At 41.7% G+C, this 144,179-nt stretch overlaps 5 protein-coding genes and 1 pseudogene across 12 annotated transcripts; 2 read left to right on the top strand and 4 right to left on the bottom strand.

The window, feature by feature from the left end:
- Nucleotides 1-8,433: 8,433 nt before the first annotated feature.
- LOC128442691 (putative beta-lactamase-like 1) lies at nucleotides 8,434-15,782 on the bottom strand. Of its 2 annotated transcripts, none has more exons than XM_053425256.1 (6): nucleotides 15,677-15,782; nucleotides 14,661-14,764; nucleotides 14,405-14,562; nucleotides 13,000-13,220; nucleotides 9,555-9,660; nucleotides 8,434-9,412 (listed from the first exon to the last, which is right to left on the bottom strand). In XM_053425256.1, the coding sequence occupies exons 1-6, from the start codon at nucleotides 15,780-15,782 to the stop codon at nucleotides 8,434-8,436; spliced, it is 1,674 nt and encodes a 557-aa protein (XP_053281231.1). The 2 variants fall into 2 exon arrangements, with proteins under 2 accessions (XP_053281231.1, XP_053281232.1); XM_053425257.1 differs by having other exon boundaries at nucleotides 14,661-14,761.
- A 2,872-nt stretch (nucleotides 15,783-18,654) lies between these two features.
- On the bottom strand, nucleotides 18,655-20,133 carry LOC128442690 (putative nuclease HARBI1; annotated as a pseudogene).
- Nucleotides 20,134-25,819: 5,686 nt separating this feature from the next.
- Nucleotides 25,820-40,928, bottom strand: LOC128442378 (zinc finger protein PLAGL2). The gene is made up of 2 exons (XM_053424811.1): nucleotides 40,790-40,928; nucleotides 25,820-33,632 (listed from the first exon to the last, which is right to left on the bottom strand). Exon 2 carries the CDS (start codon nucleotides 33,196-33,198, stop codon nucleotides 31,906-31,908), a length of 1,293 nt encoding a protein of 430 aa, XP_053280786.1. The 5' UTR covers nucleotides 33,199-33,632; nucleotides 40,790-40,928; the 3' UTR covers nucleotides 25,820-31,905.
- A 15,042-nt stretch (nucleotides 40,929-55,970) lies between these two features.
- On the top strand, nucleotides 55,971-77,442 carry asxl1 (ASXL transcriptional regulator 1). 3 transcript variants are annotated; one of them, XM_053424500.1, is made up of 11 exons: nucleotides 55,971-56,334; nucleotides 59,322-59,404; nucleotides 67,814-67,931; nucleotides 68,408-68,609; nucleotides 68,986-69,155; nucleotides 69,365-69,449; nucleotides 70,704-70,870; nucleotides 71,824-71,920; nucleotides 72,919-73,024; nucleotides 73,322-74,285; nucleotides 74,392-77,442. In XM_053424500.1, the coding sequence occupies exons 1-11, from the start codon at nucleotides 56,278-56,280 to the stop codon at nucleotides 77,041-77,043; spliced, it is 4,701 nt and encodes a 1,566-aa protein (XP_053280475.1). In that variant the 5' UTR covers nucleotides 55,971-56,277; the 3' UTR covers nucleotides 77,044-77,442. The 3 variants fall into 3 exon arrangements, with proteins under 3 accessions (XP_053280475.1, XP_053280477.1, XP_053280476.1); XM_053424501.1 differs by lacking the exons at nucleotides 55,971-56,334; nucleotides 59,322-59,404 and adding an exon at nucleotides 60,367-63,257; XM_053424502.1 differs by lacking the exons at nucleotides 68,986-69,155; nucleotides 69,365-69,449; nucleotides 70,704-70,870; ... (2 more) ...; nucleotides 73,322-74,285; nucleotides 74,392-77,442 and having other exon boundaries at nucleotides 59,322-59,405; nucleotides 67,812-68,549.
- A 1,932-nt stretch (nucleotides 77,443-79,374) lies between these two features.
- On the bottom strand, nucleotides 79,375-99,214 carry LOC128442505 (myelin transcription factor 1). Its single transcript, XM_053424983.1, has 22 exons — nucleotides 99,160-99,214; nucleotides 99,023-99,065; nucleotides 98,868-98,936; nucleotides 96,655-96,879; nucleotides 93,800-93,810; nucleotides 91,489-92,583; nucleotides 90,096-90,215; nucleotides 89,621-89,711; nucleotides 89,114-89,227; nucleotides 88,749-88,966; nucleotides 87,511-87,713; nucleotides 87,212-87,427; nucleotides 86,961-87,106; nucleotides 86,354-86,416; nucleotides 85,811-85,879; nucleotides 85,180-85,242; nucleotides 85,006-85,089; nucleotides 84,160-84,381; nucleotides 82,531-82,622; nucleotides 81,370-81,473; nucleotides 80,945-81,088; nucleotides 79,375-79,518 (listed from the first exon to the last, which is right to left on the bottom strand). The coding sequence occupies exons 1-22, from the start codon at nucleotides 99,212-99,214 to the stop codon at nucleotides 79,375-79,377; spliced, it is 3,591 nt and encodes a 1,196-aa protein (XP_053280958.1).
- Nucleotides 99,215-106,701: 7,487 nt separating this feature from the next.
- LOC128442241 (protein-serine O-palmitoleoyltransferase porcupine) lies at nucleotides 106,702-141,443 on the top strand. 5 transcript variants are annotated; one of them, XM_053424590.1, is made up of 14 exons: nucleotides 106,702-106,822; nucleotides 107,329-107,465; nucleotides 109,740-109,932; nucleotides 111,284-111,327; nucleotides 113,112-113,293; nucleotides 113,386-113,516; nucleotides 114,821-114,946; nucleotides 130,938-131,038; nucleotides 133,007-133,083; nucleotides 135,214-135,277; nucleotides 135,425-135,510; nucleotides 136,443-136,553; nucleotides 138,522-138,643; nucleotides 140,784-141,443. In XM_053424590.1, the coding sequence occupies exons 1-13, from the start codon at nucleotides 106,719-106,721 to the stop codon at nucleotides 138,621-138,623; spliced, it is 1,458 nt and encodes a 485-aa protein (XP_053280565.1). In that variant the 5' UTR covers nucleotides 106,702-106,718; the 3' UTR covers nucleotides 138,624-138,643; nucleotides 140,784-141,443. The 5 variants fall into 5 exon arrangements, with proteins under 5 accessions (XP_053280565.1, XP_053280563.1, XP_053280568.1 ...); XM_053424591.1 differs by lacking the exon at nucleotides 140,784-141,443 and adding an exon at nucleotides 107,100-107,152 and having other exon boundaries at nucleotides 106,738-106,822; nucleotides 138,522-139,295; XM_053424592.1 differs by lacking the exon at nucleotides 140,784-141,443 and adding an exon at nucleotides 107,100-107,152 and having other exon boundaries at nucleotides 106,779-106,854; nucleotides 138,522-139,295.
- Nucleotides 141,444-144,179: the final 2,736 nt, after the last annotated feature.

Here is a 144,179-nt window from a genome sequence, read left to right as displayed (position 1 = left end):
GGAAAACCCCAAAAAATAGTCAGTGTCACCAGCCTCGGAATCGTGAAAATATCCATCATCAATATTTTGTCTTTTTATACTGTCCTTTCAACACTAATATGCCACATGACCAGTGGATGGAGGAGATGCGGAGGAAGAGGACAGAAAAGAAATGATTAATTCTATATCAGTGTAAATAATGTATTTATATCGTTTTAAAAGAAAGTATTGTTGCAATAGTTCTCTATGTTTAGTGGTGATGGCGAGATGAAGCTTCATGAAGCTTTGAAGCTTTCCATTCAATTGGTTCGCTCATGGGCCAAAGCTTCATGATGCTTCATTTGCTCTACTGCCCCATCAAGTGGACATTAAATGTAAATGTAATTATAATGAAACCACGGCTTTGGTGTTTGAAGCTTTGGTGTTTGAAGATTTACAGTATACTTTGTTATACATTTGTAAACGTTTGCTAGAGCACTAGTTTGTAAAGCAATCCTTAGCTCTATATATATATATATATATATATATAGATAACATGATGGATAAAATAGAGATGAACAGTAAAATAAAGACTTTCAACTGATGTAATTATTTGCCTCTCATGTTAAGGGCAGTCGTTTCCGTATTGAATATTGAATTAAAAAAATACTTTTTAAAGTTAAATGAAGGTATAGCCCCTGAATGTCCGTGAGCTGTGAAGGTATTCTAAAATGTAAGGTTAAAACCAATTTTTCATTAAATTAGGCAAGATCTGCTGAAATCACACCATGGTTTTGGTAAATGGTTTTGTATTTATATAGCGCTTTTCTAGACTTGATGACCACTCAAAGTGGCTCCGTGGCCGCTCAGGGACAGAGTACATAGTCTCGTGCTGATGGCACCATGGTCGCTCAGGAGCCGAATACAATGGTTCAGGTGGACATCCTGGATGCCGGTCAGGAGCAGAGGACAAGAGCTCTGGCGGGCGGCGCCGTGGCCGCTCAAGGGCAGAGTTCTGAGGCTGGTCATGGACTGAGTACCGGGGGGCAGCCCCCAGCCCTGGACGTGGACCAGGAACCGGAGTCGCAGCCGGAAGAGGAGAGACGTCAGCCGGGAGCCTCCGGCGCGGGACAGGGACTGGAGCAGGCGACGCGAGGATCTCTGACGCCTGAAGAAGTGAGACGTCAGCCGGGAGCCTCCAGCGCGGGGGGCAGGGACTGGAGCAGGTGATGCGAGGACCTCTGACGCCTGAAGAGGAGAGACGTCAGCCGGGAGCCTCCGGCGTGGGGCAGGGACTGGAGCAGGTGCCGTTAAGACCTCTGATGCATGCAGAGGAGAGACGTCAGCCGGGACTCATCCGTGCGGGACAGGGACTGGTGCAGGCGACGCGAGGACCTCTGACGCCTGAAGAGGAGAGACGTCAGCCGGAAGCATCCGGCGCGGGGCAGGGACTGGAGCGGGACAGGAAGAGAATGGGACTCAGGGTGGACTCGAGGCTGGTTCCTGGGAGCACGCTGTAGAGGAGTGAGGCTCCCGCTGTGGACACCCCCTCTCCAACGTGCGCAACCCGCCGCAGGAACCCTCTTTAGGTTGCGGGGTCCCCAAAAGGCCCCGCGGCTTCCCACGTACAGGATTGTGGATCGGGCTGGAGGGTGGTGCCTGTGAGCTGGCTGTAGAGGTGCGGGGTTACTCCTCTCCCCTCTGCCCCCAACCGCAGACCTCCACTGCAGACTGCGGGGTCCACCCAGGGCCAGGCGGTTCCCCTCGAACAGGTTTGAGGAAGAGACAGCCGTGCTGTGCATCTTCCTCAACCTCTCCTTCACCTCCACTGGTTATGGGACGGTGTGGCTCACCCAAGGGCTATCTTTAAGCCATGCCTCCATCTCCAAGATCGCCTCTAGGGTCTGAGCGTCCCAACATCAGTTCGACACCAGACAATCAAAATAATAAACTCTTTAAAAAAAAAGAATAACCTCTGCTGGGTCCATAATTTGGTCGGTTCGTTCGGTCAGGAAGGAGATGGACCCAGGATGCAGAGGTTCATTCATTTAGTTTAGACTTGTGAACAGCACATAAGGCTTAAAAGGACAAACTCTGATTATGGCCTTTAATGTATCAAGGTGGCCCTGCCTGGCCCCCCTCAGCAGCACCACTGCACTGAGGCACATTACAAGGATAGTCAACGAGTTACTGTAGAGATTATTGTACCTTAAGCGTGGCACCATTAAATGATGGCCTTTGACTCACTGACACATACAGCACGACCGTAACTTTGACAAGTGTCTGTCCTGACTAATGGTCCTGAAGAAGCAGCAGTGGTTGCAATTATTCAGAGTCCACGTCGCAATGCATCTAAGAATCGAGAAATGTCTACTGGTCTAGTGCTTACCACTGTGGAGGAGATGTAGAGGGAAGGAGGGTAGAGACTAGTTTAATCTCCTGACCTGATATTTAGATTGTTTTATATATTTAAATATATTTGTTTGACAGGGAAGCTGTTTGCAACAGGAATATAATATTCATTTATTTTAAAAAAAGAGCCACAGACAAAGGAAGAAAAAGTGCAGTGGTTTAAGCCCTCTTTGATGTCCATGTTTGCATGTGTCAACTACAGACGAATATGGTGGATGTGCCAGAGAATCATCATACAAGGCATTTACTGCCTTGGCATTCACTGCCTTGACTAATGTTGGAAAGATTAAATGGGGGTGGTGAGACAGCCTCACCAGAGCCCCTCTTACGCCCGCAGACTACAACCACAGGCCAAGAGGACTGGTGGTAGAAGTAAAACATGATGAAAGCTTGGGACAGCTGGAGGGGTCCCAGAGAACTGTGTCAGATAATTTTTCTGAAAAATATTGATCTGCTCTTCGATAACGCTTCTCAAGACAGAGTCTCTGTTATGTGGCTCTTCTGAAACCCATCAGATGAAAAGTGGGGTGTATCCGCATACAACAGCGTAGCTTGAGTTTCACTACTGAAGAATTAATAACCTTCTCAATAACATAAATCTGGAAGCCAACTTTCCAGAGTCAAGGACAGCAAACAGGCGTGATTTGTTGAGTGGCTATGTGTCCCACGCAGTGGTGCAGCAGCAAGCCTATATTGGCCGATGCAGAGCGGAGTGGATGGAGGGGGGATATATGGTTACTTGAATCAGGAATCTCTTCCCAACCTGCAACTTGGTTGGGTCAGTGCGAACCTGCCCCTTCTCCAAAAAATGAATATAACTCAGTCAGAATTACACTCACATTTTTGGCTTTCACAAATAGTTTGTTTTCAAGTATTCCTTGTCACTTGTCAGACATGATTTTGGTGCTCCTCAAGGTTTTTTAAAAATTACATTGTCTAAATAGACAGTAACAAAACAGTTTATTTGCCAGCAATTCACTGTTTAAGGCAATGGCCTTCATGGGAGTGGACAGCAGAGTAATCTTGAAATTGATTGAGTATGCTAACTTTGTGATTTACATTGTGACGCCCCCAGGGGCATATATGTTTGATTATCATCCGCAAAGCAGCGGATAGAAACATCATATTTCTCAAATGTAAGTGGGCCGTCCCAGAGGAATGATCACCCAGGTGGACAGATAAATTCCTCTCTGTTAAGTATAAGTGAAACCATCTGAGTGCTGCACCTTTATCCATTCTCAAAGTGTTCTCAAAAAGGGATTAACAGGATTGCGTGATCGACAGTGTCGTAAGCAGCTGGCCTGGCAGGTCTGAGAGCACCAGTGCAGTAGAGTCTCCTGAATCAACAGTTAAAATCAGATTGTTAAAACTCTTAAAAGAGCTGTTTCAGTTCTATGACACGGTCTAAAACCAGACTGGAACTTTTCATACACACCATTGTCGATTAGACATTTTTGCAGCTGGGTGACAACTACCTTCTCTGGGACCTTGGACAAGTAAGGGAGTTTAGAAATGGACCTGAGGTTACAGAGATCAGAGGGATCAAGATTTTCTTTCTTTAGCATGGGGTGCACAACAGCATGGGTTAGGGTTAGGCTTACCTTAACCTTTAAAGGCAGCTGGGACACAACCAGAGAGATAGGTGTTTATTAGTGATAGAATACATGGGCTAACAGTGTCAAAGACTTCCTTAAGAAGTTGAGTGGGGATGCTATCTGAGGAGCAATTTGTGGTCCGGAGATGGTGAACCACCTCAAATAGGGAGAAGATTGATATGGGCTCAAACTGATCCAAGACAGCTTAGTGCATAGGAGGAATAGGGGAGTCACGGTCAATTGACGTAGTTAATGAAGATCTAAGAACAGAAATTTTCTAAACAAAGAATTTAAGAAAATAATCACAGAAGGGAGGAAGGTAGAATAGGAGTATATTTACAGGGGTTAGTGAGAGTATTACACATTTGAAAAAGGACCTGAGGCCTTTGATAATTATTGGAGATCAAGTAAGATATAAACTCAGTTTTTGCTGATTTTACAGCTGTCTGATAATCATATAGACGGCTCTGTACGATTAAATTTGTCCTTTTTCCACCTTCTCTCCGCTTGCCAACACACACATCTGAGAGCGCAGGTAGAGATGTTTAACCATGTTCCGAAAGTGCTTTAGTAAGTTTCAACCTCAAGGAGCTACAGAGTCCAAAGTACTTGTACACGAATAGTTAAAAAGAGAGATAAGCTTACGGCGTTAGCGTGCAGGATGAGAAGGCTTGACCACAGAGCAAGTGACTGTAACCATGAATAAAACAGGCAGATGATCCAATATACGTATATATGTATCACAGATTTAATAATAGGCCATTAGATAACATAAGGTCGAACGTGTGCCCCTTTTCATGTGTGAGGCCAGACACAGAATGGGTGAGATTAAAGGAATTAATAAAATTTAAGAAGTCTTTAGACATAGTATTAGTTTCACAGCATACATGCAGAGTAAAATCCCCAGAAATTTAAAAGTGATCACATTCCATCGAAATACCCGCGATGAAGTCTTGCATAAAATCCTCGTTGAATTTCGGTGGACGGTACACTACTGTGCACAGCTCGGGAGAGTGGGCAGTTACAGACTGGATTTAAATACAGTGGCTACCCCTCCACCTTTAGCAGTGGTCCGAGGAGAGCTGAAAAAAGTACAGTCCGGTTGGAGAAGCTTAGAAAAAGCTGTGGATTAACCAACGTGAAGCCAGGTCTCGGCCAAGAGCATAAAATCCACCTGTGAAGAAGTCGTTCAACACAAAAATTTGGTTGGCTAGAGACCTAGCACTAATCAGAGCCATGTGAAAAGTTATATCCATACAGTAAGTATAGATCTGCCTCGAAGCGCAGTTTGCGAACATTGTCGAGATTCACACCGTGCCGATGGTCAGGCCGAAGCTTTGTCATTGGCGCTGGGTCCACCAGGTCAGTGGCGGCTGCAAGCAGTCCAGCTGTCAGGCCGGGAGGTAGACAGGGCCACATCGAAAGAACAGCGATCGCACCAGACTCTGTCACCAAGACGGCGGGAGAGAAGCCCACCGACGGATGAAGATCAAGCGGTGAAGTCAAGACTGCAGGAATGAGGTCAACATCACTCCGGACACAGCAGCAGTCGGGCTGTAGATCGGATCTACCGGGGGCGCGAGTCAGAGAGAAAAAGGGCTGGGTACAGAGGCACTGTATGAATATGTGTGTGAATGTGATTTGTAGTGTAGAGCGTTCTGAGTCTATTAGACACCAAAAGCTCCATATTAATACTGTCCATGTCCAATAACATGTTTTGAAATATCAAAACACTGCAAAGCACCCCTAGGAAGATAGATGGGAGTTGCATGGTGTACAGCTTTTACTAGACTGTCAACCCAGAAGTAGCAGAAGGGAGGGCAGAGTAGCAGTCAGCAGTCACCCTGTCTGGATCATCCCAAAGGTCAAAGATAAAGCCTCGGATCCTGGCATGGGCGACATAGGCGGTTGCCTAGGGCACAAAATGCAGAGAGGGCGGCACAAGAGACTGATATATCATGACGTGACACATGCAATAAAAACCAGTACATTCACATCACAACATCATCTTGGGGCTGTTCGTACCGGCAGCGTAGTGCCGGGAAGCTCCGGGAAGCGCCGCGGCCGACTCGCGATCTGCAGCGATGGTTACGGGGTCTGTTCTATTTTTTTCGCTCGCTGAGAGCAAATCGGGCCGGAAAACACACTGAAAATGATGATATATTATATACATGATTAAATATGCATCCCATACTTTCAATTTCTCCGCTGTTCTCCTGGAGTTTCATTTCCCAGATTTTTGCCTCCACATGATGAAATTTCCCATCTTCAATTATGTACTTATTCCACACATTTGTCAGTTGTGTCTAAACAGACAGACACACACAAGCACATACTCTGGGGGGGGGGGGGGGGGGGGGGGTGGCTACAGGCTTGCGTAGCTCAGTCACCTGTGAAGACCATCATCATTTACCCCTGAACCAGCGCGGAGAAATGCGCTTCCTGTGTGAACAGCCAGGCGGCTGATCGCACAGAATCCGCGCTTCTGTCTCAGGTGTGTCCCTGACGTACACGCTACTGTGTTAGACTGTGGTAAGAGTCAAAGATGATTACAAAAAAGCATTAAATTATCAGGTGCAGGATTCAGAAAGCGCAGCAAAGTAGAGGAGGAGAAGAAAGAAAAATTTGATGTTTATTTTTGTCGACATTACATGATATGTCAGACTCTTTTCATTTTCTATAAATTACTATTTTGTCTGCCTGTGTGTGCATCTGTATACAGTCTAAAACTTATTGGGGATGCATGATGATGCAAAGTTGCCAGGGCCGGCCCTGGATAAAGTGAGTAACATGTGTTGATGAGAAATTAATGTGATGAATGGGAAAAGGAGGAAAAAGAAGCTCCGTGTGTCATGTTTTCCCCACCTTCTAGACCTAAAGAGGCTTAACTAAGAGCAGGTCAAAGACAGACCTGAACCAGCTCTAAATATGAGCTTTATCGTAAAGGAAGGTTTTAAGCTATTCTTAAATGTACAGATGGTGTCTGCCTCCCGAACTGAAACTGGGAGATGATTCCACGGGGGAGGAGCTTGATAGCTGAAAGCTATGGCTCCTACTTTCAGAGACTTTAGGGACGAGAATTATAAATTCTACACAGCATTTTGGACAAGTTTGCAGAGTCTTTAAAGACTTAATGGTGGAGTCAGATAGTGAGGAATTACTAAAATTGTCATTTTCAGCATCTTTTTGAGACAGGACATGGCTGAATTTTGAAATGTTATGTTGGTGAAAGGCGTTCCTTGAAGTTTATTTTAAATGTGAATCAAAGGAGAAGCCTGGAGTAAAGGTAAGACTGCTGATACTTTTGCTGGAAGCAAGAAGGAAGCCATCAAGAGGAGCTACTTCATTAGATAATGCATCTCTTCAGGTTTGTCAATGATTTAATAAAATAAAATTGTCCAAGTGAACAGTATTAATTACCTCTAATTAACAGTTTGGGCTGAATCTTATTCACATTTATGATATAAAAAAAGATAACTATATTAGTGTGATCTCAACATCAGATAACTGATTACCTTTACTTTATTTTGAATTTGCTTCTGTGTTTCACATGAACCTACCTCCATCAGCTGCTGCCAGGGCTGAGAGGCTCTGCTGTATTAGCAGAGGATCAGACAATTACAGTGTAGGGATGAGTGGGTCTTCTTCTGCCTTGAGTGTAATGTTTTCGAGTTTCAATTTGGATGGTCTGAAGGCAATGTGCTGAATGGCACGTCAGCTTGAGTATAAATGCAGGGTCAAAGTTTCACAAATAGATTGATTGTGGGGTTTTCTCTCAGACTGTGAAAGCTCATCGAAAACAGACCTGAACTAATTTTGATTACACAAAATATTTCAAAAATTTTGAAGAATGTGGATTTAGTTTCTGTGTATAAAACCTTTTTCACACATGTACATAATATTTCTACATCGACCAAACTTTATTACACATTAACAAACTTTACTTCGTGAGATTTTTGTCTTACAAATTCACACATTCCATAAAAGAAAGCATTATTTTTACTTGCAGACTAAAGTGATATACTAACTGCAGGCTGTACAAAAATTTCAATTATTTTGTTATAAATTTCACAAGCTTAAGCTATTATTTATAATCATTTGACATAACTTATTAGTTCATAATGCAGGCCCTTTTAAGGAAAATGTTCTGCCCATTAACCAAACATGTCTTAACAAAAATGTATAGAGCAATTTGTCAGTTCTGCATTGCCTGTACTAGTTACTTTTCAGGAGAATACCTTTCAGAGATCTGGACAAGACAAAATTATAAAATTGGTATTACGAGAGTTAAACAAATGATGAATCAAAACAAAAATTTCAGATTATTCACATTGATTTAAAAAAGAGGTGACACTGACCACTTGAAACATTCCAAACTTTCATATTTATGCAATATCACGTTACTCCTTGTATATTTCCTCAACAGCACCCCTCTTACAATGACGGTAACTTGTTAAACTGGATTAGATCATGAAGTTAAGTATGGTCTGCCAGCTATCCTTGTCACTTTGTAAGTGTTGAGCCCTGGGGAATCGAATCCTGGTGACACACCTTTTTTGTTGAAGACATAAAAGTTAAAGATCTGCCTGTCCTGTGCCTCAAGGGACACTGAGGCACTGTTAAACTTTAGTTTACAAGGGTATGGGCTCTCAAACACTACCCTGAACACCCTGTCCTGAAGGTAATCCAAGCGAATAGTTCGGTAATTGGACGGCACAGTTGTGTCAACCTGTGGTCCAAACTGCTGCATCACTATCACTCCATCTGAATCGACTTTGATTTCATAGAAGGTCATATTCCTAAAAGTAAAAAAACCAATATAGGGAGCTGGGTCAGGTGGTGGTTTGAGCATTTGTTGAGTGTCTCTGAAAGCATTCACCACCACAGGGATGAGATAGCTGTAGGCCTGGCTCACAATGTCCTGTTCTGCAGGCCGAACCCCAGCCATCAGGACTACCAGTCCTAACTTTAGCCTTGGTACTAGGGAGAGGGTGGCCGCATAACCATCCAGGTCGCCGTCCTTCCTCACCACATCATAGCCAAACTGCTCATTGATCTCCCATGGTGTACCGGTGGAGTTTGCAAAGTAGCCACTATGGCATCGTAAGACTGGGGTCATCATGGTGTTCAGGGTGTCCTGGCGGAGCAGGGTCCCAGCATGTACACCTAGAAGAGCCATCATGAGCTTGGCCATGTCAGCAGTAGTGGAATACATCTGACCTGCAGGTCGGTACCAGCCAAGGTTGTAGAGTGGAGCCAGCTGGCCATTGCTGTACACACCCAAAGCCATCTGCCTCTGAATGTCTGGAGTTAAGCTGAATCCAGTTTGCTCCATTCTGAGCTTTTCAAGAATGTTCTCTGATACCCAGCTCTCAAAGTCTGTGCCAGTCACCTTCTGGGCCAAAATATTGGCCAATAAGGAAAAAGCAACATTGCTGTAGTGGCATCTTAGGGAAAGAGAGAAAGAAATGTCACAAATGTTTGCAAGTTGACTCGATGCAAAATACCAAACAGTAGCTCTCTCTTGAAAGTCACATCAAGGCATCAGAGTCAAAAATAGAGCAATAGAGAAAGGAGGCCAAGTCTTACCTGGTGCCTGGATCTGCCACAAGGACATCATCCTGCAACAAAATCAGAGCTGACTGTGTGTCTCCACTCCAGAGGAGATTAGTTGACCTCAATCTTCTGGGTAACCCTGTAAAAATATTAGACAACCTTAATGGGCAAAATTGATACGTATATCTGTGAGCTGTATGTATTAAAACGGGCATGCCAACCCTATTGTTTGCAGAAAGAGTTGCTCTTAAAAAACAGAGTCACAAGGGGCTCATGCGTAGACTCCTGCCTCCTCCCAGAGGAGCTGCACTTGAAAGCTCAGCTTGCATGGTGGTGTCAGTCAATATTTAAATTTTGCGGCTCTTTTTAATGGAGTGAATAGACCACCAGCATGGTGTACGTCAGTCACTTAAATCTGAGGTCTCAGTATTATTCTACAAAATATTGTTATATTATATATATATTATTGTGAAAATCTACTTGAAGACTTTCCAAACTCGTCAGCTTGGTGATACGGATCTAATGCAATCATGATTTGGTTGCACATAAGTGTGTGTCAGCATGATACCTAATTTCCTTCAATTTGTCCAGTATCCAGCAGCTTGTGCCATGGTTTGAGTCAGTGTCCTCAAAAAGTTTTCAAATAGGAAATCCCAACCCCCTGTTAATCCCTCCTTTTAAGTCTTAAAAGACAAAGCTGATTAGCTCTATCTCTGGACACAGGTCAGTGTTAATATAGCTCCTCTCTCTGTTAATCTGTGACCAGGTAGATGCTGTAGTGGGTGGTACAGATGTGTCCTCAACAGTTTGAGACTGTAGACCATTATTTAGATCAATTGGCCTGTTTCAGTTCCTCATAAAGTCCCTGCCAGGGATTCTACACATGGTGGACACAATAACAGAGATCAACCTCAGCCCTAAACCTAACTGTAGGTACTTTTGTTTTACAAACATTTAGAGACAAACTGCAGTAATGTAAGTATTGTTCACACACTTTCTTGTTTTGTTTGTACTCTCAGGATTAATCCTCTGAGGGTCATATTGCAGTAAATATCTCCCCTATCAAACTCTAAAGTGACAATTAATAAATCAACTCAGAACATGTATTTTACACAAAACATGATAAGTATTTATATACCACTAGTCTTATTGACCATTACAAGTGCTTTACAGTATAGGCCACATTCACACGCACATACTTACAGCATTACTGTATGCCTCTCTTTTTACAGTATCTAGGATCTAATCACTGACCTTCTGGTAAGTGGATGAGATACTCTAACCCCTGAACGACAGCCGCCCCGGAAAGTTCACATAACCAAATGTTGACACTCAATGAGATTGATATATTGATGATATGATTGTGGTACACCAGCTGGTGTTGCCATATCCATTTACTTTCTGTTTGTTCCAGTGGCATTGCAATTCGTACAGGAGCTGCTGCTACTGACCATAGTTCACATCATGACTTTCCATGTGCTTGATTGTTAATTTCTGTGGATATTGTGAGGGCCCAGCCAGTGAGCAGTGCTCCACATGGCTGAGGACAGCCAGACAAGAGAAATCAAGGGGTGTGGTGTTGGATGGGCGGTACTACTCCACAGGATCATCTTAGGGAACTCCTCCCCTCCCAGGTGGCTCTGATTGTCCCTCACAGGTGAAGGGAATCAGCCGGGCAATCAGGAGCCATCTCAAAAACCCCAAACAAAGGAGTGAGAGGCAGAGCTGCAGAGGAAAGAGACCCAGACGCTTACAGCCAAACACTATCAGGGTAAGAGGCCAGCCTGCCTGTCTACGCTCATGAAGAGGAATAATTGCTGTCTCTCTCTCTTGTTGGATTAGGAATAGCCCGACGGAGCCCCAGATGCAAACTGCCAACCAGGTGAAGAGTTTTGAGTTACCTTTGGACGCCCTCCTCCCTTTTCCCCTCAAGTTATAAATAAACCTTATGTTATGTTCACCACAACCCCTGCGTCTGACTGCTCTTTTTCCGGTTTTGTGTACCCACTGTTTGCTTTTGCAAAGCCAGGCTCCCACAATATGCACAAACTAACTGTCAATAGCCCAGAATTATTAAACGGAATTATCTGCATCTATATTGGATGTTCCTGCACCTCAAATTTATCTCTAAGCCAAGATTGGTGCAAATGCAGGAAATCGTGTATCACAAAGTTAAGGTGTGGAAGTGAGTATGGTGGGTGAGGGTGTGGTGAACTGGACTGATACCACACGCTTGACTGCATTATACCAGCAAGTGCAGTTTAAAATAAATGGGGAATGTTAGAGTAGAGTAAGGACTGTAGTCTCCTCCCAGTAAAAACTGCATGTTGATTACTAAAAGTAGAGTAGGAGCCAGAACTTTCAGCCATCAAGCCCCTCGGCTGTGGAATCATCTACCACTTTCAGTTCGGGAGGCAGATACCATGTTTTCATTTAAGAGTAGGCTCAAAACCTTCCTTTTTGATAAAGCTTATAGTTAGAGCTAATTAGTGCGGAAGAACGTAACTTTTTCTATTTTATGACACACGGAGCTTCTCTTTCCAACTTCTCCTTCCTCTTCTCCATCCCTATCCCCCTTCCCCGGAATCCCTTTGCTTTATCACCCGCAGATCCAGGGCCTCTGTGGCCGCACCATGGATTGCGGTTTGTGGATCGCGCACCGGGGGTCGCAGTGTTGGATCCAGTGTGGCGGATTCTGAGTTATGTGGGCTGATCGTGGTGCTGGTGGCGGACCCTGTGTCGCGTTGGCATTGGGCACGGGCGGTGGACCAAGACCACGGTGGTGGCTCGTGATGGGTCCTGGTGGACGGTGACTGAGGACTGGAGTGGCGTCTGGTCTGGATGGTGGATCGTGGTCTGGATGGTTGCTGACCATGGACTGTGATTGCAGCGGGACTGCTTGGCATGTCATCTTGGGGTTGTCCTTCGGGATGTCTACCCTCATCAAATACTGCTAGAGACTTTAATCTTTAATCTTGAAGACTTTAATCTTGATGTTTTCCTGCACGTGGCATCTATTGCACTTCTGTCCGTCCTGGGAGAGGGATCCCTCACATGTGGCTCTCTCTGAGGTTTCTACGTATTTTTACCCTGTTAAAAGGGTTTTTAGTATTTTTTCCTTACTCTTGCTGAGGGTTAAGGACAGAGGATGTCACACCCTGTTAAAGCCCTATGAGATGAATTGTAATTTGTGAATACGGGCTATACAAATAAAATTTGATTGATTACTACTACACCCCCTATTACTTATATCTCACATTCCTCAATGACTTTAAAGTTTTAACCTCACCATATAAAGTGCCTTCAGATAATGAATGACCTGATCTGGCGATATATAATTTAAATTAACTCTACATCCTATCCTCAGAAATACACCAGTGGTTGTAGAAAAATATCAAAGAGACAGAAAGGAAGACAGCAATTTCTGGATTAATAAAAACAAATGGCCCCATGTCCTAAAACAGACGAGTGCAATTACCAGAGACCTGACTGGCCATCCTGCGCAGACTAAGTGCTGGAGAGCGGCTCCTGAGGGTTCTGACTGACGAGGATGCTGGTCCCTCACTTTTCCCAAGTGGGTTCTTGATGGTGAAATTGTTTGCGTACTTCTCCAAAGGGTCATCCAGAGAGTCTACCAGGCCATCCTCCCACAGCTTGTACAGCATCAGTGTGGGGAAGATTTTAGAGAGGCTTGCAATTCTGAAATTACAGTGATAAAAGTTAATTCTATTTGATTGAACTGTTAGACTCATCTTCTTCAATGAGTGTGTTACAGGTTACAACCTGTATGACACAAGTGGCTCTATCACATTTAGAATTGTAAGCATGACTTTTAATAATGTCCTCATCAAAGGGTTTGTGCCTACAACTGAAAGATTGTTGTTCACCATTTATTAATCTCAATTGTTGCACTTTCTAGGGTCCAAAACCATAAACTTTCCATCATAACACACCGGCAATGTTAAAGGTTTATCAGATGAACAGTTGTTGAGAAAATCTTAGGACAGATTCCCATTTATGAATAAATGTATCCTGATTTAATAATACAGCATTCCCACTGCGCAGCGCCAAGCCTCTGGCTCCCATCCACTCCCATGTTAAACCTTTGTGCCGGTCACACCGGACAATGAAGTTTTCGTTTCGGCGTCGGGTCTATTTTTTCCGCTTGACGCGAGCGTATCGCGACAGGAAACACTGAAAAATTATTTTAAACGATATTTTATATGATATAAATGATCAAATATGCATCCCATTCTTTGTATTCACCTTCTGTTGTCTTGGAGTTTTAATTCTACCACTTTTCCCAACCACATTATTTAATGTCCCCCTCTGCCCATCCACTACAGCCACACAAGCAGTCATAAAGATAAAAAAGACACCCGACATTAAACGGAGCAAACAGCGGAAAAGTTCTTCAACATGGATGACATTAAATTAATAACTGAAGTCAAGAAGTACAGTGAGTTGTATGATCCTCGGAACATGTTGTATAAAGACAGCACCAAACAAGACAAATGTTGGGACGCTGTTGCTTAATGTTGGAGCAACAAGTAAGTATATGCTTTTATACTACTGGATCCACGGGTGATATTATTAGCGCTGCCCGGCGCGTCCGGTGTGAACAGCCAAGCGCCGGCGCGCTAGGGATTAGCGCTTACGCCACGCTTCGGTGTCGCTTCCGCGTCCGGTGTGAACCCGGCATAAACCTAAAATCAAATACCATATCCCACAGAAGAATTAGATGCTTTTGACTGGATCATTGTAATATGGAAGTGTTTTGCATTTACATAAATCACCTCTTCCTCTTTTTCATACCTCTTTCGTAATTTTTGTTAGTCTCATCTACACGTGTTCTACATAGCGTGAATGATTATAAATCTCACCTGTACACTGTGTACTCATTGGGTGCAGATGAGGAAGGGTCAGTTATGTTTTTCTTTCCAAAGTGTCCGTTCCACAGAACAGAATCATTTAAAACCACGATGGCTGATATCGCTGGTAACTTGGTGGTGTGAACACTTGACCTCAGGAGTACGTCTATCTGTTTGGAGAAACTTCAGTAAAACTAACTGTAACCACATCAAGAATATCAAAATGATAAAACATGAATGAAAAAATATATAATTAAAAGAGATTCACCTTTTCTAAGGCAACCCTCAGTGATGTGATTGGATGCTTGAGGGGCACGGGCTCAGGAAAACGAGGGCACATCTCCTCTACTGTCACTTGTTTTACAACCACTGCTGTGGAAAAAGGATAAAGGATAGTTTCATCATATCGGAAACATGCAGACACAACGTATCTATGTGTCATGGTATAATACAGACCCCACCTGCACAACCAGAGCAACACCTTAAGGATATTACTATATGTGACTGTGGATAACACTCTGACTTTGATAGCAGAGAGTTATCAAATGTGCCTGCAAAAGTTGTTTAACTTTTAGGAAATCAGAGCACATTCTTGTTCAATATCTGAATGAAAGACACCATAATGTAACTCCTGTCCTGTGAACCTGAACAAAACAGTTTCTAGTTGAAAAAGAATGTAAACTAGCTTTTGGGTAGTTTAATGATTTCACTGTTTGTGTGGGTGAATGACCACCCCAGGCTTATATTAAGATGGGATTCTGCAGTTGGTAAAGTGAAGGGAGCTTTGTACTGTACCATTCCTTGTAAATAAGGGGGATTAAAACAAAGATTATAGGAGCAATGAATAAAAGGGAAAACGCTTTGTTACAGCAGAAATCCAGCATAAACACAGTAACCAGAAACAATGACTGTGCAGTAAGTGCTGTAAATAAGTCACCCTTCCTGTAAGTTCCCAGCAGGGAGAGGGTTATTAAGGTGAGTTGCAAACAGGAAACCTTGAACAGTGAGCTGTGTCATACACAAAGCACGAGCAATAACTGTATTCATTCTATCCAGAAACACTCACCAGTACTCAGCAGGAAGCCTGTTGTCTCTCAGCAGGATTTAAGGTCTGCTTTAAACTGGGAGCTAATCCTATTGCAGCTATTTCCAGTTCTGTGTAATCTTGCTGCAGCAGCTACAAATGAACAGTTACACCAAAGAGGCTAAGACAGGCCCACATAGGTTAATAACTCAAACAAAATGTTGTAAAAAATCTATTTATGGAGGCAACATAAACATTACCTGTCTTCAGCTTTGGCATCCTGTACTGCCATATGAAACAGCTAGTCATGACCACAGAGAGCAGAAAGAAGACGACCATGCCCAGCATGGTCCACTTCACCTTCATGTTGTTCAGTGGTTGTTGTGGGCAGCTAACGCATTACAGAAAAATTAAAATAGTGACGAATAATTGAACCTTAACATTACACACAATTCTATTTATGAAAATGATATTTTCCAGAAAAGACAACAAACTTATTATAATTTCATACAAAACAGCTTAATTTATTGAAGGATGGAAAACTAACCTCAAATTTCTCTTTTTATCTCGGAGTCATTCTTCATCGTCAAGCAACAAAAATCCACAAATTAATTTCCTGCAAGGTGAAAAGGGAAAAGCCAGAAGAACTGCATGCTTCCAGCTCCACTGCTCCTGAGTATTGACTGTGACCACCACCCACATGCACTTAATCCTGACGTGATCCCTGGCTCCAGATGAAGGGCTGATTCTATTCCCACTCTGCTTTGAGATCATAATCTGCTGGGAGAATCAGCCACAGAGCCAAATGTATGGAGGAGTGTGAAATGGATATCTGCTAAGCACTCAGGCATCAAATCATCTTATAAACTCTGGGGTTAATTCTACGCATGCAACACTCATCTACTGCTGAACGCTCTCCATCACACTATCAGGAGGACAGGGCAGGGCTCACAACTAGGAAAATTATAAACATTTATAAGATTTGAATGAACACAGTTCTAATGACAGCATGGAGAGAAGACAGTTAATTTTTCAATCTGTTGCTTCTTTAATAGCTTATTGAATGTGACACTCTGACTCTACACAAAACGACCAAAGTTCAATGGTTGATCATGATAGATCAAACTCCATTGGCTGAGAAAGGCTTTTCCCGTTAGTGCTTGCTACCTCTGAATGTATTTGCATGCAGTGGCCTGTCCACAGTAGTGGCCTGTCGTTTTTGTGTGTTTTTATTACGTTTGCTGTTTGCTGTTTGTTTTTTATATTTATTTTTGCACTGCTCTGTGCATCTTCGTACCGCACAATGACGAGATGTTTTTGCAATTGATTGGACACTTTTATAACTTTTTAACCGCACTTCGATCTCTTCGGATCACTGGGAGCATGCCTGCAATACACGCCGTCATTGTTTACACCCGCGACCAGCTGAGGCCTGTTTCAGGTAGCTGGTTTAACATACTCTGAGTTTAATCCTGCGCTCTGAGTTGGTTGACTCAGAGTTCAGGGTTGAAAAGCAACTCTGGGTTTTCGGTTTCAGAACAGGTGATCAGCGTTGGCTTAATCAACTCTGAGTGTGTTCACGCTGGGTTGGGGGCGTGCCTGTTGACTATAAAGAGCCATCATCAATGGATCTCTGATAACATGATCAAACATGGACCAAAAACGTAGATCCAGTTACTTTTCACCCACAGAATTGGAAATATTAATGAACGCATATGCCGAGCAGGTACCCATTTTTACCAAAAAAAGTAATACCGCCGCGGCAGCGAGAGCGCGAGAGAGAGCTTGGCAGGAAATAGCCGAACAAGTCAATGCGTGAGTAAAATAAAATAAGAGGAAGTTTAATATCTTCCACTTATTCAATATGTTAATTCAATCAAATTTTTATTATGTTTATAATTGTGTGTGTGTGTGTGTGTGTCAATTTACACAGGAACAACCCGAGTTGCCCCAAGAGGACTTGGCAGCAAATGAAAATGAAGTACAAAAATATAGTTCAAACAGGTAAACTAATGTTTAATTGAAATCAAATCAATTGTGCTGTTTTGCCTGCTCTACCTAATTTAACAGCTATATTCAACATGTGATGGGTCTATATTTAAGCAGTAAATGTAAGTAGTACATTTCTCAGCCACCCCAACACTGCCAATATTTAATAGGATTTAGATATATTAGAAGGCTACTCCTAGGCAAAATGCATTATATGTATGTATGTATGTATGTATGTGTATATACATATATGTGTCTTCAAAATAGCGCTTACTGAATATTAGGGTAACATTTTCCTCCATGTTAGCAAATCGAAAAAAAGCAGAGGCCCGGAAGACTGGAGGGGGTCCACCACCTGCAGCCCTCACAGAGGCTGAGGAGATGGCCCTCAGCCAACAGAGTATGCGTCCTGTGGCTGAGGGCATCCCTGGAGGGAGCTCCTCTGATCCCCCCACCCCCCAGGATAGAAGTGCCTTTATCAGAGGTTGGTTATTCAAAATAATAAAATATGTACATGCAACCCAGCGCGTTGCAAATTAGATGGGGCAATATTCTGGCTCAAGTAATAATTTCACTGTCTAATCATCTTCTTCCAGTTACTGATGGCGTCATCGCCCTACTGGAACCAGATGCCCTCACCAACCTCCATGCAATTGTAACAATTCTTCACCTTCCACAGATTATTAATAATGTCTTGATAATTGCTGAACACAACTGTTAATGTCATTACAGGAAGATGATGGAGAAACATTGTCTGCAGCATTTGATAGGGAAGAGGAAAGGCCTATTGAGGTTAACACCTTTTAAAAATAACATCTAAAAGTTGATGATAGCGTTGTACAATTTAAAACTGACATCTTCTTTCTCTCAAACAGGATGAAATCGAATTCAATGAGAGGCCATCCACTTCTAGCTCTATTTCACAGCTTACCTCTGTAAGATTCTCCCTGGAATTATAATGAAACGCTGTACTTGGCACTGTGAAATCCAATGTCATCTTTTGCATTCCTATAGCTTCCAGTCAAAGAGCTCTATAAAATCTATCTGGGAAAACAAATAAACAAAGCAGACTTGGAAATGGACCACATTAGGCAAAAGATGCAAAAGGATGCTTTGGAGATCCAAATTTTGGAACATAAGTTAAAGGTGGGTGAGGTACAAACTGGGATACTGTTTCCTGCTCCAAAAACATTCCCAATATGAATGACCTTTTTTTTTTTTGTGCTTTCAGGAAATAAAGAAATCCTCATAAAAAGTAGATTGTCTTTATTAGAACACGGGCTGTGGTGGGACAAGTTATTTTGTTGAACAGTGTCACCCCCTACCAGAGGCTGGGTCTGTCACACGAGTTTACTATCATACAGGAAGGCGAAAGAATGCCAAAGAAAACATTTCGGAAATAATAAAATACATTTAACTACATAGAAAACTCAAACAAAATGATTTTGGCAGAGTCTTTCTCTAACCACCCTTCCGTCCTGTGGATCCATGGCATGGTTTGGGTTTATGTGCTGCTCATCTGCAACTGCAGGTGGGCAATTTTCCCCTCTCAAAATCGCGATGTTGTGTAGAACCACACATGCAATTATTATGTCACATGCCCTTTCTGGTGTGACTCGCAGCATTTGGAGGCACTGGAATCTTGCCTTCAGGATCCCGAACGTGTTACGACCCTGGCTCTCGTCCTCATATGCGCCAGGTTGTAGCGCTGCTGTGGTCCTGGCACGGGATCGGCATACGGTGTCAGAAGGCAAGGCTGGCAGGGGTACCCTCTGTCACCTAAAACATGACCGTCGAACTCTCCTACGATACAGGTGAAATATTAATCATCTGAACAAATATGGATTCTAAATCCTTCAAATATAGGCTTAACTCACCACGGGCAAAGCGAGTGCTCAGATTAGACTCCCGAAATATGCGTGCGTCATGCACAGACCCCGGCCACTTTGCCTCCACTTGGGTGATGATATTTCTGGCATCACATACAACCTTCAAATTGCAGAGGAGTATAATTAGATACAGAGGCTGTTTTGTTAAGTATCTTTAATTTAAAATGCTGAAGGTCTAGGCCTTCACCTGTACCTGCACATTGATGCTGTGGAAGGACTTCCTATTAACATAGTCTCCTTCATTCACTGAAGGAGCTTTGATAGGAATATGAGTTCCATCGATGCACCCGATGACACCCGGAAAATCTAGAACATTACAAATTAATTAATTTAATTAAATTGTGCACATTATTTATTACATTAAAACGTTCCAAGAAACAAATGGCTACATTGTTGCTACTGTTACCTGCAATTCTGTAGAACTCTTCCTTGATTGTTCGTATAGGTCGGTGACTTGGAAACATCACAAACGTGTAAAGAAAACGTTTCAGTGCCAAAGTCACATTTCTGACAGACCGACACACGGTTGCCTTTGAAATGTGCTCGGCGTCACCGACGGCGTCACCGGCGTCACCGACGTTGTAAAGAAAGAGTGCCACACAAATCATTTGTATTGAACTTAAAGCATGCCCCCGGTGCGTTTGACAGTTAACATGGGGGCTGAGAAGGTGGTCTAAATAAATGATAGATTGCGCTGAAAAACGATAGCGCTCGTGAAGAAAATTATCAGGAAAAGAAAGTATATCCAACCGGGGTCTTAATAATCGTTCCTCACGGAGATTCCTTCTGAGGATCGCAGCCTCTACGTCCACGGGCTCTCGTAGAAAAGGACATGCCATTTCTAACACTTCCTTCTGTCGGAGAGCTGCCTTCAGCCTTATAGACAACAAACTCAGAGTAGGTCTAACCACCTCCCGAGTAGGTTAGGTCCACGGCGTATGTTGCCGCAGCAACTAACTCTCGGTTGCGCTGAACCTGCTACCTGAAATGGAAAACCCAGAGTTTCCACTAACTCAGAGCGAACAAACTCGGGGTTGCCTCAAAACCAGCTACCTGAAACAGGCCTCTGATGGCCCTGAGGCACACCACCCTCTTGGCCGGAGAGAGACCCACCATCCCGGATGAGCTAAAGAGGAGACGGCGGGGCGGGTCTGCAGAGCGGGGCTTAAACGGAGGATGGAGAAGAGGAAGTTTAAGCCCTTCATCCCTGCAGTCATCACTGGAAACGTGAGGTCGCTGGCAAATAAAGTGGACGAACTGGAAGCGCTCATCAGGACACAGAGGGAGTACAGGGAGTCAAGTATTGTGTGTTTCACGGAAACGTGGCTGCAAGAGCAGATACCGGACTCCAACGTCACCATTCCCGGCTTCCAGACGGTTCGAGCCGACAGAGACACCACCGCGACCGGCAAGAAGAAAGGAGGGGGCCTCGCCGTGCTCATGAACAACAGGTGATGTCACCCCAGGCACGTCACCGTTAAACAGCGTGTCTGCAGCCCGGACATCGAGCTCGTCGCCGTCGGACTTCGTCCATATTATTTGCCGAGGGAGTTTACCAGTGTTTTCGCCATCACTGTTTACATTCCTCCATCTGGGAACGCAGAAGCAGCATGTGACGTCATCCACACTATGACTGCAGGATTACAGACACAACACCCCGGGGCCTTCATCATCATCACAGGTGACTTTAATCATGCTTCCCTCTCATCCACACTCCCAACCTTCTTCCAGTTTGTCAAATGTGCCACCCGTGAAAGTAAGACTTTGGACCTGCTGTATGCAAATGTTAAGGATGCATACAGCTCCACTGCCCTGCCACCACTGGGCAGGTCAGACCACAACCTAGTCCTGCTCTCACCATCATACAAGCCTGTGGTTCAGCAGCACCCAGTCACAGTGAGGACAGTGAGGAAATGGTCTCCTGAGGCCATGGAAACACTGCATGGAGCGCTGGAGGCCACAGACTGGGATGCTCTGTATGAGCCACATGGTGAGGACATTGATGGCCTGACTGACTGTGTCTCTGAGTACATTGGGTTCTGCATAGACAACATCATCCCCACTAAAGAGGTCCGCTGTTACCCAAATAACAAGCCGTGGGTAACAAGCGACCTGAAGGTACGGTCAGAGCAGAACTCAAACGGGTAAAAAGGGAGCTCAAGCGCAGCATCAGGGAGAGCAAGGACAACTTCAGAAGAAAACTGGAGCACAAACTGGAGGATAACAACACCGGGGACGTCTGGAGTGGGATGAAGGAGATCACCGGCTTCCAGAGGAGAGGTGGGGGAGCAGCTGGGAATGAACGACGTGCGAACGAGTTGAACACGTTCTTCGATAGGTTCAACTCCAACCCCCCCACCCCCAGCGGATCATCCACTGCCTCCACTGCCTCTACGACTGCCTCTACTGCTTCTCCGAGCAACAACCCCCCACCTCCCCCCATCACCACCTCCCCCCACCCCCCCGCCGGCTTTCACCACAGACCTTTTCACACCTCCCACCCCCAGGACATCCTCACATCACCCACAGCCCCCCACAACCTCCTGCAACACACACCTCTCTGCACCACCCTCATCACCTCCACCATCAAACCCACCACTGACATCCACCACCACCCAGTCTGGACTCCACATCACAGCCAGCCAGGTGAGGAGAGAGCTGGAGAGGCTCAAACCTCGTGTGCTGAAGGCATGTTCCAGCCAGCTCTGTGGAGTTCTCCAGCACCTCTTCAACCTGAGCCTACCAGAGAGTGCCAGTGCTCTGGAAAACATCCTGCCTGGTCCCAGTGCCCAAATAGGACGTCCTGCTGCACTGGAGGACTACAGGCCGGTGGCACTGACCTCTCACATCATGAAGGTCATGGAAAGACTGGTCCTGGCACACCTCAGACCGCTGGTGTGCCCATCACAAGACCCCTGCAGTTTGCATATCAGCCCCATGTTGGGGTTGATGATGCAATCATCTACCTGCTGCAGAAGGCTTACTCCTCCCTGGATAGACCCAACACCTCAGTCCGGATTATGTTTTTCGACTTCTCCAGCGCCTTCAACCCCATCCAGCCCAGACTGCTGAAGGCCAAACTGGAGGGCACGCAGGTGAGTGCTCCCCTCATCGCTTGGGTCGATGAATATCTGACGGGCAGACCACAGTTTGTGAGATTGCAGAACTGTGTGTCTGATCGTCTGCTCAGTAACATCGGGGCCCCCCAGGGAACTGTGCTGTCCCCCTTCCTCTTCACCACATACACTGCTGACTTTAGGCACTGCACTGAGTCGTGTCATCTGCAGAAGTTCTCTGATGACACGGCCATTGTGGGGTGTGTTGAGGGCGGGAGGGAGGCTGACTACAGGGACCTGGTTGACCGCTTTGTGAAGTGGTGTGGGGAGAACCGCCTGCAGCTCAACATGGCGAAGACGAGGGAGATGGTGGTGGATTTCAGGAGGAACAAGCCCCTGCCCTCTCCTGTCTGCATCGGTGGGACAGATGTGGAGGTGGTACCTGCATATAAGTACCTGGGTGTCACACTGGACAATAAACTGGACTGGTCCACCAACACAGAGGCCGTCTACAAGAAGGGCTTGAGCCGGCTTTACTTCCTGAGGAGGCTCAGGTCCTTCAACGTCTGCAACAAGATGCTGCAGATGTTCTATAAGTCTGTTGTGGCGAGCACCATCTTCTTTGCTGTGGTGTCCTGGGGTGCGGGCATCAAGGCAAAGGACGCCAACAGACTGAAAAAACTCATCAGGAAGGCAGAGTCTGTGGTTGGCTCTAAGCTTGTCACCCTGAAGGAGGTGGTGGAGGACAGGATGCTGGCAAAACTACTGGCAATCATGGACAATCCCTCTCACCCCCTCCACAAAATACTGGACAAGCTAAGGAGCAGCTTCAGCCACAGACTCATTCATTCAACCCCGCTGCTCTAAGGATCGATACAGGAAATCGTTCCTCCCAACCTCAATAAGACTGTACAACTCATCTACTTCTGTCAAAGCCACCATCACAGAACTGCACTAAATATACCTGTTTCCTTGCACTGTGTACCCTGTACAACACTCCGCTCCATATACTGGAACACTTACTTCACATCATATGTGATATGTGTTAATATAAACCATATTGATATTATATATCATTTATACAATAATATTGTCTTTTGCACACTCTGTCTACATATTCTTACACTCATAGTATATTATATTATCTATTGTATAGTCAAATACTTATATTTATACCTTTACTATATATCATATCATATTATATCACTGTCTAACAATAACATTACCATCATCTTGCCACTGCACCTTATCTACCTATTTATCTTGTGTTCCTGTTTTTTATTCTTTCTACCTCAATATTTTTATTTTATTTTACTGTATTGTATTGTATTTTATTGTATTCAAATATACCGGCTGCTATGACGATTTAATTTCCCTTCGGGGATGAATAAAGTAATATATCTATCTATCTATCCATCATAAGCGCAATATAAGTGCTACTTATACAAGTTATAGTCGGAAGTTAGAGCAAGGACAGCAAACAGTCATGATATTGTTGAGTGTTTAGCTCACAGTGAGGAAGCATCAAGCCGATTGGCAGATGCAGAGCGAAAGGGTTGGGTTGTAAGGTTTGACTTGAGCTGTTAATAGCAATCATTTTCAGGTGGTGTGGGACATCCACTGAGAGCTGTCAGTCAGACAGGCAGAAATTCCAGCGGCTACCTGTGATTCGGATTGGGAAAAAGCGAGAATTGGTTGGGCGTCATCAGTGTAGCTGTGGTAGGAAAATCCATGTGAGTGAGGACATCCAGGTCCTGAATGGGGGGAATAGGGATCTGGTGGTTCACTGTGTCAAATGCAGCCAAAAGGTCTGGAAGGATAAGGACAGAGAAGAGAGAAACTGCTCTAGCATTATGAAGTTGCTCAGGGACAGCAAGGAGGGCAGTCTCAGTTGAGTGGCCTTCATTGAAACCAGACTGGTGAGGGTCAAGAAGGTTGTTATGATGAAGGTAGGAGGAGAGTTGATTAAAGACAGACAGAATCAGACACACAGGCAGCACCACAGAGACAGACAAACACAAAGGCGGTCACACGCACACAGAACCAGACACACAGATACAGTCACATAGACAGGCACACATTTCTACAAATCATGTTAAATAATGTCTAGCTTCAAAATATAAACATGGGTAATAGACATAACTACCTGACAAATATGCATGTCAGACATAACAATGTTACTTACTTTCATTAAGTCTAAACGTTATGCCTATTTACACCCAAAAACCCTTCTTAGGCCGTGACTGTGAATATTCAATTACAAGAAACTTTGAAATATCACAGACAAACCCTACAATTACCTGGGACACAAAGGGAAGCGTGTGTCAAGGTTATGACCGTCTGAGTTATGTCCACTGGCTGCTCACTATGAAGAGAACACCTCCACCTGCTGGGCGTGACGCACATCTCCAGATTAAGGCTTCACCCCTGAAGTGGAGGGTGTTCCACAAAATTAAGTTTCTATAAGAACCAAAGACTTGAACAAACTGTCAACAGGTAAAAAAAATCTGAATCTATGTTTCTCTGTTTTTTGCTGATGTGAGTTGAGCATCTCAAGTCCATGCTCCTTTAAAATAACGTACCCAATGTACCCGAAATGATTTAGGAATATATGTGCATATACATGTGCTAAAAACATCTCTTCTTGGTACATGAACATTTTATCTTTTATTTTAGGTTTAAATTCTCAACGAGTTCCTGTATGTTTGTTATAAATAAAAAAAAAGGAAGACAAAAATGAAAAGAATAGAAATAAAACCTCCTGAACTAGACTGTTTTCACAGCTGAAAATTACCACTTTAAAAAGGTAATTGGCCATATCAGAATACAAAACTGTAGAATCAAATACAGCTCATCCTCTTTAGAGAAAAATAAACAGCAGATTTGAATTTCTTAGAATAAGAACGCTAGTTAGTGTTATTGAAGCCTTCCGCCAATCAATTATGTCATCACAGAGGTGGTTCCCATGGTGATGCAGGAGAACTTCACATTAAAAAAAAATGAGAATTACAACATTGACTTCTTTATAAACGTAATGATTCTATAAGGTAAATTTCACATCCATATATGTAGAATGACAAACAAAATCCCTAATTTCACAGGATTTGTCAATTTGAACAATAAAGACTAAACTAATAAACACTAATGAAGTAATGAAACTATCAAGAAGTACAATTAACCTTTCAATGAGTATTAAGAAAAAATGTGTCCATCATTTTGCTTATCTTGTCTTTATTTGTTGTCTACATGACGTATATTAAACTGTACTGTGACTTCAGCTGGATATTTTGTTGGCCACAAAATCTTCTTCCCAGCATGCATCACGTTAAGTCACCCTTTAAAGCCACTTGGTCTGGATTTAGTTGTTACAGAATTGTATCTGTTCCTGTTGGTTTGTTACCAAACTAAGGTCAATGGTTGACCACCTTACAACTTTTCAACATAATGTCATTAAAACACAGAGACACAGTGGAAATCTAAATATTTATTTATTTTGTATTACTTTGTATTCAGATAATACAACAAAAAAAAAAATGACAACTCCATTTTCACAGTTTTCTAGTCTATAAAGTGATAAAACAAACACCTTTAGTAAAACCTGTCAAAGTTAAAATTAAAGTAACCTGAATCTGGTGGTTCTCAGAGCCAACCTAAAAGCAGCCAACATGATGTAGTGAATGATGTCTTAGTGAAATGAAACCTGGCACTATGTTCTCTCCACATTGTCTAGAATGCTTGACTTTGTGTAACTGTACAAACACACTGTCCCATCTTCAAACATGTCATCAGCTACACAGCAACAGGATAAATGAACCAATCCAATAATGTAACATTTTAATGATTCAAGGTCCAAGTCATATATATCTCCTGTGTGGTCTACTACAAAAGCGGAGCTATCCAAACTGATAGTCTCTATGCCACTGGTAATCAGAGGACATAGCATTTGTGATTACCTAACAACGCCCCCAGCAAGTGATATCGAGAGTGTAGGTAGTTTTTGCAAGTGCTTCATTAACTGTTCATTCTATAAAATGTTGGACAATAAGGACAAATGTCCCAAAAGCATTTCCTAAGCCCACCCTAATGTGTTCAAACTGCCCCTTTTGTTTGATTGATAAGTAAACAAACCAAAAGGTTTTCAAGCAATTATACAGCAAACACTTACACTTGAGAAGCAGTAAAGAGACAGTTTTCAACATTGTTCTTGAGGAAATGTATCACAAATGGTAAGAGGATGCTGCTTTCAGGTGTAGTGCTATGAGTGGGTATCTGTAGGTCCAAAGCTGTGGAATACCGTTCGACTGAGGCCCCTATTCTTTGACACAGTAAACATTCCAGACAGAAGAGGCAGAGACACAGCTTAACAAATGTAATGTGATGCGACACATAATGTAGCACTCGTTAAACTAGACATTCTGATGTGAGCTACCCTAAGTAAATCTATTGAGCTATCAAGTTCATGTGCTTGTTCTGACAAATATTACTTTACAGTTATTTTCTCTGCAGTTAAGATGGACAGTCACCTGTCTCTTCTCTGAGGTAGTACATAAGTAGAAATATCATTAAAGGCAAGTACAGAGAACTATGTTTGACTCTGGAACACACTGAGATATAAATGTGTATCCGGTCCATCAAAGTAGCTTTTTTAACATATCCCCTTCACCGGTGGTATAAACTGCCTAACTGTTACAGGTTAAAACTACCTCTAATGATTTTATAGAAAGATATATGAAAAAGTAGAGGTAGAAAGTTCGACTGAATTATAATGTCAATGTCTGCCACTAGATAAAGAGTATAGATTCATAAAATCTACCTTTATAATTTGTATCTAACGGCACAAGAGCCAAACAAACTACAAGCAAATACAATAACAAACTGCATGTTTGAGGTACAGATCAAATTAATCTTTTTTTAAATGTCATAAGTGCTTAAACCCAGTCAAGAGATTAGAAACTCTTTAGGAGGCACAACAGTAGCATTTTAAGACATTGGTGCAACAATGAGGCTTGTTACAATTGAAATTGTAGAGGTCCTTCAATATACAGTTTGTGGAATTAAGGCAGACGATAGAGCATCATCCGACCATTTCTCTCCCTAAATATCTTTTCTGATATCACATCAATCACTCGCAACGTCCGGCTGGGGGGGGGCTCCTACATCTCCACTACATAATCATTTTCATGAGTGGAGGATACATTGGAAGGTTGCTGGTTACAATATTCTTGCCTTGCTACAGTGAGACTGTTAAAAGGAGACCTGATTCTCAACAGACCAGCTGCTCCCTAACTGATGCTTCTCTGGATCTTGATCCTCTACACAGATGAGACCAGGAAGAGTTACCTTTCTTTCTCAGTACATCAGAAGCTCTTCGATCCAACAACCCAACCTTGGAATAATGGGTGACATCAGAAAAGGTAAGAAAACAAGTGCTCTGGAAGAACTTTGTAGAATATATGCAGCTTTCTATAGTCAAGTCAGAGATTCAAACCACGCAAAATCTGAGCAGAATTACAACCTGCTTCGATTATGTGGTACACTTTGAGAAAAACAAAACATTGACACGATGCCCTTCCAATGACCCCTGCTTATGTACTGTCACTAGGGTTGCCTTCTTCCACTATGAAAATGTGGAAATGTGGGACAGGGATGATCTCTGCCTCAGACACAAATACTGATGCATATATCACAAAGTGCGTTTACCTTCCTTACAATGACACAGGACTGAGGTCGGAATGTGCATGAAAACGTGTATTTATCTTATATTTGAGAAATGGTTTGCTTTGACTTTTCTATCTGTATTGTGTGCAATAGGAACTGGTAAAAGCATGTCAAGCAGTTGCAGACACAAACACTCACACTTATGCATCTCTATCTTTGAGAGGAAAGCTTTGACATTATATATGCCCTCACCCCTTAAAAGTGATATTTCATCTAAAAATGAAAATGAAAATTCACTCATTATCCACTCACCACTATGGTGATGGAGGGGGAGGTGAACCGTTTGATTCCACAAAACCCTTCTGGAGTCTCAGGGGTAAACTTTCTTAGAGCAGAATCCAATACAAGTGAAGTCAATAGTGAGTCCTTCAGATGTAATAAAACATAAAAACCCTATACTTCCTGTGGACTTTAAGGCTTAAAACACGATGTAAATGACCTCATTTCGAGGTCGAATATGAAAGTCGGGGCTTGCAGACACTTGAATGTCACCACACGAGCAGTATGGAGGTATGTTATGGTTGTTCAGTTGTTTTATCACGTCTGAAGATAGGTGACTAATCAGCTACACTGCTTACCCCTGAAATTCCAAAAGTGTTTTGTTGACTCAAACACTTCATCCTCCCCCCCATCGGCATAGGGCTGAGTAGATAAGTGAATTTTCATTACTGGGTGAACTATCCCTTTAACGTAACCTAAAACTGATAATAAGCAAAACCTTTAACCAACTCTTAACCATCAAACAGCCATTTCAAGTTGTGGGGACCACAGAAAATGTTCTTACTCCAAAAGTAACTCATTGGTCCTAGCAAAGCCCAACAACGGAAGTGCGCAGCCATACACAAGGGGTACCAAAACCCAGTTACACATGGGTCAAGAGATCCAGCAGGCTCACAGCTGTGGCTTCTTCGATACACATGTGATTTTCTGTCATAAATTCAATCTACTGTAAAGACTCAAATATCTTTCTACTTAAGCTCAAGAGATGATCGTACTGAAACCGTAATTACTTATTCCCAGGTTGCATGTGATAAAACATGCATTGCAAATGCTTGTTTGTTCCTTTAATACTTGTCTCTAGTACATTTCGATCTCCATTTGCTTTATTCTGCTTCTAGCCTGTTTCCTGACAGGAAGTCAATCAACCAATCAGACACATCTGCACGTGTTGCTGAGTTTTATGACTTTGCACATAAGCTCCTCTGCAACCAATGGTTAGACCTTTTCGCTGCAGAAAAGTGTAGAGATGTTTACATGTATCGTCTTAGTGTCTCAGGTCGTGAACATGGATACTCAGTCACTAAGGTGATCAATACAATTATTTTGCTACTTTACGCTAGCATGACATACATTTATCTCACCCTTAAAAGTTTCTACTAATTCCTACTGCCAAGAGCGATAGTAATTTTAACATATAACATTGAATGAGCACCTGAATGTTGGATGTGTGAGATGACACATGTAGGAAAATGGTGATTTATCTATTAAAAAGGGAAAGGAAGCAACCCCGAGAGACCAGTGACATAGTTGGCAGTGTGCCAATAACTCAACATGTTTACAGTGGTCGGATGTTTAAGGATAATTACAGCTACTGCTTCTCTGAGGCCCCACATGGGCAGAGAGGCACAAGAGAGGCAGAGGGCATCACAGGAGGAAAGAAATAGATGAGGATGTAAGCCACAGCAATTACAAAGCTGGCAGGAATTTCAAACTGGTTCACGCACTAGTTTCCAGTTGAAGTCTGTCAAAGTCTCAAAACCAGCACTATTCTAAGTCAGTTAATACAGTGTATGGGGTTCAGGAGCATTTACTGTACGTAACACGTCTACCTGAATGGTACCCATCGTGTCACATGCTCTGTCTAAAAAAGTCAGAACTTGAAAAGGTATTAAAAAAATTTTGACAGCAGCTTTTTGTCTTAAGTGACAGCTTTGACCTATAATGTGCACTGTTGAAAATGAAAGGTAAGTGCATTTCAATATAGTGATGCTACATAATATAGCAAAAATGATAAAGTATCTATGTCACATTAGTTTTTGTTATTATGCTGCTGTGACCTCATGATAATTACTATAGCGACGTATAATACAATATATTAACATGTAGTCAATAGTTTTTTTAGACCTTGATAAATTTCCCATTGTCTTTACATGCGTGTTTGTATACATAAGAATGTCTCCTCTCCCGTGTATGGGAGCGTTTACAGTCACTAAGACACGGATCCTGCGCGCTGGCCCCACCCCCACAGATCAAAAACGTACAGCGAACCAGACATGAGTTCAAGATAAAATATTTTGGGTTTGTTTAGAAACAGTGGCAACAAATGGGAATACAGGGTTTCCACTACGTTCATTATTACCACCACTGCTTCAGGATTAGAGCTGTTGAGATGTTGGAACTCACTCCATGGCTAGCCTCGGCCACTTAGACTTGCTCACAATAAAAACCAATACAAATTAAAAAGTTATTAGGAAATGTACAATTAAAATTTCCATTCGTTTGATTCATAAGGCATGCATTTAAACACTTTCAAAAATAGTCTCAAGATTTAGTGCGCATTCATTTGACCTGCGACACACAGCCGCAACTATCCAGATTCCTGATCCAAAACCATCAATTAATAACTAAATAAATGTGACCATCAGTTTGTGTGTGAAGAGAAACAGAGACAAAGAGACAAAAACGCACACATAATTCTAAAAGGAAATGCTAGAATACTAACCTTAAACAATAGAAAAGCTCATCTTAATCGGAACCCTCCAATCCAGTTAACCAAGCTGGTAATACATATCCTGTGCCTAATGTTGATTCAAGAGCTATTTTTGTTAACAAAGCTCATTTTAATTATTTCGTTTTAACCATTTTATTTATTATGGGTATTTTAACATCTTTAATTCTAATTAAAAGGGTGTAATTGTATTATTATGCAATTATTTAACCATTATATCAGTGGTATAAAAGAGTCCAAATTATGAGAATATTATCAATGTTTTCCATAATTTGAGATAATATATAGTCCAAAAAAATGTGTTATCATGACAGGCCTCACCTCTCATCTAATAACACCCCTAAGGGCTCAAATAAAAAATTCCAGCTGTAAGAGCCGCTCTGTTAAAATTTTTTAATAAAGAGTAACTGATTTACAGTTACGGATAACTGCCACCATAGTGACTGCAATCACTGATACATGGCCTCATACTAACCTAAATATTAGTTATGCCACTTGAAATAATGGTTGATCTGCTGATGCACTTTGATGGTTGGTGTAATGCTGTAATTATTGGCTGGGAAGTGGCTTTGCATTTCTTATAATCATATGCAAACAGTGCTCCGGAGTTTACTTTAAATGAGAACTTCCAAGACAATTTTGTCTCTCCACCTAAGGCTATCTATATCAAAAATATTAGGAAATCTCAAATCAGCTTCAATAAGGTAGGACATTTTCTTTAACATAAATTGGTTAAAATATTTCTTAACATCACCTATTTTTTTTGATAATCTAAAACTGAACAATTTAGCACTGTGCAGCACCTGTAAGAAGTGTTTCAAGTGCTCCACTGTTGGTAATAGGTCTGACCAAGAGAGGTTCTCCGTTTTGGTTGTAGTGAGACCATCACATTTCTTCAAATGTTCAAGCTTCCTTTTAAATAATGAGGTAATACTGACGAGGTGATTTGTTGTGTTCAACAAAAAAAAACTACAAAGATTAGCATCATAAGCACTGGCAGATGAAAGTTTCACATGTGTTTTACAATAAAGATGCTGATCTCATGTTTTACCCTTTTCATGAAAAATCCATGAGCATGACAAAGGCAACGTTTGTGGGGACAGAGCTGCTTACTGCTGAAAGGCCTGGTAGTAGTGAGGTAGGGAGCTTGAAGTGCTCATAGTAGGACTACTGTATGCCTGAGGTAGTTGGCTGTGGTTGTGGGCTCCAGGGCCCTGGGGTACATGAGCCTGGGGAGGCTGGAAGAAAGAGAAAGGGCCTGGGGCCTGTGAGGACAGCCCAGTGGAAGAGGATGGAGAGGAAGTGGTTGTGGTGGCAGGTGGATAGCTCATCACTAACCCTCCCATCCCCATGTGAGGGCTGTAGGGCGGCAGGCTGAAAGGCAAAAACCCCAGCAGAGGCCCGAGGTCCATGTTGGTGGTACAGGACAACTCGGCTGAAGATGCAGCAGGGCTCCGGCACAGCAGGTGGGGGTCGCCACCAGAAGCCACCCCTTCACCCAGCACCTCCCTCTGGGGTGAGGCAGAAGTAGAGGTAGAGGAGTTAACTGCACTCAGGTGTGGTGGAGGGACACTCTGCAGGTCCAGCAGGAAACTGTCCACGTCGGCACGAGGATATGAGGTAGATCCATGCTGGTACCTGGCCATGTTGCTGTAGGGCTGCTGCTGTGGAGCTGCAGGGGGCTGCAAGTGATGGAGGTGAGAGTGTGAAGACTGGGGGGGAATGTGGCGTCCTACACCCATGCTTGAGGATAAGGAACCTTGCATGAGGCCATGAGGGTGGCCCATCCCGGGGACAGCATTGGTCATAGGATAAGAGTTGTACATGTCCCTGGGGAAAGTCTCCATGGGCTCCTTGGAGATGGAGACCATCTCAGAGGTTACAGGGCACGGCTCCTTCAATGGGCACTGGGTGGCAGCAGTGGGTGTAGCCAAAGGAGTACCTAGAGTACATGATGGCATCAACCCTGACTCCTGGGCATGGCTTTTCTTCAAGTGGCGGGTCAGGTGGTCTCTGCGGCCAAAGCGTTGTTCACAGCGTGGGCAGAGGAAATCACGGCGCCCAGTGTGCACCACAGCATGACGTCGAACATCTTTACGAGTATAAAACCGACGGTCACATCGCTCACACGAGTACTTCCTCTCTCTCACTGGCACAGCAGCGTTAATGTTACCCTCTGAGGGTGGAGGCCTGTCTGTATGGCCGCCTAGTTGCTCGAGGAGGGACGGTGCCCCCTCTGGACAAGGCGGGCCTGTTGCAGTACTGTGGGCTGCCACCAGGTGGCGTCGATAACCCAGCTGAGTGTTGTACTGCTTCCCACACTCCTGGCAGTGAAAGAGCTGCCTGCTGGCTGGGTGGCTTTCCTGCAGATGGCTCTTCAGATTGTCCTGCTGGTGGAACATGGTCTAGTAACAGTACTTGCTCTGCTGCTGCACAGGGACTCTTGCCATGAGCCTGAACAGACACAGACTAGACTCATGAGGTTTCACCACACAGCTAACCATCAGCCTGCAGACCTCTGGTTGCTTTGTTAACTTTGAGTGCTAGAGTTAATGCTAAGTGCTGTTTGTTGACTGTTTGTTTTTTTGCGGCAATGACTAGTGGTCTGTCCTGCCCTGCTGAGGAAAGCCTGTGTCCAGCAATTGGTTTCTGTGACAGCAGCTGCCATAGCAACCCCAAAAGGGCTGCGTTGATGAGGAGCTTTGGAAGCTCTGGCTGGATTGATGTTTCTTGAGTAGAACTGTTGTGTTGGCCCAGTCTGTTTTAGTATTCAGCAGCCTTGAACACCAAGATCACAGCAGCTGAATCAAAGAGGCCGCTCAACATCTCTGCAGACCTGCAAACCAGAAAACAGGGTCACATTTTGAAGGTGAAACCTATTGTGCATGGTAGAAGCATGAACAATGTTAAATAAATCTGCAACCAAAATTGCCATTAACTCTACAAGTTCATGTAACATACAATATAATTGGTTTTCTTTGAAGTTTATTTTCTGTATTTCACAAAAAACTGTAGTGCGAACAAGTTATCACAGCATTTTCTTTGAGTTGTTAAATATCTCCCATTTTGTCTTTTATCAGAGATCATTATTGTTGATATTAACCAACTAATTTGTGCTTAAAATATTATTGATCTTGCTGATGAATGATTCATGTTGTGAAAGAGAATTTGTTGAGATTTGTCCACTTGCATAGGATATATTTTAGTATTCCTACATCGAGGACTGTCTATTGTTTTGATTGTAATGGGCTATTTTAGCTGCTAAAATATTAGAATTAATATTAATTGGCAAATTAAGTGACTGCACCATTCATTGTGTAGCTGGTTCTCATGTGACTATTGGATTTGTTTGGCCCCTAAATCATCTCCTGCAAGCGAGTGAGAATAAAATATAATATGCATTGCTCCAAAAAATTGAAGGGAACACTTAATCCTCAACACCTAGTCAGTTCAGGGATATCAGTCTGTCCATTTAGTGAAGTTATTGTGAATCAATTTCACCTGCTTTGGTGCAAATGACAGTGACAACAGGTGCAATGGAGAGGCAAGAGCAAGACAGCAAGAAGTTACTGAACTGTTATGCATGGTGTCCATAAGATGTACCTTTCTTTTTTAATACAAATGCAGCTAATGGAGTGTAAAAGGGAATATTTCCTTCTCTAGCATCGCCACCAAGTACTCCACAGGCGCCCCATTCTCTTTACAGATTAGAGTAGGGCTGCTTGATAAATAGAAAAATCATAATCACTATTATTTGTCAATAATGTAATTAGTGTTTCAGACAATAACTCTGACTTTGTAAATATCACGCACTTATTGAATTTAAAAGAAAAATTATTTTGGCACCCGTGTTAACAGATTAGAGTGACTACACTGTCTTAAAGCTGGGTGGTTCAGTCGCAGCTCAGCAGTGTGACTGATGAATTTATATTTCTGTTCATAAACGGGGTGTTTTTCTGCTACAATGACGATCACGCGTTTTCTGTCATTATTTGACAGAAAATGTCTCTCCTGTCTGCTCTTCAAACACAGAAAATCTCATGTATTTAGTTATTCGCCTCACATCGCAGGGCCCCAGACTAAGTTTTTCCTTGAAAAGTTTTTCCTTTAGGTGTACCACCACATATTTTAGGTGCACCCAATATTACATTTTTTAAGCATCTCTTTCCATAGACATGGGTAAATCCAAATCTATTTAAGTAAATTATTGTAAACAGAGGTAAAGGCGTAGACATTTAAAAAAATTATAATTATGTAATCAGAGAACTCAACATAAAATTGTGATGATAAAACGATCTTAAAGTGCTAGTTTTTAAGTGCTTGAAAAGCTCAAATAAAAAGATAAACAAAAAAAATGTAACCCAAACAACAGGAGCAGTAGACGACACTCCTCTCATGACACTAACTCTTTTGTGGAAAATGTCTTTGCCTCCATCAATCATAAATGAAGACTAGGGATGTCACCAGAACCGATACTTACGATACCTTTCGATGCTTAAATAACAAAACACAGACGATACCCATTTTTTTTAAGCACCGTGAGCACCGATGCCAGCTGATAGCATCGGTGCTGCGCCTCTTCTGGAACTGATGGGGGCCGTATACTTGGTTAGAAGGAGAGAGAGAGGAAAGAGAGCATGTATACTGCAAGTAGGGATGGGCGTAATTAATCGACGATCGATTAATTGATCATTAAGAATTTTGTCAATAACATTTTTTCATTGATAAAACTATTGCATGTTCGCTATGTGGCAGGAGGTCGGAAAATCAGAGTTGCCCTGAACGCAGCACAGCGAGGATCTCAGCAGCTGGAGGAAGCAGCCCGAAGCTAAGCCTCTGCTGCTCGGCTTCATGTCCGCAAACGGACCGTCAGTGCACGCGGAGGTGAACCTGGACAGACCCGGGTCTGGGTCAGGGGTTCCGGGAGTGACAACAACCAGACTGAGAGGTCGTGAACCGCCAAATCAAGCTAGCTCTCAGCAGCCAGCTGGTCTCTCATCGGCTTTGAGAGTACAGCAGCGCATATTTTCAAGTGTAACCATTGAACAGAACCCGTTTAACTGCCACAAGAGTTGTTCATCTTGTAATAAAGATCTCAATGAGGAAACGCGCTGTTTTTTTTTTACCGTGATATCGAAATTGGCATCGAGAATCGTGTTATTTTACTGGTATTGGCATCTAATACAGAATTTTTGGTATCGTGACACCCCTAATGAAGACATTTAACCAGTTCTTTTTCATGAGGAGAATCAGTGATTAGAATTTAGTGAAGGGCAACTCCTCTTTTGCTATATTGTAAGCATTGTTAAATTTGATTGTCATTTCTGATTCCTCACTTGTTTGATTTGCCGCTGCCTGTCACTGAAACGCTGCTGTGAGAGGAGCTGCTCTGCCAGCAATGCACCTGTCACGGTACAAGATGTGCTTTTTAGTCAAGTTGTGCTTTTTTAGAGTTTCAATTCTGAATTCTGATGTCAAAGCAGCAAAAGCACTTTCCCCCCCCCCAATGATATGGCCGTACTCTTTGCAGTAAATACAATGCAATGAGTTTGTTGCTTTCATCAATAGCGCAGCTTTGTTTAAGTAGTCTCTGGATGATGATCTGGCTCTGAATCGGATGAAGCCATCTTCACGTTAGATGTCAAATCCGGATTCGGAGCGGGGGCAGGTGTAACAACTGGAACAACACTTGTCGCTGGTGTCGGGTCTGCGATCGGAATTTCAACCTCCGGGACAGGTGGACTGGGGAAAGAAGCATTTTTCTCAGCGACAAAAGAATCAATTGTTCTCTTGATTGCGAATATATACCCTCTTTTTTACGTTTTGTCCTCTCGTTTTGTGTTCCGATTGCCTACAAGGAATGTGGGTGCAGTCAACATGCCGTGCTCTCAACCCTTTAGAACGCACATTGCGCATGTGCTCACATTAAGCGCTCAAAGCCTGTCCGTGACAAATAAAATCCCTGCTATACGCTGACAGAATAATCATTATTTATCAATCACTTTAATGTTTGTCAAAGGCAAATGTCCATACACCCAGTTGTATTTTATTTAAAAAATTTTTGGAGACAAGATACATTTCAGGCCAACTGGTGCAACAAATTAAATATTTGGTTGCACTCCTCAGATTTTAGTCGCACCGTGCAACTTTTTATTCAATGTGTTAAAATGCACGTCTCAAACTCTATCGAGAATCAAACAAACACCAATATAGTTTCCTGGCATTTAGTTTGGTCCAAAGCCTGACTATTATTGGGGGGAATACATTGCAGCTCTGGTGCAAAAAAGCTGCCTATGAGAGACTCATTGCCAAATTAATAATAATAATAATAATATTTTAATATCGATTACTTTGTTTTCCTAATTGTTGGAAGCCAACATGAGATCAGGTTCACTCTGATCACATGTGACAGACATGAAAGAGTCTGGAGACATCGTGGCGAACGTTATGCTAGGGCTGTGCACTTAATCGAATTTTAATCGTGATTTCAATTTTGGGTCGAACGATTGAATTACTGAATAAATTAATCATATTTCAAACTCAAAATTAATCGTTCTAATCATCGTGATTTCAATAATGTTCAAAACAATCGTGATTATGATTTTTTTCCATAATCCAGCAGCCGTACGTTATGCTGCCTGTAATTTCATCCACCATGACGGGTTTGTTGGTAGGTCTGTGATGATCTGGGGTGGCATATCCTTGGAGGGTCGCACAGTCGTCCATGTCATAGCCAACAGTACACTGACTGCTGTTATCCTCCAGCAATTGTCAGACAATACGCTTGTGCAGGCCCCATGTGGCCAGAGTGTGTAGGCAGTTCCTGGATGACGAAGGCATTGATGCCATTGACTGGGCCTCACGTCCATGATTTAAATCTAATTGTGCACCTATAGGAGGTCATCTATCAGACGCCACCAAGTACTGCCGCAGACTGTCCACGAGCTCACTGCTACCCTGATCCAGTTCTGGGAGGACATTCCCCAGGAGACCATCTGCTGACTCATCAGGAGCATGCCCAGATATTGTAGGGAGTGCTTACAGGCATGTGGGGGCCAAAGAAACAACTGAGTCACATAAGTCGCTGCGATGAAATTCAAGCTTGTTTGTTCAGCCCGTGATTTCTATTTTTACATTGATTTTTGGTGTAGTTTTGAATCCAGCCTTCAATTGGTTGATGATTTTGACTGTTATAACCTAATTTAGTTCCAAACTAATTATATAATGTACATCAGTAAAGATTTTCAACAAATAATTCATCAAGATCTGATGTGTGCCCTTAATTTTTTTGAGCAGTGTATAATAGGTGCCAGTTTGTAGGGTTCTCAAGGAGGGAGATCATCATTGTAACAATCAAGCAAAAATAAAATGACAGTTGCTGAAACATCACCAATAGACAATGCTCCAATCGCCCAACCCTTTTATGTAAATTAAAATTGTTTTATTGGATGACTACATTTTGGCAAGTGGCTATGGCACAAGCATGGATATGTTCCATTATTATCCTTAGGTATTCAGGACACTACAGGGCAAGTATTATATTTACAATTGCCCCAAAAATGTATGTGTGACAACAGGAACAAATATTGAGGAGCCAAGAGTTAGTGAAGCTTAAAACAATAAGACTATAAGAAATGCTGGAGGGCATTCAATTTGAAAAAAAAAAAAAAGTAGAAAGAAGAGAAGACAAGTCAGTCATTCAGTAGAGCCACAACAGTGTTTAGCATAAAGTGTTTTGATGGCTATTACAGGGTGAATCAACTAGTGGGGCCTTTTTTGCCCCTTGAACTATTACGTTTGAGTTAGGAACATTGGACTATGTCCCTGGACCACGACATATTTATTATTAAAATATTCTGAAAATTAAAAGCATACTCTCTTAAAAAGGATGCGGAGAAACTATGTAGACTAGATTGTTGTAATTATTTTATATCAGAATTAGGGCTACAATAAACATCTTTGCGATAACTTTAATATCACGAAGATGATATAACTTGCGATAAATAAACAAATCAGTCTCTGGCTACAGAGGCAGAGGCCACAGACAGCTCCACAGTCAGGGGAAGGCGCACAGCCTACCTGCAGACATCAAGTCCGAGGCAGACACCATGGGAGTCATTCACAGCTCCACTGGGTCCACTTAGTGTTAATAGGTCTTTTCATCCTTGTTTGGACCATGACGTAATTTTTTTTTTAATGGTTTTAACAGCCATGAGCAATTAACTGCTCTTCTCTTTTCTTCCTCCGGCTCTACATATAAAAAAGAGGAGAGAGTCCCCTCGTTCCGTCAAATCTTTTTTTCCTCTCTATTCTCTACTTCCGACAATGATTCATTGACGAAAAAGCTGCCAAATCTTTTGCGATACGTCCATCGCACATGTTGATACCGCGATGACGATATATTGCATACACATTACTTTGACCAATTAACTGAAAATTACAAACATGAGTATTGACGGGAAATAAAAGAAGAGGATATATTACTCTCGTCTCAAGGCCGGCGCATGCTTCTGCAACTGCGTCGGCGGCTTTTCACGCAGCTGTGTCGCAGGACTCTGTCATTCATGCTTCCCAAAGCGGTGCGTGTCTTACAAAGCAATTCCCCACCAGAACACTAGGCTAGGTAATGTTTTTTGTCGAAGACGAGCTTAGAGACGCCTTCTTTCTTCTTCGTCGATTGTTTCTTTACATAGCCACTGCGGCTCCTCGTAGCCTTTTTCTGGCGGACAAATCCGCCAGTCAGTGACGGGTTATACAAGTGATCATACTTTATGGATCTCTTCTGCCAAACACTCTTCTATTTGGTCCATATTCGTTCTTCTAAATCTTCCGTTGTTTCTGCCGGTATTATGTGGTTTGGGATAAAGATTATCTTTGAGTTTGATAAAAAAAACTGGTTTGTTTAGGTTAGATTTTATTTTTCAATCTCGTCATTGATAAAAAAAAACTATGTTAAATGTATATATCCGCCTTCTGTCATTTATCTTTCTGTTCCAGCAACAATATACATGGAAAAATTTCAGGCATTTAGAAATGGGGATTAATCTGATTTAAAACGATTGAGATTTGTTGAAAATACAAAATAAAAATCACTACTGATTCTACAGTTTAACTTAAAATGAATGATGCATTTTAAAACAAACGTTATATTTAAGACAACAGAAATTAAATTGCAAAATACAACCAAAGCTAATACCAGCTCAAAGTATGCATACATTTAGTATATAGTCGTGCCAGGAGCTGTGCCCCTACTTGCATCAACCATGTTGTATCACTCAGCAGAGGACCATGTTTCACAATAAGAACCTTTACAAGAACAGATATTGACAGTACCATCAGTTTAATAAAGTAATGTGCACGAGTCTCTCCATCTATTGTAGAGTCACTAATTTCACAGGCAGATAGTTGAAACACATTGGTTGTTCAACAGTAGGCAGACAGAAGGTCGCTGGAAAGACTCCATGAGCACTGTGAGTGAACAAGGGTTGAGGGAGCAGCTAGCGCCATCTTGTGGAGCTGCCGTTAAGCTTTAAGCCTCACACTTATTCTGCTTACACTCTCCTTTAAAAGTAACCAAGAGGGGGGAATTCCTAATTTTAAATTAAGGAAAGAATCGGGGAAAAGTTGAAGCATGGCTCACAAGAGCTCGACTGAAGTCTCGAAGTGTAAAGTGGTGGACTGGGTTAGTACCAGACCGGAGCTAAACTTCACTGCTACTCCGCCTGCGTCCACAAAACTCAGCAGGAGTAGGAACGGTGTTTAGTGTTTACTGACTTGGTTTTGTTAAACTGGTTTTTCCATCGAGCAAACCCACCGACTGGTTTAAGTATGGCTGAGGGTGACCTCGAGCCAGCATGCGGGTTAAAAAACAAAAGATGAGCGGTTCACAAAGTTGTATTGGAGTTTGTCTTGCGGGAGCTAACTCCTCTGCATTTCACTGAGCATGGTCACACTACAGCCCGGCTCAGCACACACGGACAGAGGGCTACCTACCGATTGTGTCTCGGTCCGGCTCTTCATCCAGCCTCCATTCCGCCTCGCCTTCGACATTTTGGAGAAAGTTTAACAGATATTTGTTAGAGTCCGGGCCTGGACTGCTGGGCGCCGCGCTAGAAGCCATGCATTCTGGGAAAATGACGTCACACCCCGGGCTCAGAGGAACTCCAGCAGTAGCAGAGCTCACAGGATTGGTCCATATGAGAAGTGATCTGCTGTAAGAAGAGGGAGTTAAACAATATGTAAAATTAACTAATACAATAAATAATAGCTTTACTTCACCTACTGTGATAACAACGGGCACTAAAAGTTGTATCTCTTAGAACTACAGCTAAGAGATTCTCCTTAGAAACTGAGCAGCAGGAAATAAAGCTGTAGTGCGTCCATGTAGTCCTAATTTTGTATCATATAAAAGGGGATTCAGTGCGAGACTGTAAGTAGAAATAATGTGTACATGTTAAGCCAAAGCAGATATTTTGTCATTCATTGTGAAAATATGAAAATACAAACAGATGCACAAAAAGCACAAATAATAATACAAAATCACCAAGGAAACCCACAAACTCTTAAAAAATATCCTTGAAAAACGTTTTTGTGGTTTACTGAGAGTGAGTACCAAGTCTCTGTAACTAACTCCTTCACTGCAGTCGACATCTCAAAAAAAAAATTCTAAACTTATCTAGATTGAAATAAAATCGGTTTGTGTTTGTGTAATCCTGCCAAGAGACAGACATACATCAATAAAAACAAAACCGTCGTAATAGTGTAGAAAATAACTGGGTTGAAATATGAATAACGATTTTATTCATGCATTTAGAAGTGCTATTTGCATTTACATTTCCCCACTGTTTTCTTTAGATGATGTGCTTAACAATAGTTGTGTTTTCTAATTCCTCAGAGTATGATTAAATCCTCTCAGAATAAACCTTTGGTGTTTTTTGTTGTTGTTGTTTCGAGTATTTATGCATTTTTCCCCAGCCTCCCTGACCAACTATTGGGAAAGGTTTATTGTGCTTCCTTAAAAACCCCATGCTTATTTCCAAATAAACAAGGCAGATGCAATTTGCAAAAAATAGTCTGGGACCATTAAAGTTAATCCTATACTACATATATCATGTAGAGTCATTAGGGCCTGAGCACCGATAAGGTTCAGGATGGAACGATCCATAGCACTCAAGATGGAGGAGACATATTGTTTGTGTGGAGATTACTTTGCAGTGGAAAAGCATTTAAGAGGACCATAGGATGCTTAAAACAATTAATGAACCCGGAGTCGAGGCTCCAATAGTTTTAAGAGAGTATTAAGGCTAAATACTTTCTGAGTTTTCATTTAATACCCTTTAAGTTAGTCACCACTGATGTGAATGTTTTATTTTTCAAATTGATGTGAATATGCCAACAAGGGAAACAATCAGTCCACAGCCAAGGTTAAAAAGTAAACTGTAAACATTTTTAAAATAAGGTTATTCGGAAGGCAAAGCAAAAGTGTCATATAAATAAAATCAGACCACCGTTGATAAACAGGCATAACCAGGTGCCTGGTCCGAAGCAATGTTGTGTCTTTAACTCCGCTCATGTGTGAGTGGACTGATGGTGAATTGTCGGCTGCTGGGTCATTTGCCCAAGTAAGTAAAACTAGTTTATGACTGATCAAAGTCAGAGGAGATTAAAGAAACTAGAACAGATGAAGCATTATGCTGCAAGATCCACAAATATAAGATGTTCCTGATAAATGTTGATGAATTAAAGTACAAAAGCTTCAAAAGAAAACATGATGATAAAATAAGCAAGGATTTTTTTCAAATACCTACAAGATTACTGTGATAAATAAAAAGTAAAGTCTGATGTGTATGTGTAGGTGCTGACATTCCGGTATTTTGAAGAATTAACTTCTGACAGCTGAAATGAAACTAGCTGAAACTATTTCACTGAGACTGAGCTTAGTCTCTTGAACAAATTAATAAAAAATCCATCTAGGATTTCAGATGCATTTGACAATCAATCAATAAAATGTTATTGTATAGCCCATATTCACAAATCACAATTTGATTCATAGGGTTTAAACAAGGTGTGACATCCTCTGCCCCCAACCCTCAACAAGAGGAAGAAAAAACTACTAAAATAACCGTTTAACAGGGTAAAAAGAACGTAGAAACCTTAGAGAGAGCCACATGTGAGGGATCCCTCTCCCAGGACGGACATAAGTGCAATAGATGTCAAGTGTAAAGGAGAACATCATCAAGGGTATTTGATGCATTGATTGGAATAAACACTTTGTAGCATAATGGAAAGTCAATGAATTGATGGATAATTGTCAGTAATGGTCGAGTATTTGAGGAGAAATATTATATATCAAGCAGTCTTGTTGTAATCATAGTCCATGGTCAGCAGCCAAAAATCATGATCCACCATCAAGATCAGATGCCACTATAGTCCACAGTCATTGTCCACTGCCGCCATCAGGATCCACCATCAGCTGCGACCTCGATCAAGGTCCACCACCATTATCAGATGCCAACACGATACAGGATCTGACATTATTATCACAATCCGCCAGCAAGATACAGTATCCACCATACAGGATCCACCATAACGATCACGATCTCTGATACGCGATCCACAGATCATAATCCACGATGTGGCTGCAGCCATGGCCCTGGATCTGCGGACGATATTGCTAAGGGACTCCGGGGAAGAATTCAAGACAGTAACATGTATTGATGAGATATTCATTTCTTAGATGTGATCAGGATTGAGAAGAGGAAGGAAAAGCTGGGAAGAGAAGGTCCGTGTGTCATGTGTCCCCCGACATTCTAGACCTATAGCAGCATAACTAAGAGCAGGTCTAAGACAAGCCTGGATCAGCTCTAACTATAAGCTTAATCGAAAAGGAAAGTTTTAAGCCTACTCTTAAATGTACAGATGGTGTCTGCCTCCCAAACTGAAAGTGGGAGATGATTCCACAGGAGAGGAGCTTGATAGCTGAAAGCTCTGGCTCCTACTCTACTTTTAGAGACTTTAGGGACGACAAGTAAGCCTGAATTCTGGGAGAGGAGTGCTCTAGTGGGTTGATAAGGTACTAACAGCTCTTTAAGGTACAATGCCGGCATATTATTAATAGTGGGGTTCCGTGTATAGGCAATATGTCATTTTCATTTCAAATTGATGCAAAAGTTTCGTTTTCACTTCTAAGTTGTTTGTAAGGGTCTATAGAACAATTTTGGTCCGAGGGCCAGACATGCCGAAAAATCAAAAAATTGCCATCTAGGGGGCGTTGTTGCCTCCGAACCTACCACCAGCCTTAATAAAATATGGTAGCTGTTATAATTCTTGATCAGATTATCTCATCTGAACATAATAAGTATGTATTGATTCAGGATCAGGAGTAGCAACTGATATCTTTATAATATGACCGATATAACCCATATGTATACGAGTGAGGCAGGATTGGTCCACTGCTACCTGCTTCTGTATGTGAGTTTATGCATAGACATTCTTGGTCCATTCCAGGCTTCTGTGTTGTAGGAAACTGAAAAAGTGAAATCCCAGTTCCATGGAAGGATGAGGTAGCAGTACGTGATGTGGGATTATGATCCAGTTTATCCACGGCTGCAACTGTGAATATGCACTGACGCAAATTTGTCTGAAAAAATATTTTTTGCGCTGTTCCTTGTTCGATCTCCAATAGCCTTTGCAAAGCTAGCTTCAATGCTGAGGACCTTCTTATATGACACGCTCAGATTATATTTGTGATGGGGTTTGACCAACTTCTTGCTTCTTGTTTGCAAATGCAGTTCGAGGGCCAGGAACACTGCAAGTGGAGGCTCATAATACAAGTTTGAGGAAAGAGAAGTCATATTTAGCATGGCCATCTGACTCACAGAGAGTATCTCCCGAGAATTCTCCTGTTCGGGTGATGATTTGGGTCCTGAAAGGAGATGACGGAAGAAATACTTCATACGTTGTGGAAGAGATGATTCTTCACAGTCTTTGGGAAATGAACCATCACAGGTACCTTTCTCTTCTGTCAAATCCGGAAAGTGTTTGAGGACTGTTTTCTTTAGGCGTGTCCGGTTCACATTCTTCTGGATTCCACGTCGTTCCAATCGCTCCGTCATCATATCGGTCAGATCTTGTAATGCAAAGATGTTGCGACCTCCAGCTATTTCTTCCTGTATGAATTGGAGCAACTTATTTTCGGCTGTGACTTCAAAGTCTTCACTAGCTGTATCTCGTTTACAAATTGCATTGTAACGACGTTTGAACCCTGTGTAGCAATTGCGATGATACTTGTCCTCAATAGTGACAAGATCTCCCTCTGAAAGGAGTACCACAATACGATCTTCCCCCAGTGCAACTGCCATGTCGTGTATCTGATGGGATAGTTCTACCTTCTGGAAAGAATGGTCTGCTCTATTTGTTTCATCACCACAGAAGATACATATTTTACGATTTACAGGTGCACCAGTTTGGCAGGATCTTCTTGTGGCAGTCGTCAGTCCTTCAGAATAACGTTTTTTTGCATTGTCAAGTGTTGTTGGCTGGTAAAGCTTACGACACCGTGTTTTGTGCCAGGCAGCACCATTCTGATGCATGGATTCATCATCTGGAAGTTCTAAATTTGGTTGGGGAGCAGCACCAATTGCTCGGAACTGACATGCGAGGCTGATAAGATCTGTGAATGCTCCCTCTCTACGACTGACAATTGGATTAGCAACAGGGCAAACAAGTTTTTCCATTGTTTGGTTTTGGCAAAGAATGCAAAGCTGCCAATTCGTTGTCCAGGCCATCTCATACTACCTGTTACATTTAGTCGTTCACCCTTTTAGGGTTGGTTCAGCAGTAGCAGTAAGAGAAGGAATACTTACTTTCCATGTTCAGTGCAACGTATGCAGTCACTTCAAACAGTACAATGAGAACTTATTCCGTAAAGAGCCAAATGGTTTAGCGAATTTTGATTACTGGGGGCATTACTGACGGAATTACTATATTCTTCAGGCATTTTTTCACTCATCACACATGGACTGAATGGACTTTCCAAATGAGGAACACAGACGAAAGAACTTTAATCTATCCAAGCAGTAGAATAGAGAAAATAGTGAAATGAGGGATAGAAGATAAATAACTAAAGGGCATGAATTGTAAGATTGTAAAATATTCTTGACATACATCAAATGACTGTATATGAAATGGAATAAATAATAAACACCTTCCCTTATTCAAAATACTCAGGACATTCTCCAAAGTTACTATAGCTATTAAAATTATTTATTTAAAAAAAAAGGTATGAAAATTGGTAGCCCCCTTATTTTTCTGCCATAACATAATTTTCATAACTTCCATATTTCAGCAAAAGTTCATTCCCAACATAGTACTGACTTGCAATACCAATAAAAAATAATATATCATAGCAAATGTAAGAAAATTAAGACCTTTTAAAAAATATATATTTCCGATTTTTGCCATTTTAGAAAATGGGCCCAAAACCAATTTTTTTTAATTTGGTTTCTTGGCCCTCAGACCAAAATTGTTCTATAGACCATTATGTTCAATTTAGAAAATAAAATAAAACTTTTGCATCAATTTGAAATGACTGAGTGCCTAGGCACCCCACTATAAGGGCCTCGAAGGTGAGGAGGAGAATTTTTAATTCTATTCTAGATTTTAACCGGAAGACACGTGCTGCAGCATTTTGGACAAGCTGCAGTGTCTTTAACGACTTACTGGCGGAGCCTGATAATAATGAATTACAATAATCCAGTGTGGATGTTACAAAGGAGTGGATTAGTGTTTCTACATCTTTTTGCGAAAGGACATGTCTGATTTTGGAGATATTATGCAAGTGGAAAAAGGCGGTCCTAGAAATGAGTTTTAAGTGTGAATTAAAGGTCAAATCAGGATCGAAGAGCACTCCCAAGTTCCTGACTGTTTCATTGCAAGGAAGGGCAATGTCGTCTAGCGCAAATATATCATTAGATAATGTATCTCTAAGGTGTTTAGGGCCAAGTATTAGAACCTCTGTTTTATCTGAGTTTAATAAGAGAAAATTGCGGGTGATCCAGGTTTTTATGTCCTTGAGACATGCTTGAAGTTTAGTTAATTGATTACTTTGTTCAGGTTTTATTGACAAAGTCAATAAAACCTGATGTCCACTGCTGTCATTCGCACAGAAGTGGAAATTTACTGAGTGTGTCCTGATAAAGTTTCCTAGTGAAAGCATATATAATGAGAATAGAATTGGGCCGAGCACAGAGCCCTGTGGATCACCATGGTTAACTTTGGTGCGCACAAATGACTCATCATTAATTTGCATGAATTGGAAGCGATCAGAAAAATATGATTTAAACCAGTTTAGGGCGGTTCCTTTCATGCTAATTAACTGTTCTAGTCTCTGTAATAAAATGTAATGGTCAATAGTGTCGATTGCTGCACTAAGATCTAACAGAGCGAGGACAGACACAAATCCCTTATCTGAAGCTATCAGAAGGTCATTAGTTACTTTTGCCAAGGCTTTCTCTGTGCTGTGATTGGCTCTAAACCCCGACTGAAAGTCTTCATATATATTGTTTGTCTGGAGAAACTCACTCAGCTGATTGGCTACAACTTTTGTTGTTGCCATCTAGTCTTTCTCCTGTAGTGGGCTTTGTATGCTCTCATAGTATGACAGGAAAGGGGCCCAGGTTCTCTCAAAGTTATGTATGGAACCTTTCAGAGTATATCTTATTTTCTCCAATAAGAAAATAAGATATACTTATGTGGAAGGTGTTTGTTCCTTCCATAAGAGTAGTATCAGACGTCTGGCAAGCAGAGAGGTGAAAGCTATGACAACATGGACCCTACCCTTAAGAGGACGAGTTTCAACAGTAAAGCCAAAAATGGCACATAATGGGTTTGGAGGGATGACCACACCAAAAATTGTAGAGTAAGCATGAAAAATATATGCCCAACATTTTTTGAGGAGAGGGCAAGACCAGAACATATGTATGTGATCAGCTGGCTGACTTTTACAGCGGGGGCAAGAGGGGTCAACATCAGGGTTAATCTTGGCAAGTTTAGCCCTGGTCCAGTGAACTCTCAGGAGGATTTTAAGTTGAATTAGCGCAGGGGGATGATGTGTGAACTAAGTTTAGTGCAGCCTGCCACTGATCTTCTCTCAGTACCACCCCTAGGTCTTCTTCCCAAAGTGTTCTAGTTTCTTGCAGTGACTGGGGGGAGATGTTGCCGATTTGATTGTAAAGGACTGAAATTAAGCCTTTACGGTGTGGAGAAAAAGTGAGAAGATTGTCAAATGTGTTATCTACTGTTAAATTTGGAAATGAAGCAATGTTTTTCTGCACAAAATGTTTAACTTGGAGATATCTAAAAAAAAAGTGATTTTGGCAGGTCGAACTTCTCAGAGAGTTGTGCGAATGATCCAAATTTGCCCTGGAAAAAGAGGCTACGTGTGGAAGTAATGCCTTTTGCCATCCAGATTTGTAAATTTGTAAATTGTAATTATTGACAACTGGGGAGTAAATTGACATTGCAGACAGGTTGAAATGTCTTCTAAACTGCGACCAGATTCTAACTGAGTTAAGGAAAATTGGGAGTAGAGTCGGGTAGGTGTGGTCGGAGGGGACGGAGCGCATTAGACAGAACGCAAGTGGACCGGGCTGCCTGTGCACTCAAGATGTATCCAGGCCTCACTGCTGTCAGGTTGATGGTCCTCCATCCAGAACAATTTGATATTACAGGCCCAGTAATAATGTGTAAAATTGGGCAGAGCCAAGCCAGCAAGCCCCCTGGGTCTTTCAAGCGATTGCCTTTTAATCCTGTGTGATTTACCATTCCAGATGAAAGACGCTATGCAATGGTCCAAGTTTTAAAAAACTTCTTCCTTATCAAGATAGGAATGTTTTGGAAGAGGTAAAGAAATTTTGGTAATACAATCATTTTAATTAGGTCAACTCGACCGACCAAGGAGAGCCGCAGGCCGTACCATCTCACCATATCCTTTTTACACTTTTCAAGGAGCACTCCAAAGTTCTTTATAAATAACAGTGAAAAAGTGGGCGTGATTTCTACTCCAAGGTTTTTAAATCCCTTCTTAACTACTTTGAATGGGAAGTGTGATGGGGAAATTTGAGATGCAGCCTGATTGAGAGGGAACATTTCACTCTTCTGGAGATTAATTTTGTAGCCAGATATCTTCCCAATTATTTAGAGTTTTGACAATTGAGGGAACTGCAGTTATAGGGTTAGATGTATATAAAAGTAAGTCATCTGCATAAAGTGATAATTTGTGAGTAAGTCCACTTCGCACTATGCCTGAAATCTCATCAGATTGCCTAAGGGCTTTGGCTAATGGCTCTATTGCAATGGCGAAGAGGAGGGGCGACAGGGGGCAGCCTTTGCGGGTGCCTCTACCCAGGGAGAAATATTCAGACTGCTGACCGTTGCTAACTACTGCGGCTAAGGGTTCAACTCGATCGAACGCTTTTTCAGCATCATGTCAAATCACCATTTCAGGAACAAGGGCTGACAGGGAGTACACAATATTTAGGAGTCTTCTCAGGTTTGAGCTAGAGTGTTTATTTAAAATAAAACCTGTCTGATCTGTGGATATTATTTGTGATAGTAATTCTCCAGTCTAGCGGCTAGGATTTTAGACAGAATTTTATAATCGCCATTCAGTAAAGAGATAGGGCGATAAGAAGCGCACTGTAGTGGGTCTTTACCTTTTTTAGGAATAAGTGTAATGGCAGCTTGTCGTAGGGTTGTTGGAAGCTCTTCAGACGACAAGGATTCATTAAAACATGGCTTGGAGCAGTGGGGATATTTCAGGTGCAAATTTTTTATAGAGGTCTGAGGTAAAGCCATCTGGCCCAGGTGTTTTATTGTATTTTAAAGATTTAATAGCGTCTAAGATTTGTGTGTTTGAGATCTCTCCCCCAAGTGATGAATTGTGCTCCGGAGGGATAGAGGGAAGCGTTTGTCAAAGAAGCTGTACATTTTTGGGGAGTTTTCATCCTGTTCGGACCTATATAGGTCACTGTAGTATTGTTTAAAAACCTTGTTAATCCCCGAATGGCTGGTCACAGTCTCACCATTTCACCGTGAACCTTAGGTATGAGTCGAGAGGAGGCGGATTGGCGGGCTTGTTGGGACATGTTTCTGTTTTAGAGGCGCTATTGAGTCTAATGTTAATCGCAATGAGTCTGCAGAGCTATCGACGAGGTGGTCAATCTCAGTGGAGCTAGGTTTTTTAATGAATTTGTTGTTTGTGTCGACGGATAATAAGGGTTTAAATGTAATCAGAATTATTTCCTTAAATTTAGCTACAGCACTATCAGGTAGACATCTAGAAAAAAAAAATGTATTAGTGCCATATAGTCACATAATGGAAAATCTAAGGTTATTAAATTATGTTCTGATAGAATTGGATTGCGCGGAAGTACTGTTAAATGTTCAGGTTGGTGTACACACTGACTGAAACCAATTGAGTCTAGTATCGAAATAAATGCTACGCTAAGGCTGACTTTATTATTGTCAACATGAATATTAAGTCACCAACAATAATAATTGTATCGCTCTTTAGGACTAGGTTTGATAAAAACTCTGGGAATCCCGTAAAAAATTCAGTATAAGCCCCAGGAGCACGGTAGACTACAGCAGGTATGATTGGCTGTTGGTGTTTCTTGGATTGGTGTGGAGGACTAAGAACAAGACATTCAAATTACTTGTAGCTGAGTTTAGGTTTCGGATTAATTGATAGACTGGAGTTAAAAATAGCAGAAACTCCACCTCCTCGGCCGAATACTATGGCAATGTGTGAATTTACATGACTGGGGGGAGTAGATTCATTTAGACTGGTATATTCATCAGGATGCAGCCACGTCTCAGTGAGGGACAATAAATCAATGTTGGAATCTGAGACTAGTTCATTTACTAAAATATCCTTTGATGACAGTGATCTTATGTTTAAAGACCACATTTAAAAGTCTTTGTTTCCTGAGTTGTTGCAGAGGTTGTGTTAATTTTTATTAGATTTTTCTGTGAAATTCTCACTCTGTTATTGTTTAATTTAAATAATTTAATCGGATGGTGGACAGACACAATCTCTATGGGGTTGGGGTTGTGTGACTGATCCAGAGGGAGCGCAGACAAGTATTTAGCACTGCAGCTCTGCTTCCTGGTCCCAACTCTGGGCAGAAATGTAATAGACTGGGGTATATTCCTAGATAAGAGAGATGCCCCATCCCAAGTGGGATGAATGCCGTCTCTCCTAACAAGACCAGGTTTCCTCCAAAAAGTTTGCCAATTATCTACAAAGCCCATACCATTTACAGGACACCACTATTACAGCCAGCGATTAAAAGACAACATGTGACTAAACATGTCATCACCTGGTGTGTTAGGGAGACACCAGAGAACATTACTGTGTCCGACTTTGCAAAAGCACACACTGATTCAACATTAACTTTAGTGACCTCCGACATGCAATGCCGGGAGTCATTGCTGCCGACTTGAATTTCGATTTTACTGTATTTACGTTTAGTTTTAGCCAGCAGCTTCAGTTTTGATTCGATGTCGCCGGCTCTGGCACCTGGCATCCAATTAACTATGGTCACATGAGTCGCTAACCTCATGTTTCTCAGAATCGATTCGCCAATTACCAGAGTTCGCTTCTCAACGGGTGCGTCGCTGAGTGGAGAGAATCTATTTGAAACGTGAGCTGATGGGTCTTTAAGGCTTTTAAGGGTGATTGCTGGTGATTAGACTCGAGTACTATTTTGCTCTTGCAGTATTACTTTTGTTATTACAGGAATTAAGGAGGTCTTTCATATAAAAGTAGTGGACATGCAGTTTAGTATTTTTCCACTTCCGTTCTGTTTTTCAGCACAGACTTTTGAGTTCTCATAGCGTGTCATCAACCCATGGAGAAGTGTAAACAGGTGATGTCATTCTTGTTTTAATAGGGGGTATGATATCTAATGTGGTTTGACCTATGGGTTTGACAGGTATCATTGAAGCCATTGAGTAAAATGTTCGGATCAGATGACTCGTAAGGGTTACGTTCAAGAAGACCTGTGGAAAAGTTAAAGGAGAATTTTGATGCACTATGTTCATTTAAAATGCGTGAGCTTTGAGGGGTTTTGATATTTTTTTGGAGGGGGCGGGCCAAGGCCATGTTACAGAGACTCCCATTTCATTGTGACGAGAGACTGATACGGAAGTTCATTCGCAGTCACTCAAGCAAGACATTTCTGACATAGAGGAACCATAACAAATAGCGGGAGTTGTTTTATTCCAGAGTTTTTGGGTCGGTAGACATGCCAGATACCCAAATAAACTTGGAGAAGCACTAAAAAGGAGAATTTTCATAATATGTACCCTTTAAAATCATGAAAGAAAAATATTCAGGAAATTCGGGGGCAAAATTAACAATTGGTTTAGTGTAAAAGATTACTAGACCAATTGGACCGGAGTAGTGCTGCAAATTTTGAACATAGTCTCGAAACTAAAAAATGTCTCTGTAGTAATGGGTCAGCAAGTGGGATATAATAAGTACCCGGTGTTTGGGAGAGGGGTGGAATTTGCGGTTTATATTGATTAGTTGGTGGCTGGTGCGGTCGTTTTGGGGCGCTAGTGGGGGTCGCCCCCTGCACTCGAGGAAGAGGTTGCTAGGGGGGCAGTCTCGTGCATCAGAATGCCCAACATGCTGTTTGTTAGCCGCTGACATTCGACTGCCCATCGTTTGTTAAGAAGGAGGAGCGACCCCAGAACCAATAGAAGTTGTCAACAAAGCCGCGGCGGTGACCTGAGCAGGCGGACTGGAGCCAGCTATTAAGATTGAGGATTCTGCTAAAATGCCAACAGTCCAGTGTGGTGATAGGACCGGAGATAAAGTCCGATTTGCCACAAGTTTTCAAGAATTGACAAGCTGTTCCAAATCCTTCTTGGTGTGCTCAGACTGCTGAAGAGCCATGTCATTGGTTCCCATATGAACTATCATCCCGGTAATGGACGGAGGGAGTGAGCGCAGTAGCCCCGATAGTTTTCCAAGGATGACTGGGACCGTAGCTCCAGGGATGCAATGTGACTGCATTGAATAAGCAGACTTTCCAAATTATGGAATCGCCCATTATAAGTGTTTGTGGGGGGAAAGAGGGGGAGGAGAAACCTCCTGTGTGTTCGCTTGGCAGGAGCGAGCTTGAACTGCTTCCACGCTGTGTGTGGATGCCACTTACTGATGAAGTGGTGGTTGTGTAGGTGAGGTAGATGAGAGTACAGTAAAGTTGGAAAGATATTCAAAACTTAGGGTTAGGGTTAGGGTTAAGCTAAATCGCTTTTATCTACAGTTGCAATCAGAAATATTCAACCCCCCAAAGATTTTAAGGATTTATCAATTCAAGTTGACAGAATCTTGCTCTTTGAGCAAGATTCTTGCTCTTTGAGCAAGATTCTGCTTCGGAGGACTTCTTTATGAGTTGTGAGTTGAGTGATACAGAAAATCAACACGGAAAATGCATGATGTAGTATTTGTGTGTAGCAGTATATTTGGTCAAGATAGCCATGTCACAATTATTCAACCCCTATATAATATTGTTGTTTTTAAAGCTGTCTGACAGTTATTTTGTCCTAAACTTGAGTTGAAACATTATTAAGCCTTTGGGAACTCTATACTGATCCTTCATTTGCTTCAGCTGTGATGCATATATAAACCCCACCCATGAAGGTATTCAAGGTGAGTTGCAATCATGGGAAAGACAAAGGAGCTTCCACAAAAGCTGAGAGAGGAGATTATTTCATCACACCTGAAAGGCCTTGGGTAGAAGAAGATTTCCCCCAAAAATTATATTCCAAGAGACACAATTGGGAACATTATAAGGAAGTTTAAAACTGATGGGGCAGCTTCAAACCTGCCTGGCCGTGGAAGAAAGCCCAACATTTCATCAAGGGCCCTCAGCAACTTAGTCAGAACAACTCAGATAAACCCCTGTGTGACTGCAAGACACCTACAGGATGACCTGATGAAGGCTGGTACAAGTGCGACAGTGGCAACTACAAGACGTGCACTGAATAAAAAAGGACTTCATGGCCGGCTTCAAGAAACACTCAGCTCTTGACCACAAGGAACATCAAAAGTCGACTAGAATATGTCAGGAGGAATTTGGATAAGACTACTGAGTTTTGGGTGACAGTTCTATGGACTGATGAAACCAAACTGGAACTGTTTGGACGTATGGACCAGCGGTATGTCTGGCGTGTGAAAGGCCAGGCTTAGGACCAGAAGAATACCATCCCCACAGTCCAGCATGGAGGTTGGTCAGAGATGATGTTGGGCTGTTTTTCTGCGGCAGGAACTAGCAATCTTTATTGTGTACATGGCATCCTGTATTCACAGAAATACCATGCCTTTTTAAAGAGAAATGTGATGCCTTCTGTTGACAAATTAAACCTTGGTGATCATTGGACTTTCAGAGAGAAAATTTCAGATTCAAATTTGATTAAAAATCTTTGGTGGGATTTAAAGAAGGCAGTTGCAGCATGGAAGTCATCAAACATCACTGATCTAGAGGCTTTTGCACTTGAAAAATGGGCAAAGATTCCAATTGAGAGGTGTAAGAAGCTTGTCCGCACTTACCGAAAACATTTTTTAGAAGTTATAAAAGCTAGAGGATGCGCCACAAAGTACTGAAGCTGGGGGGTTGAATAATACTGCACATGCACATGTGTTGAAAGAGTTACATTTTTCATTTGAACTTCCAAGTTAAGTCAACTGTTGTTGTCAAAATAACTAAAATACATATCAATAAATATCCTTTGTTGTTTGATGAGGTTTTTTTGTCATTTATTGTCATTATCTGTCATCCACATCACTATAATGTCTATTGAGGTGAGGGGGTTGAATATTTCTAATTGCAACTGTAAACTTAGTACTGTAGCATAGTCAGCAGGACTATGTGATGTGATTTTGTCAATGTCATCACAAATTCTCAAACCCTAACGTCTTTAATGAATTACTAAATTGGAATTGGAATAATTCTACTAACCAGCAAATTGACAAATTGTGTCTACGTATGTGAACTGGCCTGTTGTTGGTTTTCTTTTGTGAAAAGTTTAACTGAGCAAGGGATACAGATAAAGCTGTTGTAAAACTCCCTACTGGTCAAGAATCAAGATACCGGAGCTTTTAAAAGCATCTCATGCCTGGGTGATGTCTCAATCCCAAAAATAGGATCAGGGACTCAAGTTTCTTATCTTTCTCAACCTAGACAAATACAAAATATATCTCCGTGGATAGAGTAAAGATATCCATAACATGATGCAGACCTCAGTGAGGGAAACCATTCAGCCACACACAGACACAATGTTTATATACCTGTATGTAAGTAAACATACATAGATGCATACATAACTACAGGAGGAAGTGGAGGAATGCCTCCAACAGAACAACACAAGGGAGGTGTGGAGGGGCCTGAAAACCATCTCAAGCCATAGTAAGGACAATGGGAGGGGCCCGGAATCTTGAGAAAACGAGTATGCAAAAGAGCTGAATTCGTTTTTCAAAAGATTTTCCAGCTCGGTCTTGGACTGCCCTCTGGATCCCACTGAGGAGGTGGGTGACAGGAGGATGCTTGCAAAGTTGTATTCAATCACGGACACCTCTCACTCAAGAAGGATCGCTTCCGCAGGTCCTTCATTCCCCCTGCTGTTAGACTCTACAGTACCCTCCAGAATGTTGAATAATTGCTGCTTTGGTCATGTTGACTTACACTTTATGCCCCAAAAAATATTTTGCACAATTTTTAGTACTATTCTGCACTGCTGTGTGTCGTACAAATCATCCTCTGTGTACAGACTGTTCATACTCTGCATTTTTTTATTTTGTTTAATTTATTTTTATTTAAACTTTTAAACTTTTAAATTCTTTATTTTTAATTCTATTGTCCTTTATGCTGCTGTAACAAGTGAATTTCCACGATGTTTGGATAAATACATTTCCATCTTATCGAATCTAATACATACATACATACATTCATAAGTGTGTGTGTCTGTGTGTGTGTGTGTGTGTGTGTGTGTGTGTGTGTGTGTGTGTGTGTGTGCTGAGATTATTCCATACATCTGTTCACATGTATTAATGCATACGGGGGGGCCGGACGGAGTGTTTGACCTTTGACCTGGTTATTGCATTCCAGAGAGGCTTGTCCTGCAGCAGCACCACGGCCAGCACTCACTCACTCTGCTTCTGTGCTACAGTGCTACAGAGCTACAGAGAGACGATGTTTGTTGTGCTCGTTTAGACAAAACACTGGACACAGTAGTGGTAGTATTCACAGACGAGCAGGCACCGTAGCATTGTCTTGAGCTAAAAGGAACATCTTGTCTTGGCTTTAACATAGAACGTAGTTAGCCATTTTGCTAAGCAGCTAAACCGCCATCGTTTTGAGGTTGCTTTGTAGACGCAAAGCAGGCTAGCCGCAGACACCAGCGCAGAAGAAATGAAGGACAAACAAAAGAGAAAGAAGGAACGGACCTGGGCTGAGGCGGCTCGTATGGTATATTCCATATTCTTTTTTATATTCAACTAGCACTGCTTGTTGTGTATGTATGAATGTATGTAAAGTGATGGATCCAGATGTGTTGTTGTGTTTGAAAATTCCCCTCACGACTACAGCCTGGGTTCTGCTGTAACGTTATTATCAGCTAGCTGATAACATACCAGTGCTGACCCAACCAATATGCATTTAGGATTTAATGTTACTAGAAAGACACATTTAACATTTGCTGCATTTCTTTCAGAGTGCTAACACGAAAAGCTACGCAACATGCTAACCCTTGTTAGCACGCGTACATCATCCTCTGCTGTACTGAGCTCTTTGTTTGCTAGGCAGCGAACATGCTAGTATTACGCTAAGTATCATCTGAGCTACCCGACTAACATTAGTCGTAGAAATGCGACAACTATTCACTTTATGTGAACAAATCATTAGACTACGTGTGATGTTGTGAAACTCGTGTCGTTATTATACCGCCTAACTTGCCATAGTAGTAGGTAGGTTATGTTGTTGACCATAATGCTGGCTAACGTTAGCCCTGCTAAAAGCTAGCGTCAACCACTAACCCGCCTGTCTTGAGAATCCACATTGGAACCAAATGGAAATCAAAGTTAAGCTCAGTTTGTCAGATTAAACCGGACCCCGTTGAAGGATCAAGCAACACAAATAGTTTGGGCACGAATGGCCCTCTGTGTAAGGTCAAACCTTTTGGTAATGGGGGGTCAAGCTTGTACTTTCTTCTTTCTGGCAACCAACATTCTAAATGATGGCGTTTCCCCCAGATGAAAAGACAACCATATTTACTGTTTTGGGATTGGTGGTATATTACATAAATACCTAAATATATAGCGGCTTCAGAATGTTTTCACAGGGATAACATATTAAATGGAAATTCAATTTGCACCATCAGTCTACAATGGTCCTTAATGACAAAGGGAAAGCATAATTTATTGTTCCGAAGCCACCAACCCTCATTTACAAAATAGTTTGCTTTAGTTCTCTTTGTTGAAGTGAGGGGCTTCCTGTTCACTTCAGTTAGGACAGTCTGCCTATGGTATACTGAATTGATGGACAATGTTAAAAACGCTGCACACATGAGCACAGAGATCCAAATACATCTACATTTAAATATAGAGCTAAACCTATATTTCAAATGTTAGATGTTTGGTCAATTAATTAATTCTCATCCTTATAAAGTGACCAATTAATTCTCTTTGAAAGGAAGATAATTGTCAGTTGTATTTACCAATGCAGCCCCTTCTTGAATTTCACTGCAGACATTGTAAGGATCAAATGATGTTACAGTGTTATGGTTGGTTTTTAGTGTAGAATCAAATGTAACACTCATTTTGGCTAACAAAACGGGATCACAAATCTGTAATGCACTCCCACAGCAAGCAAAACATTGTTTTTTGGATCCAAGTTGAAACTATGTTTCTGGAGATGCATGGTGATGATGATGCAACTAGCAATATATTTTGGCCATTGTCAAAATAATTTTATATTCTGGTCGGGTCTGTCATGTTGGCTGTGCTGAAGTTTTGATACTGCATGTTTGTAATCTGTGAAACAAGCAAAAAGGTTTCAGGTAAACACACACTCATGCACAGATCCTCATTGGGTCATGCTCCACCGCTTCACAAGATTATATGGAAAATGCTTAAGTTGTTTTTGAGTAATTCAGACAGACAGACAGACAATTGGTAATGAATACATAAATTAAAGGTAACTTAAAAAAATGTCAGATAGGCACTCTTCTATGCCACATGTCTGAACAAGAGTGTGATTAAAGCAGTGACTGGGCTCATTAATATGCTGACTGGAATAGTAAATTAGATGCAGAATTAAGGCTGTTATGTTAACATTAATATGGATGTTAAAATCAAGGATTATAGTTATTTTATCTGCACTAAACAATAACTCGGGAGAAAAATCTGAGATTTCAGATACAAAATTGGACTAAGATGCAGGTGGACAGCATTCAGTTATGAGAAGAAATAAGACGAGTGTTTTCCACCTTGAGTGTCATTGATGTCCTGTGTTCAGACCTGGTATTAATATCCATGCCCCGTGATTCTATTGCCATTATCAGACATGGGATTTCCAAAGTATTCAGGTGAGGGGTGGCACAGCATGCAGAAGCAGGATGTAATGTATAAATGTTGCTGTGGAGATCATGTGTTTTTGTTAACAGCACATTGACACAGATGCTAAATAAATATAATTTGAAATGTTTAATAGAAATTGTGCTCATCTGTATTTGCATATGTATAGCGAAGAAGTCAGATCCAATCACGAGTGGTCAAAGGAGACACATTCCAACACATTTTAATGGTGTGAATAGATTAACTTTGAGTTCCTTTACATATGTACTATGGTTTAGATCAGTGATGGCTGGTGCTCAGACACAGTTGATGGACATTGTTTCTAAGACACATGCAACTATATTAGTTGGTGCCTGTAATATATTTTAAAACAGGGACTTCTTACGAAAGACAGGGTAGAGTCCACAAAACACTTCTCGTGTTTCAGTTTGAAGTAAATGGCGAACATTTCTTCAAATGTGAAGAAAACAACATAAAAAAAAGCCTCCATACTGCTCCATAGCATTCTCCAAAATTGCCAGCATTCTGTACTTTGCCACCTCCTCCAACGTGACAAGCTTAGAGCCGACAACAGCCTCCATTCCACAGCAAAGAAGATGGTGATAGCAACAACAGACTTGAAAAACATCTGGAGCAGCTTAGTACAGACAATGATGCTCGGTTCAAGATAACCCTGTACCAACTTACGTTATAGATCATTAGCAAGCTATTTTGACAACAATAGACCCAGTGACTTTTTTTAGATTTGTTTGAGAAGCCTATTTGAGCTCAGCTCTGATATGAATGTAGAAGTTGACAGAATTGGGAATCTAAAAAAAAGTTCTGATGTGTCTAGAAGTGTTTGTAAGTCTGTGTGGTAAAAAGTCTGGGGATATTTTCCAGGTGTTGGAGAACTTCTCCGATGCACCCATGACTCCCAAACAAATTCTCCACGTCATCCAGACCAAGGGACTGAAGGAAATGAGGTTAGACACACTTTTAGACACACAACAATTTGATAATCGATGAATCCGTGGATATGATTTTGGATTTATCGATAGTTAATTGGACAAAAAGACAAAAGCTACATTTGATCCTTTAAGGTTGTTTGCTTGAAAAGCAAATTTGCGTTTTTGAACAATGCTCTTATACATGTGTTACGGACATGTGTAACATAATTATGAATTAAGCGGAATCAAAACATCCTCAACTTGTTAGAACAACAAACTAGATGACAATACTGATTATTTCTTAATTCTTTTTAATTCTGAATTTCCCTCTGGATTAATAAAGTATCCATCTGGTATCCATCTAGTATCCATCTATCTATCTGATTACACATGGCACAGCAGCACTACTTCGCTGCGGTACGAACCCTCTATTTGTTAAAGATCTTCTTGTAAACTGAGAGAAGACAAAGTAATACCCTTCACCCACTCCAACATCTTTTCTCTTCAGGTGCTCCTGAAGTGATGATGTGCTGCTGTGCCATGTGAGATGAACTTTGCACATTTACAGCTAACAGACTTCTTCAAAGTCTTTTTTTGTTCCCACACCTTTGACGACACACTTGTCTCCGCTGTATGGTTAGTGATGTTTTCTCCACCATTTTTCAAATGCTTAATCCAAAGAGGAGATCACGTTGTCACATGAGCTACACAAGGTCAGGGCATTGGCTGTGTGCCAAGCAATAACAGACTCAACTAATCAATAACTAAATGAGTTGCCAATTATTTGTCTGAATCAATTTGAATCGATTAGGGGTTGCAATCCTGTTTTGTACAAGTCCCTGCTGCTGCAGTTAAAATATTAAAGCTATTGTTTTCAGTAGTCAGTGAACCTATTACACAGTGCACATGAATCAAAAACCAGTATGTATGTTTTTAACAAATTTTTTCTTTCCCTCCACATGGACTACTCTGTATGTTGCTGACTATAGGAGGTGAGTTGGATACAATTCAGTAACCAAACTATTCCTTTTTCATATTCTGTCCTCCCTCCACACTGTCCCGCTGACCTGTGCTCACTTTGCATGATAACAATAATCACTAATCAGAAGTTATTAGGACACGTTAAGTACTGAAGGGATTGCTCTGTGTTTATATGATCCGCTCTAGATTACATGAGGTTCGAGTCTCAAAACCTGCCAACACAAGATGTGAAGAGATGTAATTTGTCAACTTGGACCCAATATTATTCGTTTTAGTTGTGTGTCGTTTATTTAATTTAGGATAACTTAATATTTTCAGAATCAGGTTTTATTGTCCAATTAAGTTGCACAAACAAGGAATTTGACATGGTGAAGTGGCTCTCAGTGTGCTTACATAGAATACACATCAAAATACAAACAGTGCGATGGTCTAAGAAAAGAAGTGCAGGGATAAATATTGAACGGTATGAGTATTACTGTTATACAGTGAGGGTGATATAATATAATATAACTTCGGGAGTATTTGTACAGTGGTCATTAAAAAGATCCAGGGTTATTGCACAGTGCCACAGTGGATTGGCTGTTCATTAGTGAGACGCAAGGGGGAAGAAACTGTTTTTGTGTCTGGAGGTTTTGGTGAACAGAGATCTTTAGCGCCTACCAGAGGCGAGGAGACGGAATAGGTTGTGTCCAGGGTGTGATGGGTCTGCAATGATCTTTCCTGCCCGTTTCCTGACCCTGGAGGTGTACAGATCTTGGATGGTGGGCAGGTTGGCACCGATGATCTTTCCTGCAGACCTGACTGTCCGTTGGAGTCTGTTCTTATCCAGATGGTGGCCGATCCAAACCAGACAGTTATTGATATGCAAAGAACCGACTCGTTGAGTGCAGTGTAAAACAGTATCAGCAGCTCCTGATGCAGGTTTTGCTTCCTAAGCTGGCGCAGGAAGTAAAACCTCTGCTGTTCTTCTTGATGATTTTATTGATGTTGGGTTCCAACTTTAGGTTCCGGGAGATTGTGGATTCCAGAAATCGGAAATTCCACAGCCAACACAGTATTGTTGAGTATGGTGAGGGGCTGCAGTGCTGGGGGGACTCCTCCTGAAGTCCACTGTCATCTCCACGGTTTTAAGCGTGTTCAGCTCTAGATTGTTGTGACCGCACCACAGGGCCAGCTGTTCAACTTCCGGCCTATATGCAGACTCATCATTATCCCGGATGAGGCCTATGACTGATGTGTCGTCTGCAAATTTTTGGATTTTAACAGATGGGTCTCCTGAGATGCAGTCGTTAGTGTAGAGGGAGAAGAGCAGTGGGGAGAGCACGCATCCCTGTGGTGCACCAGTGCTGACTGACCGGATGCTGGATGTTATTTCACACAGCCTAAACTGCTGCTTCCTGTCTATCAGGAAGTTTGTGATCCACTGACGGGTGGAGGCAGGCACAGTGAGCTGGATGAGTTTGGTGAGGAGGACTTCTGGGATGATGGTGTTGAACGCTGAGCTGAAGTCCACAAACAGCATCCTTGCATAGGTCCCTGGGGAGTCGAGGTGTTGCAGGATGTAGTGCAGCCCCATGTTGACTGCATCATCCACTGACCTGTTTGCCCAGTAGGCAAACTGCAGAGGTTCCAGCAGGGGGCCTGTGATGCCCTTCAGATGGGTCAACACCAGTCTTTCGAAGGTTTTCCTGACCACAGACGTCAGGGCGACGGGCCTGTAGTCATTCAGTCCAGTGATGTAGGGTTTCTTAGGAACTTGGATGATGGTGGAGCATTTGAAGCAGGAGGGGACTTCACACAGCTCCAGAGATCTGTTGAATATCCGTGTGAAGATGGGAGCCAGCTGATCAGCGCAGGCTTTCAGACAGGAGGGTGACACACCGTCAGGGTCTTACGGCCTTTTTATTCTAATTCTAATGTCGGACAGAATTTTCTTAAATTCAAAGTTTTTAAGTATTTGAAGTTCATTGCTCGTTGAAAGGATGTACTTGCCTGATTATGCTATAATATTATCGTATCAGTTGTATAAAAGTAGTTTTATTTTTCGCAATTATACTGCCAATAAACCTTGTTATCGTGACTTGCCTACCTTAATGGGACATATTATGAAAATTCCACTTTTGTAGTGCTTCTACACGTTAATTTGGGTATCTGGCATGTCTACTGTCCCCAAAACTCTGTAAACTCTGTAAAATAAATTAACATAAATAAAAAAGTGAGCCATGGGGGAACAGGGAACTCAGGGCCTGAAGAGGTATGCTGTGTGACCTCGTTAACTTCTTGCACAGGGTGCAGGTTGGATCACTGCAAGTGATCAGTCTCGGCTTCTGAAAGAACTCCTCCAGAGCCTTACTGTAGTCAAGATCAGCCACAGAGGGACCATTTCTTTTTATACGGAGGCAGGCAGTAAGGCTTTCCCCTGCAGCCTGTTCCTGAGGTCTTGATCTATTGAAAAAAAAAAAATGTAAGTCTTTGGATAAATGTAATAAAATTGAAAAATAATCACATAACTGACATTAAACAAATGTGTACCTACTTAAACTGCTAGCAGAAAAGTGAAAACAAAATACTCACCCTGTTCATAGCCGAGAAATCTCTCTCGCAGTTGACACTTGACACAGGAATTGTCAGTGCAATGGCAGAGTACTGGGCCAGGTTTGGGTACAGGAGCTTCAGCTCATCAAAGTCATAGGCCAGCTCCTGCATTACCTCCAACTTTGACTTATCCTAGTAGGATAAAGCAAACAGTAAAAAGTGTTAGGAAAACAGAAGTTAAAAAAAAAAACATTCAAAATTTTGCTTCTGCTGCTTACCTTAAAGATGCCCTGGCCCACATGAACCTTGAAGCTGGTACATTCTTGCAGTGCTGCTCTGCCATCCACAGTGGGAAATTTTTGGGAAAGCAGTTGTAAGTTCTCTTCAAAGTCATCATCTCCCCTCTCCACTGCTTGTGGGCTGAGTATGTTAAATGCACCTAGGATGTTCAGCTGTGAGAATCTCCTCAAGGTGCTCAATGAGATGGTCCAAGTATGGCTCCATTACCTTTTGAAAATTTGATTTTTTAAATTAGTATAATTACAGGTTATTATACTATCTTTTAAGTTTGTAACTTGAAACATTGTACATTCAATACCTGAGTGCGAAAACGGGTCCAAAAAGAGGTGAGGTCAAAATAATCACCCCTGTGGCGTCTCCTCTCCTTCTCTGCCTGTATGTTGAGGCGTTTCACTCTATCTTCCAACCCACTGAGATATGACCCTGGTGGCTGCTTGTCTCCTGCCTCCTTGATTTGTCGAATGGCCTCAATTGTAACAGGCACCTAAAATATTAAATGAGTATATTAAAGCTATATTGTTTTTGCTTTTCATAGTTTTCCATAAACAAGTGTATGTGTACTCATTTTAAATCAACTTACATGTTTCTTGATAGCCAAAGAATTGACATCTTCCTTTTGGAAAAGCTTCGAAAGCCGTGTCAGGTGGGGAAGGACATCTGCCTGGAGGTGGATGGCAGCCACAAACCTGTATGTTGCACAGTATGTCTAAAGGCCCCTTGCTACAGGGTCCTTCTTCTCTGCTTCCTCAGCAAGAGCTGCCAGATTCCTCTGAAGAGTTGAAATGGCTGTGTCTTGGGACAGCCATCTTGTGTCCTTCACCTCCTAATGTCCAAAGAACATATAAAGAGGACACATAAAATCAAAGACAATGGTGTGGAAAAATTATCTTAAAATGTAGAAAAGGCAAGGCAGGGAAAGGCAATTTGTATAGCCAATTTTTGCAAACAGTTTGTTTCAAAGAAAAATTATTAGATTGCTTACAGTTATATTCAGGCTGTCCACTCCTAGAACACTGGAAGCTGCTTTCAGCACAGCTGTGCGATTGGCACTGTTTCTGAAATAAATGTGCAGGCCTTGAAGGTGCCCTCAGAACGTTTTCATGAATGGCACGTTGTCTGCAGCATCTTTGCACGCAAGAGCAAGGCGGTGTGCTGCACAGTGCACAGACACTAGCTGTGGCCAGGAGTCTGTCAGCTTTTTGGCAACACCATTCTGGCCTCCTTAAAGATAGATATTACAATAATCAGTACTTAGTTAGAGATAAATAGTAACTATACCTCAAATTAAACTTATTTTCAGTTCTTACCTGTCATCACAGCAGCACAATCTGTCCCCAAACCAAAAATCCGATCTGTTGGTATGGCTTTGACTGTAATCACCTCACGAATGGCATCTGCAACGGTATCTGCCTTACCATCATTTAGTGGCACCATGTCAAGAAACTGACAAAAAAGTTGGCCTTCTCTGTCCAGGTACCTAAAATGTTTTTATTAATATTATTTTCATTTATCCAGCATAAGGTCAGATTTATCATTGTAAAATTAGTAGTACTGTAGTAGTACCTAATATGTATATCCAATTGCCTGGTCATGGACATATCTGTGGACTCATCCACAAGCAAGGCTCCATAATTTGTATGGTGGGAAATTTCATGTTTTAGCAGCCAGTAAAAGCATTTAAACCCACCTATTGTTTACTTTTGCTTAAGATTGCGGCCATCTCAATGCTTGTCCGATGGTGTAGAGACCCAATATGTGCGTTTAGCACATCTTGCCTGAACGTAGTACAAGGAGCTTCAATGAAAGTTCTCGTTGAGCATCCTTGTGTTGCCCTCTGGCGGTGACTACGACACACCCGGCAAAACATACCTAAGAACGACACACACAAAAGGCCACAGCTAAAACAAAGCGTATCTAATGCTGAATTTAATAGCAAAATTAAAAACCAATATGAAATTAGCGAGCATAATATTGTTGATATTTTAATAGTACAAAACATGCTTACCATACTCGGTCTTGTAGAACCATCCGCTAAATTTAGGGTCACCTAACCACTTTGGGTTAAATCCGCTACTTCGATGTTTACCATCGCGGCTCGCAGCAGGCTGCTCCGACGTGCTAACATCCGACGCGCTAACTAGCTCTGGCTCTGCCTCATCATCGAGCCGCGGCTCGGTCGGCTCGCTGGCGATGCTCTCCGCTTGGCCTGGGGGTGAACAAGCGGCCTCATCGTCTCCTCCAGTGCTCCCCCGACTCCGGAAAAAGAAAAAGTCCAAGGTTCTTTTTTTTTTTACCGTTGCGAAAGTTGTTGCGTGGTAGAGACAGGTCGTGGTTTTGGAGGTTCAGGTGATGGAAAAATACACCTGACCTCTCACCTTATGTGTTCACATACTGACCATAAGATGTCGCCATTGCGGTTTCAACCGTATCAACAGATGCGGTTAAAAGCGCAATACCGTCTTTGGTATCATGTTTCTGGTGCATAACATTATTTTTTTTTTAAATAAATAAACAAGCAACGCTTAGCCTGGCGGCCCGCCAGGCCTATAAAGCACTGGGGGAAACCCTGCTAGCGGGGCTCCACCGGCCTGGTGAGCTTGCGAGCTAACGCTAGCCGGGGAGCCAGGCTCGCGAACCCTAGGGAAATTCATCCTAGCGTTAAGTGGCCGCATAAACAAGGGACCCCTGGGACACCTCTAAATGTTGACTCAACAGTGTGGAAGGATGCTGCGCCAGCTCAAGCTCCCACTGCTCCCACTGCAGGGCTTTGCTGGGAGCTGGGGCTCTCGCGGCCAGGCTCACCGGGGGTGAGGGGGGCGGGGCACTCAAAACAGGTCAATCTGAGGAGGGCTGTTTTAGACAGGGTAAAAAGGGTGCTGTTTTAAATTATCCTTGTGGAATTTTGACCAAAAATAATGTCCCCTTTAATATTTTTTTGTAATATACCATGTAAGAGGTTTCCTTAAGCAGTTAACAGCTTTAGTTCGAGGAGACTCTTTCATATCCAAGCAACTCAAATATCCTTAGCTGAATTGAAATCAAATCGAGACCTTGTGAATTGGAATCAAATCATTCTGGGAAATTAGCAGCCAAACACAGCCCTAATTAGCAACTTAGCAGGAGATTCTTCGCTCAGACCGATCACAACAACCAAGATATCTCTCTGGGGTTCAGGTAAGGGATGTTGCAACAGGCAGATACAGGACATAAGGTATTTATACCACTGCAGAGATTACGTGTATTTGTTTCCAGCACATCAACACAGACGTTGGACTTTGTCACCAAATCTCGCTTGGCACCTTTGTCGGTGTCTTCAACTCGCCACATTTTCATCCTGAGATATTTGTTTTTCCTTTTGTCTTTTTCATTTTTGCATCTGTCGGTGAATCCTTCAGAGTTTTTTCGATGGCTCCGGACAAACTTTCTTTTACTAGAGGCACTGTAGCCCCCTACTGACTTAAATATATCACCCGCATTAATATAATAACATATCAAATGTCTATCTTTACTGGCCCGCCAGTAAATAGGACCGAACTTTTTTTTGATAAAGCTATGTGGGCCGTGCCACGATGCGCAATACCTGGCTAGACACACACAGAGCGAGCGTGCACTCCTCTCCACTCGCAGAGGGAGAGCCAGGTGGCGTGCACAGGTTACATAGGCCGAGCAACGTACGCAATGCCCGGCTAGACACACACAGAGCGAGCAAGGGCTCATCTCCACTGCACTCACTTGCAGAGTATTTGATGATATTAAATAATTTTTCCCCATAAGTTCACCATGTCTTCTAGGCTTATCTCTCTCTTTTTTTCCTTCCATCTTTCTCTCTCCATCTCCCTCCGGCCAGAGAGCCAGGCGGCATGCAAAAGCTCCACTAGCCAAGCCAGGGTGCACACAGCCCCGCAGAACAGAGAGCCAGGCGGAGTGCACGGGCTCCACTGACCGAGCCACAATGCGCAATGCCCGGCTAGATGCACTTGGAGTGAGCGCCCCTCCTCACCTGCCAAGTATTTGGCGCTATTAAATTATTTTTCCAGCGTTCCAGAGATTCCAGTGCCTGTCCCGTCAAGTTCACCCACACGCTTTTCTCTGTGATGAAGATTAACAAAAACCACGCTCAAAAACCACACTCAGGAGTGATGATTGTGATAAATGATATTGTCATCAGTTTGAAACAATTTCATACCAATGAAAAAACAATATTAGATCATAATCCTGCAACTACACCCTTTCAAAGACCAATGAACTTTAAATTCTTCAGAATATTCAGTCTGACATTAGAATTAAAACATAATATCCTCTCCTCCTGGAGCAGCGGTAGTCAGAATTATGCAGCGGCGGGACATTGCAAAAAAATTCATGTAGCAGAGAACATAAATCCATTATCTTGTGTCTATGCATCTCGATGCACCTAAGAATCGAGAAATTATATATGTATAGTATATTATATATGTTTTATTAAGACCTGAAAAAGATCTCAAATTGCTATGTTCCAAACATCATGTTAGTGTATTGTCACACAACCCTAAACCTTTGGTTTAATGTCTTTAGTCTGACCCACTGTGTGTAATCATATTCTCTCTGTCTCTGTACCTCTGTCTCTCTGTGTGTATGTATGTATGTGTACAGTGGAACAGCTCCTTTGGCCTGCCTGGTCACAATGCTGCACTCTCAGGTAAGGGGGGACAGAGTTAAGAATAGCATCTTCTTTAAGCTGCCCGGACGGATGAGCCTGTTCACCCTAAAGGTAATCAAACACAATCCTCTTCACTCAACACTTAATTTGCCTCTTGATTGTGACTTTATTTTACTGTCAAGAGTCATATCATATTATACTAGTGCTGTCAGTTAAACGCGTCATTAACGACGTTAGCGCAAACCCATTTTAACGACGTAAATTTTTGTGAGTAGATAATGAGTGATATATAATTTTTCCGTTAAGGATTCCTTTAAGTGACATGGGAGTAAATTGTGGAATCTGGAGATCTGTGATTTTTTTTTTTTTTCTAGGTTTAGACCATTAGTAGCTTTATAAACCAAATGCAGACTTTTTATCAACTATTCTGTATTTTTGGGATAACCGATGTAAGAAAGCCTGAAGATGAGTGATATATTTGTTAATTTAGTACATTCACTATTAACCATATTCCTTACACATGCAGAGAAAATTGTGTTTTTGTAGAAGAAGAGGATACTTATAACTTTACTGTTGACATGTTGTAGAAGAACGCCCTCCAGTGGACAAAGACCACCTCAGAGTCAGAGGCATCAACTGAGGCGGCTGGCAGTACTTCCCAGCTAGCTTCCAGCAGCAGCACCCCTGCAGTAGGCTCGGCTTCTGTCCCCATTGGCCCTTCTGAGGCCACTGGGCAGGAGAGCTGTGACTCCACTGAGACCACTGCTGCCGCCAGCGGAGACAATGACGGTAACACCCTACCTCAGTTACTGTTTCATTATATCGAACAATGATGCATCCTGTAGAGGTTATAGTTGTGCTGAGCTATGCTGTGAAGTGCCTTAAGCACATGAGCCTCAGGCTACTTCAATGCCACAACAACTGTTTACATGCAGGGGAGACAAACGATTATTACCAATCTCTGACAATTCCCAGTATATAGCCTTCCTGTTTAGACTTGAGTGGCCCTGTGATATGCGTTTTCAGGTGTGGAAATGTTTTCAATGTTTTCTTTATCATGTGAATCCAAAGTGTGTATTCCTATCTTGTAAATGTTCATAGACTACTTGCATCTGTCATAAATGTGTGAGAGAATTTACCTTAGTGTATTTGTTCCTGACTTAAGCCTCGGTGGATGAGAGCTCGTCCAGCACCTCCTGCTCCACAGAGCCTCAGGCCCCCAGCACCCAGCCTCAGACCCGCCTCAGCAGAGCAGCAGGACAGCAGGGACGCACAGACATACAGCAGAGCCAACATGCTCAACACACTCAGACCAGACTGAGCCGATCCAGACAGGTCAGCACCCTGCATGAAGTTTACGATGGACATTTTAAATGTATTCATTTCCCAAAAATGTTTGATCAGCTCTACAGTGTCATTCAGGTTGCCCTTTTTTGACAGTGAGACAATTCTAGTTATAAGTTAAATCTTCCACATGTTTCAGTTGGATCTTTAAAGGGAATTTGCTACTGTATATACTAACTATCTCCTCCTGCTTGCTACAGTCAGGGAGGCAGAGGAAGAAAGCAGTCATGATGCCTCGTGTTGTCCTCACCCCTCTTAAAGTAAATGGAGAGCATGTCCCAACAGGTAAGGACCTCTGTTTTGTCCCTAGAACAACAACACAGCAGAAATGAAAGTCAGAAACTGTATTTCTGATTGGCCTGTCTGTTTGCATTGGGCTTCTTACTTGGCCTGTGGTAATGCTGATGGCAGTTTCCTGTTTGAAACTGTAAGACAGACAGAGATTTCTGTCAGTATTCGGCAGATGAAATGCTCTTAACAAACTCTTTTTTTTAATCTCCTCTTTTAATAAAGTGAATAATAGATGTGTTTTTATATTTTTGCTCTGCAGCGACCACAGAATTTGTCATTGACATTAGTGAGTCCTGCTCAAACAGTTCTACAATATACTCTATTTTTATTGTTTCTGTGCTGGTTGTTGTTTGCAGAACAGTCTATGGTGCAGAGTTCATTCAGCTTTTGTGCATCCACTCAGTGTTTTTTATAAAATGAAGCTGAGTTTTGTTTATTACTGTTCATGTGTATGGCTTTTATATAACTTAGATTGATTTACTTTACTGATGTTATTTTTTCATACATAACATGTCGGTTATATAAAAGCTCTGTAATTCAGCTTAATATAAAGCATTCTAGATACAAAAATAACATTTTGCTTTTACTTTAAAGGGAAATTTTCAAACAGCAAGTGATTCTATGAATATTTTTGCCATGACAAAGATCAGCATTCGCAACACCTGAGTCAGTCCGATATGGTAAATTACAAATTATCAAATTATTTAAATGACCTGGCGGTCTAGACTTTATTACTGGTGGACCAGTTGCCAATCACTGCAGTATGATATTTGAGGATGTAGAAGAAGGCAGGTTCAACTTGGTCTGCAGACTGCCTAATAGGCCATGCTACCCCAGCCCCACTGACTGCAAGCCGCAGTTTGTCTGTTTATACAAATTTGTATCAATATTGAATGTAAGCCATTTACAAATCGCACCAAATTTGACACTGCACTTTTAGCGCTCTTAAAAATACACTTCCCAATTGTGAAGCTGATAAGTTGAACAGTTCTCGAGATGCATTTTACAGACATAACTGACTGACTGACAACCAGCAGAAAAAACTTAGAGAAGATAGAAAGCACACTGTTACTACAATAAATAAAGGTTAAGTAAATTCTCTCACCAGTTATCTGAGGGCCGGATATCTAATATAATATTAATGTTTTGCTGTGTGATTTTAAAAGTATTGTGTGTGGTGACTGACTCCATGGACCTGCACACTGCTTCAGAAGCTGTCTGAGTAAACATGTTTTTTTTCTGCGTCAGGGCCCATGAAGAGGAGTCGAGGAGGAGTGGATGTAGACTTTGAGACACCAGGCTCAATCCTGGTTAACACTAACATCAGAGCCCTCATCAATGTGCGGACCTTCTCAGCCTTTCCCACACACTCTCAGCAGCAGCTGCTGCAGTTGCTGCCAGAGGTGGACCGACAAGTATGTGGTTTTTCTGTTGTTTATCCCAGGCTTTTATGTTGCATACCCTAATAAAGAACTGTCTTAACAAAGTTTGGTTTCACTTCAAGCACTCGTGCAGAGAAGTTGTTCTGCTGTGATTATAAATTTAGATGACAGAGCACCACACTAGTTGGTGTTTGTCTAAAATACTCATACACTGTATGCTGGTTATGGCTCAGGAAGTGAAGGTGGTCCTCCAGCTCCTCCAGTCCACATGCTGAAGTGTCCTTGGACAAGACACCATAAATTGCCCCTAATGCCTGAGTGTCAATTTGTTATAAAATGAAAACATACCACATAGTAGTGCTGTCTGAATGTGTATACGTGCTTTGAGTGATGTCTAAGACTGAAAAGGGCTATATAGATATAAATGCAGTCCATTTACTGTAGATGATTGAGGGCAAGTTTTTTTGGTTGTAGCTTATTGTCCTGAGGATCATGCTTGGACCAATGTTGACCCAGGGTTTTGGTCACATTGATGGTTCCCAGCCCTTGCTGCTACAGATCACCATTTGCCTATTTATTCTATATGTATTTTGTAATGTCATTTATCTAAACTGGACCAAATTCTCCACTGCAATTCCTTGTATCACATATCAAGTTTGAAATAGATTAGATATACAGCTTTAGATATATAGAAACCCAGGGTATTTCTTATCATGCAACTTAGAATGAGTAATGACAAAGAAAAACAATATTTGTGTGCAACATAAATGTCAGGTTCAGGTGCAAAACCGCCTCGTGTGAGAATGGTGTGCAAATGAGGACAGGTTGCATATTGTAGTTCAATTGTTCTGTATATTTGCTTTTGCATAATATAATTTTTGTAAAGCTCAGTTACGCTATGATACAGGCCACTCAATTTCTGAGATTAATTAATTACATTTGATTGTTTTCCTACTGTGTGTTCATTGAAGCCTCTCACTTTTCAGATTGGGCCTGATGGAATGGCCAGATTGAGTAGTTCAGCTCTAAATAACGAGTTCTTCACCCATGCCTCCCAGAGCTGGAAGGAAAGGCTGGCTGAAGGTAAGTGATTGGTCAGACTAAATGGTATCAGACTACTCCAATTTTCTTACGACTGCCATCTTGCAAAATGGCGGCCAACATAGATTTTCATTAATAGTACCTTTCTAAACAGCTGTTACTAAGTGCTTCAGAAAGAAAAACAAATAAAAACAAGAATATAAAACATAAGTCAAGGAGACACATTTATTATCCAAATGGCTATTCCCAAGAGCCATGTATAGTAAATTAATTCAACATGTTAAACCCTGTTAAATATTCTTATCTTAAAGCACTGACAATTTGATAAATGGCTGCCATGGGTGACATTGAAAATTCTGGATCAGTCTATATACAGATCTATAAGAATGCTTTTGGATAGTGCCAAAATGTTATGGTCTTATCATGAAACTCACAGTTGGTCTTGTTTTCTTGGTGAGTTGGTGATAGGAATGTTTTGAAGTTGTACAAGTGATAGAAGTAGATGAAAAAAGGTTGTAAATTAAGGAGGTGAGGAAATCATAAATACCAGCAGCAGAATTCAAACGAAAAGCTCACTTTGTGGTGTGGAAGGTTCCTACAGAATCACAATCAGTGTGTCGGTAGTGATCTCTTTACAATACAGTAGCCTGAAACATAGTTTATAAAAATGCCCATGTCTTATGTGTATCCAAATGGTGATGCTTTTTATTTTAAATTTTTTTGTCAAGTAGAATGAAAGACTTGATCAAGGCAGAATGTTTCTCCCTTGTGAGAATTTTTAGCAAACAAACTTCGACCTCTTCTTCGACAAGAATACCAGTCCAGATCAGGAGCCAATTGAGCTTGGTTGTGCAAGACAATCGTTCTGTACAGTGTGAGCACATAAATCGTGAGCTTCTACTTTCATCTCAGATTATTTACGTGTAGTGTGAGGCAGAAATGAACATTTCTAAAGTCACTTGGTTAATGCCAAGCTTAACTATTGTATTTGTTTACAGTTTCCTGTAGAGTAATCTTTACATGTGCTTGAACCTTTTTAGGTGAGTTCACCCATGAGATGCAGGTGCGTTTTCGACAGGAGATGGAGAAAGAGAAGAAGGTTGAGGCATGGAAGGAAAAGTTCTTTGAAGAATACCACGGGCAAAAGTAAGTCTGATTTTACTGTTCATTCAACATTCATGGCAGGGGTTTGGTCATACTTGAAGTAGTTAAATAAGCTATTAGTAGTTTATTGCACATTAAACACTCAAAAGTATCAGTAGTATAATTTAGAGTCTTGATGTGCTATGATCAGCCACCACATTAAAACTGATCATTGCAGACAGTCATTTAGTTTTAAGCCACTTATTTTCTTGTACTTTGACTAGGGTTAGGATTAATCAATCATGGCCATTTTGCGTCTTGTTTTTATAATGTACTTAACTGTAGTTTTTGTATCTGTAGGTCTGGACTGACACGAGAGGAGTCCCTTAAGCTTACCATGAGTGAAACCAATGAAGTTGCAGCCAGTGTGCTCGACAGTGATGTTGCTGTTGTCGCAACTGGTGCTCCCAAGAGACGCAGCGTAGGTCGACGAAGGAGAGATGGCAGGATGAGGAGACGCACGCGGGCTGACCTGCGTCGCAGGGCACGCAGGACCCTATGCAAGGCCCCTGCTCCTACCTTACAGCCTGAAGAAGCAACTGAGAGTAGTGTTGCAGTGGACATCTCAGCTGACTCTATTGCCTCTCCAATGTCTGACAATACAATGGTTCAAGGAGAGGTGGTGCTGCAGGCAGAGTTTGGTGTGGAGCTTCCATCTGAGAGTGCCCTCATTGAGCCAAAGCCCTCACCCAATCAGTTGTCAGTGTGTTTGCCAGCCCCATCTCCTACGCCTACTCCCACTCCCAGCCCTACTGGCATCAGTGCAAATGAGGAGCCTGAACTTACCGCCTGTCTACTCCCTGAAGAGCCTGCACCTGTCCTGGCTTCCACCTCATCCCCTTCCTCCTCCTCCTCTTCCGTTTCATCTGCCTCTTCACCTGCCTCCTCACCCTCCTCACCTTCAGATGAACAAGGAGCTTTTGCCGCAGGTCTAGACTCCTCTTCATCCTCATCAGCATCCTCCAGTGCTGCAGTTGCAGCCGATCCCCTTGATGATACTGCCTCAGTGGTCACTTCCATCACAGGGGGTACCGCCACCAGCAGCCGAGAGAGCAGTCCTTCGGCAAGCCCAGCCAGCACAACTGTACCCAATGCTCAGCTTAAGGAGCAGAAGAGAAGGCCAGATGAGAGTCAGGCCTTCTCCAGCTTCCCCGAAAAGAGGCCGCGGATCGACGACCGTCAGTCCTTTCGTACCACAATTGACAGTGTCTGTTCGGAGAAGCCGCAGCCGACAACAGAAGAACCCAAGGTGCCGCCTATCCGGGTAAGACTTTGTGAGATAAACCTTCACACAAAATTGATTTGGCTTTTCTGAAATAAGTTGTTCCTTAGGATAGGTGGTACTCACTGTCCTTGTGTGTCTGTCCCAGATCCAACTGTCCAGAATCAAACCTCCCTGGGTTAAAGGGCACCCCACCTACCAGATCTGCCCACGGATCGTGCCTCCCGGTGAGGGCTCTCGGCGGTCGGGGACGGGGGGCGCACGCACCTTGGCAGACATCAAAGCCCGTGCCCAACAAGCCCGGGCCCAGCGCGAGGCCGCTGCTGCTGTTGCAGCCTCTGGCGAGGGGGCAGGGCCGGCCGCAGTCAGGCTGCGGCCTGCTTCTGGGCTACCGGATAGCAGCAACAGACGAAGAGCACAAGAGCATCCAGGACCTATCGAGCCAGGAGGAGGAGGAGGAGGAGGAGGAGGAAGACGAGGAAGAGAAGGAGGAGGAGGAGCAGGAAGCAGAGAGGAGGAGCAGGGATCGTCTTTGGGCGCTAATTTGTCTAGAACACAACTACTGCGTCTCAGTGTAGATCCCACACCCCAGCCCTCCCTATCTTCTACCTTAACATCCATGTCCTTGGAGCCTTTACAAACCCCAAGCCCTCCTCAAGAGGAGGCAGCTTGGGGCCCAGAGGCTACAGAGGAAATAGAAGCAACATCAGCCAGTGTTCAGAGAACCTGTATTGGGCAAACAGATAACATAGCTGTCAAGCCTTCTCCAGAGCCTGTAGCTGTAGACACTGTAGCTGAGCCTTTGGCTGCCCAGCCGACCAGGCAAGGCCAGTCTGCCGCTGTCCCCATAGAGAGGTCAGATAAGAGTTGTGAAAAAATCCCACTGGCCCCAACCTCAATCCCAGATTCCCTCCCTAGATTTGGGGCTCAAGGTGTGGACGTTATTCAGACGCTGGCAAGTTCCTGTCAGCCCATAGATAAGGAACAAGGGAAAGAGGCTGGAATGGGTGGTGTTATCCAGCATGGTTCCCACCATATGGACGCCCAGGAGCCTCTCTCTCATTCAGTGTTAGAGAACCAACTTACAGACACATCGTCTACCCAGAATTTTGTCTCCGGAGGAGATAAAGAAGACGAGGCGGGGACACATAGCGACTCCACAGAAACTGCTTCAGACTGTGAGGATGAGTGCCAGGAAGATGAGCAGCAGCCGCAGCTTGACCAGGACTGGTGCCCCACACTGAGCACCCAGAGAAACAGCCAACTGCTCAGCTGCAGCCCTTCTCCTCAGAACCAGCAGCCGGTCATCCAGGCCCACGTTTCTGGTCGCCAAGGTCAGACCGTCATTATGCCTTGCTTCCCCAGCAACTTGTCTAACCCTTTACAGAGCCGCTCCCATTGTCACAACCACCTGCCACTTCCCCAAGCCCTCCCACAAGGCCTCAGGGATAGCAACGTTGTGGTCAAAATTGAACCTGGAGATGATGGCAGAACTGCCAGACAGAATTCTGCTGAAGAAGAGTGCTGTGAAGGCCTAAAGCCCTCTGTCACTCAACTGACTGCAGCAGCTGCCTCCAAGAGATTGGCCAACTCAGTCAGACCAGTGTCGAGTGTGGAGGCCAACAACCCTTTAGTCACTCAGCTGCTGCAGGGTAGCCTGCCACTGGAGAAAGTTTTACCCTCACACTCTGCCAACAGGCTGGAGATTAGCCGATTGCCAGAGGCACAACCCAGGCCACAACTAACCAGGATACCTGGGCCTCGTCACAGGCCTGAGGTGTCAGCCCAGTCTCTTGCTTTAGAACTCAATGCATTTTCTCAGAGCCACAACAAGTCTCCTATAGGCCATCCAGTCTCGTGTCTAATGGAGGCCCCAGCTGTATCACAGCATCAATCTCAGCAGGCCCCTGGGGCTGTCCCAGTCATCACTTCTCTGCCACCCTCCTCCTTCAGTGCTTTGTCCTCCAGAAGTAAGACAGACATTAGCTCCCAGACTACAGTGGAGTCTGCTGTTATCAAAGACTCCCGTGGCCCTCAGCCCTCAACAGGGACCACTCCAGACAGGCCCCAGCCCTCCCACCGGACTATGCCTAATAGGCCATCCCCCCCTCATGCAGACACCTGTCCCACAGAGGTTTTACCTACTATTAAGATCAACTGGCGGCCCCAACCGTCTCAGCTCCTCCACCCTCAACAACAGCAATTTTCTCCTGCACCTACCATAAAGAATGAAGATGCTGCACGACCCTCTTGCCAGGCTCTTGCCAAATCCTCCCCCACTGTACCCATGAGTATTACCAAAAAAGAGCCTGTGAGCTCTGTGGAAAGCTTCCTTAGTGGAGGGGCAATGGAGGGACTCCTCAATATGGAGATGACTTTTGCTAGGATGGCTAAAAAGGAGCATGGCAAAGCTTCCTTTTCATCTGGCTCCCCCTCCACCTCCTCCTCTCCCTCACCCTCCTCCTCTTCCTCCTCCCTTCCCTTCCAACTGTATGGGAAGCTGCCCAAGAAAGCGGGCAGTGTTGGAGCAGTAAGCTACACAGCCAATGTGTCAGTGATGGACAATGGTGGTTTCTCCAGGAGCATGACGGATAGTGTGCTCCAGCTGCGTCCCCGCTTGACCTCCAGCCAGACCACCCTTAGCATCCAGGCCTTTGCTGACAGTACAGCTGAGGAGGTGGCGCTCAAGTGCTCGTGCCGCCTCAAAGCCATGATCATGTGCCAAGGCTGTGGTGCTTTCTGCCACGACGATTGCATCGGTCCCTCCAAACTCTGCGTGTCATGTCTGGTGGTTAGATAGCATGTTGAAGTCCTTGTGCACTGCCGTACTGCTTTCTGTGTACAGTATCAGCAACAGGACTCAGGCTCAGTGGACAGAAGCCTGATTTGGTCAGAGCACATAGGAGGACCCTATCAGGCTTGCCTTGTATAATGACTGGCCTGAATTTTTGGTTGTTGCAGAAATTCAGATTTTAGTTGTTGTACTGCTATTATTATTGTTATTATAATTATTATGATTATTATTGTTATTATGAATTTGGGGGCATGATTTATTGTGAATTGTGCCTTTTTTGTTTTCTCTCCTCAAAAACATTTACCTCATCTTATCTTGCTCCACCTGTCATCTTTTGGTGGCCATAATTGTTTTGGTCCCTCGTCAAAGAAGTATTTTTTTAACCATTAAAATGAGTAAATGGCATTGTCTTCCTGGTTTGTGGTTTTCTTCACTCATCTCATGCTTCCCTTTAACTTCAGTTTAAGTTAAACCTAATAAAATGATCTTCTAGCGGGCTTTGAATCCTTTCCCGAACAACACACTGATGCTGCCCACTCCTCAAACAAGTGAGCCACAGTGTATAAAAATGACGATTGTCTGTACCACAAAATGTGATCATGATCCAATAACATGTAAGACCAGGGCCATGTTCACCTTATGTTCACATTCAAACTGTTATTAATAGCAGCTCATGTACTTAAATGAAAACTTAATGATTTTAATTTTTTCCTCTGTTTTGATTCTGTAGATACTTGATACACTGAAAACTGTCAGTCGTACTTATCCTCACATGAAAAACAGAATTCAAATTGCCAGTAGACTGACACAAAGGTGCAACATGTTGGAGCAATTGTGCACTCAAACATCTGCACCAGCCTCAGAAGTCAAGGTGTGAGACTGCAAAATGACACCAGTAGAAAAGTAGCCAAAGGATATGATGAATAGGATGTAAGAAGTGTGTTACGATTTCTCAGAGCTGTAATGTCCAGCTTTAATTTCAACTACTATGGTTTGAAGTGCTCGTTAGCAGGTAATGGCTTCTGTCTGTGTGCTTCTTTTCTTGTGTTTTTTTCCAAAGTTGGCGATGATGCTGGGAAGGAGCCCAGGATGTCCTGGCCCTTGAGCAAGACACTGAGCCCCAAAATGCTTCTCATGCTGCATTATCAGTACGTGATTGGGTGAATGTGGCCCATTATAAAGCACTTTGAGTGGTCAAAAGACCAGAGAACATTGTATATATGAAATAATAATTAAACAATAATAGAAATGTACCATTTATAACTGACCTTTGGGAATAAGTAAACCACAAAAATATACAGCAAGAATAGCTGTTGTACTACAGCAACTTGTATTAAACGGGCATGAGTTAAAAGCATTTTAAGAGTTAACACCCAAACAAAATGAATCCAGTCCACATGCACTGTGGGTTAACTTTTATTTCAAGAGCAACTTAAAGACTAATCTATACACAAACATTAACACATAGACGATACAAAATAAATATTCACCATCACTTTGTTCTTCATCACCAAATAAATACCCAATATGTGCAGCTCAATATTCACAGTGTATTGCAATGTACTGAAAATAGTTTGTGGAAATTAAAAAGGAAAATCATACAAACATAAGCACCAAAAATTTATTTTTTAGAAAATTATTAAAAACTTTTTTACAAAATATTTGCACTTAAAAAGATCCCTGTATTTTAAATAAATAATAAGATATAAAACAATTCATAGTTGATATCTTAAAATATTTCCTCTTTGTTCAACAATGCAGAGGAAATCATTACTTTCTCTTGATTACCTTTTAAAATCTTCTCAGGTAGCATTTTGAAATGGAAAAAAAAAACCAGAAATAAATAGATAATGTATATAAATAAGCCAACATAAATATGTTACAGTGGACATGAATAAAGTTAAATAAGTAAATATGCCAATATTTCCAACGGACTTAAATAGTTACACAGCAATTGAAAGAATAAATCTACAAACTAGTCTTGTAGGTGCAACATCACTATGCTCATATAGAATACTATCAACATTACTGTGTGGAAACGGGATATGTTCACTAACTAAGAACGTATGCTCAGCTCAGGCTGTGTACTGCACTCTGCCTGTCTGTATCCACCTTCGTACAGTAATAGTTTTATTCCAATGTGTTACCAAACACTCGAAGCTGTTCACACTCATACCTTCGTAAAAGCAACATGCAAACAAGAAACAAACTCAAAGAACAGATGGAAAAGTTCAGAATGAGAAGAATTAAGTACATACAGTAAGTGTATGGAATGAAACATTGGTGTTGACACTGCCATAGCCACCCCCCCCCCCCCCCCCCTTGCTTTCCTGTCCATCACACCTCGATACCCTTTACGGCCTGATTGATGGACTCTAGCAGGGCGCGGTTTTCAGGGTTCTGGTAGCAGTCTTTGTTGGTAAACATGTGAGTCAGCGTTTCCACGTAGTTGTCGAAGTTCTGCCCTGACAGCGGCTCCTTCTGAACAGACACACACACACACAAGTTCACAAGTCAGAAAACAAATGTTGAGTCAGTTGATGAAAAATTATTTGACAATCATTTATTTTTCAATCTGTCGATTTTTAAATAACATTCCAAAAATGACTACACATGTATGTGTGTATATGTGCATACATATAAATACCTTTTTATGTAAAAGAAAAATATTTCATGATAAATGTCGTAAAAACAGAATTGTGAAGCCTTCCAACAATTATATTGAATTATATTAAGAAGAAGAATCTTAAATCATACTTATATATATATTTTTAGGATTTATTTATTTATTTGTAAATAAAATTATAAATATACGAATAGTATAACAAATAAACATATGTTCTAGCAGAATGAAGAATTTATTTCTCCTTAAGAATTTCATGTAGTGTCTTTAGTCCTGTAAGTTTTGTCTCATTTACTGTATTTGCTGAAAGGCATTGTTAAAATTCTTCAGTAATACAAACAAAAGCTGAATCAGACGTGGGAAAAGGTTGCTGTTTTGCAGATCACACAGGAGTTTCAAGTCAGGACAGGCAAGTGTCAAGTTCCTTCTGTCTCTGTCCTGCGAGCAGAGAGTTGGACTGACTACAGACTGTCGGAAATGAAGGTCGCTGCTGTCGATGGTAAATGTTAAACAGTGATGTTTGTAAAATGTTGACTTAACGTAATGTGATCTTTTCTATATAATCATTACCACAATGACTCTGTCAAGGGTTCACTGGGCCTCATTCACCAACTGTTCTTCCGAAGAAATTTCTTCTTACAACCCATTTACAGTGATACAGATTCATTCATCAATGTTTTCTTATCTGAGATATGTTCTTACATGAAAACAGAATCTACAAAAACTGTAGAGCACTCTTACACACTCGGCTACTGACATGCTTGTGCAAAATCTTACAAGCCTTTTTTTTTTTTTTCTACTGTTACATAATAGAATTAAAATTACCATACTATTGTATGATTTATAATATTTTGCTGGTATGTGGTTATATATAAATTAGAATTAGTCTCAACACTAAAACGCATTAAAAAAAAACTGGACTATTGCAAATTTGTATTAATTTCTGTAAGTGTCTCAGAGAATTTAAACACATGGGTATGTTGAACAGAAAAACACTTATTCACTAAAATTGAAGGTTTCACACACTGATGTTAACATATTAAATGTATCACATGTTCCATGGTTTTACAGCTATAGCTTTAAGTTAAAAAAGTCCAGTGGTAGCCTGTTCATTCAGAAAATTTTCTGTCTGATCCCGAAAAACATAGTTATTTCTGGTTTAACCCAACCTGAGTCTGATGCAGTTAATGTAAGCTGCAATATGATTATAGATACGTGCAGAATAGAAAATCTGCCTAGTCTACCTGACTGATGTGACTCATTGTAAACATTGTGTCTAATCACCATGGTGGGCAGGCGGATGTTGGCCAGACTGCAGATCAGGGCCTGACTCAGGCCAGATAGTTCCAGGAACAAGGCCTCGTTCCTCTCGTCAATCTGCTTATTCTCCTCCTCCATGGTTTTCAGGTTCTTTTCCATTGAAGAGATCTGAAGCAGAGACAGACAGAGTCCAGAGAGTAAAACAAATACCCAGAAAGATTTCACGACACTTTGATAGATATGCTGTCAGATAGATATCATGAGAGTAAAATTATCTTTGGGCTGTTGTGGATTTTTTTCAATTTAGTACCACTTTGAGCCTCTTCAGACAGTTGTTAGATAAAATTCCAAATATCATAAATTAAGCGGCGTGTCGCCTAGATGTATTTAAATGTTTTTTGTCCTCTTGCTGATGGCAGCAGTGCTTTGAGCCAAGCTGCTAAACTCACCTGAGTGTGTAGGTTCATCATATCCATCTCCATTTCTGAGTTGGACTCGTTCAGCTCGTTGATCTCCTTGTTGAGCTGCTTTATGTCCTCATCGTTGTCCAAAACTGAGTAAACACAACGGTAAGAAAGAGAAAATCAGGCCGGCCTACTCTAGCTACTGTGGCCTGAGAACATTATGTTACATTTCATTTAGCTGATGCTTTTATCCAAAGCGACTTACAATAAGTGCATTCAGCCATGAGGGTACAAATCAAGAATCAAGAAAGTAAAATTTTGTTCAAGAATGCCAAACTAGAAAGTGCTCTAGGTAAGTGCCATATACAGTAAGTGCTACTAAATCGCTACTTTTTAATTTTAATTTAATTTAATTAATGAATTAACTTTTATCCAAGGTGTAGTCGGAAGAAGTTGTTTTTAGTTTACGGCGGAAGATGTATAGACTTTCTGCTGTCCTGATGTCATTGGGGAGCCAGGACAGCAAACAGTTGTGCAACAAGCCGATTGGCAGATGCAGAGCGGAGTGAACGGGCTAGGGAGTAAGGTTTGTAGAGCCTCATTTAGAGTTTTTTTTGTTGTTGTGTTAAACACAACCACGGTACAGAAAAAACTGAGTTTACATTTCACTATTCAAAGTGTGGCATTTGACACTATCGATCATGATATTTAAATGCAAAGATTTGAGAGGTGGGTGAGTTCCAGGCTGGTTTTTATGATATCTTAAATGATGTGAGTTTAGTGTTCATCAAGGGAATTTCCATTAATAATAATAAAACAACTTTTATTAAATGTGGAGTTTCCAAAGGATCAACATTAGACCCTTTACTGTTTATTCTGTAGTTGCTGGCTCTTATTCAAAAAACACATGTCTTACCATAACTATGATGATTACACACACATATTTCCCTGTCCTCCACTATTGACAGATTATTGGAGTGGATGGTAAAATTAGCAGGTTATTGAGGGGGAGGCATTTTGGGTCATTTTGGTTTAAAGGAGATGGCATCCCCCCTCATCTCCCTAAAATCGTTTAGTGCATTTAAATGTATGTCATTTGTTGAATGTTACTCTCCCTTACAAGCATGGTGGACATTGTTTGAATGAGTTTGAAAAGTTAGCATACACATGTGACATACTATAAGCAGGAGGGACACTGTCTCTTACCATCACTTGCTCTGAACTTTGCAGTGATGTACTCGTCTCCAGGGAACTTTGCTCTCTTCTTGTTGGCCAACGCTCTAGGACAACCTGACAGACTAAGAGGAGATCACATCAAGAGCTCTTACACTCCAACACATGTATTCATCACAAAACTGCACCACAACCATTCTGTATATCTGTAAATATTGTGTTTAAATATATAGTGAGAGGGACTAGTCATTTATATTGGGACATATGAAGGATAACTTTCCCCACAACACACACACCTCAAAACGCTCCAGTGCACTAGTAATTATTTTTTGTCCCAGAATAAGAGCAGTAAAAAAAGTATTTTTGGTAGGTGATCTCTCTTTGGATCCCCATCTCCAGATAAGCTGATAATCAGCCCCTGAAGACCCTTATTTCTGACATTGTGACCCTGTTCAGACCTGGTATTAACATCCGTCCTAAAATATTTGATCATAAGGGTTCAGCGATATGTACAGGTGTGCATGTGACCACATTCTTTAAGCATGCAAACATTTGTGAACCCAAATGTCTCCTGGGCCACATATTAAGGACCTCCTACTCAGCTGACCTCTGACCCACTACGGTTTCAGATTGAAATTGTACTCTTCTTCTTTATATAGATTTTTTCTGTAGCCACCTGCTCACTATCAACACTGACCACCACATAATGATTTAAATTTTTCTATCAAAAAAAAAATTATTCGACATTGGATCTGCATGCATCGCATGTATTCCCTTCCTGACTGCTCTCGCTCTCTCTCTCTTGCTGACACACACACAAACTTTGTCATCTGACATATCTGTATGGAGGATGACAACAAGATCTCTCAGGGATGAGAAGTCTGTTAGTTTTTTTTCATTTTTCTCATAAAGCTACTGAACCATCTCACATATGGTGAACTTTAAGGTCTGGATGCTCAGATCAGTTGTTCACTTTGCCAAGTTGATAATTCAGCATTGGCACATATGCCCTCACTTCACTGGTTATTTACTGAAGGAACAGGGGCTCCTAATTTAAATTCATAAAACTCATGTTTACGTAGTTTCACCAGCTAACTTGTAACAGCATGATTCAGCATTGTTGTTACTACCACCTGCTTTGAAAATACAGTACCTTCAAGGGTGATAATACTTAAAAACACTGTTCATCAACCAAATTGGATTAAATAGCAACCACAGAAACTGTTTTGTTGTGTTGTTAAACCAATGAATGTGAACACAGTCGAAAAACCTCCCTATGTTTTCATTATACCCTGGCGAGAACAACCTATGACAAACCACTATGAAACAATCACAAAGTGTATTTTCTGTTGCCATAGTATGTACCGACTAAGACTGGCTGACAAACAGCCAGTCTTAGTTCCTTTCCTAGGGAAGCTACAAAACAACTCCTGGGCTTGTGGCATGTGATTTGTAGTCATTTCAACCAGGTTTGGATCTGATGTCTGTCAGGTCTCAATTCAAACTGGAGGAGGGAGGGATTGTTTTTGCTGGTGTGCCTCCTGTTATCTGCATGATGCTGCCTTACCATGGATTGAAATCAATGTGCAGTATTTTTACATAAAACTGTGTTTGTGATAACACTGCTCTCTGAGTGTTGAAACTCTCAGACATCCCAGATACCTGCGGTGTGTCAGGAAACTGCCGTTAGCGTGGCCAGAGCCGTCACAGCCTGGCGTCGGGCAGGTGGGCCCTTCAGTCTTGAAGGACTTCCAGGAGAAGGGTGTGCCGTTAATAAGACCTTCCTTCTGCCGACGTGCCGCCAGAGGACAGCCATAGGCACTGCGATGGGTGGCGTACTTTCCACTGATGTGGCCAAGACTGTCACAGCCAGGAACTGGACACCTGGTGACAAGCATAAAACCCTGGTTCAACTCATTGATAGGGAGCAGAGATGGAAGTGTCGAGCAGTTAGCAAAAGATAGACATGAAATCCAAATAAGCTCTCTTGTCTTAAGAACTCTTATAGAAAGCAGAGATTAAGAAAAATTCCCAAAGAATTCATTCCGTAACCAGATGCAAATTTCCTAGTATGTTTCAGAAAAAATGAAAGATATTCGTCTCTAATGAGTGTATGATTTATTAGATAAAATGTCTTCATTACAATGTGAAAAGGCTAACCTTCTATTGGATCTTTCAGTAAATTAACCTTAACCATGCATTTCTTTACTCTCACGCATTTCCCTTTATCACAATTGAACAAATCTATCATTCTATGTATTTTCCATCTTCCCACAGAAGAGTTTGCACTGTTTCCCTCTTCATACATATAATAGAAAATAATGCGTCACAGCCCGAAATCCTAGCAAATCACATAGATTGTGTTCTGTTTTTCAAAACGTAGCAGTGGCATGAAATGAGACTAAAATATGACACCAGTTGAAGCAAAGGATCAAGGATAATTGACCGACTGATTAAGTGTGCTCAGTATATATGATGGTAATCTGCCTTTGATCTACTGTTGCTCACCTCAACAGCTCAGAGTCTTCCTTTTCATCCTTGGTTGGGGTTGATTTGATTCCGCTCTTCTTGGCTCTAGGGCAACCAGACAGACTGAGAGACAAACAGGGAGAGTGAGTGACAGCATATGACAGTACAGAGGAGCTGTAGGTGCTTCAGGCTTAACAGGAGAGGAGCTTCTACCTTCTATGTGATGAATAGTTTCCAGTGATGTGGCCCGATCCATCACAACCTGGAGTTGGACACCTGAGACACACACACAGTGATCTCTCACTTTACAGGCTTTCATTTATAACACACCGCAGGTTGACATTAGTTTTTTCCACTTAACACTGTAAATAGACACAGATGCCACTTCCGGATTATGAGATGTGTCTCTGCCGCTGCCATATTGCAGCAAGTTCCTGGTTCTGACATGTTTAAACAGAAGAAAATCCCAGACTCTGATCAGGCCTTTGGATATTCTAATGACAGAGATGCTAAATTCAAGCAACAAGAGTAACCATTCAGAGGTGCAAAGCTGTTTTACAATAAAGTTTTTTTTCTTCATTGTGTTGAGTTTTATATATCATAATGACGAATGCTTATTTTACGCAACCAAAGTATTAGTCACATACATACATGGTATGAGCAAAATAGGAGTCTTATGTGTGGATACACTGTGAATATTTTACTATCTGGCTGGAAATCTGCTCTAAATTGGTTGAAAATTCAGCAAGGTGTTTATCAGTGTGTAAAGGAGAGTAGGGACAGAGACGTAGCTGCAGACTCAGTGAACATGTTGGAGGTGAGAGACAGGAGGAAGCAGACATACTTTAGTTCAGCTGTGTGGGCAGCCATGAGGGTCCGAAGTGATTTATCGGCAAGAGGACAGCCTGACAGACTGAAAGATACATTAGAGAGAGAGCGTCAGAAATCCAGACTGTGAAAAGGATGTGTGAGTATGAGTGAAGGGAAGAGCCAGAGCCTGACCTGAACTAGAGACCCAGAAGAGGACTGGGCAGGACAACCTTTTGAGACACGGACTTGTTACCCCCAAATCTCCTGACTACATAACATACTTATACTGTATCATGTGTGCTGTCAACATAAGTTGTTATGATCCAGTGCTTACAGTAACTACACCTTCTTAACTATGTACAATGTGAAGTGAGTTCTGAATGACAAACAGTGGACAGACATCTAACGGGGCTGGAATCTCCTCAAATAGGAAAAAGCTGTCCAATGAATCCAGTCAGAATCAGTGTGAGGAGCAGAGGTCAAATTGACATCATACTTCAACCTCAACAAATCACCTGTCAGTGCACACACCAAATATGCAAAGATCGTCCTTTACAAGTCACAGTGCAGGTCATACCTTCTATGTGACGCGTAGTTTCCAGTAATGTGTCCACTGCCATCACAGCCTGGGGTGGGACATCTTGAGCAAAGACAAACACTTACAGATCAGTCCACTGCCTTTGGAAATGGTGCTTTTAGTGACGTGCCAGAAAAACATACTACAGTGTCAGTTCAGATCTCTTTTTCAGTATTGGCAACTCCGAGCTGTATTCAGGTCATATGAAATGGATGGTAGAAATGGGAACGACTCAGATGTTTTATGAGTTAACAACAACTCAATTTGGCTGTCCGTAATTGGGGGTCTTCTTAGGCACTCCACTTTTATTTAAGTGCCAGTAAATTATAGTCTCTCTTATATGACAGGAACATGAGGTCTGAGGAGAAATTTTGTATATAATAGTTTGATTGACTGTCCCACGGTCGTCTGCAGGGGCTGGCGCTTGTCTTACCTGAATTATGACCAGGCTTCATAATTTTTATTCTGGTTGAGTGATGTTAATTTTTTTATTTAAATGTTCCAGTCATACCATCTAATTAAAGTATGTACAAAGAAAAGAAAAGAGGAATGATGGTCTTTCATTAGACCAGCTTTGAATGGAGGTATTATAAAAGCTGTGACTTACACAAGAACGTCCTTTTTGCTGTCTTTGGGCTGGAACTTGACCTTGAAGCTGGTTGTGGTGACCTCACCAGGGTACTTTCTGTCCTCCAGGTTCTCCTGTTCTTCCTCACCATCAGAGGAAGTGTATGAGGGAGCTGAGTATTCCACCTGACAAAAGATAAAACAAGTAACACACTCAAATTGCTAAAAAATCTGTACCCACAGATAAGAACAATTGTGTATGATTCACACAGCACTGGATGTGTGCAGTACCTCTTCATGGTCTTCCTCTTTGACTCCACTTGGTTTGGTAAAGTCTAGCGGCCCCTCCCACTCTGGCTGATTGTGGCCCTGAAGCAAGGTAGCTCCAGTGTGCTGAGAGGACGAAGACGAGGAGGATGAAGGCTCTGGAGACTGGACGCCCTCCCTCTTGGTCTTCTTCATACTGAGGTCCAAAGTGCCATTTTCATCCACTTCAATGTCTGATTCCTACATAGTTCAGATACACAGAACATGAGAGTGTGTTGTTGGGCGATGATGAGGTAGAATCTGTAAAAAAGGATCCTGTGTACCTTGGTGCAGGGATCCATGGGCTTGGCACTGAGAGTGTCCGGCCTCTCCCAGCAGCGGGTGGACAAGTTGAGGATTGCTGTTGCTGCCATGTGGGCTGCCTCTGCATCCTGGCTATAGTCATAACCACTGGAGGATGAGGCACTCTTGGAAAATCCTCCAGACACACTGTGACTGGGGGAAGAGGCCTTGGGGAATGCTTTAGCTGTGGGAGTGGAGCATAGTGAATCTACCGGAACAAGAACAGAGAGCAGACCTCTGTGGAGCTTGACAGCTGCTGATGGTTACAATAAAGGTAAATGGACTCTTTTTATATAGAAACTTTCAAAGTCACCACACATTTACAGGATCAGGGTCAGTATCTGTATCAGTATCTTGCTCGAGAGCACTTTGGAAAGTGGACTGGAGAAGCCACAGCCCCTAAACAACCACACTCAAACCAGATGTGTGGCTGCATGTGTGTGGCTGCATAAATGAAAAAATAAAAGTACACAAACGATTAAATTCCTGCTCTTCCATCTGCTTTCAAGAACAATTACTGATATGTATTTACAGTATATCTATTCATGCCATAAAGTATGAAATGTTTCGTTGGCATTATACAACATATTATATATTACGACATTCAGTATATTTAAAGTTCAGTGTGTTTAAATCTGAAAAACCATTCCTATTCACACCTGCGGACAATTTAAAGTCTCTAATCAACCTAACGGTCATGTCTTCATACTGACTGGTAGGGTGCAGAAAACACACGCACAGAAACCACCTCATCAGTTTGGTTTGATTTGGAATGACAGACCACCGCACCACCTTCTCTGCCTCTTTTATCATATGTATGGTCTGTATGTATCAGTTTTACATTTATTTTCTTAGAAATAGTGGGTTTTGGTCTTGAGAAAGACTGAGAACCATAAAATACTGATGATATGAAATAATATAATTTTACCAGGATCTGTTCAAACGATGAGGAAGAACAAGAGGAGAATACATCAAAATACGTTTAATATTGATGAAGCCTGAGGAAGAAAAACTTTCAACTATTGTTTAAACTTATGTTTAGTGAATTTATGCTTGAAAATAATTCCTTTGAATATGAATTTGTATTATGATTAGCTGGCCTCAAATTGAAACATTCTATGAAGAAACATTATATGCATTTAAAACAAAAGCTTAAAGAGTTAGTGTTACCCTTGATTTGGATCAAGTCAAATGTACAGGTGGTGTGTATTTGTCTTACATTTGAAGGCTTTAGGTGATGTTTCAGCGGTGCTGGGTGTCTTTGGAATGAGCATACGTTTTCCAAACACCTGAACGTCAAAGCTTGCATAGTCAAATGACACCTTGGAGTATTTCTCCAGCTCCTTGGCCAGGTTTGCTCGAGGGGTGGTGGTCACTGTGTTGGGCCGGTAGCTGCCATACTGAGGGATCTCCAGCTGTTTCACAAAACACATGGGCCTGGAGGAAAAGTTGGTAGGTATGTTTTATCCCTGAACTGACATAGACAATCAGTAGATGTATGAATTCAATATAAACTGAGTTCAGAAAAGAAACCAACATGTAGCGTCACTTGGTAAAGAAATGGTGGTAACTATCTTGTCTCACCTGAGCACTCTGTCTGAGTTGGAAGAGGGTTCACTGGCTGCAGCTTGTAAATGAACCTGCTTGTCCTGGTTCTTGTTCAGTTTAGCTGCTGCTGCGATGGGGCAGCCGGAGAGACTGACAAAGGGGAGACACATCCACATGTTTGGATTTAATGAATGAATAGGTCAACACTCAGTACCCAGACAGGTGCTCAAGTTATTGCTAACCTTCTAAAGACAGTCAGTCATGTTAGTAGTATTCACTGAGATAATTTCCATGGCAGTTATTATTGTCAGGCACATAAATCATTTTTATGTATCGATCATTATTGAAAACTGAAATGTTGACAAACCAAAGCATAAACTATTCTAATTCTACTTGTGGAATGCCATAGAAGCATACTGCACACACTTTCAACTTAGCACATTTGTTGTGGTAGTCAGGCCCACCTGTATGTGTGTGTGTTTCGCATGATTTCCTGAACGTGTGTTATATGTTTGTGTGTGAGTCTGTGGGTGTGTTATTAACCTGCGGTGTGTGTTGCGGTTACTGTTGACATGACCCTGGCCTGCGCAGCCAGGAGTCGGACACTTCAAGACGTTCTCATGCATGGCCAGAACTACAGACACAGAACAGAGTTAGGGGTTAGTAGTTTACTGTAGATGGTCTCACATCAATAGAAGTATAGCGAAAGACGTCAAGCTGTGCAACACACTCAGTCACCGAAAATGTGTTGATTAAAAGTATAGAAGTTTGCATTAAAAGTAGAATTACTAGTAGTTCAATCCATAACAGAAGGAAGTGCTAGTGGTACTACTAGTCATTGCGTTACTGGCTGTTATTATATTAACAATAGAAACAAATAAATACCCAGGTCTTTACTGGCAAAGCTGCAAAACCATTTATAACGTCTAAATATAAATGATCTGCATGTTGGAATAGAGTCATCAGAGCATTTTAACTGTCTGTTAAAGATCTATAGAGACAGATAATGTGTACTCACTCTCTGGAGGGATTCGATCTTTGTGAGGACATCCAGATAGACTGCGATGGTGAGGGTACAGTCCAGTCACATGACCGGTCCCATCACACCCTGGGGTCGGACACTTCACTTCCTTCTTCTCTAAATAGACGAAGGAATGATTAAGACAGCAGGGATGATGAATTAAATTAGTAATAACAACAAATAACAAATATTGAATTATGTATTGATCTAGTTGAATATTCAGGTAAAGCGCTTTGTATCTTTGTCTTGAAAAGCATAGATAAGGTTTATTATTATTATTTTTAGTACTATCATTATTTAATACTAGATTCAATACTCAACAAGAATTGACAAGCCCATGAGTATTGGTAATTTCAATACTTTGATATCAATCAAACAACCCCTAAATAGTATCTGAGAATTGTAGCTAGTTATATGATAGATAGAATGGGCGAAATTTAGGACTTAGGGTCTTACCTTATCTAATAAAGGTTTGCGCGTGTCAAAACATGTGCAAACTTGATTTCGCCCGCAAAATAACATGCAAGCTGATCTACTAATGTTGCGCACTGAAGACTGAATGCAGAATAGCACTGTCCATTTAGTACGTTTGCCTCAATGAATATGCAATATCGGGCATTTCTACCAGAGTGGCTGCAGTTATTGTGGTAAGGAGGAGACTGCATGGCAGAAGACGGAGAGAAAGTTTTTTTTCAGAAACTGAACTGCTGCTCAATATTGGTCAGAGGCATCTCTTCCACCAGCCCCCCACCTGTTTTATTTGCCGAGGTTTTATTACGAGCTATATTTTCTTTCGTTATTTTCTTTCTTATGTCCTGCCATATTCTCTTTATTTCATCTGTTGTTCTTTTTGTTTTACCCACAGCATTTACTTTTTAGCCTATACTCTCCCATATCGCGTTTGTTTGCTGTAGCTAAACAATATGTTTGTTTGCCTCTTCCACTCACACCTCCAATTCCATGGCATTACATTCAGCTTTACTCTTGCGGTCACTCTGCTCTAGGATGTGACAATGGTTAATGTTATTGTGACAATGGTTAATGTTATTGACTTATTCTTAAACCCATTAATTAAATCACACTTAAAAACAGATTGTTCCATCCTTAATGTCCACAGAATTAGAAAGTGTTCCCTTATAAATACCTAAGATAACACACAATGTTTTTGTTTAAGGGATGACATATTATTTTACCTCTGGGTAACATGCAGCCAGTAACCCCTGGACAGAAAAAGCGATGTGCCGTGTTTTGGTGATATGCTTTAAGCTAATATATGTCATTTACCAAATATAGAAATCCGTAATAGAATTCCTGATGTAACACATTCACGGTGTATAACAAACAAGAGCACTCAAAGTTAGATGTGTTTGGTTGTAGTTAGAGTGAATACCTTTGCTGTAGTGAGTGGTGCGTCGGGCCACAGCTCCAGGCTCAGAGCCCTTGCTGGAGCTGCTGTATGGATGATATTCTGGGGAACTCTGTGGCTCTTGATTCCCCTTCACCTCTTCAGCCTTCAGGGCAATGGCCTGCTCCAACAGCCCCAGGTTCCCCCGAGTCATATCCCAGTTCTCTGAGTCGTCCGTGATTCCTGAGCCTTCTGAGACACGATCCTGCTCCCCTCCTTCTTCTTCTTCCTCCTCCTCCTCCTCCTCCTCCTCCTCCTCCTCCTCCTCCTCCTCCTCCTCCTCCTCCTCCTCCTCCTCCCCTTCATCCTCGTCAGAGTGGACTTCAATAACAACTGTAGTCAGAGAGGCTCTGCTCGAGTCTTGGTCCTCCTCTTCCTCCTCCACCACCTCTAATGCTTCCTTCCCCTGCCTCCCATCCTCCTCTTCCTCTCTCTCCTCCTCTTCCTCAGTCAGGGGGGTGATGGCTTTTTTTCCCCTCAGTGACACCTCTGCATTTGATCCCTGAGTGTGTGGACTCAAAGTGTAAGGAGTGTCAACCTCTTCGTGGATCTCCTTCGCCTCTCCCTCATCTTCTTCCGCTTCTTCCGCCTCTTCCTCTTCTTCCTCCTCTTGGTCCTCCCTCTTACTCTGCACCTCTATTGATACTTTGGCCTGATGGTTGTAATCGCCACTGGAGTACTGGTGATCAGAGTTTTTCTGGTTTATCATCTGTGTCTCTGCCTGCCTCACCTCTAGAGTATTTTCTTGCGTGTCTTGCTGCTCTTCCTTTTCCTTTTCTTCTTCTTGCTCATCTTCCTCTTTTGTGTTTTTAAAATCAGTAATCCCAGTTTCTTCTTGAGGTCGCTCTGACGAGTGGTCTTTCGTCACCAGCTGACTGTCCTCCTTTTTTGTTTCTGTTTCCTCCTGATGATGATCATCATCAGAGAGCGTTACCTGCTTCACTTCCTCACTAGCTTTCTCACTTCTAGCTTCATACCAAGTCTCAGAGGTGATGCTTTGATTGTTGCTGTCTTCAGCCACAAGATAAACTGCAGTTTCTGATGTTTCTGATTCCTGTGATGTCACCAGTGAGCAGTCTGCTGTGGATTCAAATCATACATTAATGTTATGACACAAATGCAGCTTTACAGATATACATTGTGACTGAAATTATATGTTATAGATGACCCTATCTTACTGATTCAGCAGTAATGAAATTAAAGGAATAGTTCACCAAAAAATTATAATGTATTGCTTCTGACTCTCTGCCTCTCTGAGTATGGTGGGTGGCAAGGTCAGAGCCTATAGGTCAAATATCTATATATTTTGTATTTACTAGACTTGACTTCAGACTGCACTTACCACTGTGAGTTATAGGAAGAAGTTCAGTACCTGCTTCATGCGTAATGCTTTGCTGTCTAAGTTATTAAGATATTTAGTGTCTATATAGTTTAGCTATTATTGGAATGATAAGCATTCATTTATTTATCAGACTTTGTGTTGTAAACTAACTTTGTGGTGTATCTCAGCTTTCTACAGCCTCCTTTATTATCTGTATGCTATAACTTCTGATGATAGTTTTTCATCTTGCACCATCATTAAGTAAAAATTCGAATTTGTGTAATAATAAAAAGAACATAGACTCTGAGGACATTGCCTCTTTTGTGGAAGAAGGAATGTTTGTAGTGGTCGACTTTGAGAATATAGTTTATATTCAAAGGGGCTTCATAGTTTCTCCCTACTGGTTATTTCCTAAACATTTTTTTCTTTTTCTCAAAATATTTTGCGTAGTTTTATCTCATAATATTTTTTATAATATTAAGACTTCATTCTTCCATATTTTGAGTTGTCTTTTCAACTGGGCATGATCGTTTCTTGAATATAGCTCTAATGCCCCATCATGTGTTTGAAAAAGCGAATGATTTCCTACAGCCTTGGGGGTGACTATGCTACTGGAGGTAGAGCGGGTCCAGTCGCCAGTGTGTGAAGGATGTGATATAGAGAAATAGTTGCACATAGATGCACTGGATGAATATTCGAATGGCGGTTTACTGCTAGCTGCAAACATTAGCATGATAACAAGCTACACTATATTAATATCACACATATATTAACATTAATTGAGGGCCCAGGGGTAAATGTATGCACTGAAAGCTCTGCGCAGCTCCTCTTTGTCCCCCAAACTGAAGACCCTCTTCTTCTCGTTCAGCAGGGTCTTTATCTCGGGGGTCACCCAGGGTTTGTTGTTGGGAAAACACCGTACCAGCTTGGAGGGCACATTGTTCTCCTCGCACAAGTTAATATAATCTGTGATACAGTGGGTCATGCTGTCAATATCAGTGCCGTGGGGGCTGCAGAGTGCATCCCAGTCTGTAGTCTCGAAGCAGTCTCTGAGCCTAGCACTGGTCTCCTCAGACCACTCCTTAACAAGCCTCTTCACAGGTCGTTGTTTATTCACCACAAGCGCAGAGTCCAGAAGGAACTCCGGCTGATGATCAGGAAGGGGAAGGACAGCTACAGGAAGAAACTGGAGAAGCGGCTGGAGCAGAACAACGCCAGGGACGTCTGGAGAGGGCTGCAGACCATCGCAGGCCACGGAAAAGGTGTGGGAAGACAACAACCCAGCGGGGACAAGGACTGGGCAGATGAACTGAATCTGTTCTTCAATAGATTTGATTCCCCCCCCCCCCCCCCCCCTGCCCCCTCTTCACACCTCTCCTGGCCAGCCCCCCCTCCCCCTCCCCTCCTCAGCCTGCCACCTTCGACACCTGACCCCCACCAGCCCACCCCCACCCCATCTCCAGATCATCATTCCCCCTTGAGACTCTCACCACTCCTCACCCCCACACCCCCACCCCAGTCATCCTCCACCCCCCTCTCTATAACTGATGATCAGGTGAGAAGCCAACTCAAGAAGATCAAGGCAAGGAAGGCCCCGGGCCCGGATGGTATCAGCCCAAGACTGCTCAAGGACTGTGCTGACCAGCTCTGTGGTGTGATCAGGTTTTTGTTCAATCTAAGCCTGAGCCTGGAGAAAGTCCCAGCCCTGTGGAAGACCTCCTGTGTGGTTCCGGTGCCGAAGACGCCGCGCCCCAAGGAGCCGAACCACTTCAGGCCAGTTGCCTTGACTTCTCACCTGATGAAGACGATGGAGAGGATTATCCTGAGACACCTACGACTGCTGGTGGGCACACAGCTGGACCCCCTGCAGTTTGCTTACCAGCCTGGGATTGGGGTGGACGACTCAGTTACCTACCTGCTGCACAGATCCCTGCTACACCTGGAGGACAGCAGGAACACTGTGAGGGTCATGTTTTTTGACTTCTCAAGTGCATTCAACTCCATCCAGCCTTCACTGCTCAAAGTGAAGATGGAGAACGTGGGAGTGGACCAACACCTGGCTGCATGGACAACGGACTACCTCACCAAGAGACCACAGTATGTGAGGCTCCATCACTGTGTGTCTGACGTGGTGCTCTGCAGCACAGGTGCCCCTCAGGGTACGGTGCTCTCCCCTTTCCTCTTCACCCTCTACACCTCCGACTTCACCCACAACACCACACACTGCCACATCCAGAAGTTCTCTGATGACACAGCCATCGTTGGATGTGTTCCTGAGGGGAATGACCTGGAGTACAGGGCGGTCATCACAGACTTCGTCAGCTGGAGTGAGCTGAACCAGCTTCAGCTGAACACCAGCAAGACGAAGGAGATGATCGTGAACTTCCGGAAAAAAGCATCCATCTTAACACCAGTGAACATCCAGGGATTGGACATAGAGGTGGTGGAGAACTACAAATTCCTGGGTGTTCACCTCAACAACAAACTGGACTGGTCTGACAACACACATGCCCTCTATAAGAAGGGCCAGAGCCGCCTCCATCTGCTGAGGAGGCTGAGGTCCTTCGGAGTGTGCAGGGCTCTCCTCAGGACTTTTTATGACTCTGTGGTGGCCTCAGCCATCTTCTACGCTGTGGTCTGCTGGAGGGGGGGTAGCACGGACAGAGACAGGAGCAGGCTCAACAGACTGATAAGAAGAGCGAGCTCTGTCCTGGACTGTCCTCTGGACTCCATTGAGGAAGTGGGGGACAGAAGGATGTTAGCCAAGCTGGCGTCCATCATGGGCAACACCTCTCACCCCCTACATGACATTGTGGGGTCCCTGAGCAGCTCCTTCAGCAGCAGACTGTTACACCCACGGTGTAAGAAGGAGAGGTTCCGCAGGTCCTTCATCCCGGCTGCAGTCAGGCTCTACAACACCAGCACCACCTGATAATGTTGTAGTCCCTGTCTATTATCTCTATCTCCACTAAACCTCTCACCATAGCTGTATTTGTATTTTTATTTTTCTTATTTATGTTTGTATTTTTTTGTTTTACTCAGTTCACTACCATGCACAATAATATTCAACACTTAACATCTATATTTATATCATGGTCACTTAAAATGGTTACATTGCAATATTTATATTTCCAGTATGCTATCTTGTAGTATTATTTATATTATGGTCACTTACTTTTTAATTATTTTTAATTATTTTCTGTATCATGGTCACTACTGTTGCATATTTTTGTTTTCATTACAATAACACTTAACATCATTCCACTTTATCCCCAGCACCTGCTTTTGGACAGTGTCTGTTTTGCAGGTTGTTCGTTTCTGTACTCTTATTATGTGTAGTTTTAGTAGTGTACATATTGTGATCTTTTTTTTATTGTGCTTCGGCACTGTTACTTTAATTCTGTTTTTCTATTATTGCTGTAACAAGTGAATTTCCCCATTGTGTGGATAAATAAAGAAATCTAATCTAATCTAATCTAATCTAATCTAAAAAGGAGCGTTTTAACGTTGTTATTACTAGCATGTTAACATGCTCATATTAACATTTAGCTGACTTGGCTCCAGGCATATGTCTTGTTAACACCATAGAAATATATATACTTTTGTTTTCACCCTCAGCTTATTGCTTTATCTCAAAATCTTGTTTTTAATTTTTTCTTCTGTAACACAACTTTATTTCTATAATCTCAGCTTTTGAGTGAATAACTAGTTTGTTTTATTTCTTAGGATATTTAACTGTAATTTATATCAAATAACGAAATACCTCCCCATAGCTACTGTACTCTACAGGCAGTTTTTCATGGTAACCTTTCCGGTTTCACTCACCTGACTCTAGCCTGTTTTTTGTTTTGTCCTTTTTCTTCTCTTTAAGGTCTTCTTCCTCCTCTTCTTCATTCTCTTTTTGTTCCTCCTCTTCTTCACTGTCTGCAGTGATGCCATCATCAACTGCCTGTTTGGCTGGTTGGTTCCTTCGTTTGGGAGCGGATTGATTCTCCTCAGCCTCAGCCTCAGCCTCCTCTAGTTTCCTTTTCTTCACAATTGGGCATCCCAGTACACTGTGGAGAGCAGGGTTAGTTTTTAAGTGAATGCTAACATCCAATAACAAAAACTTTATAGCATGTGGCAGGATATAAGCCCTTTGGAATGACCTAGTTTTCTGCATTAGTGCTAAAAAAATAGTATCTGATCTTCATCTACATGAAAGAAACCTGTGGATTTAATAACTGGTAAAACTTCTTTGGCAGAATCAACCTCGAGCTTGTCTGGCAGCACACCTGCACCATGTTGAGGAGGAATTTTGGACTATTCACACAACAGACCTGCTTTGGTGCAACAATATTCTCAGGATGTCTAGCATGAATTGCCTTCAGAGCTCATTCCACAGCATCTAAGGTCTTAGTTTAGACCTGGTGCACAACCACCCTGAAGTCATCCTGTAAGATTCACTTGGATTTGGAAATAAATGTTATCAGCTAACCTATCTCATGATGCTCCGGTCACGACAATGTACCTCAGAGATGTTGTGTTTTTGTTGGCAGGCTGTTCCCTTTTACATCGTGCACAAAATGTATATCCCCAATCAGTCAACAAAACATTTGACTAATAACAAACTTCAGGCATGAATACTTTTGGAGAGTAGCAGCTTCCTCTGTAAGGCCCCTGCCACACACCATGATCTGAGTGTGGCAGATTGATAAACACAGGTCATAACCAGGTCCAGGGATTTCTTTGAAGCTTAAGCTGTTACTCTGAGTATCTTTCTATCTCACTGATCATCAAACCTCTGGAGTAAGCTGAACAACCAAGAGAGAGACACTATACAAATAAACTGGGGCGCCTTAATATTGCCTAAGAGGGGTTCAAGGGTGTACGGTGGTTACGGTGGAGTTATGATTATTCTAAAGGCCCAGTGCGGACGAGGGCTCTCAGAAAACACTATTAATATCATTATCATAATTGTTGTAGTTGTTGTTGTGTTGTTGGTTAATGTCATTAGAATGAGAATTGTTTCTATTACTAGAAAAAAACTATGCAAAACCTACGGACCTTTCCTCACATCCTATTAACGGTTTAGTATGTAGAATCTAGTGATATCTAGTGGTGAAGGTGCGTGTTGCAGCTGAATACCCCTCACCTCTCCCTCCCCCTCCAAACATGAAAGAGAATCTGTGTTAGCTGGCAATTGCCATAAAAACTCTAAAGGTGTTTAGTTTGTCCAGATTGGGCTACTGTCTAAAATCCATAGAGAGGACCCGCTCCTGATGTAAATATAAAGTATAAAGAGTAAAGCAGACAGCAATTTGTATAATTTTCTCACACTAGTGAAAACATTATTATATATATTCAATTTCTGCCAATAGACCCCTTTAATCTAAATTGTACACACTGAACCTTCAACACATATGTTAAGCCTGGGCCACATTGAATGTGTAACGGCTTTTCAGCACCCATGTTAAGAGTATATAGTGGCCACACTAACTGGGGTTCAGCCCAGGGCCGGGTCTAGGCAGGGGCAAGAGGGGGCCTGGCCCCCTCAAATAAATGTTGTGCCCCCTCAAACTAAATAGGGTTAGGGTTAGGGTTAGGCACAATGCCCCCTCAAGATTTGTGGCTGCCCCCTCATACATGCCTGTCTAGACCCGGCCCTGGTTCAGCCACAGACGCAGCACCGCTCTTCTAGAGATCTTAAGGGTCTGGCATATTTTTCCTTGTACTGTGTAAAATTCACAGCAGAATAGACATAGGAAATTATCTTTTACCACAGTTTCAATGTTTATCAGTTAAATATTTGTTTACTTCCTGTACACTTGGGGGACACCCCTGCAAATAAATGGTCTCCATTTATAGCGAATTTGTCTAACTTTGGACTGATAAATATCTAATCTCTTTGATATCATTTTGTAACCATTTTAAGCTTTACGCAGATCAAACACACTTATTTTATAAATCTAAGTGTAAATGTTAATATTGCTATATATTCATGCTAACTAGCTAGCTCACTGATGTGCAGAGCAGAAAGTTAAATGAAATATATGAATCCTACCTTCTGTGTCGGGAGTATCTTCCACTGACATGGCCTTTGCCGTCACATCCAGGGGTGGGACAGCTGCTACTGACACAGTGAGACAAACCCACATTTTCATACGTATAAGACATACTTTATACATACTGACAGTCTTGAAGCATTGGATTCTTTACCTAAACTCCTGCTTCATCTCCTGTCCCGCAAGTTCTGATAACACTGAATCCACCAACAGGAAAATAATTAGATGCAAAAATGTCATACGAGGAGTATAAGTGTGTGTGTGTGTGTGTGTGTGTGGGTGTGTGCTTACCCCGGATGCCTTTAGAGCGGGTTCGTGTTCGTGTCTCTGTAATGTCTTGGCTCATCTGAATCAGAGGGACATGAGCAAGATTCATAAGTAAGTTAAATATATAGAAATATATTTCGATAGATAGAAATATATTTAGATAGATAGATAGATAGATGGATAGATAGATAGATAGATAGATAGATAGATAGATAGATAGATAGATAGATAGATAGATAGATAGATAGATAGATAGATAGATAGATAGATAGAATTGATAGATAGATAGATAGATAGATAGAATTGATAGAATAGAATACTTTTATGCTGAAGTGTGGTCTCTCTGATCAGTTGGCTGGCTGGCTCAGTAAGTGACCTTTGAAATCATTTTCTGTTGAATTAAACACACAAAACACAGCATTTTAGATGGTAGAACATTTTTCACACAGTTATTTGTTGCCGTTTGGGATTCGCTGGCTCTTGCTCTTTTGAGGCTCGACTCACACAAGGGACTAAAGGTCAGAATTTGTCTACCTCTGCTGCTTCTATTTAGACCATTCATTTTTGAACATATTTGATAATGACATACACTGTGTAAAAAAATGTATTAGGTTAATAACAACAATTTAAGCCTATAAAAAAAATCACCATTTTGTCCTATATTCTAGAAAAATAACAAGAACATTTGCATACAAATAGTATAAATAACTGAAATAAAATAATTACAAAAAATACATTACATAGAAATACATTAAATTTATTTTATATGGCATGTGATTGAATGGTCAGTACAGTTTGGGAACATGGTCACAGGATTACAGTGTGAACTGATGGGAGGCCTCAAGATGACATCAGGTTAGATGTGGACTGACTGCTGCTTCATTTCAACACACATTATCATACACAAAAACAGACCGCGAGTATGAATTAGAGAGAACAAAGAGTGATCGTAACAGCAGGGATGTAGGCCAGACTTTTAACAAGGACGAGGCCTCTATGAAACACGAAACAAGCAGCTGTGACCAGCGTCAAACGCTTTTCACAACAGACCGTATCGACAGCGGGCCGCCATTGTAGGCACTGAAAATAACGAGCCACAGTGATAATCGGTTTAAAAGCCTGTCTGCACCTACGGACCAAGTTCATTATACTCCAAGGAACCAAAGCTCGCTGACATCCGCGACGAGCTGTCGTCCATCCGGCCTCACCAGGTCCTCCCTTCTTGGTGTGAAATCTACAGTCAGGCCTGCTGCAGCGGTAACAACAGAAAATACCGACAAGTGACTGCGCTTCATGCTCTTTGTCAGAGCGACATGAAGCCTTACCTTACACTCACTACTGCCATCCCATCCCCCTCTTCTCCGACATGTCCGGGCGGCACACACTCGTTCTTTGGAGCGCACCACACTCACTACCAGCCGGACAAAGCAGCGGAGGACATCAGAACTACTGAGTGAGAACGACAGCAGCTTCACATTTAGCCCAGCACCCTGAGCTGTTCAGCACCCCGGACAGAGCCAGCCGAATCTTCAGCACCATGGACAGAAGCCCCGCTGCACTGCCACCTGCAGGCGCACAGGAGAGCTGCAGCCAGCCGCGGCTCATGCAGGAGCCGCCCTGCCGGCGCGGGGCTGTCAGTTGGCCCGGTCTGTGGACTCCTGGAGTCGGTTTCAATATGTAACAAGGCCGCTAAGCAGCTGGTAGATGGAGGACCTCACCCAACACACTCCTGAAGCTTAACACCCAGTAACCTTAAACCAAATGAGGAGGCTATAGTGTCACAGGTAGTGTAGCAGAAATAGGTTACTCGTACTACTGCTATGGTAGATCTAGTAGTATTAGTAGCAGGGCCGGGTCTAGACAGGCATGTATGAGGGGGCAGCCACAAATCTTGAGGGGGCATTGTGCTCCAGCACCTTTTACCATGTCTAATTGACAAATTCACTCACTAGGATGCGGGTACACTGAACAAGTGCCTTGTAAAGTACTCTGGTCTCAAATGCTTGGCACACTTATTTCATTGTAGTTATTGTTGTTAGACTAACCATATATGAACTTGGGTTGTTAGTTGTATGTCCTACCCTCAACCTAAACTGACTGCACTTTGTCAGGCCTCTACCCTAAGACCTGCCCAACTTGGGTGTCCCTATGAAGACTAGCTTCTGTTGGTATAGCTCTTAGGGTCACTGAGGCACTCAAACCTCCTGACCACGATAAGGTGGCAATCCCTCAGGAGGATGTTTTTGTATTTTTTTTGTATTTTTTTGTATTTTTTTATTTTTATAATACCCTCAGGAGGATGTTTTTGTATTTTTTTGTATTTTTTTATTTTTATAACACCCTTAGGAGGATGTTTTTGTTTAGTTTTTTAAATAAAAATTAAAGAAGTAAAACAAAGGCTATTAGCCTAGAAAAAACAAACAACGTTGGCTAACTACAGCATTTTTGCTGGCCACTAATTTTAGTTAAGTTCTCCTAGGTCTCTAGGTCAACGTCAGCCTCCTGTTTCCCTTGGCAAACTCCCTCACAAATTCGTCCATGTCCAGCTTGTATGTAATTGACTTTTCATGGGCCAAGATAACCAGGTTCCTCTTTCTGTGATGCAGCATAGTTCTGCGAAAGGGGGTTAAGACACGGGACAGTGGGGAGAAAGAGCTCTCACATGCAGCTGAAGAAACCCCAATGACCAGTGCTGTAATGTATAACTTGTACAACAAGGGAAATGCTGCCTCCTTGTAGTGCTGTAGGGTTTTGCACACTGTAGACAGATCTGGTTCATTGGGGCATTCCTTAAGCAACATGGGCTTTGCCACCAGGATTTCATTATTCAGACATCCTGCATCAGTGCCAGCCAGCTCAACCAAAGGATGCAACAGAGCTCCATGGAGGAATGTGCCAGATGTAGGCACAAGGCTGGACGTGTCCTTCATCAGCTCCAAATTCTTCTGGCAGAATCTTGTCTCCAACTCGGTAATTGCCCGGTCCAGAATGTTTAGTAGAGGTCTTTTAAGTGTCTTATGGGGGGGAACACTGTCATCTGTGTCTGTGTGGCCCACTGTTGTAATTACAACACTGTCACTGAGGTGCCTATTCATTGTTCTCCTTCTCTTTGCTGGAATGTCATCCCCAGCTGCTGTGTGATCTCCCTCTCCCCACTCATCGCTGTGATCCCTCATGGCCCTCAAAGAATCCAGTGCTGTACCAACCTCGTTTGAGGCTCTGCACATATCCACAGACTGAGACTGTAGTATGGCATTTGCTGGTTTCAGTAGACCAAGCACTTGCACCAGAAACTTGCCAATTTTAAAGAAGTGCTGCCTCTTAATCTGGCAGAGCAGGCCTGATGCTTCAGTGCACAGATCCACTGCAGCATCATCATCCGTTGCCACCTCAGACAGAACAGTGATTATTTGATCTTCATTCTCAGTAATGCAACGTGTCACCTCATAGTGGCTAGTCCATCGGATTTGAATTAGCCTCCTAAGATTAGGAGCATCATATTTTCTAGTGATGTAGTGGTGCTGAAAAAAGTTCTACAAGGAAGAAGACAGATCAAAAAATCTTTTAGTACATTGTTCGCTCTGCATGGCATGCACAACTACCAGGTGCAGTTGGTGGTTGTAGCAGTGAATGTAGGGTATATACTTTCCCAGCTTCTGTTGGAGCAGAGCTTGAACACCTCCTCTCACCCCACTCATCACTGAAGCTCTATCATAACACTGGCTCAGAATGTTGTCAGCACTGTAACCAGCATCAGAGAGGCACTTCAGGATCTCAGAGGTTATGTACTGTGCATCTAGTTGGTCGAGGTCAAGCAACCCAATGAGATGCTCCTCGGGTAGGGAAGCACTGACAAACCTAATCATAACTGACAGGTTTTCGACATTACACCTGTCCCTGCTCCCATCACTCTTGAGGCAAAAACCCACAGCATCAGCATTTTCATATTTTTTTTTTATCTCTCCGAGCACCATGTTTGCCAGTGTGTCAATAATTTCATTTTGTATGTGATTTGATGTATATGATGCATTCCTTGGGATACCCTTGGCGATGCTGGCTAGTTTTTCATCTTTCTCAAGGGTATATTCCATTAACTTAAGAAAAAGCCCAGAAGCAATATCATCATCATCATGACCAGCAGCATCACGCCTGTGTTCCGTTGTTCCACGTAGACTCAACTCATTGAAACAGAGGAACTTCACAGCGTTGCCCACACTCTTAACATAGTACCGGTTTTTCTCTACCTGTGTCTTGCCAACTAATAATGTGTCAACATTTCCCCCAGTAGCCTCTCTCTTCTGGTGCTCAGCCCAGAGAGTAGAAGCATGCACATGGTTGTGGGAGGACACATGACTCTGCAGCCCTTTGTCACTTTCCAGTGCAACTTTCCAGTTGTTGAAACCAGTCAGAGTGAACACAACATCCCTCTCATTCACAGTACTGTATTTGCGACAGGGAAAGCAGAAACATGCATCCCGTTCAGCAGAGTATTCAAGCCATGGTCGTGTGCGGTACCAGGCAGGATTGAACGACCTCAGTTTTTTGCCAAAAAGCACGTTTTGGGTAGCTACTTAATAATAGCTGAGATGGTGCAATGGTGGTTAAGTCACTGGGTAAAATGGGAAGTTTGGGGTTAACTGTAAGAACAGCTGGGAAAGGAGGAGGTAGAGTAGAAGTAGTGCTTGCTGGTGTTATGCTAGCTACTGCTGGAGTGATGCAGGCAGCAGAACCACTACTAACGTTAGCTGATGCGCTGCTAGCTACAACACTGGTAAGGGTAGGTGCAGCGCTAGCTGCTGAGGTGCTAGCTAGAGCATTGCCACCATGATCTCCATTGGTAGGGGCAGGAGGAGTATGTTTTTTAAAAGCTCTGAAAAACTGATGCATTGTATATGTAACCTCAGAATGATCAGCAGAATGGAATGCAAGCAATCTCTACACTAGTGTTGTATGTCACTTGTTTACAAGGCTGAGTCCCTGAGGAGAATGAGATACACAAGGTTGGGACAAGTCTGCTGAAAGTTTTACAGGAGTGGAAAAGTGAAGATGGGATTGTAAAATAGCAGCCAGATTGCAGAAGTTGGGTGGGGGCGGGGCTTTCTTTAGGGGTCTGCACGCACAGATCATTTGTGCTCAGTCTGTGGCAGGGAGCAGACAGTGCTCTCTCCCCGTGCTGTGACACATGACAGGGACTGTGGGCCCACACACCCTGATCTAGGAGAATAGGCTACAGTTTAGCTACTACAAGAATTTGGTTATGTGGTTTTGGTTGTTGTTGTTGACTGAGCAAATAAAGATTTTCAAGAAAAATATTAACTCTTGTTTTTATTATGTTATTAGCAATTAAGTATGTCACTACACAAAACACTATGACCGAATTTAACAGAGCTCCTTTGCTTCGCAGTTTACTGCTGCAAGCTGCTATTAGAAACCTGACACTAGCTCATTTGCATACTAAAGGGTGATTGGAAGTTGGGCAGACAGCTATCCCCCACAGTGAACCGGCAGCAGGCCGATACACTGAGCAGAGCGAAAAGGGGAGATGGAGCGGAGGTGAGAAACATGACATGAGAAACAACTTGATATATTTTATATTTGAGGGGGCAAGCAAGACATTAAGACATTAAGAAGTGGAGCGGAGGAGAGAAGCATGAGATAATAAAAAATATATGAAATTTAATATATTTTGGGGGATTTAGTTTGAGGGGGCACAACATTTATTTGAGGGGGCCAGGCCCCCTCTTGCCCCTGCCTAGACCCGGCCCTGATTAGTAGTATGTCACCTTACTATATACCAGCTGATAACTACACAAACAAAATGGTTCTATTGACTTTTTTGTAATCTTTGGTAAGAACATTTTTAAACGATTCCCAACATTTATATTACTATGTTGTTATAATGAAACAAAATGATCACAGAATTTCCATAACAGACTCTAACAGCAGCAAATTGTGCTTTGAGCACAGGTTTATTAACGAATCATTATATTGAAAACATTGGATTGACAGCTATGTATTATAATTGTTGCGTATTTACAAAGTGATGAAGCTCAACTTTTAGCTATAAGGGATTTCTGATATGTAAAACTTCCTGTTACCTTGATAGAATTTCAAGGGGTAATCAAAGCTATTTCTTTTCGAACTCAGAATGAACATTCAATATATACCTTCTATGATACAATTGTTAGAAACTCAATTTTTTCTAATATGAATCAGAAAACAATTATCACTTTTTATCAATATCAATGCACATAAGGATTCTGGACACAAAGTGGAGAATTATTTAGTTACACAAACCAATCACTCAAGTTGGAAGCCAGAAAATGAATACCTTACAGTATATGACATAAAATCTGCAAGTTCATAATTAAGCAAACTTTTTCTCAAGGTCTAACCCATCATTTGAATAAATTAGGATTATATTTAAGATCTACTCTGAGTCTATATAAATGATAAACAACACAAAGTGCACTCATATGACTAATATGATTAAGTTATAAAGTTGTTTGTTTGGTATTAATTATTGCGTTTTTCGTTTATCTTTTCATTACCATTATGATTATCGTGATAAATATTTTTTCTTTACACCATTGACGTAACCCATCGACAAGTCAGTAATATGTATTGATGAGACATTAATGTGATGGAGAGGTATAGGAGGAAAGGAAAACTGCATGTGCCATGTTTCCCCTGACGATCAGAGCCGGTCAAACTCTAACTATAAACTACATCTAAAAGGAAGGTTCTAAGCCTACTCATAAACATAGACAGGGTGTCTGCATCCTGAACTGAAACTTGGAAATGTTTCCACAGGAGAGGAGCTTGATAGCTGAAAGCTCTGGCTCCGACTCTACTTTTAGAGACTTTAGGAATTAATAAGTAAGCCTGAATTCTGGGAGCGCAGTGCTCTATTGGGGTGAAATGGTACTATCAGCTCTTTAAGGTATAATGGTGCCATATTATTAAGGGCCTTGAAGGTGAGGAGGAGAATTTTTAAGAGAAATGTGATCCCTCTTCCTGGTACTTGTTAGCTGCAGCATTTTGGACAATCTGTAGAGTCATTAAAGACTTACTGGTAGAGCCTGATTTTAGGGAAATATACTAGTCAAGTCTGAAGGTAATGAAGGTGTGGACTCATATTTTCAGCATGTTTTCGAGACAGGACATGCCACCTTTTTGCAAAAAAAACTCAAATTGCTAAACACGATACTGAACAAGAAAAGTGCTGCACATAGATGCACTGTATGAATTTCTGTGTGAATGTAGAACTGTACTGTAAAGTACTTATGTGTTCATCGAGACTAGAAAACCGCTATTTAAATATTCTTAATATTTTTTTAAATATAAAATTCACTAGATCCAGATTTCTAATTCAAACAAAATAACTCAATAACCAATTTACTAAATAAAAGACTAACTGAATAAAACAAAAAAACAAACAAACAAACGAAAGAACAAAACACAAACAAACAAAATCACTCTTCCTAACAGCTCAACTCTGCCTAATATTGGGAGGAGAACCCTTCAGTCCAATAGGCGGCGGTAATGCGCCGTTACACGAGTTTTTCACCAGGAAATAAGGGATGCGTGTGGAGCCGAGAAGAAGAAGAAGAAGAAGAAAAAAGAAGAAGAAAAAGAAGAAGAAGAACCTCAAGCGAGAAGCCAACTCGCCTCTTTCTCTGCACAGGTTAGCTTCCCAGCTAACTTTACTTCTCCTCGGTCTGTTCATTTCTGCTCTGCCACGTCTACTCAGAGTTGTGTTGCAGTTTAAACCACTAAAACTTCAGCTGCAAGATCTTAGAGATTGCAATGGCTGAAAAGTTAAAGTTAGCCCAGTTTTACTCTCTATGAAGAATTTTTAATTATGTCGCTAGGTAAAATGTATAGTGAGGTCTGAAAGTAGTCGAGGTCAGAGATGTTAATATTTAAATCATTCTATTCAGTGGTTGAATGTTTACTTTCAGATTGTCCATGGTCAAAATAGTATTTGCAGCCTTAATCGAAATCAATTGGATAAGTGAGTAATATATTTTACTCCATCACAATGTCATAAATATTATTTACACTCAGTATTTGTATTAGGCTTGTGTTTATTTCCTGTATTTTCTGTATGTTTATAATCCTTAAGAAAGAATGATTTATTTCTCAATTTGCCTCAGTTTCATGCAGAAAAATGTGTGTGTTTGCGTGCAGGATGGATATGTCCAGCAGGCTGCTGGTGTGGCACGAGCTGGCTGAGAGCTGTGGTCTAACTACAGTGCAGCAAGGCCTGCAGCAGGTCTGGAGACTGATGCTGCTCTGCCTCATCTGCAGACTGTGCTTCACACTTGGTGAGTAACAATAAACCAGTAGCAGCCTCCAAATGAAGCCTTGTCTTTACTGTTATTGCCATTGACAGAATTGAAAGCAAAATTTTGAATGACCTTAAATGACCTAAAGATATGATTTTTCTCAGTTTCAGCACAGACTGTTGCTCTTCTGCCCTGTCACGTACAAATCTAATGACAATGAAATAGATAAAAGATACCTTTCATCAAGTTGCTGAGATTTTAATTTATTATAACTGTTTAGAATCAACACAAATTCTACAGGTTATGTTGCAATCTTATTTGTGTGGAGAGTTTGTAACTGTATATCAATGTGTGTATGTAATCATATTTGTAAATGTGTGAAAGAGTCCATTATTGCATTCTGAGATTTGCGAATGCCAACAGCAATCTGCAAATGTGCATTTAGAATCTGTGTTTGCGTAATCAGACTCCTAAATGTGTTTTGTTAATAAAAAAATGTACTGACATTTGCAATGTGTGTAGACACATGAATTTGTAGACAAATCTGTAAATGTGTCCATAGATGTGAAATTTGAATATACATCTGTGTACACAAGATATTAGTGGCTGAAAAGGGAATGTGTTTTACTCCAAGAGCTGAAAATACAGACAAGTCATTTAGCTGTTCTTTTACACATGATTTTTACTACACTTCTGCTGTGGCAGATCTGCAAATACATGTAGGGATTTACCTGTATTCTCAATATCTTTTCTACACTGAGCAGAGGTATTTTTTGTCCCTTTTTCAAGTGTATTTTGGAGAGACTTAAGGCCGGCGCATGCTTCTGCAACTGCGTCGGCGGCTTTTCACGCAGCTGTGTCCCAGGACTCTTTGTCATTCATGCTTCCCCAAGCTTCCCCAAGCGTTACGCGTCTTACAAAGCAATGCCCCGTCAGAACACTAGGCGGAGTAATGTTTTTTGTCGAAGATTACCTTAGAGACGCCTTCTTTCTTCTTCGTCGATTGTTTATTTACATAGCCACTGCGGCTCCTCGTAGCCTTTTTCTGGCGGACAAATCCGCCAGTCAGTGATGGGTTATACAAGTGATCATACTTTCGGATCTCTTCTGCCAAACGCTCCTCTGGTTGGTCCATATTCGTTCTTCTAAATCCTCCGTTGTTTCTGCCGGTATTATGTGGCATGAAACCGGAAATGCGACTCCGGAAAGGATGTAGATAGCAGACCAATCAAAAGCCTTGCGGGCTGCGTGAGGCTCGTGTCGCTTTGCCGTATAGTTAAAAAAAATTGGGCGACGCACGTAAGCACGTAAGAAGAGATACATAAGCACGTAAAGCCTGAAACATGCTTCTGCGACTGCGTCTGCGTCTTTTCACGCCGCTGTGGCGCAAGACTCGTTGTCATTCATGCTTCCCCAACCGTTGCGCGTCTTACAAAGCAATTCCGCACCAGAACACTAGGCGGAGTAATGCTTTTTGTCGAAGACGACCTGAGAGACGCCTTCTTTCTTCTTCATCGATTGTTTATTTACATAGCTACTGCGGCTCCTTGTAGCCTTTTTCAGGCGGACAAATACGCCAGTCAGTGACGGGTTATACAAGTGGACATACTTTCGGATCTCTTCTGCCAAACGCTCTTCTATTTGGTCCATATTCATTCTTCTAAATCTCCCGTTGTTTCTGCCTGTATTATGGGGCATGAAACCGGAAATGCAGCTCCAGAAGGGATGTAGAGCAGACCAATCACAGCCTTGCGGGCTGAGTGAGCTTGCGGAGCTTTGCCGTAAATTTTAGAAAAGTGGGGCGACGCCCGTCAGCACGTAAGAAGGGATACATAAGCACGTAAGGGACCGGGAAGGGCTCTTGCGCTTACGGGCCCGTGAAAACGCAGAAGCATGTTTCAGGCTTTAGGGGCCCGTGAAAACGCAGAAGCATGCGCCGGCCTTTACCCTTTCAGCCCTAATATCTATGTATGGTTTATCTACAGATCTTTGCACATATTCACAGATTTGTCTTTATGTTTGCAGATCTAAGCCCACACTCATTCATCTTCGCATTCACAGATATAAGCCCACACATATTCATCTACACATTCACAGATCTATGCACACAATTTGCAGATTTGTATGCACATGTACAAATCGCAAAACACTTCCAAACCTCATTACACACATTGATTCCAGATTCCTGTATGCATTTAGAAATGATTATATAGTGACCTAATATTGGCCTCTTGAAATTGTACGATATTGAGGTGAGAGGCCGTTTTGAACTATTGGACTTGTAATTATATGTTTCCTGTCTTTTTTCCTCAGGAGGTTTGTCCACTGTGAAGCATGTAGTTTCAGTGTTGGTTGGGATGTACAGCCTCTACCTCTTTTTTGAGTCCCAAATGCTGTGGGTGCTGTTGCTCAGTGCACTCTGTTACCTTGCTCTGCTCTTCAGTCGAAACTCCTGCACCAGAGGCCCCTTCCTTTCGGTTGTCATCCTCATCTACCTCCTTATTGGGTGAGAAAACAATGCAAAAATCTTTGTAGTATGGCAATACTGGTGACCACAGGCTAGAGAAAGGCTGGGGGGAGGCTGTCAGGGATACGTTCACAGGCAACCTTAAGGAAGAAGGAAAGACAATTGTTGACATTTTGACTACTAGCTCTGTAATAAGACAAGGTAAAATACAAAATAATCAAAAGCTTTTAAAATACATTACTCACTTTTAGTGACGTAATGGATTAATTTACAAGTGACAGTTAAGGGCATGTATTTTGTAAACAGTTGTTTACAGTTTTAAAGTAACCCTCCCAACGTAGCATGTTTACTAGCATTTAGACTAATAGACCTGAATCGAAAAATTGGATAAACCAAAGGAATCAAATACAGTTACTTTGGAAAAGTCTATAGAATCGTGAGTGCATGTTTCATTGTAGTGCAGAACGGTGCAGAGACACTAGTATCTAGATCAGTGATTCTCAACTGGTGGGTCGCAACCCGGATCCGTTTTCAGTGGGTCGCAGGTGAGTATTCTCAACTAAAGCAACATCATTTGAGTCTTTTTGAAACTACTTCTCAGTAGTTGGACTTTTTTATTTCATGTATGTGGGAATATTGTTTTGGTTTATCATTAAACTAGTTTTTTTTTGTTTTGGCGTACTGTGATATTCTGTACTATCTTTTCATTAAATAAATTTGAGAAGTTGAAAATTTTCCTTGACTTGAGTTGTGGCTTGTCATTAAGGGGTGATGGCGGGTCCCGAAGCCGGACCATTTAAACCACTGATCTAGATCATGTCTGTTGTTACACATGGGTCCAATGGGAGAGGAACGTTTGACCAACCACCAAAAATAGGCTTTTCTAGATGGCGCAATATCATTGTTGTGTCCAGTATATCTATCAACATGTGCCAAATGTGGAGCTTCTATCAAAATGAACAGTTCCTCTATCATTTTCAGCTATGCTTTGTGGACTGTGGCTCAGGTGGTGGAATGAGTTGTCCACTCACCAGACTTTCAGTGATTTGGTCCCTGGCTCCTCCAGTCCACATGCCGAAGTATCCTTGGGCAAGACACTGAACCCCACAGTTGACCCCGACAGCTGTACTGTTAGTGTGTGAATGATGTGTGATAGGAAAATAATAGTAGATGTGTTGTATGAATGTGTGTGTGAATGGCTGAATGTGACTTACAGTATACTATAAAGCACTTAAAGTAGTCGATGAGAATAAATTGGTATTATGCAGTCCATTTACTTCCTTGAGCAGTGTCACAAGTCCCTCTGTATTTGTGTCCAGGTTTTGTAGATTTTCTAGTATTTCCTGTATAATTCTTCTTATTGTATACATTTTCTCCCTCTTCATTTCAGGGAGCTGCAGTTAATTGACATGGTGACCTGGCATAAGATAAGAGGTACATTTTCCTTCATTTGGTCTGAGAAAGTTCCTCTTCCTGTTTTCTACAGTTCTGTCATTATGTCAGAGATACTACTCTGCGATATGTGAATCAGTGAATGCAGCTTGTATTGTAATCACTTTAAGTTAATAAGACTGGTAAAGGTGCTATATAAATACATTAACATTTTGAAATCTTGCAACTTTGTGGGCAATGGTTTTCACCCGGCTCACTGTAGAGGTTGACCTTCTTCCCATGGTCAGATTAATCAATGAGAACGGGAGATACAGAAAACTACTTAGCAGTGAATGTATGCTGAACGGTGTCATTCCCATGTTATGTTGCCAATATTATATGAATATGACTAACGTTTTTTTCCGCTGTATGTTTGCTGGGAACTGTGTGTTCATATGTGAAAAAATATAAAAATTCTGCATGACACGTCACAGCAGTGTGGCTTAAGTCATGGCTGTCACGCAGGCAGTGGGGCTGATCCAACCTGTTAAATGGGCACTGAAATTAAACTTCATATGTTCCACACCCACCATTCACAGGCAATACAGGTGGCTTAAAAATCAACAAGCAGCAGTTGAAGAATCATCCAAAGGAACTGTCCATATCAATAGCAACATACAGTAGCTGTACTCATTCCCCCATCCAACCTACCAACTTTATGTCAGAATCCTGTGGGACTATGGCGAGAGGCTATTTTAATGATAATGATGATGATGATTCTTTTCAGCTGCTCTTAGGTTTGTTGCTCTACTTTCTAGTGTAAAACCCTCCAAAAGCTCTGTTGGGTTTGAGTCAGGGGACATACTGTACCAAGGTCATAGTCTTTCTTTTTGACAAAGTCTTGTGTGTGAGTTTTGTGTGTTAGGGATTTTCATGTTTAAACGCTTCTTGAGACTACAAGTAATCTTTTCATTCAATATTTGGGTAAAATTATTTCACTGTGTCATTGATAAATAAAAAGACAGGATAACTTATCATAAAAGCATATCTCCGTCAAGGTCCAACAGTCCCAGGGGTTGCCTTTAGTTATATTGACTGTAGAGGCCTGCCATAATCTAATTTGTCCTGCCACAGTTTCATAATGAACCAAATATATTTTGCACTTTTCATAATAACGTAAGACATGTCTAACCGAGGGTTTGCAGCGGTATTTTCAGTGCCATATGCAGCGTGCTCGCTCGTGTTTTTACCTACTCAGGCAGTCAGTAAGGACTCATAGTTTCTGCTGCTATTTTGGCATTAATGGAATTCCTTCTCTAATGAGAGGGCTTTTATTTCTACTATCTCCTTAGTCTGTGCACCTGTCACTCGCAATTTGTTGTGCGTGAGAGTGGACTTAATACACCCCAGTTACCGCCATACATTGAATTAATTCCAAGGGAAACACTGAGTCCACTTATGAAACCACATATAGACTAAATCAGCTTTGGGGGGGCCCAGCTTGCAAAAGTTTGAGAACCCCTGCGTTAGTGAGTTGCTTTCGTAGCCATTAGTCGGTGTCTCCAAATACTAAATGGCATTGGATCCTGCCTGCAAGGGTAGATAACCCATGTCAGCCCCAGTGGGGTATATTCCCTTCAGTCAACTGTTTTTCATCTCTGTCATAAGGTCTTTCCCTTCTTGTCAGCTATCCTGTTAATAGTAGTCACTGGCTGCATTCAGCTACAATCATATTAGAATACAGGACAAGATGGATAATATCCATTGCAAGTTTGAAGGTCCTCTACACAATTTAAGTTACCAACTGCCAGTATCGTAACTTTAGTGTGTGTGTGTGCGTGTGTCAGGCTCTCAGATGGTGGTGGCCATGAAGGCCATCTCTCTGGCATTTGACCTGGACAGAGGTGCAGTAAACAGCCTCCCCTCCCCAGCTGAGTTCCTGGGCTATCTTTTCTTTGTGGGAACTGTTGTATTTGGTCCTTGGATCAGCTTCTCCAGTTATATGATTGCTATTGAAGCCAGAAAACCGGTGAGTAGTTGATGCTCCCAGCTTTCACTGTGCACCTGGTTTTCTTACTGCAAAGTGCCCTGTAGAACAAATTAGGTGGTTTCTTTCCTCAGAGCTGGGCGTGGATGCTGAGTTCAGTCCGTAGCCTCCTGAAGAGTCAGATCTGTTTGCTGGTCTCAACTTGCATCGGCCCTTACCTCTTCCCTTTGTTCATACCCATCTATGGAAACACAGTCACTCAGAAGTAAGAGATTTTTATTTTATTTTTGTCGTTAAGTTTTGTCAATACATCACCTTTTATAATACACTGTTTTGAAAACGGACCATGTTTTTTTCCCTGCTTCGAAGACACATTTGAGAAAGGTAAGGCTTTTTTCAGAGTTAAATTATCACTTCACTTACTGCTGAAGTGTGATTATAGTAAGACTTGGGGGCTTATTTATAACCGTTGCATTTGCACAAAATGGGTCTGAAAGATGTTTGCACCACTTATCACTCTTGGTCCCTTTCAGCCCTCTAAATCAGGGGTGTCCAAACTTTTTATCCCGAGGGCCACATATAGAAAAAAATACGAAGGTCTGGGCCACTCATGCTGCCACGCCCCCCTGCCCTGGAGCGGACTGTTGACGGGGGGGGGGGGGGGCGTGGCGGCATTCTGAGGGACAGCTGCAGTACAGTGGGCCATAGTCCATCACATTACATTTAGTTTAGCTGATGCTTTTATCCAAAGCGACTTACAATAAGTGCATTCAAGGGCACAAACCCAGAACAACAAGAATAGAGAAAGTACAATTTCTTCAAAAATAGAGCAAAACTACAAAGTGCTATAATTAAGTGCCATATAAGTGCTACTAAATTGTTAGTTTCCCCCCCAAAAAAAAAAAATATTTTATTTTTTTTATTTATCGAAAAAAACAAATTTAATAATTTTTTTTTTTGAGGCGGGCCAATTTAAAATGGATGGCGGGCAGCAGATGGCCCGCGGGCCATAGTTTGGACACCCCTGCTCTAAATGAACTCGAGAATGATCTGTCATAATTCTTTGTACATATGTGAACACAGAGCCCTCGAAATCAAAATCTGTGTCGCTTTGGATCATGGGACATAATCAGGAATTATATTAGTATTTCTTGAACATTGTGAGATATGGGATTTTTCTACATTTTCATCCCCTCACTTTTGAGAGTTGTCAAGTCAACCATCCTTTATATACAGTTAGTTATTCTGCTTAAACATACAAAAGCCTAAATATGGTCTTTTTTTTCTTGTGTGCTAATATGGTGGGCTATGGGCTATTATGTGAAACTCCCTATTTCATAGAACTTCTGTGTTTATAGATGTATGTTTGAAATTAGGTTAATGCAGGAAGTGGGAATAATCAGATAAAGATGTTCACATAATCTGTGTATATGAAGCATTTAACCTAAACTCAGTAGAATTTAAGCAAACATCTTTAAAGATGATTTAAATTCAAGTGGTAAAGTCATCAATGTTTTTCAGTTGGAGGAAAAATTGTCTGTGTGTTTTTGTATCTGGTGTGATGTACAGGTGGCTGCATGCTTATGAGAATGCAGTGTCCTTCCACTTCAGCAACTACTTTGTCGCTTACCTAAGTGAAGGCACCAGCAAGTTAGCTGGAGCAGGCTTCACTGAAGAAAAAGACAACATCAGATGGTAAGTTCACCTGGCGCTGAGGAGCTCTGATATGAGATTGTAAGTGCATTACACTGCACCTGTGTTATAATAATATACTTGTTTTATGATAATAATACACATGCAAATTGAATGCCAAATGTGTTAATAAAACCCAGGGTAAATAATATATGTAGTTTTTTTGCTATTCATAGTTTATTCTTATTTTTGACAAACCTGACACGATATTAAATAAGAGATAAAGTTAAGTTCACATCAACAAATATGAAAATGTTCACACTTACTGTTCAGCATTGATCCTGTGAAAGTACTCCATATTAAGCTTGTCTGTGCAGAGTCTTCTGACATTTGTATAACTGTTAAAAAGTTTTACAAATGTTGCCCTCTATCTAATGACAAGGGAAACATTATCAGGCAAAAGACTAACAACCTGTGTGTGGGACATTAGGGCTCTTTCCTAAGACCGTTCGTCACAGCATGACTTAAAGGCATAGTTCACCGGAAAAATTTAAAATAAAGCGTTGCAACCAAGTCCAATACAATTGAAGTTACTGGGGACAGCGTCTTCAAACCTTGACAGCCTCCATAATGTTCCTATGGTGTCATCCAAGTGTCTGTAAGCCCCGACATTCAAATTTGACTGGAAACGGAGTCATTAACACCATGATTTTAGCCTAACTGTCCGTTGACATCCTCCTTCCTGGAGCTGCGTTCACGTCGGTGTGTGCAGACACCGCACAGGCTCGCACCTCTATGCTCTCACCCAAAAGGGCAGATGAGGATCAGTGTTAATTTTGGCAGCTATTTTTTATTTGGTCTTAGTCTTAGTCTTTTGACGAAAATGCATATTAGTTTTAGTCACATTTAGTCATTTTTATCCTTCTTAGTTTTAGTCTTGTTTTAGTCGACGAAAACGAATTACATTTTAGTCTAGTTTTAGTTTTAAACTCCTTATCTTCGCTTCTCAGGCCCAGGGACCCTGTGTTGTGTCTAAAACTGCATAATAGTCTAGCTTGCAGTACTTAGGTTGTCCATTAGATATCCCTACCAGCATAAGTCTATAGCAGGGGTCGGCAACCTTTACTTTGAAAAGAGTAATTTCCTCTTCCCCCAAATAAAATTTGTCTCGAGCCGCAAAACATATTTGATAACAAAGCTAATAAAGTTTAATATAAAGTTATACTATACTAAACTATAGTTTGTTGCATTTACAAAATTATAGAACGACAATAAAGAAAACTCTTGACATTTTATTGCTATTTGTACCTGTTAAAACAAAGGAAAACACCGAACACTTATGAAGAGAAGAAAATACACAGGCAAGTGTATTTTCTGTTGAAATAAATTAAACACAGAACTTTGTAGGGCTATTTGAGTCCTCCCAATTTTTGTGGGAAATGTATGAATTAATAAGTACGCTATTTTGAAATAAATAAAAACATATAGCTGCAGCCTAATAGCTTAGAAATATATATTTAGTTTTAAATGTGAAAACAAAAAGTGAGAGCAGGTCAGACTGGAGGCGAACACAGAAACTGAAACTCGGTACAAACCAACTGCAGCTTCTGCTCTGATCAAGAAGCTGAGGCGCTGATCTCTGAGCAGCTGAGACCAGAGAAACTCTGTGTTTTCACTGTTTCCACTGTTAAGAAGCAGCCGGCTCTGATCTTGTGTCTCTGAGCGAGTGAGCGGAGCGGGGGGCGGAGCCTCGGGACCGGTGCGCTATCTGGGGCGAACACACACACACACACACACACAGACACACACACACACTCACTCGCCCGCTCCTGATACTTCATGACTGCCTGACACGATGATGTTAAAAAAAATTTTGTGACTTAGTTAACCACCAACATTTTCGTCTCGTCTCGTCAACGAAAGTTAAAATAGATTTAGTCATAGTTTTTATTTTCAAAGATCCGTTTTCGTTATTTCTCGCCTTCGTCATGGAAAAAAGATCGTTAACGAATATTTTTCGTCATAGTTTTCGTCAACGAAATTAACTCTGATGAGGATACACAGCAGTAACTGCAGCTATGCAGCGATGCTTCCGGAAGCAGCAATGCTACCACACACCCCGCAAGCACCCTTTCATCCTTCTGAGGAAGATATCAGCGGACATTTAGGCCAAAAACATGGTGTAAATTATGCAGTTTAGAGTCGAATTTCAATATTTGGATTTATGGACAATTGGATGACACCACAGGAGCAGTATGGAGACATTTTATGTTTTTTCCACCTGTTTTCTTTTCATTTGAAGATGTGGTCGCCAGTTATTTTAATTGTATTGGATTTGACTGCAGCGCTGTTTACCTCTGAGACTCCAAAAGTGTTTTGTGGACTCAAACACTTCACACCTCGTTTTATTTATTTATTTTTTGAAGTGCAGTGTAGTGAGTACATAAAAAGTGGGGGGACATTTCTGGGTTTTATTAAAACCCCCAAATTTGCGGCCGTTAAGAGAAGAACACTAAAGAACATGTTGGACTTGAATTCACATAAAACCATATAACCAAAAGTAACCAAAGAATAGGAAAGAGGTGAGGGTTTATGTGTGCGTGTGTTTGTCTCCCACAGTCTCAATGTCCACAGCTCAATCCGTATATTTATAAAGTTTGTTTAAGTCTCCGCCACAAGTTCACAAACACAGTTAAGTTCAAATCCAGTTCAAAGAACGAAAAATGGATGCAAAAACAACAAAAATAATCCGTTCTGGGTTTTACTGCAGCTCTACATAAACCAAAAACTCTCAGGAAAGTAAACAGAAAGGAAAGCATCAGTTTGGCTTATATAACAATGCATTCCTATATACAATATGTTGAGGGCACTGTACTGATGATATTCAAGTCGGTCACTCAACCGGGCATTTGCTGGCCAGTGGCTCCAGGGAAACTCTGCAGGAATAAATAATCCAACAGATGATTTCTTCCTTCTTCAGAAAGGTGACAGCACGCAGACTTTACAACACACTTTAATAATAAAGCAGACAATCCTCTACTTAGGGCTGCTCGATTACGGAAAAAATCATAATTACGATTATTTTGGAAAATATTGAAATCAAGATTATTCAAACAATTGCTCTTTTTTTTTTTACAAACATTTTTATTGATTTCACATTTGCAGTAGACAATACAATCAAAGTCAGTTTCATTTCCATTTTGTATAACCCCATGCCCATCCCACTCATCCCAGAGATCTTCAAACATTATAACAACAGTATAATATACCAGATCGGTTTTAGATAACATGACATACAGAAATAGATAAATAAATAAATAATAAACAATAACAATAATAAAATAATAAGGTAATAAAACTAAATAAAATAAAATGGATAAAGAAGGGGGGTGTAATATAAGTTGTTTGCTGCCTGCGTCTCTGCATGCTCAACTGATCAGTCCACTATTCCTGGGTCAGGTTGAGTAAAAAGAGTCATATCCAATGGGGTGGGGGTCAGCGGACTATTCAAGGTGTGAACTAAGAATCAGGGGGACGTTTCAGTGGCATTGAGTTTATCGACATAATCTAGAAGTGATTTCCAGTGCGAATGAAACTTCTCAGGGCGGCCTCTAAGGCTGAATTTGATTTTCTCCATTTTCAATAGAAATAATAAATCATGTAGCCAGGATTTGAAGGAAGGTGGCTGGGAAGATTTCCATAAGAGAAGAATTTTTCTACGTGCAATCAAGGACGCAAAAGCTATGACATTTTCCTGCAGGGATGTGGTTACAAGTTCATCAGAAGGCACCCCAAAAATAGCTGTCTGTGGTGAAGGACTAACAGGTATACCTAGGATGTCAGAGATAGATTAAAATAATTGATTGCCAGTAATTTAACAACTTAGAGCATGTCCAGAACATATGTGTCAGATTGCATGGCGTCCGAGAGCATCTTTCACAAGTTTCAGATGTCTTGTCTGGGTAAAGTTTGAAGAGTTTGTCTTTGCTATAGTGCAGCCTAAAAAGTACTTTAAATTGGATAACAGAGAGTTTGGCACAGCTAGAAGAGGAGTTAACAGCTTTCAACACCTTTTTCCAAAGAGCATCGGAAATGCTTATCTGGAGTTCAGTTTCCCAGCCGGTCCTGCTCTTATTCACAGATGAATCGTTTGTTGGTGATAAGAGATTATAGAGATATGAGACATGGCCCTTAGGCAACGACTTAGCCTGGAGTACCAGATCCATGCCGCTGAGGGGTGGGGCTTGTGGAAACTGAGAAGAGTAGGTTCGAGCAAAATCGCGAAGTTGGAAGAAGCGAAAGAAGTCTGTATTACCTAGTCCGAAGAATGAACATAGTTGATTAAAACTGGCAAATGTACGTTCATGTACAAGTCTCCCAGGCATCTCCGGTATTTATTTTCTAGAGTTGCAAAGCGTGAGTCAATCTTGGCTGGTATAAATAAGTGGTTGTTACGAAGAGGTGTAGTCTGAGGGAGGGAGAGCCATCCAAACCGTTTCCTGATTTGAGTCCAGATTTTGAATGTATTAATTACAATGGGGTTGGATGTGAAATTTGTGAGAGAGAGGGGGAGGGTAATACATACTAGTGCTTGAAGGGATGTGGAACATGAGCTCTCTTCCAATTGGCACCAGCTCTGTTGAGGAGAGGTGAACCAAAGTAAAATCTTTTGTACGTTAGCTGCCCAATAGTACCCAAGGAGATTGGGCAGTCCTAGGCCACCCTCCGATCTGCTCCTCTGGAGCAAGGATTTATTGGCTCTGGCTCGTTTACCTGCCCAAATGAACGTGGATATGATGCTATTGATACAGTTAAAAAATGAACAGGGGAGGTAGATTGGTAAGCATTGAAAAAGGTAAAGGTACCTTGGTAAGATATTCATTTTTACCGTTTGCACTCTGCCTGCTAGAGACAGCAGCAAACGGCTCCATTTCTGAAGATCCTGTTTGACTGCATCAGTCAGTACCGAAACGTTTTTTTCTTTCAGCGTGTGCATAGATCGTGTGATCATTATTCCTAGATATTTTATGCCAATCACGTCAGTCTTAAATGGTATGAGATGAGTTGGAATTTCTGTAGCTAGTTGGTTTATTGGGAACCACTCACTCTTGGAGATGTTGAGTTTATATCCGGAGAATATGCTAAAAGAGTCCAGGATTGAGAGAATAGATGGAAGGCTTGACAGGGGATCGCTTACATACAGGAGTAGGTCATCAGCATACAATGAGACCCGATGTTCCTCTCCATGTCTCCTTATTCCTTTAAATCCCCCTTCTGATTTCAATGCTATGGACAGCGGCTCAATAGTAAGCGCGAACAGCAGTGGAGAGAGGGGGCACCCTTGACGGGTGCCACGAAAGAGGGTGAAAGGATTTGAGCGCTGTGTGTTCATGCATACTAATGCCTGAGGGGATGAGTACAGTAATTTGATCTAGGATACAAAACGTGAGCTAAACCCGAATTGCTGCAAGGAAAAGAAAAGGTAAGGCCACTCTACTCTATCGAAGGCCTTCTCGGCATCAAGTGAAATAACCATCTCCGGATCTGTAGGGGAGGATGGAGTATGAATGATGCAGAGAAGTCTCCTGACATTAGAAAAGGAGTGCCTCCCGTCTGATGAACCCCGTCTGGTCCTCCGAGATGATTAAAGGCATAATTGGCCCCAAACAGCGTGCTAAAATTTTCGCAAGTATTTTCACATCTACAGGTAGTAGTGAAATTGGCCTTTATGATGCACAGTTTAGAGGGTCCTTGTCTTTTTTATAAATGAGTGAAATGGAAGCTTGCGTTAGGGTGGGTGGCAGAGAGCCCTGGCTGTATGAGTAGTTAAACATCTCCAAAAGAAGAGGGGCCAGCTGGTTAGAAAACCGTTTATAAAACTCAACGGGATATCCGTCAGGGCCGGTGATTTGCCACTATTCATTGAGCTTATTGCTTCTTTTATCGCAGAGAGTGTTAAAGGAGCGTCCAGCGCCTGATTATCATTAGGCGAAACTTTTGGTACATCTAGATTTTGAAAGAAAGCGTCCATATGGGTTTCATCATCGGAGGATTCAGATTTATACAGTTGTTGATAGAATAAACTGAATGAGGTATTAATTTTAATAGAGTCGGTCACTACCATGCCTGATTCATCTCTTATCTGGATGATTTGGTTGGATGCTTGTTTGGCCTTTAGCTGGTGAGCAAGGAGATGCCCAGCCTTGTCGCCGTGTTCATATAGTGATCCATAGGAACGGAGAAGTAGTCGTTCAACTTCTGTTGTAAGGAGCAAGTCAAGTTCTGTCTTAAATCCAAGTCTTTCTTTATATAAGTCCGGAGTATTTGTTACTGCTAACGATCTATCCAGATCTGCGATTAATTTTTCTAGTTCTTCCTTACGCATTCTGCGTTGTTTATTTGCATAGGAAACATATGAAATTATCTTGCCTCTAAGAAAAGCCTTCAAGGTGTCCCATAGCAATGATGGGGAGGTTTCCTCATTTTTGTTAGTGTCGCAGAAGACTGAGATTAAGTCAGAAATATGATTACAAATTTTTTCTTCTCTAAGTAAAAGAGGGTCGATACGCCAGGATCTAAAATGTTTGGGTTTTAGGTCGAAACAGAGATCTAGTACTAAGGCTGAGTGATCTGAAACCGTTATGGGTAAGTATTGTACATGAATAAGAGAAGAAATAAGAGTTTTATCCACTAGGAAGTAATCTATACGGGAGAAAGAACGATGGGCGTGCGAGAAAAAGGAATATTGACGAGAAGATGGGTTCGTAAATCTCTAGGGATCGACGTAGCCAAACTGGTCCATGACGGCGGACAGGGTTTGTGACATCTTTAAGGGCGGAATAGTTCTGTGGCTCGATCTGTCAAAAACTGGGTCGATAACACAATTCAAATCCCCTCCAAAAATCCAAGTATGAGAGTCCATATTAGGAATTAGAGAAAACACTGAATTGAAGAAGCTTTGGTCATCCCAATTAGGGGCGTAGATTGATGCCAAGATTACAGGCTTTTGGTATAACATACCAGAGATAATTGTATAACGTCCTTCTGGATCTGTGATAATATTACTGGAGGTAAATTTAAACTTTTTTCTGATTAGTATGGCTGTCCCTCTTGTCTTGCAGTTAAATTGAGAGTGAAAGATTTGTTCTATCCATGGTCGGTTCAACTTTCTATGGTCAGTTTTTAGCAGGTGCGTCTCTTGAAGTAGAATCACATCAGCATTCAGATTTTTGATATATGTCATTATCTTAATGACCTAGTGTCCTGCCCTTGGTCCCTCCCATGTCCCCCCCTGCCCCTAGGAATGTCATCCACTCCCAAACTAATTTGCTCATACTTCCCTTTCTGAAGCATCTCACCTCGAATAATCATCTCAGAGCCCATAACTGAACAAGTATTATAATTAGAGCTGTGAAAAATAACGCGTTAACGCGTTATGATTAAGTTACAGGATTAATTCGTTTTTTTTTTTAAACGCATTTAACGCATGCGCAGAAGGACCTTCCAATTCCGCCGCCTCTGCACTAGTTGCCGCTCTAACGCCGGGTTCACACCGGACGCGGAAGCGACGCCGAAGCGTGGCGTAAAGGCAGAATAGTCCCGCGACTGCAACCGCGGAAGGCAACGCAGCTGCATCGACGGACTCGTTTTGGTTTATACTTCTCTAACGTGCTCTCTTTTTATCTTTATGACTGCTTGTGTGGCTGTAGTGGATGGGCAGAGGGGGACATTAAACAGAGCTGCCACCTCTCACGCTTCCGCCGTGTGACACACGCTTTTGCATGTTTTCACACGCACTCACGCCACACATCCAATTTCTCACGCCAAAAAAAAACTGGATCTTTTAAGTGAAGCGCATGACTAAATCTATTTTAACTTGTTGACGAGACGAGACGAAAATGTTGGTGGTTGACTAAGTCACGATCATTTTTTAAAACATCATCGTATCAGGCCGTCATGAAGTACCAGGAGCGGGCGAGTGTGTGTGTGTGTGTGTGCCCCAGATAGCGCACCGGTCCCGAGGCTCCGCCCCCCCGCCCCGCGCACTCGCTCAGAGACACAAGACCAGAGCTCCTTCACGTGAAGGAGCTGGTCACTGACTCACCGGCTGCTCAGTGGAAACAGTGAAAACACAGAGTTTCTCTGGTCTCAGCTGATCAGAGCTCAGCGTCTTGATCAGAGCAGAAGCTGCAGTTGGTTTCTACCGAGCTGCAGTTTCTGTGTCCGCCTCCAGCCTGACCTGCTCTCACTTTTCGTTGAAATATTTCGCCAACTAAAATATATATTTTTAAGCTATTAGGCTGCAGCTATATGTTTTTATTTATTTAAAAATAGGGTACTTCTTATTTCATACATTTTCCACAAATACGGGGAGGACTCAAATAACCCTACAAAGGTCTGTGTTTAATTTATTTCAAAGTAGGCCGACACTTGCCTGTGTATTTTCTTCTCTTCATAAGCGTTTGGTTTTTCCTTTGTTGTAACAGGTAAAAATATCAATCAAATGTCAACAGTTTTCTTTATTGTTGTTCGATAATTTCATAAATGCAACAAACCATAGTTTAGTATAGTATAACTTTATATAAAACTTTATTAGCTTTGTTATCAAATATGTTTTGCGGCTCCAGACAAATTTTATTTTTGAGGAAGAGGGTCCATTGTGTTGCTTAAAAAGGCTACTGTTTAAGCACTTTATTTGTTGCACTTTTTTGTCTGATGGAAAGTGTGGTGGGAGGCGAACATAAATCATTAACTGCTCTTAAGAATACAATTATTTAAAATATAGGTTAGGTTTCAGTTCAGAATTAGTTGAAAACCATTGTAATCAAAATGTCAATCAACCTACCTTGGTCAAATCTTAAACAAAGGTCTATTAATTAGGCTATATTGTGGTCATTGAGGCACAACAATAGTTTTCTGGTTGAATGTTCAGCTCAAGGCTAGAAGGCCCTACAAGTCATGATCAGAGGAACATGAATCAGAAGAAGTTCAGGTATTGCACATCTTTAGCATACCACCCAAAAATCCACTAGAATGCAGGAAACAACATCTACTTAAACCAACATTTCCTGGGGGCGGACCTTCAGCTATGTCTTTGCGTCACAGAATGTAACCAATGTTGTCCATCTCCAGTCGGCCGCTCCTATCAACGACTTTGGGCCCCAAAGGCCACCAGAATGCAGCGAACAACATGGATACAACGCCAAATTCCAACAATTCCCTGATATTTGAGCCACCAACGTGTGTGGCTGTGTGCGCGGCAAAATGTTGGTCACCCCCGACAAAATCTCACTCCAAGGTTTTTTGAAAAGTTGGCAGCTCTGCATTAAATAATGTGGTTGGTAAAAGTGGTAAAATTAAAACTCCAAGACAACAGAACGTGAATACAAAGTATGGGATGCATATTTGATCATTTATATCATATAAAATATGTCATCTATATCGTTTAAAATCATTTTTCAGTGTGTTTCCTGTCGCGATACGCTCGCGTCAAGCGGAAAAAATAGACTCGACGCCGAAACGATCGCTTCACGGCGCTAGGCAGCCGCGGCACAACGCTACGCTTCAGCCTCCGGTGTGTTCAGCGCTGCGGTTTAACATGGGAGTGGATGGGAGCCAGAGGATTGGCGCTGCGCTTATGCCTCGCTTCGGCGTCGCTTCCGCGTCCGGTGTGAACCCGGCGTAATGCAGTCAGACGGCAGCTGCCATTCAAACAAACAAACAACATGGATAATTCTGATGAAAAAAACAAAGATCGAACATTCAGTAAAACCAAGGTGATATGCACACTCTGCGAGAAGTTATCGTTTCGACGTAGCAATACCCGCCTAACCACCGCAACGCGAAGCATGTGTTGGTCGGCGAGGGGCATTCAAGTGGAATGCGCCAAACCAGACTCACTCGCCGGACACATTGTGCAAAAGAAGCGGTCAGCTTTACTGTCAGAGAATTTGAACAAGTTAGTTTGCCTCACCAACTGGCTAAAGAACGAGTAGCTAAGAGGGCCTTTAGAGGCATTAGATTGTATCATGGTGTGGTTAATGGTTGTGTGACAAAAAATATAAAAAATGTCAACCATCCTATGGCTAAGAAGCTCAAATAATTTCTGTTTGATTTAAAAAAAAAAGTTTTATTCAACCACACAATGGCTAAGGAGCCCGAATATTGTTTAGGATGAAGATTATATTAATGTTCCATATGGAAAAGCAATGATAACTGCTGAAGAACTGTTGAGTTGCAGCACAAAAGAAAAGTTAAATGTCATAAATCTTGTTTTCACAAAAATATTCCGAGAAAATCGGTAATGTGATTAATCATGATTAATCCATAGAAACCTGTGATTAATTTGATTAAAAATTGTAATCATTTCACAGCTCTAATTATAATGTATTACATAACCCTTTGAACCTTTAACAAAATACTTCAAAGTACCCCTCCAACATGAGGTGGATAGCATATAAAAATAAAATATTCTGTGGAATGTGGACTATTACATAGTGAACTATGACCCATGTATAGTGTTTAATATAATTATTTACCCTTACCACATTAAGTAAGCCTTCGAAACCAAGCAGAACATGCCAATTCCTGTGCTTAGTTAAGCTCAACATTAGTCAAAACTTACAATTATTGTGCTTTTCTTCATCTAAATAAGGACTGCTGGCTCTGTAAAAATTGCAGCTTTAAGTAAATAAAGAGAAAATAATGCAGTATACTTCTGAACATTTAGTTATCTCATACAACAGATAGTCATTATGAGAACTGTAAACCATGAAATAAAATGAGAATAAATAAACAAAAAATAAATTGTCCGAGTGCAAAGTTAACTCAGTTTGCTGCATGAGAGTGTCTTTGGATGAGAGCCTAGTCCCCTGGTTCTCCAGGCAGAGGCACAGCCGGCGCATTAGCCACCGGCTAGCACAATGATCGGCTATCAGTAGCCCTGAGCAAATAGTCTTCAGTCACATATTGCCATTACACAGCATTTAACAACAGTCATATACCTTTGGTCTGCTATGCATAGGTGGTCAGAATTATACTTAACGGTTATCTTGCGCCTTACCGGAGCTGGCTAGCCTGGCTGGCTAAGCTAGTTGGGCCCCGGGCTCTGTTTGTATCTTGAGACGAACACCGCGGCCTCCTCCGGGGAGGAGAACCTCTTCTTCGCCCCGTCGCTGAGTGAAATCTGTAGGCGAGCCGGGAAGAGTAGTGCAGGCCTGAGAGCGAGGTTCTACAGTTCTGCCATCACCGCCCGGTATTTTGCACGTTCTTCAACCACCTCTGGTGCGTAGTCTTCGAAGATCTGGACAGGAGCTCCTTCATACTGTAGTTTTCCTCTTCTTTTGCGAGCCTCTCGTATGATCAGATCCTTGATCCGGTAGCGGTGCAGGCGGATGATCACCGGCCGCGGCCCTGGTTGTGGCTTGGCAGTTAACGCTCTTTGTCTGCTTCGTTGATTTTGACATTATTCCTGGTCAGAGATGGGCAAAAATACATCAAAATGTATTTTGATACAAAATACAAAATACCCCTCAAATAAATGTATCAAAATAAAATACAAAATACTGGTGCTGGAAAATGTAACAAAATACAATACATGTATTTTGTAATTGAAATAAAGGAAATACTTTTTCTGGATTTTCTGTTTTCTCACAATTTGGTATAGCAGAGCATTCAGGTTTGGGCTGTATAATTTACACAAAGCTCTGGTGAACCCCACAACAAGGAAGAACAGTCACGGAATGTCAGTGTAACTAAGCAGAGCTAATAAAAGACAACAACTTGATTGATTACGTATATATATATACAGTGGTGGCCAAAATTATTATAACATCATTAGGATCTGACACAATTGGTAAACTGATAAAAAAACATGATAAACTGGACAGATCTATTGTACATTCAAAGGAAAGCCTTTGGCTTGAGTTGCAGAAGGAATGGGATAAAATTAGGGTTGAGGTTCTTAGGAAATATATTGACACTATGCCAGAGAGATGTGCTGCTGTAATTGCTCCAAAAGGTGGACATACCAAATATAAAAGTTAAAAGTGGATAAAATCAGTAGGACTCATTTAATCTGTTATTTGTTTGTGCTCAGAGCAACCATCTGCATGTTTCATGAACATTATGACATTAAATAATGATTTGGAGGCAAAAAAAGATAATTTTGTCAGATTCTAAAGGTGTTTTGGCCACCACTGTGTGTGTGTGTATATATATATAGATTAATGGGTAAACAGCCCAAAAACAAATATTCATCACATATGAATAGCATCACACATTAGGCCTATGTATACTATAAAAGCAAAATATAGAATTAAAACCAGTTTTACACAGGTAAATAGCCTAAATAAATTACTGTACATAAAGTTTTGCACAGAAAAATAACTAAACAAGTGAGTAGCCTACTTACTTCTCTTTTACTGAACCTTGGCCAGCTGCATGGTAGCCTACTAATGTCTCTCTTACATTGGCCAGTGGCATGGTAGGCCATAGTTATATATTACAGTGTAAAGTGTAATATTCACACTGACATATTTATGACATAATAATCCTTTCCATTTTCGTTCTTGAGACCCAACCATTGATATGGCATTATGACATTCACATTGAGAAGACAAAGCAAAACGTCTCTAGATAAGGTTATTATGAACATACAAGCTCCCAATCTCCCTCTTCCTATAGCTAGCTACTCAACTGATAAATTAACTTGCTAAACACTAGTTATGCATTAGCATAGCCAGCATGCTAGCGTCATTAGCATGTTACCATCTATCGCTGGTTTGATATTAAAAACATCGACATGTATATACAATAGGCTATATAATGTAGCCAGACCCTGACATAAGTTATACATCCAAGCTAGTTGACATCTGTCACACTCAGATAAAATATTTACCTTGACAGACAATCTGCTGCACTTGAAGATCTGAAGACTGAACTCGTGAACTGCTTTTTGATTAGTGGAGAAAGTATTTTGAATATTTAAAATACTAAATTACTCCACTCTAAAGTATTTTGTTACAAATTACATTTGATTTTTATCGGCACTATCAAATACAAATTACAAAATACTTAAAGTACTTGAAATACGTATTTCAAATACAAGTAATTGAAATACTGCCCATCTCTGTTCCTGGTTCCACGGTATAATACGGAGTTTATGGGGCGTCAGTTCTTACTTGAAAAATTGGGTTACGGGAGACCGAGATTACACCGCTCTCACATGCTCACCAAACCGGAAGTCTCAAACAATTACTTTTGAGTTTTCAAAACATGATGCATTTATTCAGTATTTCTCTCCAAAAAAAACCTTTGTTACTGACAATCGCACCAGGAAACACTTTGAAAAAATTATTTAAACAATATAAATGACATATTTTATATTATATAAATGATCAAATATGCATCCCATACTTTGGATTTCCCTTCTGTTGTCCTGGAGTTTCATTTCCCAGATTTTCCTATCATTATTAAATGTCCCCATCTGCCCCCGGACCCGAAATGCGGGTCCGGTGTGAACAGCCAGGCGGCTGCGCACTCGAGAATGGCCCGGCGCTAAAGCGCCCGGTGTAAACCCGGCGGTATCTGGTTCACTGAGTATCATCAATTAACTCTTAGTTTCAGATGGTTGAATAGATTTGTTGTGTTGCCAACTGGCGCAGATATCACCTTGTAGCAAATCTTGCACATTGTGTGGTGCTGCTCCTCGTCAGTTTCTTCGAATCCGAAGTGTGAAAACTTTTTTCTACCCTTTTTGTCGATCAAGCGGGGCTGCCCTCCCTCTGTCATTTTCCACTCACGCTGTTTTTTAAATACCGCCGGTCACCACACACACAACTCGCCTCCTTCACTTTACAGCTGCTTGAGAGTGAGAGCCAGTCAGCAGGGCCCTGTTGAATGCTTTTGGGGAAGGACTGAATTGCGCATGCCGTGGTTCCGTCTTTACGTATCGCAAAACATCTGGACCGCTGTTTCATTTTATGTTTGGGACTCGTTACAGAGTACAACAATAAAATCTTTTATGTTGTAGTTGATTTATTGATCAGGATGATTTATTAAGCTCATATTTCAGAATATAGGAAAAGATGCTGGATATACCTTGTACGTTTTAAAGGTCTTCTGCAGAATTTAAGTTCCCAACCACCAGTGGATGTAAGAAGGTGTTATCGGCCACCAGCGGATTTTTGGGACATAACTTCAGTTCTGCACTTTTGTGTCACCAAGTGTTTTGGCCTTGTAATCAACGATAAAGGCCAAACTTAAATGTACGCTGAGGCTAAAGTTAAATCTGACTGGCTTCTGGCTTGTATGGCAGTAATATGAAACCCATGTGGCCCACTCAGTAGATCAGACACCATTGTTGTATGCTCTGTTCAATGTAGGGGTTTGGGGATAGATGATTATGGTCTTCACAAGTGCCTTTTTATCAATTTTTTCTTCAACTTCAGAGTTTACTATGGTTAGTACACCAAGGTATAGTCGTGAGAGATTTGATTTTAGCCTGTGGTGAAAGATATGTCGACTTTTTGCTGTCCTGATGTCAATGGGGAGCTGGTTCCAACATTTGGGAGCCATAACCGCAAACAGTTGTGATTTTGTTGAGTGGCTCGGTATCCCTCACAGTGAGGGAGCCGATTGACCAATGCGGAGTGGACCGGCTTGGGTGTAAGGTTTAACCATGTCCTGTATGGAGACCGATCTATTTGCAGCACGTTACAAAAATAACTAGTGTCTTGAAGCTCATACGGGCAGCCACTGGTAACCAGTGAAGGGAGTGAAGGAGCGGTGTAGTGTGAGAGACCTGCGGTGAATGCGGGAGAAAGTGCAGCCAACCATGATAACCACTTCGAGACGCTGCCATATGGTGGTAAAATGAGGTGTGGTGAAGCAGAATTGCAGATCTTTAAAGAAGGTTGTAATAAACATTTTATGGGCTCTGGTACTTTAAAGAAGCCGAAAGCAGCCCAGTGGACGCTATGTAGTTCTGACCAAAATGCTTTAGCGAGATCAGGGATATGACATGTAGATCTCTCTTCTCACTGTTGGCTGATACGATTTGGTGCCAGATCATGCTAGTGTGTTCTAAACATCCAAAGATCCCTGGAATTCCAGGAATTTTGTACTGAAGTATCCATGTACGTTTTTTTTTCAACAGATAGCTTGTCAGCCTTTGGGCTATGACGCTAGAGAAGATCTTGACCTCTACATTGAGGAGCCTTATGACTATGGCTAACATTTGAGGATTCATTAATCTTTTGGTATCAGTACTCCTCCAGCTCTGCGCTAAGCGTTGGGTATGCGACTCTAATTAATTCCCACAAGAACCGTAGAACATTAGGAACATTCTTATATATAATGATCCGCGTTCTGGCCTGGGTCTGATGACACTTCCTTCAATTTCAGAGGGCTCACAAATCCATTTGGTGTTCTGGCTGCTCAATGGTGGGATATCAGATAGAATTGCTATCAGATCATGTATCTTTGGATGAGTGGGTTTTTTTTCCAGGTGCTCCTCTAAGTCCTGCTTCGAGGTCCTCAGGGTTCCTTGCTTCTTTGTGGTGAGATTTCACAAACTTGAAGGGGTCTTTAAAGAAACAAGTTCTTGCTCATTCCTTTTTTTTCTGAGCTGTTCTTAGGCATTCGTCCTGCCTCAAGGTTCTCAGTCAGCTTTTGATGTTCTCATGGAGTATTTTAATTCCCCTCTCTGTTCTTCTGAGGCTTTCTTCCACTGCTTTTTAAGCTGCCTCCTCTCTTTTATCAAGAGTTCTATTTCCAGATGCCCTCGGTACTTGATTTCCGTTATCGGTGTTACCATTTTTGTCTTTGTTACTCCAAAATGTTCTGTAACGTAAATGATGTAACACATCCTCTCAAGCCTCAGCTAAACTGTGCCCTTTATCTTTTCAAGGATACCGCTTAGGTCTTTATTGATGGCCTCCCATTTAGCTTTTTATGAAGCTTCAGGCCAGATCAACTTTGGTTTGTTTTGTGTGTGTGTGTGTCTGTGTGTCTGTGTGTCTGTGTGTCTGTGTGTCTGTGTGTGTGTGTGTAGGGACATGAGTGTCGTTAAACCTCTCAGTGTCGAGATGCCTCGCTCCATGGTGCTGGTGGTGACGTCTTGGAACATCCCCATGTCCCGATGGCTAAAAACATGTGAGTCCTTGCCTCCACTATGTCTATTAAACATTCTACACTTATACACTGAAGATATATACTTTTATTGTATTCTAAAAGCTGAATAACTTTGATGTCCTACAAAGTTATTCCTTCCTTTTTTCATTTGATACATTGAAGACATCACTTTGGCTTTGGAGAAATGTGAATTCCATTTCTCACCATTCTATTTTACGTTTGTATTGAATGATCAATTGAGAATATTATCTCCATGATGAAAACACTATTTGGCTGGTACGTTGTAGTTTCAATGGATTGTTTTTTAAATTCACTCTCTCACTAGCAACTCATTGTGTCATTAATCAAGGTAACAATGAGGCCATACTTAAAGGGATAGTTCACCCAAACATTTTATTCACTCATTATCTACTCACCACTGTGCTGATGGAGGGGTGGGTGACGTGTGTGAGCGCTCACACCGCAGAAGTTTTTGCCTCTATGCTCTCGCCAAAGGTGCATGTGACGACATCAGAGATACACAGCAGTAACTGACACTGCAGCGATACTACTGTAAGCAGCGATGTTACCATGCCCCCGCGTGTATCCTTTGGCGAGAGCTTGTTAGCAATGTGTGCGAGTGAATGTGAACATGGCTCCTTGGGAAGATATCAGAGGACATTTAGGCTAAAGACATGGTGTAAATGACGCGGTTTCTAGTTGAATTTGAATGTCTGGGTTTTCAGACACTTCAAAGACACCACAAAGGCAATATGGAGACATTTTATGTTTTCTCTTGTTTTTTTATGTTTAAATACGTGGTTGCTAGTTACTTCAATATTTTGTATTTGGCTGCTCGCTGTTTACCCCTGAAACTCCAAAGGTGTCACTTTGCCCACCCCTCTGTAGGCATAGTGGTGAGTACGTAATTAATGAATTTAAATGTTTAGGTGAACTATCCCTTTTAAGTATGGCCTCATTTTTCACATTGATTAATGACACAATGACTTGCTACTGCATTGCCCGTTCTAAACTAGGGCTGCCGCTAACGATGAGTCGATTAATCTAAACGATTAATTTTCCTCCAAAAAAATCTAATTGACCATTTCATTTAATTTCCGCAGTGCAGCGCGGCACAGCGCCAAGGTAAGCCAGGCGCGTCCTATCCACCCCCCTGTTAAACCTCTGTGCGGTTCCAATGGGCTGTGCCTCGCGTCCTGCACCGATGATTTCGGCCTTGAGTCTGTCGAGTTTGCTTAATAATGTGCGTGAGACAGACTATGTACTACTGTTGACATTTTTATTCGGGTCCTCACTACCGTGTCTAACATTGAACAATACCACAGAGTCTATTTTTTTCGCTCGCTGCGAGGGTTTCGTTCCAGGAAGCACACTGAAATAGGATTTTAATGATAATAATGACATATTTTTATATGATATAAATGATCAAATATGCATCCCATACTTTGTATTCCCCTTCTGTTGTCCTGGAGTTTTAATGTCCCCAATTTTCCCAATCAGATGATTAAATGTCCCCTCTGCCCATCCACTACAAGCACACAAGCAGATAGACGGAGAGATAAAAGAGAGGGGTGGGGGGAGGGGCTATAAATACCATCATCATTTAACCCCAAACCAGTACATTGAACGGGTTACATACAACAACAAGCGGAGAAAGCAGAATCGCAGGCTGACCGGCGCTGAGAAATGCGCGTCCCGAGTGACGAGCCAGGAGCCTGCGTGCTTGAGAATGGCGCGGATGCTTGACCCTGTTAAATAATCTTCAATGTATCCCGTGTCCAAATTGAACCAGATTCAAAACTATATTCATTGGTTCCCTAACAATACGTCTCAAGTGTGAACATTCTAGAGATATGCAATTCACGTACAGACCCACAGACTTTGATTTCTGGAATTTGTAGATAGATTATGAAAGCTACATTCAAAACTATATCAATATATTATCATTATTTTGTGTGTTTACTGTGTTTTCTTCTCCGTGTTTTGCAGATGTTTTTAGAAGCGCAATGAAACTGGGGACATTTCCAGCCATCCTGGTGACATATACAGCCAGCACCCTACTGCATGTTAGTAAGAAGATGCATACTGTGTTCATCTTTGCACCCAATTAAATTGTAGTCTTTTAGTTTTAGTTAACAAAATTATATTCCAAATTTTGTGTAATTTTTGTTATTTATTTATTTTGTTTAGTCACAGTCAATTTTTCTGTCTTATACGAGTCCCCTCTGTAAAACAGACTTATTGTAGATAATGGAGACAGCTACATGTTCTTTTACCTCAGAGCAGCTACTTATTCCAAGGCTGATCCGCTTCTTCAACATGCTGTTCAAGGTCACTATTGCTGTCACTGGTATCTTTCCATTGTCACTATACAGCGTACACTGTAAACTGTTCACGGCTGAGTTCATTGTTACTGAGTTCACACCATTCTCACTCTACAGTGTTCACTGCTTACTGCCCCAGTGCAATGTTCACTGACATTGTTCACTTTTAATGTACATTGTAGACTGTCAGTGGCTACTTGTCATTGTCCAATGCTCACTGCCCACTGTCAATGGTCACTAGTAACTGGTCAGTGCACACTTATTTAGTACACTGCTCACTGTTAATATTCGCCGACTTTCATTTTACACAATTACTGTTCCCTGTAAAGTGTTCATCACCATGTTACTCTGAGCAATGACACTGTTTATTATTTGGTGAGTTTCATAACTTATTAATATGAAACTCTCCAAACTGCAAAACTGCTCAACAACGGCCCCTAAAATGCAGATATTCCGTCTCATTTAACCAATCTTCATGAAATGTGGTACACACGTGTATCATAATCAGTGTTGCCACAGTTACTTTGATAAAGTAACTTAGTTACTTTACAGATTACTTGATTTTAAAAGTAACTTAGTAACTTTACAGATTACTTCATTTTAAAAGTAACTAAGTTAGATTACAAGTTACTTTATTAATTATATTCAGCAGCTGCTGACAACACCCCCGCCGCCTCAACATAAAAATGACAACCGGTTTTGCCAACACTCACTTTATCAGAAACCGCTGGAGGGGGCCCCCGCACGAACGGAGGGTTCCCCCAGCTGAGGTGATCCGCAAGAAGGGACAGACACACGGCTAGAGTCGCTGCCGCCGACCACCGTACCCTGTCCCGTCCAACCGGTCCCCGCCTTCCGCAGCGCCGACGGACACCGCCCAGCGGACGAGGAAATCTCCCCCCCCCAAAAAAAAAGTTGAGGCACACAAGTTGAGCCACACGCCGAGCCTTCCGGCGGAGCCGCATACCGATGTTCGGCCGATAGATATTTGATATTTCCCAAGGCACACCTGACGATCTCTCACGGCACGCTGGTTGAAAATCACTGGGCTACATGTCTTCACTCCCAGAGACGCAAGAAGAAATCAAATATATATTTTACTATTAATGACAAAATAGTAATGCACAGTGACTTGGACAAGTAACTTTAATCTGATTACTGGTTTGGAAATAGTAACGCGTTAGATTACTTGTTACTGAAAAAAGTGGTCAGATTAGAGTAACGCGTTACTAAGTACTAAGCAGCGCGTTACTAAGTAACACGTTACCGGCATCACTGATCATAATGAAAAAAAAGTCACTGCCACTTATTTGATTAACGCAACAGGAAGTCTGCCTTTTTGGATTTAGTGGCCATTTTAATCATTTTACACGTTGTGTATTTTAACGAACTCCTAGAGCAAGGGTCGGCAACCTTTACTATCAAAAGGAGCCCTACTGTACGGTCAGTGGTCACTGTTACTGTTTGCTGGTGACTGTCAACGTTCACTTTTTATTTGCCACTGTCTGCTTGTTTCTGTTTACTGGTCACTATTCACTGGTCATTTTGCAATGTACACTGTTACTGACCACTGGTCAATGTCCTCTGGTCACTGTATGCCGGTCATTGTCAGTGAAAATATCTGTCACTGTGCACTGTACAGCGTCCACTATTTGTATGTGTTTACATGCATATAGATCATCCATACTTCGTTAGCCATTTAGATACTTATGTTGCTGTGAGAGCTGCATAGCAATCAAAAAGGATTTCAAAAGAAAACCCTATGGGTTTGAACTTCTGAGACCGCCTTCTCATCTACTTGAATGGGTCTTGTTTGCTGCTGAACAACTGACTGTCACTTCTTTAACTTGAAGTTGTGTTTGTTTTCCTCAGGGTCTGAGTTTTCACCTGGGAGCAGTTCTGCTCTCTTTGGGATTTATCACATATGTTGAACATGGTATGAACATGTCATTTCTGCTTGTAGATAAGTGTATTTATTTGATTGTATTTACTCTAGACTTAGTTCGATAGTGTTGGTAAAGGCTAACCAGTTTTTTTCTAGTGACACTGTTAAGGTTGTTGATTTATTTTTTCTTCCACTCAGTTTTGAGAAAGAAGCTTGCATCCATCTTCAGTGCCTGTATCCTTTCCAGGCCCTGTAACCCTGGCTGCGGCCATCAGCACAAGAAGGTAAAATACAGTTTAGTTTCAGCTATGTGAAGAGCGGAAATGTAAAAGGAAAGCATTTTTAAGCAATCTTATCATAAAGACATAGCTATTTTAGCTATTCACACCAACCTGCACCATAGTCTCTGTATCTGTTAGTGTTTTGGTATGGGGGTATTAAAAAGCCATCGTTATCAGTGTTACAAGGGAACAATTTATAATCTTAATATTCCAAGTTGGAGAAACATATTAGAAGGAGTTTAAAAATTATAAAAAAATCATTTTTCTGAGCAGAAATCAAGAGATCGATTTCGATGAGATCGATGAAGCTTCTAATTTGTGACAGACACACAAAATATGAAAAGATTTTTAAAAAATCGGTGTGCTGTAAACAAGTTCACGTGATCTCTGCAACGGAATAAATACGTTACATCCTGTGAACAGAGAATCTCCCGCTGCCTTGTGCATGATTAAGCAAGGAGAAAGTTCGGAACCAAGCAAATATACATGTAAAACATAATATAAGATGCACAAAACAATTTGGCAGTGGGATTCATCTCCTTAAATAAAAAATGTCTAAATGAGAGCTGTAGGTTGGCTGCTTTAACAGTTGCAGCTAAACCGGGATTCTGATAGATGGTTCCATTCAGTTCTCTGTTGGAAAAGAGCATATGAACGTATTAAACTAAGGTAACATGAATTGATAATGTTATATTACTAGTGACACTTTAGTCTATTGGTTATTGTGCTGTCCAACAGCCTGATTGTTTGTGTGTGAAAGGACATCGCTCTGTAACATTGTAATCAGTTTATTACCACCTGTCGAATGTGTTTTTGTAACGGAGCGGTGTGGAGAAATGATCAGCTGATCGAAGCTTGTTAAATAGAGAAGAATAAGAATAAAAACACATTGTTGTGGCTGTTTCACAATTTTTTATTTTTGTTCTTGTCTGTAGGAATATTGGGTGGTGGCACTGAACCTGGTTTTTAGCTTCCTGGCAATCTTCCACCTCACTTACCTGGGCTCTATGTTTGATCCTGGAGTTGATGAACATGAGTTAGATGAGGTAAGAGCGCACACCATTTTATAAATATCTGTATATACATATATAACTACAACTCTGGGACCATAGCTCATAGCTACTCTCCTAGTTTGGGGGTTACAGGCCAGAGTGCTCAGATTACTACTGTCACCACTGCCTTGCCTTCACTTTCCACATCTTCTCTAGTTCGTCATTCAGCATTTGGTATTTTTCAAGCTTCTTTTGTTCCTTCCTCTTGATGTTGTATCACTTGGGAATCTCTACATCACCACCCCCTTCTGCTGTCTGTCAACCACCATGACGTCCAGTGGGTTAGCATCACCATTTTATCCATCTGGATCCGGAGATTCCATAGTGTCTTAAGTCCGTCATTCCACCTTTGGATGTGTCTTCCATTTTCACCTTGCGATTTCCAGCTCAAACTTGGCACAGATGCTACTGTACACTATGCCAGCCACTTGTTTATAGCATTCCATGTATGCCATACCTGCCTGGATCTTACTCCCTGCTGTTATGTGCTGGACTGTCTCATCTTTGGGGCCTCTTTGAACAGCCTGCACCGGGGGCTCTATGTGGTAGACCCCGGACTTAATCAATGTCATATCTATCTCTCTGCCCTTAATAATAATAAAGTTTATATATATCACATTTAAAAACAGAATTTACAAAAAGCTTTGTTACTTCTCTAGTTTTTGCTTTGCTGTCAATCGACAGAAAGCAATGTGGGAAAAAGAAATTGAGGTGGTAAAAAAACAAGTAGCGTTCATTAAATAAAGACTATTTCACATAAAAACTTGATTACATAGCAACTGTAAAAAGACAATAAAAAAAATTAAAATAAAAGATGATAAAAAGAGGCATCACATGAAAGCAGGTCTATATAGGTGGGTTTTAAGGAGTAATTTAAAAGTAGTCACTGACCCTGCCAGCAAAATCTCCTCAGGTAGGTGGGTTCAAAGTGCCGGGGCCCTGAAGTCAAATGCATGATCACCTTTGGACCAACCAGCAGGGCTCCACCTCCACTAATTATCACTTTTCCAGCCACTGGTATGGTTTTTCCGATATCATCCACTTCTTTTACCCCTTGTGTAGTTCAGGGGCTTGTTCGTCCATGTTTTTCCTCTTCTTCCTCTTCATCATCATTAGGTTTCTGCTGTCTGAGATGTTCACTTGGCAGATCATCACTTGTTGCTGTCTTCCTGATGTACTGCTGTATCTTTGATGTTTCATACTTAATAGTAGCCTAGTGGACAGTCTCATAGTTTAGGATTTTTTGTTAAATTCTCCATGAATTGTGAGGAGTTTATTTGACTTGATATCAGTGGCCTCCGTCTCCTCCTTTTCTAAGTACCAGTAGGGTATCTGATGATCGGTAGGGCATAGGTCTCCTGAGCCTCATTTTTCCTTTTTTTATTTCTTCAGTATGTACCTTTTATTAATTTTGACTTGGGCATTGTTGCATTCTTGATCTTAAGCCCAAGTGTCTCTTTTGCCTTTTATTCCCTCAGATTTGTTTAGCATTAATAATCTATATTACTGGAGGCTTGCTCTGACTGGGATCTGCTGTTCCAAACGTTGAAACCCTACTCTGCACCATCAAGCTTCTATACATATGCAAACGTATTAAACATGTGGACGGGCTTTTGTTCAGCAGGTAGAGCGGGTCGTCAAATGTGTATAGAAATGTTATATGAATATGTGCGTGAATGAAGGATTGTGACTTGTGGTGTATAGTGCTTTGAGTGGTTGTTAAGACTCAAAGTGCTATATAAACACAGTGAAAACTGGATATAGTGATCAATAGTTTACATTTGTCTGATATATAACCCAGTGCAGTTTAGGCAGCAATTTAAGAATTTACAATATAGACTGTAGTCTCACTATGTTTTCAGGCACATGAATGCATCACAAACAGCAATGATCAAACTGAGAGAGGGTTGTCTGTGTAAAATATTCTATCCACATATGATTGTTTGTCACTCCTGTTTGCAGGGTTACGCAGCCATCCACACGATCCAGAGGTGGTCGGAACTGAGCTGGGCGAGCCACTGGGTTGTTTTTGCCTGTTGGGTCTTCTACCGTTTAATACACTGACGGATGGAACAGATGACAAGGCAGGCAGACACCAAGTACTTAACATTACAAAAGGGTTTGTGAGTGGATGTCAGGGTGTTTTCTGATGGGAATGAATGGGGTCTGCTGGAAAGAACATGTTGGGCAGAGGGGTTACGGCATATTTACTCAGGTGGTTCTCAAAAATAAATGATGCTGAAGAAATAAACCTCTTCAGACCTGCATGTAGTTGTGACCAATGCGATAAGGAGATTGGAAATGTTGCACTTACCTGCAATATACTGTATGAGCCTTGTGCATACTGGGCTAAAGAATCATTTCAGGACGTATTGAAATGAACTGCAGACAAGTCGTTTCCACTATCTTGAATTCATTTAAATAAGAAAGAAAAACACTTAATTAAAGACCAAGTAAACTCTGCATTTAGTTCAAACATTAGACAGCTATTTGGACAATCCAATGATCCTTTTTGTATTGTTGCAGTTGGAATGTTGGTGTTAGTTCATGTTAATATCCAAAAACATTTCAGTATGTTTTAAGTTTACATATATGCCCTGTTTATATGAATCTCTTATTTTTTTCTATTAAATATTTCTTTCTTTTTTCTTCTTTGCCAATCTTTTATTGAGTTTTGTAAATGTCCAGCATAATAGAGAGAAATTAAATAAGTAAATAAATCATGCATCATTTGTGTACAGATCTCTCTTCCACCTCTCCTAACCCTAACTGCAGTGGCAAGAAAAAAGAACGAGAACAAAAATACGATGAGGCTAAAGTAGCACCAACGGAGAGACGCACGCACACACCCCGCGAAGGCTCTCGCGAACGTGAAGTTGGCTCCTGAGGAGGATGACCGCGTACATTTAAGCCTATTATGGGCCTCTTGTGATCTTTAAAAAAAGATCTTGCAGGTCCTTCAATGTGAGACATGAGCCTGCTTTGCCTTGCAATGTTTGACAAACATATCCTCAGGTTATCCTCGATCTGTGCGCGGTTGCGATATTCAGTTTTGAGCGTAGTCAGTCTTAGTATTGCACAGTGTACCGGTACTAGAAAGGTACCGCGGTACCCTTACGTTAAAAACGATACGGTTTTGCATATTTTTAGTACCGGTACTTCATTGAAATAGCAGCTATCAGAGCGCACTCGCTGTTCCGCTCCCTGTCACTCTGCATGCACGCTGCGAGGGGCGGGGATGATGTACCCCTAACCTTCATCCCATCCAGTGCAAACCCGTCCTCATCATCATCTTCAACATCATCGTCAGCATCACCTTCGTCCTCCGCATCAACATCACCGTCATCAGCCTCCTCAGCATCAGATCAGCTGGGGATGAGGCATGTTTTCCTCCTTCCGAGCCATGGTGATGATTCTATTTAGCAATTTCAGAGTCTGCAGCCATGTCCTGTCATGGTGCGTAGGGTGGAGAGGGCTCTGGGCCCACCCACCAGGGGCGGTTTGGTTTGGAAAAAATGTATTTTAAGTACTTCCTATCAGTGCACACATCACTCTTTACTGCCAATAGCAGGTCGAGGTCCATTCGGTTCTGTGTGACCTTAACGGATGTAGGGGGGGGCTGTTCGGATATCAGCTCCTGTCAGATCTGCTCCAAAAACAAAATTATCATGACTTGTCAGTGCGGCCTTTTTAGTCCATTTGTTATAGTGGAGTTTAAGAGGCAATGATCTGGATGTTAGCCTTGTGAAGATCCTTTTGTGGAATTGATACTTTCCGTTTGTCAGGGTAGAAGAGGTGAAGTTGTCACCAGATGGGAGTGGGTTGTGGAGACATGGAGCCCAGATCCCAGAGATTGAAAGGAAACAAACAGAAAAGTGATTAATATACTGATGTGCTTAACTGAGTTTAAAGTAAAGTATATAAGCTTATATTTGAAAAGGAAAATAAACAAATAAGCAAAACAAGAGGAATCTGGAAGAATACAGGAAATCCAGGTACGCGGTCCGGAGTGCTATTAGCAGTGCTAAGAGACTGTGCAGGGACAAAGTGGATTCCCATTACAAGGGCTCCAACACAAGGAACATGTGGGCCGGACTGAGAACCATCACGGACTACAAATCCAAGACCAGCAGTGCTGATGTAGTGTCTGTATCTCTCCCAGAGGATCTGAACACTTTTAATGCACGCTTTGAGAGTAACTCCTCGGCTCTTCTTCCTCCGCAGGCTGCGGAGGCTCCACATGGACTCCAGGATTCTCTGCAACTTATACAGGTGCACCATAGAGAGCGTCCTGATTGGCTGCATCACCGCCTGGTATGGCAGCTGCACCACCCTGAACCGTAAGGCTTTACAGAGGGTAGTGAAGTCTGCCCAGCACATCACCAGGACGGCGCTACCAACCATGGAGGACCTCTACACCCAGCGGTGCAGGAAGAAGAGCAGCCGGATTATTAAAGACCCCTTTCACCCCAGCCATAAAAATGTTTGCCTGCTGCCGTCTGGCCGACGGTACCGCAGCATCTGGGCCCGCACCACCAGGCTCAGAGACAGTTTCATCCTTCAGGCCATAAGACTTTTAAACTCCTCTGAACTGCAATAACTCCACGAAACCAGCACCGTGGCATATCTGCATATTTGCACTATTGCACAAATTGCACTATTGTTCATCTGTAAATATATATATTTAGATATATATATTTTATTTTCTATTTTTAATTTTTGATATTCTATTTTATTCTATTTCTATTTTAATTTTTTAGGTTGTTAGTACTTGAGCATTGCTAGAAGAGAGCCTGTGACTCAAGCATTTCATTGACAGCGACTGCTTAATGTTATTGTTATGCATTTGACAATAAAAAATCTTGAATCTTGAAAAAAAAAAAAGAAGAGTGACAGAAATCCTTGGCATTTCATGAAATATTAAATGTCAACAAGCTGGATTTCAATAAGCAGCAGATTTGACAGCGTTTGAGTATTTGTGTTCAAACCGTTTTTCCAAAAGTCACCCAACTGCTTCTATGCACGATAATTCAGAAGCTTTGACGTCAACCTGTCCTGTGGTAACGCAGGTATCACATACAAAGGAAAAATGTTTGAGAGATGAGATTCAACCAAATGTTTCAGAGTTGACAGCTGAAACAAAACAAAACAAAATTAATAAAAGTCATTCTGCCACACTTTCCTTCATGATAAAATAAAAACAAAAAGTAGAGCTTAACAACACCTTTCAAATTAAGAGTATTGGATGTTAAGATAATTGGGGAAACAAAACAATATAAAACCCTCCTTCCCGTTCACATAAAAAAATCAAATCAAAGAAATTAAAATATAATTATTGATATGATATTCAATAGTCTGTAAACAAAGGGGCTTTTAACATGGTTTGTGCTTTTCATTTAAGATGAAACACGTCCTAAGTTAAAGTGTATTAGACCCTTACAGGGTTCCCACGGTACCTGGAAACCATGGAAAACATGGAATTTATTTTTTCATTTTCCAGGTTTGGAAAAGTCATGGAAACTGAGCAAAAGTGAACACTTACATGGAAATTGAAACAGTTATCCTGGAAAATTGTATTGGATGATGTGTAAAATAGTAATAAAATGAAACTATTGAGCACAGAATTAAGGTAAGTTTATAAAAACCCTTTACATGTGAACAGCTCTTACTGTAGATAGAAATGGATGATCCCATGTTGTAGAACATGCTCTTGGCATCCTATCTGGTGTATTGGATGTTGGAATTTGATGAGGCAACCTGGTGATATGGACTTTAAAAGTATAGTTTCGGATTGGTGGACTTCGGGAATAATAACCAAGAAACATTACTCGCGATCTCAATAGAAGGGTCAAATACATGCATTTCCCAGCCAACACGGGAGCCTTGACATCTACAGTGAAACTTCTTATGCAAGTTTATCCTCAAATGTAAGAAGCTGTGTTTCAACTGTGTGGTAAACCTGGGTTTATCAACGTTAGTTAGTAACCTGTGCAATCTTGCTAGCTAGCAAGCTGCAACTTGCTAGCTTCAGCTTACACTAGAATTGTTGACGTAATTTTTACCTTGCTTTTAAAGTACTAGAGCTATGTTCGATCCCCATATGTATTTCACTCATTGACTTTTCCTAAAACCGTGTTATTCACCACATTTAGGGGAGTTTGTTTTGAATTTGGATTCATTAATGATGGTTAGCAAGCACATGCAGTGCAATCTTGCTAGCCAACATTCAGCTTGCTAACTAACTAGCTAGTGTTGGCTAGCTTGCGTTGCTAGCTAACTACCAATACATTTTCACATTAGGCTGTGACATTACTTCTATACTAGTTGACATGACCAGTCTAGTCTTGATCAATTTTGTAACATTCATTCTTATATCTACTTTTAGCTATTTTGTGATTTTTCGTTTTTTCTTTAAAAAAATGATACTACTAACTAGGAACATTTGGGGTGAGACATTTTTGAGGTTGCTGTACTGAGGAACCACAGGGGAACCAGCCTTATGTTTTTCCTTTTAGGTTCATTAGTTTGATTTACAAAAGCTTTTACAGAGTAAGGGTAGGCATATTACCTCTTCTACGTAAGACTCTTAATCTCAAATGTGTGATGCATTACAGGAGTGAATGACAATGACACGCTGTAGATTCAGGATGAGGAAGAGAAGAGGGGAGAAGATGAAAGAGGAGGATAGAAGAATAGAGGATGACAGAGGAAAAGGGAGAAGAGTGGAGAGGAGTTGAGAAGAGTAGGAAGAGAAGACAAGAGGGGAGGTGTGGAGAGAAGAGGACAGGATAAGATAGGAGAGGAGTGGAAGAGAGAACAAATATCAATCCCAGTGCTCATGTGTCTCAAAGTTCCCGTTCAATAAATTGTTGTTCATCTAAAGATTGTTGCATTATTTCATGCATTGATATATCAATAAGACATAATCTCTAAGCATTTACAATGTAACTTGACTGGCACATCTTTTAAATCAAGTTAGTAGTCAGGTGTCCTAGGGGGTTGTGTTTGTGAGGGGAGGGGGGCGCGGAAAGCTTCAGGGGCCTATAGATCATTACTTTAATATGGTACCTGGAAAATCAGGAGGTAGCATGGAATTTTTTTTCAAGGCAAGCGTGGGAACCCTGCCTTACTCTTTAATTGGATTTAGATTTATTTTTCTTCAAATGGTGAAACATATTTATTTTAGGTCTCAAGAGTCTAACAAGAGTTACATGGAGGGTGAATCAAACTCCTGTTTTAAATGCCAACTGTAAATAGATTTAACATGTCTTGATTATTTAATTTTAAATGGATGATTTGAATTTGGAATTAAAGCAACTGCAGGTGAAACCAAAAAATATCTAATTCAGGCAGCATTGAATTAAGTTTAAAGTTAAGTTTGAATCTCTCATCCTAATATGATTGATTTGGCTCATATAGAAAGAACATGAATGATTTTCAGCTCTAAGAAATAAAAGTAATTACTGGTAACGCCCCTGCTGTGCTACCCACGATTTTTTTTACCAGAACCCTAAAGTTGATAGCAGGCCTTTGTGCTGGTGGAAGAAATTTTCATCAAAAGATTTAGTTAATGAGATATCTGAGACTCTGTATAGATTTCAAAATTATTTAATATGACCT

The sequence above is a fragment of the Pleuronectes platessa genome, chromosome 6 (assembly GCF_947347685.1).
Source record: "Pleuronectes platessa chromosome 6, fPlePla1.1, whole genome shotgun sequence".
In the NCBI taxonomy this organism is placed as follows: Eukaryota; Metazoa; Chordata; class Actinopteri; order Pleuronectiformes; family Pleuronectidae; genus Pleuronectes; species Pleuronectes platessa.
The sequence above is the reverse complement of the archived record's forward strand: the minus strand, read 5'-3'. Positions and strand labels throughout refer to the sequence as shown.

Coding starts and splice junctions, on each gene's coding strand:
- LOC128442691 (XM_053425256.1), bottom strand. CDS start 15,782: ATGAAGGTGAAGTGGACCATGCTGGGCATGGTCGTCTTCTTTCTGCTC. Junction 14,563..14,660: donor TGAGGGTTGCCTTAGAAAAG/GTGAATCTCTTT, acceptor TTCTCCAAACAG/ATAGACGTACTCCTGAGGTC. Junction 9,413..9,554: donor GTGGCAGATCCAGGCACCAG/GTAAGACTTGGC, acceptor TCTTTCCCTAAG/ATGCCACTACAGCAATGTTG.
- LOC128442378 (XM_053424811.1), bottom strand. CDS start 33,198: ATGTTCCACCAGCAGGACAATCTGAAGAGCCATCTGCAGGAAAGCCAC.
- asxl1 (XM_053424500.1), top strand. CDS start 56,278: ATGAAGGACAAACAAAAGAGAAAGAAGGAACGGACCTGGGCTGAGGCG. Junction 67,932..68,407: donor TGAGCCTGTTCACCCTAAAG/GTAATCAAACAC, acceptor GACATGTTGTAG/AAGAACGCCCTCCAGTGGAC. Junction 68,610..68,985: donor CGCCAGCGGAGACAATGACG/GTAACACCCTAC, acceptor TCCTGACTTAAG/CCTCGGTGGATGAGAGCTCG.
- LOC128442505 (XM_053424983.1), bottom strand. CDS start 99,214: ATGAGCCAAGACATTACAGAGACACGAACACGAACCCGCTCTAAAGGC. Junction 86,417..86,960: donor AGCAAAAAGGACGTTCTTGT/GTAAGTCACAGC, acceptor TCTTTGCTCAAG/ATGTCCCACCCCAGGCTGTG. Junction 82,623..84,159: donor AGTTTCCTGACACACCGCAG/GTATCTGGGATG, acceptor ATCTCCTCTTAG/TCTGTCAGGTTGTCCTAGAG.
- LOC128442241 (XM_053424590.1), top strand. CDS start 106,719: ATGCGTGTGGAGCCGAGAAGAAGAAGAAGAAGAAGAAAAAAGAAGAAG. Junction 107,466..109,739: donor CAGACTGTGCTTCACACTTG/GTGAGTAACAAT, acceptor TTTTTTCCTCAG/GAGGTTTGTCCACTGTGAAG. Junction 111,328..113,111: donor GACCTGGCATAAGATAAGAG/GTACATTTTCCT, acceptor TGCGTGTGTCAG/GCTCTCAGATGGTGGTGGCC.